The sequence below is a fragment of the Balaenoptera ricei genome, chromosome 11, assembly GCF_028023285.1.
Source record: "Balaenoptera ricei isolate mBalRic1 chromosome 11, mBalRic1.hap2, whole genome shotgun sequence".
Classification (NCBI taxonomy): domain Eukaryota; kingdom Metazoa; phylum Chordata; class Mammalia; order Artiodactyla; family Balaenopteridae; genus Balaenoptera; species Balaenoptera ricei.
This window is the reverse complement of record NC_082649.1, coordinates 56794092-56938270: the sequence shown is the minus strand read 5'-3', so window position 1 is coordinate 56938270 and position 144179 is coordinate 56794092. Positions and strand designations below refer to the sequence as shown.

The 144179-nt window shown below is 42.1% G+C and overlaps 1 protein-coding gene across 3 annotated transcripts; it reads right to left on the bottom strand.

Moving 5' to 3' along the window:
* Positions 1 to 25564: 25564 nt before the first annotated feature.
* On the bottom strand, positions 25565 to 126275 carry STAC (SH3 and cysteine rich domain). 3 transcript variants are annotated; one of them, XM_059939152.1, is made up of 11 exons: positions 126003 to 126275; positions 89767 to 90043; positions 66399 to 66499; positions 64792 to 64873; positions 63594 to 63709; positions 60339 to 60417; positions 52476 to 52540; positions 51040 to 51128; positions 34827 to 34878; positions 34595 to 34732; positions 25565 to 27345 (listed from the first exon to the last, which is right to left on the bottom strand). In XM_059939152.1, exons 1-11 carry the CDS (start codon positions 126111 to 126113, stop codon positions 27247 to 27249), a joined length of 1209 nt encoding a protein of 402 aa, XP_059795135.1. In that variant the 5' UTR covers positions 126114 to 126275; the 3' UTR covers positions 25565 to 27246. The 3 variants fall into 3 exon arrangements, with proteins under 3 accessions (XP_059795135.1, XP_059795136.1, XP_059795137.1); XM_059939153.1 differs by having other exon boundaries at positions 89767 to 90010; XM_059939154.1 differs by lacking the exon at positions 34595 to 34732.
* Between the last annotated feature and the right edge of the window lie 17904 nt (positions 126276 to 144179).

Below are 144179 nucleotides of genomic sequence, written 5' to 3'. Positions count from 1 at the left end.
GTATAGGAAGGGTGTTCAAAAGATGCTTGAAAGCCACAAATAAGATAAATATAGGAAATACAATGAATCCCAGTAAGATCACCTAAAACCTCAGTTATGGGAAAACTGAGAAAATAGTCCTGATCTATTTTTGTAATCAGGATATGTTGTTTATTCTCATAGCATTTTAAAAGTTAGCTATCTCGCTAAAAAATTTTGACTTTTAAAGCACATGAAAATAATAAATGAGCATGATTCTTATTTTTTCTAACTTGCCTATAGCTATACCTGTCTTTTCTTCTTTTTATTTAATCCTTTCAAATGTCATTGTCTGGAACAGACTCTGAAGTGGTGATTTCAATGTAGGAGGTTTCCTGGGGGATTTTCTTGGTATAACACCTATAAAGATGGGAGAGTATTAGCACTGGGCAGAGGGAGAAATAATAGCACCACCTCCAAGATGTGCGAGCATTTCTTTTTTCTTCTAAATTAATTTTTATTGGAGTATAGTTGCTTTACAATGTTGTGTTAGATTCTGCTGTGCAGCAAAGTGAATCAGTTATACATATACATATATTCCCTTTTTTGGATTTCCTGAACCAAAAATAAGAATCATGTGTAAAAGAGCTCTGTGATGAAGTAAGACTGGGAAATGCTGGGTTACACGAAGTAAAATAGGTTTTTCTTTCTTTCTTTTCTTTGTTAACAGAATTTATGCATTGTGAATCTTTGAGAGAAGTAGACAGAGTTTTCTAATTCATTTTACCATGAAGCTCCTTTCCTTTTTTTAAGCAACACACTTTTGGGAAATGCTGGATTACACTAATTCCACTGGCGCCAGGGACCTTGCAGTCGATGTACATGGAATTAAGTGTCCCCCATAGACCTGACCTTGATATTCAGATAATCCTCCATTCTTCTTTACTATTTAAAAAATTAATATAACTCTTCTCTTATGAAAAAAGCAATGTATTGTTATTAGAAGATTTACATAAATGAAGGAGTGACGAAAAGCATCCACAACCTTACAATCTGCAGATCAATGATATGACCTGGATGCATATTCTTTCAAAACTTAAAAAAAATGCATATATATTTATAGTTACGAAAATATGGGATTGTGCCTTAATTTATTTTGTGCCCTGATTTTTCAATGAATAATACACAATAAACAGATTTTCATTCCCAAACCACACACTTAGAGGATCATTTTTAATGTAGTATGGGTATATTGTAATTTACTTAATCCATTCCTTATTTATTTATTTATCTATTTATCTATTTATTTATTTATTTAGCTAGCTAGGTAGCTGCACCGAGTCTTAGTTGCGGCACATGGGATCTTCATTGCCATGTGTGAGATCTTCATTACAGCATGCGGGCTCTTTTTTGTTGCGGCATGTGGGTTCTTAGTTGCGGCATGTGGGATCTAGTTTTCTGACCAGGGATCAAACCCGGGCCCCCTGCACTGGGAGCGTGGAGTCTCAACCACTGCACAACCAGGGAAGTCCCAATCCATTCCTTAATGATGGACATTTAAATTTGTCTACAGTGTTACTATGCAAACATTTCCCTTATTAAAAATAGTGTTGTAAGAACATTCCTGTGTCTAAATCTTTACATACTCCCTTAACAAGTCTCCCTTAATTTAAATCTCCCTTAACAAATCTCCCTTAATCTTAGAGAAGTTAATTTAACTGCCTCATGCTTCAGTTTTCTCATCTGTAAAATGGGACTTTTAATAACATCTATCTCTTGGGGATGTTATGAGGATAAAATATAGTGTCCTTTTTTATCTTTCTTTATAGCCATTGTTTTAAAGTCTATTTTGTCTGAGTATTGCAACCCCTGCTTTCTTTTCATCTCCGTTTGCATAAAATCTTTTTCCATCCCCTCACTTTCAGTCTATGTGTGTCCTCTGCCCTAAAGCAGGCCTCTTGTAGGCAACATTTTGTAGGCTCTTGTTTTTTTTTTATCCAATCTGCCACTCTATGTCTTTTGATTGGAGCATTTAGTCCATTGGTATCTAGGGTAATTATTGATTATATGTATTTACTGCCATTTAAAACCTTGTTTTCCCATTGATTTTGTATTTCTTCTGTCCCTTTTTGTTTTGTTTTGTTTTTCCTTTTGCGGTTTGATGATTTTCTTTTGTATTATTTATGTTCTCTTTTTGTTTTTTGTGAATCTATTGTATGTTTTTGATTTGTGCTTACCCTGTTTTTCAAGTATATTAACCCCTTTCTACGTCTACTTGTCTTAGACTGGTAGTCATATAGGCTCAAACACATTCTAGGGGAAAAAAATCTACATTTTCTTATCCTCCTCCCCCACATTTTATGATTTTGATGTCATCTTTTACATCATGTTTCGTGTTCATCCTTTTCCTGTTCATTGTGATTATCGTTGCTTTCACAGAAATTTTTTTATTTTTTTAAATCTGTACTGGCTTATTTAAGTGATTTACTTTCCAATTGTGATTTTCTCTTTCCTATGGATTCTTACTTCTTTTCTATTTAGAGAAGACCTTTCAATATTTTTTTTAGGATAGGTTTAGTATTGCTGTATTCTTTTAGTTTTTGCTTGTCTGAGAAATTCTTTATCTCTCCTCCTATTCTAAATGATAGTCTTACTGGTTAGAGTATCCTAGGTTGCAGATTTTTCCCTTTCAGGACTTTGAATATATCTTGCCACTCCCTTCTGGCCTGCAACATTTTTGTAGAGAAATCAGCTAATAGCATTATGGGAGTTCCCTTGTAATTAACTCTTTGTTTTTCTCTTGCTGCCTATATAATTCTCTCTTTAACTTTTCCATTTTTATTATAATGTATCTTGGTGTGGGTCTGTTTGGGTTCATCTTGTTTGGGACCCTCTGTGCTTCCTGTATCTGGATAGCTGTTTCCTTCTTTAGGTTTGGGAAATTTTCAGCCATAATTTCTTCAAATACATTTTCAATCCCCTTTTCTCTTTCTTCCTCTTCTGGAATCCTTGTTATGTGTAGGTTGGCATGCTTCATATTATCCCATAGGTCTCTTATGTTGCTTTCTTTTTTTTTTTTTTTTCATTTGGCTTTCTGTCTGCTATTCTGATTGGGTAATTTCTATTATTCTATCTTCCAGATCACTTATTTGTTCTTCTGCATTATTTATTCTGCTATTCATTGCCTTTAGTTCAGCTTTTGTCTCTGCAAATGAACTTTCTAATTTTTCTTGGTTCCTTTTTATAGTTTCTAGTTCCTTTTTATAGTAATCTGCATTTCTATCAATAGTCCTTAATTTCTTCAGTGTTCTCATTATCTCAGTTTTTGAACTTGGAGTCAATTAGACCGAAGAGGTCTGTTTCATTGCTTGTTCTTTCAGGGGAATTCTCTTGATCTTTTAATTGGAAGTGGTTCCTCTGTTTCTTCATTTTTACTTATATTTCTCTTGCTCTATGAGTTGAGGAGAAAGTTATCTACTGTGGTCTTGGAGGAATATTTATATGTGGGAGTGTTCCTGCATAGCCTGCGTGGGTTTAAGATTTTTGGTGTGAGGCCTGTTTTTACTATGGATGCCTGCCACCTCTTTCCTCAGTGTGTGCTGGCCATTATCTGCTTGCTAGGCGGTGTGACTGGTGTTGTGGTGACCAAAGCCTGCCCTGGATGTTGAGCAGGGCCTCCTCCTTGCTCTGTGGTTGTCACAGCCCTTTCGGGGGCTGGGTCTGCTCCCTAGTTGTTGGAGTAGAAGCCCCCAGATCCATTTCTGAGCTGTGGCGTGAGGTAGGTAGGATTGGGGTGCTCCCACTGGGAGAGGAGACACTGAGTATTCCTCTGCTAGAGCTGTTCACTGGTGAGTGTGCTCTGTGGGGTCACCTGTCACCCGTTGTGCGGGCTCACAAAGTACACTGTTGTTGGCACTGCCCTCAGCCCTTCCTCAACCGTGGGGAGGCCGGCAATTGGCCCTGGTGTCCCTTAGGCATTGTTTTCACAAGGCCACCAGCACAGATCCACTAAAGTCAGGTCCCAGGACCGTGGTCCTCCTGCCCCTGGACCCACTGTGGGGGCTATGGAGGTAGCTCAGACCCTGGCCCGGCCCGGCCCCTGTGTGCACGTGCTCACAAAAGCCCACAGCTGCTAAGGCCAGACCCATCCCAGCTGTGGGAGCACTCGTTGTCCATTTGGAAAGCCAAAGGCAGCAGAGGTGTAAGTCTGCAGCTTGTGCAGCTGCGGGGAGAGATTTTCCCCCTGCTTCCTAAGTCACGAGGCCCCAGGCTCAGCTGTGTTTTCAGCCCTACCTCTGCATGTGGGCAACCCACTGGCATCTGCTCCCAGGGCCCCCAAGGCACCAGCACCCAGGCGCCAGCCCCCTCCCCCCAGTGGACAGGCGTCTCAGGCTGGGGCACACAGGGTGGTGGCACGGCTGTCTGTGCAGGTCTCTCTCTGCTCTGCATGCCACAGACCAGTTGTTTTACTCTCCTCTGAAGCTCCCTTTCTGTCCTGGCTTATCTCCCCGCCAGTGAGGGGGCTTCCCAGGGTGCAGGGACCTTTCCTCTTTTTCAGCTCCCTCCCAGGGGTGCAGGTCCCATCCTCCTTCTTTTTTTTTTTTTCTTTCATCCTACCGGGTTACATTGGAGATCTTGATTGTCCTTTCAGGTGTTTGAGGTCTTCTGCTGGTGTTCAGCAGGTGTTTTGTGAAAATTGTTTCACTTGTAGATTTTTTTTTTTTTTTTGGTCTCACTGCATGGCTTGCAGGAACTTAGTCCCTGACCAGAAATTGAACCTGGGCCCTGGCAGTGAAAGTGCTGAGTCCTAACCACTGGACCGCCAGGGAATTCCCTGTAGATGTATTTTTGATGTATTTGTGGGAGGAGTTGAGTTCCATGTCCTGTTCCTCTGCCATCTTGATTCTCCATGAGGATAAAATAAATCTTCTGTGTGCATGTTTAGATCACTGCCTAGCACTTAGCACCCAAGCAGTGTTGGCTATTATTATTTTATTGCCGTACTTTATAATTTGTAAACTAACCAGCTGTACTCCCCGTTGCCTTTATTCGTTGTCTCCTCAGATGCTGGTCAGGGCTCCCCACCCTCCCACCAGGTCATTCCTACATGACAAACATAGCCTGCCCTGTGCAAGTTCCAGTGAGCCCAGGTCTCTAGGAGCCTAAGGAGGTGATCTGGGGGTTGTAGCCATCATGAGTTTCCCACAGCCTCATATAAGTCTGCAGGGACCAAGCCAACAAGAGAACACCCCAGTCCTCAACCCCCAAACCCCACAGGTTTCTGGATGTGATACACTGGGAAGGGTATGCATTGGTGGGTGCTCTGCCCGCTTTAACCTCTCTCTCTTTGTAAAAGGAGAAAGATGGTATGTTTGTGGAGACCTTTTCTTCATTGGTGCAGACTGATCTTTCTTGCCACAATTAAAACACAGTTGGGGGACTTCCCTGGTGGTGCAGTGGTTAAGAATCCGCTTGCCAACGCAGGGGATAGGGGTTCAAGCCCTGATCTGGGAAGATCCCACATGCCATGGAGCAACTAAGCCCGTGCGCCACAACTACTGAGCCTGCGCTCTAGAACCCGCGAGCCACAACTACTGAGCCTGTGCACCACAACTAGTGAAGCCCGCGTGCCTAGAGCCCACGCTCTGCAACAAGAGAAGCCACCGCGATGAGAAGCCCACACACCGCAATGAAGAGTAGCCCCCACTCACCGCAACTAGAGAAAGCCCATGTGCAGCAACGAAGACCCAATGCAGCCAAAAAATAAATTTTAAAAAAAGAAAAAAAACTTTAAAAATGCTTTTAAAAAAACAAAAACAAATAAAACAAACAAACAAATAAAACATAGTTGGGGTGTGGGGTGAAGGGCTGTTTTACCCTTAAAGCCCAGAACACTTCTGTTTGTTGTGGAATCTCTTCCTGTGACCTCCCAGAGTGGCGTCTGGGAGGTCACAGCACATCCGATTGTGATTAGACTTGCTATGCTGGAAAAAAACTGAAGGCTGGGCCACAGGCTGGCTCTAAGAAGCTGCTGTCAGGGGTGGAAAAGTCTCTTATTCACACTCTTGGGATGCCTTGTCAGAAACCTGGTGTTCCGATCTCCCCTCTGAAGTCCCAGGTCTGCCCCATCATTGTTCCCCCACGCTGATCCTCCTCCCCATCTGCTTTACTCAGGCCCTTGAATTCTTCCTTTAGATTTAGCTTTACCGCACAGAGGAATCTGGATGGCCCCTCAAGTTTTTGATCAAGACCATGTCTGAATGGAAAGTCTTGGCTCGAAACCACTTCAACACTAACCTGTTCTGTCTGACTCTTGACCCTGCTGACCGCCTGCCTCCACAAGGCTCATGGTGAATCCCTCTTGTCTGAACAGAGGACCTTTCTCCTTCCTGTCCGTGTGTGTAGTCCTCTTGGCCTCACCCCTTTAAGCCAGGAAGTCTTTCCTGGGTGTGGACATTTAGCAATAGAAACAACAACTTTAACCATTGGCTCAAGTCCCCTTGGAGGTTCCCTCTCATTCTGCTTCTGTGTGTATGGTCGTTTCATGCTTTTCTCCCACTGCAGACTGGATCAGATACCCACCTAGGAGCCAATAATTGGTGGCCAGGGGAGCCAGCAGTTACAAACATGACAAACCCAGGAGACTCATGTATACAGAGTGGGGGGTGGAGGAAGTGGGGGAGTTTGATGAAGAAGGGGCAGATCATCCCTTACTGATCATTATAGTAGGGATGCTTAGGTCGGCAGGAGAGCAGATACTAGGCATTCGTCAGCTTTTGCTGTAGTAATAAAGAATCCAGATCTCAACAGAATAAAACACTTATTGCCTTCTGAAATGAGATGAAGCCTGCGAATTGGCTGCGATTCTGGAGGGCTTTCCTGGGCTCAAGGCATCTTCTCATTCCAGGACTCAGGCTAAAGCAGTAGCCTTTCTTTTCCATGCTGTTCTCATGGAAGAAGACAAGAATGCAAGAGGCCAAAGTAAAGGAAGTGAGCACATTCAAAGTTTCTGCTCATAAGTGGCAAATATCATGTTTGTCCACATTCTAGTGACCCACTGCAGTCCTGTGTCCAGCATGTCAGTGGGGGAGCCAGGGAAACACTCCAAGTCAGGTGGCAAGGGCTGTTGATGAATGATCTTCATCACTTATTGTGTGGGAGGGAGCAAGTGGTGAGCGTGAATGGGAGTTAGGGCAGGACCACACGTGCAGACTCCTCTTTCAAGGAACTGGACATTTAAAGAAGTGGAGATGGTGGGACTTCCCCAGGAGTCCAGTGGTTAAGACTTCGCCTTCCAATGCAGCGGGGTGTGGGTTCAATCCCTGGTCGGGGAGATAAGATCCCACGTGCCTCGTGGCCAAAAAAAAATCAAAACATAAAACAGAAGTAATATTGTAAGAAATTCAATAAAGACTTTAAAAATGGTCCACATCAAAGAAAGAAAGAAAGAAAGAAAGAAGTGGAGATGTGGTCAGTTGTGAGGGTGAATCGTAGATCAAGTTTTAAGTTTTTTAATGGAGGAGACTTTTCTGCATAGAAGTTGGAGAAGACACAGAGAGAATATGATGAAATAATTTAATTCTTTTAGCCTACATTCTTTGAGAAGTTACTTGGTGTGGGCATTTTACATTTGTCATCTTACCAGTCTTCAACAGCTTCATGAGGCAGGTACTATTATTATTTTTGTTTTACCAACAAGGAGAGTGAGGCCGATATGATATAACTTGCTTAGTCACAGAGTAAGTGGAGTTGTACTTCACCCTAGTAGATGGACTGTAGTCTTTCCTTATTACTTATTTACTATATAAAGATGGTAGAAACATGTTCTTCTCCTCCCCTTCTCCCGCCGCATCCAAGAAATCCCATACACATGTAGGTGGTACTCTGCATGTCCTGGGGTAGATGGCAAATGTTTGAGATCATTGAAAGGCACGGGGTGAGCTCATCCTGCTCACGTGGACATTTTGCCTTCCTAACTGACCCCAGGTGTGCTAAAAGTGTTGGGCAGCTTCACAAAGAATGCACTGGGCTTTTGGTAAGGCTTTCTGCATCTCTGCTAGATGTGGCCAATGCAGCCAGAACTCTTGGTGATTGCATCCAGATGTTGCCTTTAGCTGGAAAACAAAGTCTACCTCAGCCTCTTTCTGGATCCAACAGAAGTTTTGGGTTTAGTGTACTTCTTGGTGGATTTGCTGACACATTTCTTTTTATTTAGGGCCAAATGTTCTGAAAGCAGAGCCTGCATTGTATTTGCCAAACATGCATAAGAACACAAACAAAACTCATGTTTGCAAGCCCCAAATAAGTGCTTCTTATGCCTTAAGTGCTTCTGGAAACCATCCAGCACCACAGTGTGTAAGCTCTCTGAACAATTCTTCATAATTGTGTATGCAAAGGATGTATATTCACAATGGCATGAATGTCTCTAATTGCCTTTGATTACATGGCACGCTCTGTCCTACCCTCCTGAAATGAGGGTTCTTTAAAAACCAATGGCTTCCTAAATTTGATATAGGTTCCTGTGGAGTGGAATTTTGTACAATGGAATTTTCTAATTGGAGCTGGGATGAAAAGAGAGGGAGGAGAAATGGAAGGGACACCAAATTCTAAACAAATAAAAGAAAAATCCAAATGTAAATTATTACATCCACTGCTTTTCTCCCAAACAACTCTGGAGGCAGAATAGAACTGGCTCCTTGGCCAAGTTCCTGCTGGGTGGTAGACTTGTGCAGCATTAAACAGCATCTGATGCTTCTTGGAGTCTTGTTGGGTAAATGTAAAATTCAAAAGGGCCAACAATAGGCAAGACAGAAGATGTGGGAGAAGTGTGTTGCATATTTTCTATTCATGTCTTCATAGTCCCCAGTACCAATCCCTCCCTGTCCAGGCTGGGGATGGGGTTGAACAAGACTTATGAGGGACCCTAGTCATCCGATGGTGGTTGCCCATGTGGATTGTTTGGATGGGGGATGGACAGATTCTCCAGGATTACTTCACACTAGATGACAAGGAGTAATGCGTTGGCCACTGGCAGTTCGTGATCCTTATCAGAAGGCAATGGAGTAAGTCAGAAAGAGAAAAAGAAATACCGTATGCTAACACATATATATGGAATCTAAGAAAAAAAAAAAAAAAAGGTCATGAAGAACCTAGGGGCAAGACGGGAATAAAGACACAGACCTACTAGAGGATGGACTTGAGGATATGGGGAGGGGGAAGGGTAAGATGTGACAAAGTGAGAGAGTGGCATGGACATATATACACTACCAAACGTAAAATAGATAGCTAGTGGGAAGCAACCGCATAGCACAGGGAGATCAGCTCCGTGCTTTGTGATCACCTAGAGGGGTGAGATAGGGAGGGTGGGAGGGAGGGAGACACAAGAGGGAAGAGATGTGGGAACATATGTATATGTATAACTGATTCACTTTGTTATAAAGCAGAAACTAACACACCATTGTAAAGCAATTATACTCCAATAAAGATGTTAAAAAAACAAAAAACAAAAACAAAAAAACAAAAGAAGGCAATGGAAAGGACAACAACTTAGCACCATCTTGGTTTACTCAAAACTCTTCAGTACTCATGCTACAAAGCTGAGCTGATTCCTGCCTGCTCTGGGTCCATTCATGTCCCTCGGGGCTAGGCCTACTTTTGTGTTTATATATTTGCTTAGTCATTCACGTTGGGGGAAAACTAATCAGACATAACAAATAAGTGCAGAGGTATGCTGACAGGGAAATATTTTATAGGCTATACATTTTATCAATTATACCCAGTTGTCACACAAACATTGTACATGTGCTTCAAGCAGAAAACTTAAAGCCAGCAGTGATACACATCATAACCAGTTTTCTCTGGAGTTTGAAGAATACTGTTGACCACACAATGTTTAAAAAAAATCTTTCTTAGCCATAGGTTCATAGCCAAAATTTTTCTTAATGAATTGAACCTGAATTTACCATTTTACAAAAGGCAACAAGAATATCAATCACACAAATGGACTACATACTCACACACCAGAAGACAGAACTGTCACAAATGCACTGAGAGGAGGACGGATATGGAGTCCCAAACAAACACTTCCCGACACAAATGGTCCTCAACATCAGACACACGTCAGAACCAACGGGCAAAATGCCCAGATAGCACCTCATGCTCAAAAGAGAAGTTTGCAGGGTGCGCACCGGTGGACTTACTCGGTCTTGGAGTTCGTCAGCTCGTCCTGAGGCATCTTTCCGTTGCACCAAGGAAAAGCGTTTGTTGGCAACCAGTGCCGAGCAAGGGAGAAACAGGGAGAGTTCCCAAAACGAATGGTTTGGGCAGCTGCTAGGAATGTCCCCCCAAATCCCCTCCCGGGGCCAGTGACGCAGGAGTAATGGGCTCCCCGCTGCCACCCGGGCGCGACGTCATGGCGGTGCCTCTGCTGGTGGGGAAGGAACCACCCCCTCACCGCACTGGGAGCCAGATATCGCGAGAGCGCAGTCTCGTGTTGGGAGCCAAAAATCTGTTAGCGAAAGTGGGTCCAGTTGCTTACCGCTCAAAAGCCAATAAAGAGGCAAGGTTGGTGGAAAGGAAAGTTTGTTTTATTTTGGAGGCTAGCAACCCCGCAGTGGGGAGGCATAGGGCAAGAGCTTTTATAGGTGAAGGGAGGGGGCTGCATGCAGAAACAGCAGAGTCGGCTCTGACAGTCATCTTGAAATTGATCAGGCGGTGGTCTGATCAGCATCGTCTTGATTGTTTTAAGTACAGTGAGTCTTCAGTTGGAGGCTTAGTTTGTTCCCATTTATTTGAGGCCAGTTCTCAGAACTGTGGCAGCTTAAGTCATGGCTACAGTCTGGTCATCATCATGTATTGAATAGTTAACTTCTTCCACCTGGTGAGGGTTTCAGTATCTACGAAACAGCTCAAAGGATATGGTTTGTCTTCCTGCCCCTTTCCCCAGTGCTTGGTGTCTTGTAATATGTTTCAGACAGAGAAAATTGCTCAATAAAAATGCAACTCTACTTTTCTTAGCTGTGCTCTAGACCATGGCTTTTTTGGTTAGTATTTGAGTTTTGTTTGTTTGTTTGTTTTTGGCCATGCCACAAGGCTTGTCGGGGGGGGGGGTCTTAGTTCCCCCACCAGGTGAAAGCACTGAGTCCTAACCACTGGACCACCAGGGAATTCCCTGTTTGTGGTTTTTGTTTGGGTTCTGCAGGGGATAAATCCAATCCATCTGTTTGGAATTGGGGAATGAAGAAGTTCAGTGAGTGAGAGTGGGGAGCATAGATATATGTCTTTGCAATAAAATACCATTTATTGAGCTATGTGCGCAATGAGCACTGCATTAGGGGCCTTTTGAAACATTTTCCCCTCCAACAGATATGCAAGGCACATATTATTATTGCATTTTAACCAATGGGGAGACTGTCAGTCAGAGAGCATCAGACACTCTCCAGGCTTTGGAATATAACTGGATATGTCTGAATCCAGAAGACATGATTTTTCTGATAATAGTCTGACTCATTTTGGAATTGCCAGGGTCTGTCCTCCAGTCCCTTTTTCCCTTGGATTCCCTTTACCTAATCCCCAGTGCTCAATGACAAGCCCTAGTGTGATCCTCTAGTACACTGAAGATTGATCTGATAGCAATAATTTATACTACTGCATTACTGATGTTGTTTCTATTTTGGAATGCATTTCAGAAATGGGGTTTTGGAGACCAGTTTCATGTAGAAGAGCTAACTGTTCCCAAAGGGCCTTACAGAAGTCTGAAGATGCTGGAATAAGGTTTGCCAGCATTGCTGCTTACAGAGTTTTGGTGGACAACAATTAGGCCAAAGAAGATAGTACCCTGCAAAGGGACCATGGTGCCCCTCCTAGATCCCCTATATTGAGCTGGTGTACCATCTTCCCAGCTTCCCTGAATGTTGGCTGCTAATGTTTCACAGCTGGAAAATTGTCCTGGGCTGAGGGAAGATACCTGGCCTGCAGAGCTACGGAAGTGACTAACATGGGAGCAAAAGCTCCTTTTACTTTAAGAAGTAGCCCCTCTGTAGATCAGGATAAGACCAGACTGACTACACCTGAGCCTCTTCCTCTTCTCTTTGTTTCTCAAGTTCTTCACCTGTGAAATAGGACTAATAATAGTGCCTATCTCCTAGGATTTTAGTGAGGATTAAATGAGACAATACACGTGTATCACTCAGGGTTCAATCAGAGAAGCAGAACTGCTGTAAGTTACATAGAAAACAAAATTATTATAGGGATTGGACTCTGCAATTGTAGAAACTGGTGGAGGAATCGACACCAGGCTGTTGTCTCTTCATCTAATGTTAAGTTTAAAGTAGCTTTATTTTTTTCCCCAAGTTTTATTGAGATTCAATTGGCATGTAACGTTGTATTAGTTTATAAAGTAGCTTTAGGTTAAGCAGGTCCGCAGTAAGCTAGGGAAAGTGGGTGTGGTTGAGAACAAAGACAAACTGGAGCCCATGAGAATGAACTAGGACCCATGTCTGTCTCTCCCCACCTGCAAACTCAGTGCCATGGCTGACATGCAGGAGAAGCTGGTGCCCTTCACCAAGACGTCATGGATGCCTGTGGAGAAGCTGCAGGAGGAAACAGAGCAAGAGTTGGAGGAATTGACAATGACCACACGAGCCAGCTGCCATAGTGCCTGGTGCCTCATCCTGACCTTCGAAGCGTAAAAAATACGGTGGCTGCTTCACTTCCACATTTCAAGTCTCACGCAGAATTTCTCTTGTGACTACACTGACCTGGAACCACTCAGGGAAGGGAATTCTGGGAGATGTAGCTCCAGCTCAGCTATGTGGTCATAGTGCAAAGCCTACAAAGCCCCTGCGGCGTGTCAAAGACTGGGCGTGTAGTATGATAATAAATGTTAACTATTGGTGTGCCTGAATTATGAGAAGAAACAGGCAGAGGGTTTCTGGTCTGAGAAAACCAGGAAGAAGGGTAGCGGTCCCCAAGGATCCACTGGAGATGCACGTTTGAGGTGGAGAGGGTTACTCTGCGAGGTGGAAATCTTTCTGCTTCTTGATGTCATAGTTGCCGACACTGCCCCCAGCTGGCAAGTTGGACCTCCATCGTCTTGCGGCATATCAGAGCACTCTCCCCGTCCTGATGCACAAAGGCCTTCCTTCTTAGCCCCTCTTGAGCTCCTTTTCTTCTGAGAAGAGGCTGACTGTAGCCACAGGAACTCAGCTCAAAGGGGGAACTCTGTGTTTTGCACGACAGGTGCCTCAGCCTCTGGAGTTCTGGCTTATTTGCTTGTGTGATGTCAGTAACTCAGACTATTTACCCAATCAGAGCACCCTCTGCCTCAATAACACCCACTCCTCCCCATGCTGTCCCATAAGACTCTTAATCATGTTAGCAGAATGGTGGGCTTTCTCCAAGAGACCCCGACCATGCTCTCTGGGGAGCCCTGTTGACACTCGAGCGCTCCCGTGAAGCACTGACCGGTCTTCACGTATAAACTGAAAGTAAACAAGAGCGAAGAATCTGTAAAAAGCCCTCTGATGTATCCCCTCCATGCCTCAGTTTATTTGTATGGAAGATAAGGTTGTCAACCACCTTCCTCAAAAGGATATTCTGAGGTTTCACACTGGAGACTTGACATTTATTAACCAGGGTCGTATGAAAGCCCCGATTTAATCTCCAGAAAAATGCTTTGTGTTTCAGTCATAGGGACCATATAAGCATAAAGAATTTTGCCCATAGCTCTTGAAGAAGGCTGCAGTCAGTCAACAGGGGCGTGGGCCAATCCTTGGCATGTTCTGTTTATAGCTGTGTCCAGACAAGTGGAGAATCAGAGGAGATCAGTGTATACTAGGCCGGTTTATTAACTATTAACTGTTCACATACTGAACAAAGATATTCCGAAAATATTTACCGTAGAATAGAATAGAATCCTTCTAGTCAACAGGTTACAATTGGGCAACAGCCTCTTAATAGGATAAGACCACTCTTGGGGGACAACAGTAAATATCGTTGAGCCTTCTGTGTGCCAGCCACTACACTATACACTCATATAAATATCTCCTTTAATTCTCTCAATAATTCTTCCAGGTGGGTATTATTATCTTTGAGGCTCAGAAAGGTCTAGTAATTTGTCCAAGGCCACAAGCTAGGAAGGAACTAAATCAGGGTTCTAACCTAAGTTGTATTAAAAAAATATCCATGCTCTTCTCACTGTATTATCAAACACCAATAGTTGCCTTCTGGGTCAACAGCTATATTATTAAGCACTTACTATTTATGCTCTTTTTGTGATGAAGTGGTAATATAAGTAAAGTAAAGATAAAACAATCTTTTAAGGACTATAGCTATTACATTTTAGAGTGCACAATTATTATGAGTTCTTATTAGCATAATATATTAATTAACCATGTTAGTATAATATAATTAAATTATTAGTATACCTAGACTTATAAAAAAGCAAATAATGTCACTATTCTTGTGCGTTTGTGAAGCAGATTATACTCCTTGAAAGAAAGATTGTGTGGGAATTCCCTGGCAGTCCAGTGGTTAGTACTCTGTGCTTTCACCGCCGAGGGTGAGGGTTCAATCCCTGGTCAGGGAACTAAGATCCTGTAAGCCTCGCGGCGCAGCCAAAAAAAAAAAAAAAAGATTGTTTAAGTGGAAAACTAGTAACAGCTAAATTCTTGTGAAGGGGAGGCCAAATACATCCAGTTCTGGGAAGGAAGCTCCAAGGAACTGAAGAATACAAATGTTAAGAGAAACCAGAAGCATGATTTAAAAAAGCTTACTTGTGCAGTAAAATCATGGTACTTCAGGTCATTCCATTTCTGCTGTTTGGTCAGGAGTGTAATGTCTATTTCTCCAAGAGTAAATCATCACCAAGAATCCCTCATTGCTTCTTGTCTGTGGTATGTTGGAAAGGTGACTTTCCAAAAGTAGTCTATTTGCTGTAATTATCCAAATTTCAAGTTAGAAACACAATAAAAATCCTTTTGTGTTCAGCATGGAAAGAAGACATTGGTAAGCAAATGAGCATGCATTTCACTCACATCAACAGTCAGCTGAGTAAGCTGAGCTTACTCAATACATTTTACTTTTAACATCACTCATAACTTGAGATTTAAAAATAATAAAATGCAAACAATTCCGAGTCTTTTTCCCCATTCCCCCACCCAACCTGAGCTGTGTCTAAAAGCAATACAGATGGAAAGGGGTAGGTGTACAAAGGGCCTTGTGCAGCCATGTCAGCAAGTGCTTTTTAAGTTGTTTTTCTGGAGGTGGTGATGAATCCGCCTCACTTTGTGACAGGGACTGGAACGGCATTCCCTGCCAAGGACAGAACAAAATCCAATCTCTAGTCCAGGTCCTGAATTTGATCTCTAACCTGGTGGGCTTTGCTGACTGATTTAACATGCTACAGGCAGACGTCATGGTCGTCTGTTGCCATGACACGGATGTGCGAATAGATTGTGTGCTGGTCATGGCAGATCGGACTGGGGATTTTCCTGATGATGTCAATACTCATGGTACTCTGAACTTAGCACAAAGATAGTGATTCCCTTCTCCAAGGCAATCCAGCCTGGCATTCAACCCTCAAGGAGTTTAGGGTCTATTCACTGAAATAAATGTAAAAAAATTACCACCAGTCAAGCAAGAAGTGATAGATGGCAGCTAAGTGGTTCTGGTCAGGGTTATGCAGCTTCAGAGGTGCTGAGCTTGGTCTGGGGCCACTGGACTTGCTGGGCTTGCTTCTGTAGAGCCTGGGAAGCCACTAGAGGGTTTTGTGACTAAGCCTGCGTGCCACAACTACTGAGCATGGAGGCAACAGGATCAAAACGATGCTGTAGGAAGATGATTCTGGCTTTGAGACTGACTCTGAAAAAAACCCACTAGTCTTGTAGGTGGCACAAACTGGAGCTGTGATGTGATTCTCATCCAACAGTGATTGCTGTAATTTTTCTTTCTTTTAAAACTCCCTGAACCAATATTGAAATTTTCCAAGAATATTTTTAGAATCTCTTCACTTAAAACTGGTTCCTTGGGACTTCCCTGGTGATCCAGTGGTAAAGAATCCACCTTCCAATGCAGGGGATGTGGGTTCCATCCCTGGTTGGGGAACTAAGATCCCACATGCCACGGGGCAACTAAGCCCACGTGCCACAACTACTGAGCTTGCGTGCCTCAACGAGAGAGCCTGTGTGCCGCAAACTACAGAGCCCACATGCTCTGGAGCCCATGTGCCACAATTACAGAGCCCACACGCCTTGGAGCCCATGCGCCACAACTAGAGAGAAGCCTGCGTGCCCTGGCTAAGACCCAACGCAGCCAAAAAAATAAAGAAACAAACAAAAAACTAGCTCCTTTACAGTTTTCTCCAGGGAGCTAAAGAGAACGTTTACTTAGGAAATGACTTTGGTGATTCATCCTAAATGTAGAAGGGGAAGCTGTGGCGGAGAGCCCTGGTTGGCATTTCCTTCCTCCAAGGGCCGGCACTAAAGAAGTGATTGGAGGTCCTTGCAAGGTGTCTCTCATTTCAGTCCCACGGCTGCTTGCTCTTGACTTCCTTGTCTTTAAGAAAGCACATTAGCAAAAATAAATGAGAACATAGATGACCTGAATGTTTTAAGCATTTATTTAGTAGACACATACTGAGATTTACAGACTGCAGACGTAGCTTTTCTTTTTTTTGCCAGCATCCATTGAACATTAGTAAGATTATTCACATATTAGAGCAAAAAAAAAAAAAAAAATCCAATTAATTCCTCAAAGCAGGAACCAGATGGACCATATTTTCTGAAAATGGTTTTAATCACATACACATGCACACACACACATGAAATAAAAAATCTGAGAGAAAAATCAAAACTGTAATTACAGAGTATTTTAAAATGAATGAAAATATGGTCAAAGCTGAACTCAGGAAAAGTTGTTGCCCTGGATAAGTTTTTACCTTAATAAAGAATGAAAATAAATGAACTAATAAGCACATTTTCAAAGAGCTGTTTTAAAAGGAGTAGTAGACAAAGAAAAATACTGCCATGCATAGAAAAACATGGGGTCAGGTGAGTAACCTGAGAACCTGAGTAAATGAGGCCAGTGTAGGAAATCTAAAGATGACCCATCATTTTTCTTGGACATAGGTATTTTCCTTTTCCAGGGTGTATGTTCAGTACTTCAGTATATCCTGACTTCCATGAAGGCATGGAAGATGTTTAATAGCTGTTTAAACTTGATGATGAGATGATAAAAAAAGATCTGCCACTTTCTCATTTTTAAAAAGGAACTATAAAATAAATTGCTATTAAATTGTTAAAATTTCAAGGTACCGTTAACAGTTTCTATTACCCACAGAAGACTGAGGACTATTTAAAACTCCTTATTGGAAGCTAAGGAAAAAATATATTCCAAGGGTCAAAAACACCAGGTGTTGTACAAAGCACACAACAGAATGGCAACTGAGAAAAATCTAAGAGATCGTTACAGGATGTCATTTTTTGTCCGAGTTGTTTGTAAGGGTTTTTGTTCTGTGATAAATCTGTGGAGCGCAACTGCTCACTCAGTTTCCTGGGGATGCTATTTTGGGTGATGCTGAACTTTCTTTTATTCTCAGATTTATACCACCAGCCTACGCCCTGCTGGTCAGTATTTGCTAAAGTTATCAGAACATGAAAAAGCCACTCTTCCTTGTGAGTTTTTCATCCCTTGGGGACACAGATCCCACTTTCTTCTACTCCCTGCTGACTTAGATTCCAGAGTAGACTATCTTTCAGCCTTCATTTTTTACTATGATTGCTCACTTTTGTCCTTTGCAATACCTCATAGGTATCTTAGTGATATTGTAGGAAGAAAGGGGCTATTAGGTGGACCCGATATTATATAAGAATTCTCTACTGAAGAATTTTCCAAATTATGTTCCTGAAGAATTTTCCAAACTGTATTCCTTGGAATGTTCTAGTTGATGCTAATAGGTATTCCATAGTTCTAGATCACTTTATTTAAACCTAAGTTTCTATTTGAGCACACAACACTTTTTCACAGCTACCTGGGCCTGTCTGTAGGCTGGGGCTGACAGTAGGTTTCCTTCCTGGCTCTTTTGTCCTTGGAGCAGCCAGTGATCTGGACCAGCTTTTGGACTTCCATGGTGCTTCTTTTTTTTTTTTTTTGCCTTTTAGCAATACTTGGCACCAGGCTATTTACATGTGTTGTGATCTTCCCACCGATTTTATTTTTCTTTCTTTAATAGCAAAGAGGACAAACTCTAATAAGTTCCTATCATTTCACTAGTTGCTTTCAATATGTAATACAGCTGCTGGACTCTTCATCCTGATGGGAGTGTGTGTGTGTGTGTGTGTGTGTGTGTGTGTGTGTGTGTGTGTGTGTGGTATAGAGCTGTGGGGGAGAGCAGTCTGTGAAATCAATCCTACTGGTAGCCAGCTGGACATCTACATATGGGCTTTCTTTGCAGCCCCACTGCCCACGTTAGAGGTGCCTCAGATGTCTGCTAGCGATGGGAGGGTGAAAGAAGTTCTATTCTTCACCCCCTGGAGCCCTGAGGAAGGTTCAATCAGTTCTTCATTTCAAATTCACCACAATGGAATCCAGTCCTACAGCACTGGTGGTGAAGTGTTGGGCACGGCGCCTGTGGTTTAGCTAGATGTGTGCCATCCCTTAGCTGGAGGCAGGGGGAGGTAAGGGGATGCAAGGCTGTTCCTTCACACTGTGAAAAATATCCCCAGGCCCCCTTTTTCTTCTTCATATTAGCACTTTCCCCTCCTTTCCCGTCCCCTCACCTGGGTCTGTCTCCTGAGGTCTTCATCTCATCCTTATTCCAAAACTGTGGTCATTCTTCCAGACATTTCTTGAGTTGTGGAAACCTTCAAGACTATGGTAGGTCGAGATTGGTTCAAGATGGTGGAGTAGAAGGACATGTGCTTACTCCCTCTTGTGAGAGCACCGGAATCACAACTAACTGCTGAACAATCATTGACAGGAAGACACTGGAACTCACCAAAAAAGATACCCCACATCCAAAGACAAATGAGAAGCTGCAATGAGATGGTAGGAAGGGCACAATCACAATAAAATCAAATCCCATAACCACTGGGTGGGTGACTCACAAACTGAAGAACACTTATACTACAGAAGTCCACCCACTGGAGTGAAGGTTCTGAGCCCCACGTCAGGCTTCCCAACCGGGGGGTCTGGCAACGGGAGGAGGAACTCCCAGAGAATCAGACTTTGAAGGCTAGCAGGATTTGACTGCAGGACTTTGACAGGACTGGGGGAAACAGAGACTTCATTCTTGGAGGGCACACACAAAGTAGTGTGTGCATTAGGACCCATGGGGAAGGAGCAGTGACCCCCATAGAAGACTGAACCAGACATACCTGCTAGTGTTGGAGGGTCTCCTGCAGAGGGTAGAGGGTGGCTGTGGCTCACCATGGGGACAAGGACACTGGCAGCAGAAGTTCTGGGAAGTACTCCTTGGCGTGAGCCCTCCCAGAGTCCACCATTAGCCCCACCAAAGAGCATGTAGGCTCCAGTGCTGGGTCGCCTCAGGCCAAACAACCAACAGGGAGGGAACTCGGACCCAACCATCAGCAGACAAGTGGATTAAAGCTTTACTGAGCTCTGTCCACTGGAGCACACCCAGCTCTACCCATCACCAGTCCCTTCCCATTAGGAAGCTTGCACAAGCCTCTTAGATAGCCTCATCCACCAGACGGCAGACAGCAGAAGAAGAACCACAATCCCGCAGCTTGTGGAACAAAAACCACATTCACAGGAAGACAGACAAAATGAAAAGGCAGAGGACTCTGTACCAGATGAAGGAACAAGATAAAACCCCAGAAAATCAACTAAATGAAGTGGCAACCTTCCAGAAAAAGAATTCAAAATAATGATAGTGAAGATGATCCAGGACCTTGGAAAAGGAATGGAGGCAAAGATCGAGAAGATGCAAGAAATGTTTAACAAAGACCTAGAAGAATTAAAGAACAAACAAACAGAGATGAACAATACAATAATTGAATTGAAAACTACACTAGAAGGAATCAATAGCAGAATAACTGAGGCAGAAGAACGGATAAGTGACCTGGAAGACAGAATGGTGCAAATCACTGCTGTGGAACAGAATGAAGAAAAAAAGAATGAAAAGAAATGAAGACAGCCTAAGAGACCTCTGGGACAACATTAAACGCAACAACATTCACATTATAGGGGTCCCAGAAGGAGAAGAGAGAGAGAAAGGACGTGAGAAAATATTTGAAGAGATTATAGTCGAAAACTTCCCTAACACGGGAAAGGAAATAGCCACCCAAGTCCAGGAAGCACAGAGAGTCCCAGGCAGGATGAACCCAAGGAGAAACACCCCAAGACACATAGTAATCAAACTGACAAAAATTAAAGACAAAGAAAAATTATTAAAACAAGGGAAAAATGACAAATAACATACAAGGGAACTCCCATAAGGTTAAGAGCTGATTTCTCAGCAGAAACTCTACAAGCCAGAAGGGAGAGGCATGATATATTTAAAGTGATGAAAGGAAAGAAACTACATCCAAGATTACTGTACCCGGCAAGGATCTCGATGGAGATTCGATGGAGAAATCAAAAGCTTTACAGAAGCCAAAGCTAAGAGAATTCAGTACCACCAAACCAGCTTTACAACAAATGCTAAAGGAACTTCCTTAAGTAGGAAACACAAGAGAAGAAAAGAACCTACAAAAACAAACCCAAAACAATTAAGAAAATGGTCACAGGAACATACATACTGATAACAACCTTAAATGTGACTGGATTAAATGCTCCAACCAAAAGACACAGGCTTGCTGAATGGATACAAAAACAAGACCCGTATATATGCTGTCTACAGGAGACCCACTTCAGACCTAGGGACACATACAGACTGAAAGTGAGGGGATGAAAAAAGATATTCCATGCAAATGGAAATCAAAAGAAAGCTGGAGTAGCTATACTCATATCAGATAAAATAGACTTTAAAATAAAGAATGTTACAAGAGACAAGGAAGGACACTACCTAATGATCAAGGGATCAATCCAAGAAGAAGATATAACAATTATAAATATATATGCACCCAACATAGGAGTACCACAATACATAAGGCAACTGCTAACAGCTATAAAAGAGGAAATTGACAGTAACACAATAATAGTGGGGGACTTTAACACCTCACTTACACCAATGGGCAGATCATCCAAAATGAAAATAAATAAGGAAACACAAGCTTTAAATGACAAAATAGACCAGATAGATTTAATTGATATTTATAGGACATTCTTTCTGAAAACAGCAGATTACACTTTCTTGTCAAGTGCACACAGAACATTCTCCAGGATAGATCACATCTTGGGTCACAAATCAAGCCTCGGTAAATTAAAGAAAATTGAAATCATATCAATCATCTTTTCTGACCACAACACTATGAGATTAGAAATAAATTACAGGGAAAAAACCGTAAAAAACACAAACACATGGAGGCTAAACAATACATTACTAAATAACCAAGAGATCACTGAAGAAATCAAAGAGGAGATAAAAAAGTACCTAGAGACAAATGATAGCGAAAATACGATGATCCAAAACCTATGGGATTCAGCAAAAGCAATTCTAAGAAGGAAGTTTATAGCAATACAATCCTACCTCAAGAAACAAGAACTATCTGAAATAAACAAACTAACCTTGCACCTAAAGGAACTAGAGAAAGAAGAACAAACAAAACCCAAAGTTAGCAGAAGGAAAGAAATCATAAAGATCAGAGCAGAAATAAATGAAATAGAAACAAAGAAAACAAGAGCAAAGATCAATAAAACTAAAAGCTGGTTCTTTGAGAAGATAAACAAAATTGATAAACCTTTAGCTAGACTCATCAAGAAGAAAGAGGGAGAGGACTCAAATCAATAAAATTAGAAATGAAAAAGGAGAAGTTACAATGGACACCACAGAAATACAACGCATCATAAGGGACTACTACAAGCAACTATATGCCAATAAAATGGACAACCTGGAAGAAATGGACAAATGCTTAGAAAGGTATAGCCTTCCAAGACTGAACCAGGAAGAAATAGAAAATATGAACAGACCAATCACAGTAATGAAATTGAAACTGTGATTAAAAATCTTCCAATAAACAAAAGTCCAGGACCACATGGCTTCACAGGTGAATTCTATCAAACATTTAGAGAAGAGCTAACACCCATCCTTCTCAAATTCTTCCAAAAAATTGCAGAGGAAGGAACACTCCCAAACTCATTCTATGAGGCCACCATCACCCTGATAGCAAAACCAGACAAAGATACTACAAAAAAAGAAAATTACAGACCAATATCACTGATGAATATAGATGCAAAAATCCTCAACAAAATACTAGCAAACAGAATCCAACAGTGCAGTAAGAGGATCATACACCATGATCAAGTGGGATTTATCCCAGGGATGCAAGGATTCTTCAATATATGCAAATCAATCAATGTGATACACCATATTAACAAATTGAATAATAAAAACCATATGATCATCTCAATAGATGCAGAAAAAGCTTTTGACAAAATTCAACACCCATTTATGATAAGAACTCTCCAGAAAGTGGGCATAGAGGGAACTTACCTCAATATAATAAATGCTGTATATGACAAAACCACAGCAAACATTATTCTCAATGTTGAAAAACTGAAAGCATTTCCTCTAAGATCAGGAACAAGACAAGGATGTCCACTCTTGCCACTATTATTCAACATAGCTTTGGAATTCCTAGCCATGGCAATCAGAGAAGAAAAAGAAATAAAAGGAATACAAATTGGAAAAACAAGAAGTAAAACTGTCACTGTTTGCAGATGACATGATACTATACATAGAGAGTCCTAAAGGTGCCACCAGAAAACTACTAGAGCTAGTCAATGAATTTGGTAAAGTAGCAGGATACAAAATTAATGCACAGAAATCTCTTGCATTCCTATACACTAACAATGAAAGATCAGAAAGAGAAATTAATGAAACAATCCCATTCACCACTGCAACAAAAAGAACCTAGGACTATAAGACACTGATGAAAGAAATCGAAGATGGCACAGATGGAGAGATATACCATGTTCTTGCATTGGAAGAATCAATATTGTGAAAATGACTATACTACCCAAAGCAATCTACAGGTTCAGTGCAATCCCTATCAAATTACCAATGGCATTTTTTACAGAACTAGAACAAAGAAATCTTAAAATTTGTATGGAGACAGAAAAGACCCTGAATAGCCAAAGCAATGTTGAGGGAAAAAAACGAAGCTGGAGGAATCAGACTCCCTGACTTCAGACTACACTACAAAGCTACAGTAATCAAGACAATATGGTACTGGCACAAAAACAGAAATATAGATCAATGGAACAGGATAGAAAGCCCAGAGATAAACCCAGGCACCTATGGTCAACTAATCTATGACAATGGAGGCAAGGATATACAATGGAGAAAAGACAGTCTCTTCAATAAGTGGTGCTGGGAAAAATGGACAGCTACATGTATAAGAATGAAATTAGAGCACTCCCTAACATCATACACAAAAATAAACTCAAAATGGATTAAAGACCTAAATGTAAGACTGGACACTACAAAACTCTTAGAGGAAAACATAGGAAGAACACTCTTTGACATAAATCACAGCAAGATCTTTTTTTGACCCACCTCCTAGAGTAATGGAAATAAAAACAAAAATAAACAAATGAGACCTAATGAAACTTAAAAGCTTTTGCACAGCAAAGGAAACTATAAATAAGATGAAAAGACAACCCTCGGAATGGGAGAAAACATTTGCAAATGAATCAACGGACAAAGGATTAACCCCCAAAATATATAAATAGCTCATGCAGCTCAATGTTAAAAAAACAAACAGCCCAATCAAAAAATGGGCAGAAGACCTAAATAGACATTTCTCCAAAGAAGACATACAGATGACCAAGAGGCACATGAAAAGCTGCTCAACATCACTAATTATTAGACAAATGCAAATCAAAAGTACAATGAGGTATCACCTCACACCAGTTAGAATGGGCATCATCAGAAAATCTACAAACAACAAATACTGGAGAGGATGTGGAGAAAAGGGAACCCTCTTGCACTGTTAGTGGGAATGTAAATTGACACAGCCACTATGGAGAACAGTATGGAGGTTCCTTAAAAAACTAAAAATAGAATTCCCATATGATCCAGCAATCCCACTACTGGGCATATACCCAGAGAAAAACATAATTCAAAAAGATACATGCACCCCAATGTTCACTGCAGCACTATTTACAATAGCCAGGTCATGGAAGCAACCTAAATTCCTGTCGACAGGCAAATGGATAAAGAAGATGTGGTATATATACACAATGGAATATTACTCAGCCATGAAAAGGAACAAAATTGGGTCATTTGTAGAGACGTGGATGGACCTAGAGACTGTCATACAGAGTGAAGTAAGTCACAAAGAGAAAAACAAATATCATATGTTAATGCACATATGTGGAATCTAGAAAAATGGTACAGAAGGAACTGGTTTGCAAGGCAGAAATAGAGACACAGATGTAGAGAACAAACATATGGACACCAATGGGGGAAAGTTGGGGGGAGTGGGATGAACTGGGAGATTGGGATTGACATATATAGACTAATATGTATAAAATAGATAACTAATAAGAACCTGCTGTATAAAGATAAAAAAAAAAAAAAACTCTGGTAGCTCATAGCAATCTTTGTTCTTGCCATTTCCGCAGACAGGCAGGAGGAGAAACAGAGTGATGGCTCCTAAAATCTCTGTGTGTGTGTGTGTGTGTGTGTGTGTGTGTGTGTGTGTGTGTGTATAAGCATCCATGTCAATCTGTGCTGTAAGGAACATCTTGTTTTTTCTCTCATTATCTGCATGACTCCAGGTCTTTAAGGAGCACTAGACATCTTGCATTTGGAGGGTTAACCTCCTGCCAATATTTGATGTTTGCAAAAACTTATGGGCCACATTGTGCAGAAAGTTTTTTTTCTCCTTTCTAACGCTGGCTCAAATTACAAAGTCCGTGTTCCAGTTATCTATTTCTGTGTAACAAATTACTCCCAAACTTAGTGACTTAAAAAACATATTTATCTTGCTCATAAATCTTACACTTGGGCATGGCTCAGCCAGATGATTGCTGTTCTGTGATGTCTGGGTTGTTCTCAGCTGCAGAAATGTGTGGTCCCGCACTGGTTTCTCTCCAGCATTGTGGCCTCAGCGTAGATAAACTTACATGGCAGCTCAGGGTTCCAAGGGGGTAGTGTTCCAAGAGATCAAGGCAGAAGCTTCAGGGAGTTTTTTGACCTAGCCACGGATGTCATGGAGAATCACTTCTGCTGTAGTCTACTGGCCACATAAGACCAGCACAGACTCAGTGTGGGAGGGGCCTGAACAAAGTCAAGAATATCAGGAAGCAGGGATCATTGAGGGGATCACCTTGGAGCCTGGCTACCGTAGCCTCCTTCTGTTCAACTTCGAAAGGAAAACTGATCTTTTAAAATACAAATTAAATTGGCACAGGATGTAACAAAACTGTACCCAAAAGCTTCAGTGGATATTCCACCAGAAAGAAGAGATCAGGACACATGTTTTCTATGCTCTTTCCAGCCACTGTGTTGTCTTTATTAAATGGAATATTGAATTAGAGGCAAAGAGTGTTTGTTTTCTGGCGTTCCATTTATGGAATGGCAGTCATGTTATCCACCCTGGCTCTCGAAGAATCCATCTTGATTCTCTACACTCAGTTTTGCACGTTGTATCAGAGAGGGAGGAAATTCTGGATGCTGGCTTTAAAATGAGAGTAAGGCATCCAAACTACTGTGAAACCAGCAGCCATCCCGTCTCAGCTCCCAACTTCACACTGAGCAGTAACAAAAGAAATAAACGGAGACTAATGATGCTTTGGTTTGGGAAATAATGCTTACATGCACAGGATGCATCCACTTAAGTCTTTTAAAAACCAATTGCTCTAATGATTTTATTGCTCCGTAACAAAATAAACCAAACTGACATTAATTCGAAGGTCATTGTGAATTGAAGTTTAACTGCATTAATGACTGATAAGATGCAAGTTTGAATGCTAGGAGGAGGCTTGAGGAGGAAGGCATCACAGTATATTGCATTCTTGTAAACATTAGCACAAATACAGAGTAACAGAGATTCCTCTAGTTGATGCTTAATAGGCCCCAAGTTCCTCTGCTTTCAGAGGGATGAAGCATTAAGGATTATTTTCCACTTTATGTATCTGCTGGGGCATAATATTCTGCCCTAAAGAAGAATGGATTCTTATTTGGCTACTTTTCTCCTAAGATGCTGTTTCTGGTTCTCCTCCGTGTTTCTGGTTCCATGCAAGGTGGGCTCAAACTCCCTTCAAAAGGGAGTCCTACAGGATGGCAGGAGGGGAAACTGTTCCCAGACAGAGGATGTCAAATGAAGATGAAGCACTCATGGAGACTTTTTTCCACATTCACTTCCCCAGCTCCATCTCCTTGGGAAAAGGACTTCATAATTGAAAGGGCTGTATAATCATCAATAACTAAGAGCTCTTTGCCCCACCTTACCCCACTGGGCCCACTGTTTCCTTCCATGCCTCGTATCCTGCCTCCGTCACCTTTGTCGGTAACTAGAGTAGCAGGAGGGACTGCCTGACAGCAATTTTGGGGCAGATCAGATCTTTGCAGTTGGTGCCTCATCAACTTATCCCTCACATCTAACACATGCCACCAGGACTTATTCGGAGGCCAGAGAGATAGCTCGATCACAGCGAAGGGGGCTTGCGGGGAGTACTGGGGGCTAGGAAGTAGGACTTCCTGATGCTCTGCAGAGAGACTGCTGCGGGCTTAGATGTGATGATGCTGATTGGTCGGTACTGGGGACAAAGGTCTGGAACCAGAATCACACTTGGCTACGTGGATCTGAGCGTCAACCGGGGCCACTCCACAGACTGGAGCGTCCTCCAGCGGGTTAACTGACACCACATGGACAGGGAGGGAGTTGAGTCCTGGGGGACGGCGGTGGTTACCGCCTGCTGGGTACGGCACTCGGCTCTGCTGGCCGACTCTCTCAGCCTCACCCCCATCTCTGGGCAGCCTGGGTGTGCTGTGGGAGGCGCCTCCTGCCTTGTGGCTGTTCCCCCACAGTCTCAGACCCTTGAGTCTTGTCTCACTGTTTCCTGGGTGGCGGGTCAGCGCGGCAGCTCCTCTGGGTTAACACAGTGTGAGGTGAGGCATCACCGCAGTTTGCCGACTGCAGAAGGAGGAGGGGCCAGCAATCAGACGTTTTCTAGAACGTCGAAGGGGACCAGACCTTTCTTCTTTCCACTGAGGACTCTGATAAAGCCGTCTTGTTCTTCTTCAGAAGTCACACAGATCTGGAAAAAAGGAAGAAAAAAAGAAACGTGTCAATGGGAAAGAAGCTAGAACCCGTGGCTTGAATCACCGCTGGTTGAAGTCAGTGGAACACCAAATTGGAAAAGGGAGACTGGTTTAGGGAAATCGTGCCTCGGTGAGAAAAATATTTGATACGAAATTAAGCAGTGCCCTGGGTTTGAAACTAGGTCCAGGCATTGAATGTTTTCTGAGATTCAGCTTTATGAATGAGGATCAGTAAAGCAGGATTGATGATTCTGGGTCCCCCTGAAGAGTCCCTATGAGGACAGAATGAGATAATGCTTATCATAGAGCCTAGCATGCGGCACGCAGTTGAGTCCTCAATATATTATTTTAAAATCCAAAATAATGGCTATCATGTAGCAGGCTCCTGTCATATGCCTGGAAGTTTATACATACAATGTCAGGAAGTCAAAGGAAGCTATTTCATTCTTGGTCACAAGAAAATAGATGTTATCATCTTGCATATTCCAGAGTAAGACCACCTATGCTGGACTTAAAAAAGGAGGTGGTTAAGATCCATTTGGGTATTTTGTCATTCACCACTAACAGGCCATTGCAGGGCGTGTAAGGGTGGCTGAGGCCAGCTGTCAATGAGAAGCGGTTTTGAAGGGCTGTTCGTGTGCTGTGAGCTTCTCCTGCTGAACCTGCTTCCAAGGGTGGTGAGTTTTGTCCCTGGTTGGACTGCCTAGACACAGAGCCTGAGACAGGAATCCTTGTGCAAGTGACTTGCTGTGGGAGTGCTCTCGGGAGGTGGGACATGAGGAAAGCAGGATGGGGCAGGAGAAGGAGCTAGGCAAGGGTGTGGTCTCAGCTGGAGGTGAACCTCAGCCTGATCCCACAGTGAGCGCCGGAGCGTTAACTGTGTCATAGGATTGACCCACTTTCAAGCAAGGGGTCTGGCATTTTGGACCCCACGTTAGTCCTTGGTCACTGGCTGACCTGCGGAGTGAGAGGCGTAACTCTGGTGAGGCAGCTCTTGTTCCACCAAGGGGTATTCGCTGGAGAAGGGGCAGCTATGAGTTGTTAGTCGCTGACATAGCAGCTGCAAGATGCGTGCACACACCTAGTGAAGGGGATGTAGGCAGGGCACCAACAGAAATCAACAGAGAGGGTTCTTCTTTTACACAGAATAAAGAGCTTTATGATTAAGTATTAGGATACTTAAAGAGCTTGATTTGTGACTCCTGAGGCTTGGGGCACACAATGGACTGGTATCTGATTCATGTTTCAGAAATCTACTACCTGCCGGTTAAGTGCCCCTCTTGGCTCAGTTCCATTTTAGTCCTATCTGGCTAAAGTCCTTCAGTCTAACCCACTTCCGTGAGCGCATATGCTGATAATGTCTAAGGTTTCCCCCTGCATTGCCTCCAAGCTCATTAACATTTAAATACGCTGCCACTTGGAGCAGAAGAACCGTCATTTTATTTAAAAAGATTTCTTGCCTAGCATTCTTAGACTTAGTCTTCCCCTCAAAATACCTGTGAAAAGATAGGGAGTTGGAGGTGGGGAAGAAATGTCAAAATACTGAACGCCCAGACTGACAGCCATTCCAGAAGGTGAAATTTCCATAAGACCTTTGGAGCTGAGCTCAACTGATGACAGAAGCAAGTTGTGCTGCTGGACCAAGGATAAATCTACCAGCCTAAAAGATGACGCAGACCTTGTTGGTTGATGTCAACAGTCATTACTGCCCCCTTCCCATGCAGCAGAGTCCGGACTTCTGTTCTGTTGTCTATCCTTACCCTGCAGGACTCAGGTAAATCCTAATTGGTCCAAGTCTGTTTCTATCCTCCTTGCTAATGATTCTTAGTGATTCCCATGGGACTTAGTTCCAGCCAATGAAACAGTATGGAATATCTGCTCGGAAACTTCTGGGAAGGGTTGCTTTCCTCTTAAAAGAGATGCACTAGGAAGAAAATCTCTTTCTTTTTCTGGCAAGGATTCCTGGAGTGGCTGCAGCCATCTGTGACCACTAGGGCAGGTGGCTAACATTTTAAGCATAGCAGAACAGAGGGGTGGAGGAATCTAGATCCCTCCCTGATCATGGGATCAAGCTGCGGAATTACGAGTCCAAGAACTGCCCTGTATCCAGACATCTTACTATATGAGTAAAATATACCTTTTGCGGTTGACTCAATTGGAGTTTTGTGACTTGAGATATGTATTAGTTCACTTGTGCTGTCATAAATTACCAGAAATTAGTGGCTTTCAACAACACAATCTATTATATCACAGTTCTCTAAATCCTATGTCTGGTGGGCTTGGCCAGTTTTCTCTGCTCTGGGTTTCACAAGGCCAATACCAGGGAGTCAGTAGGGTCCTATTCCTTTCTTTCTCTTCTATTTCTCTAGGAGAGACTCCAGTTCCAGGTTCATTTAGGTTGTTGCCGAATTCAGTTACTTGTAGTTGTAGGACTGAGGTCCCTGTTTCCTTGCTGGCTGTCAGCCAAGGGTCATTCTCAGCTGCTAGAAGCCACCTGAATTCCCTGACTTGCAGCCCCTTCCTACAGCTTCAAATCCAACAAGGGTGGGTTGAGTCCTTCTCACACTTAATCTCTTTCTGACCTGCCCTTCTGCCTAATCTCTCTTCTGCCCTCTTTTGCTGCATCTCTCTTTCTCCAGCCAGTTACATTTCACTGCTTTTAAGGGTACAAATGATTAGATTTGGCCAATGTAGACAATCCAGGCTACCTCCCTGTCACGTGGTCAATAACCTGCAACATAATCACATCTGCAAATTTGCTTTTACATAGGAAACAAATCCAAACAAATCTGGATTTGCTTCCTATGGTGGCTATAACAAATTACCACAAATTTTGTAGATTAAAACAACACAAATTTATTATCTTGCAGTCTTGGAGATCAGAGTCCCAAAATCAGGGTGTCATTAGGTCTGTGTTCCTTCCAGAGGCTCTAAGAGAGAATCTGTTTCCTTACCTTCAGCTTCTAGAGGCCACCTGCATTCCTTGGCTCATGGTCCCTTCCTGCATCTTCAAAGCCAACAGCACAGCATCTTCAAATCCCTCTCTTTCTTCCTCTCTACTTCTACTGTCACATCTCCTCTGACTCGGACCCTCCTGTCTGCCTCTTATAAGGACCCCTGTGATTACATTAGGTTTACGTGGGACCCTACTTAACTTAAAGAAAACCTGCTGTAGAGGAAAGTGGGCTGATTGGGAAGAAAATACTACAAGGAAATAAACACTAAATTAAGATCAATGTTAGAAGTGATGAAAGCCTGAATCAAACTTCAGAAAATTAAAGTGAAGTGCGGGACTATCTTGAAACATTCTCCTAGGAAGAAGTGAAGTGATAAAGTGGGAAGCAATAAAGAGATTAAAACCATAAGGGAAATACGATAAAACAGAGATGATTCAACTGAAGCATTATTAAGTCCCTGAAGGAAGAAGCATTAAGATCAAAAGGCAAAGGACCAACTGGGGGAAACGTTGGCCACACATGATAGATCAGGTGTAAATATCTTTAAAGGATAGAAAACTTTTTCAGCAGTGTAAGAAAACAAGAAAGTACATAAACAGATTATTCATAAAAGAAATACAAATGCCCAATACAAATGTGTTAAAACCTCAACCTCTCTAACCATCCAGGAAATGAGGATTAACATGAAATATTATTCACTTATCAAAACGACAGATATCGTTTTGTATGATATACAAATATGTAAAAAATAGTAACGTTCAGTTCTGGCGAGGATGTGGTAACCTGAATATTCTCATAAACAGCTGACGTGGGTGTAAATTGGCACAAATGTTTGGGAGGCAATTTGGCAGTATGTATCAAGAACTGTAAAAACTGTTTATCTGTTTTCCTGTAAATTCTAAAGCATATCCTAAAGAAGTAATCAGAGTTATAAAAAACAATTTAGGTTTAGAGGTGTTCATTGCAGTTATCCATAATAGTTTTTTAAAAACTCTGAATATCCAATCGTAGAGGAAAACTTAATACATTCTTGTACACCTACACTAGGGGGTGGCAAAATTTTTCTGTAAAGGACTAAATAGGAAACATTTGCAGGCCACGTGGTCTCCACTGCAATGACTCAACCCAGCTGCTGCGGTGTGAAAGCAGCCGCAGGCAACGCAGGCAATACACAGATGAATGAGTGCAGCAGTGTTCTAATAAACTTTATTTTAAAAACAGGGCCAGACTGATCCATTGGTTATAGTTTCCCAGACTCTGATCTACATGATGATATGCTATACAACTGCTAAAACATGTGTTTTGATAAACATTTAATAACTAAGTTTAAAAAAAAGTTGCAAAACTAAATATAATATGATATCAAAATAAGAATTAGAAGAAAAGTCTGGTGGGAAATAACACGAAAGTATTTATGTCGATAGTCGCTTGATGGCTGAATTACCTGTGATCTTTATTTTCTTCTTTGTAATTTTTGAGGGTATTTTCCAAATTTTCTCCACAATAAAAGCATTTTAGTTTTATTAATCTAAAAATGATTTATCCATTTTTCTTTAAAGCTTTTATAGAACACAAGAATCAATTAAAATAGTTCTCTGGGGATGACGGAACTATGGATGAATTAAAACATAGTTTTATGGTGTTTAAGTCGATTTAATAAGGATAGTTTTTAAATTTCAAAAATGAAGAAAACATACTCGTGTCAATGCAAACTCTAGGTGTGTTCACAACAAAAAGATAACTTAATTCTATTTGCAGCAAAAGTTCTGTGAAAAAATAATGTAATAATTGTGAGACAAATTAACCCCAGAGGCAGAAATTTAATCAAAGAGATGCATTACATTTGTTTTCAGGATCTAATTTCTTCTACTTCCCAGCTAATGACCATTTGTCTCTTTATATTTTTAGAGTTTAAATATCATGCTATTTTCTGATGTTTACTAGGTAATTTTAGGTGGCACTGGCCACTGTAGATGGATTTCCCATTTAGGCTTTTCTCTGAATGATGATGGCAGCAAGGGTAGTGACCCCGCTCAGCACCCACCGTGGTCAGGCACTGTGCTGGTGCTTTACACAGGTGATACATGTAACTCTCACCTCCATGTCAAGAGAGAGACGCTACTATGCCAATTTCACAGATGAGAACATTGACTTTCAGAGATGACTTTGTCAAAATCACACAGGATATAGATCCATTTCTGTATGATACTGGAATCTGTGTTTTGCTACTACATTAGACTCCCCTCAATCAACAAGCACGTTTTGAACTTTTACACCTAAAATAATTTAAGACGTTAAAGTGGAGACAAATTTAAAAGTTTTTCTCAATAATAGATTTTTGAAATGGAATTTTCTTTCAGAGGGCTGATATTTTCCAAAACTTGGTAGCCACATTGATGACAAAGATCGAAAATAGAGATTTGTATAGGAGTAAAGAGATCTCAGTGCCTTTTGTTGACCCACATGTAATTGGAAATAAAAATGCCTTCAGTTGCCAAAGAACTACTATAGGACTTAAAAGTGAGAAATGGAAATGAAGGTCATTCTCAAATTTTAGCTTTGATTGGAACACCTGGGACGTCTGTAAAAAAGGCTGATTCCCTGCCTTTGCCCTGAAAGTTTCTGCTTCAGCAGGTGTGGGATGGAGTTAGAAATCTGCATTTTCAGGGACTTCCCTGGTGGCACAGTGGTTAAGAATCCGCCTGCCAATGCAGGGGACACGGGTTCAAGCCCTGGCCCGGGAGGGTCCCACATGCCGTGGAGCAACTAAGCCCGTGCGCCACTACTTCTGAGCCTGCGCTTTAGGGCCCGCGAACCACAACTACTGAGCCCGTGTGCTGCAACTACTGAAGCCCGTGCGCCTAGAGCCCGTGCTCCGCAACAAGAGAAGCCACCGCAATGAGAAGTCCGCACACCGCAGTGAAGAGTAGCCCCCGCTCGCCGCAACTAGAGAAAGCCTGCGCGCAGCAACGAAGACCCAACACAGCCAGAAATAAAATGAATAAAAAAAAAAAAAAAAGAAATATGCATTTTCAGCAAGCTCCCAGGTGATTCTGATTCACGTGGTGCAAAGACCACACCTTAGAAATACCAGGCTACACAAATATCAGGGTTACAGCCCTTCCTAAACAATTACGGGTAGATTCATGCGGTTCCAGGTTCAGGCCGAAATGCTGTGTTGTGTCTCAAGCATGTCTAATTAAAGATGCTGGGTTGTTTGTCTCACCTCCACCCCAGCAGGTTGTCAGTTCAACCATGAGAGTGGAGAATGTGAGTTCATTCCCAGAAAAATTTTTTTCGGGGGGAATATGGCCAAGGGATTGGTAGAAGTCTTTGAGCAGCTGTTCTGCTTCTGGAAATTGATCAACTTAGGCAAATTTTAACTTGCCTTCTGCTTTCACTGATTTGTATTTTAACAACATAAAACAATGTTTAATCTCAAATGGGGAAGCACAAGATTATTCTGAGAAAAAAAATAAAACAAGCTAGCAAAATTATGTAATAATGCTTTGCCAATAAAGATGAACATCCTTCCCGAATGTATTTCATTCAAAAGACTTCCCAGATTTTGTAACAGGAAGGATACAGTGGGTAATCTTGGAGAAGTTTGAAACACTGGTGTGGAATCCAGCTGGGAAAAGTCCCATTTCCTTTGTGGGATGTTTATGGCATTAGAGATGGGGTCTCAGTCTGATGAGGGTGATTCCATTGCCTGTAATCAAGAATGACTCAGTAGGGCTTCTGTATGAGCAAGAATTTGTTTCCAAGGGCCCTTCTGGTCCTAGTACACTTGCCCTGAGGACACTTGCTTCCCTGAGAACCAAACTATGCAAAAGGCACTTGACATTCCCAGTTTGTTCCACATTGTCCAGGGCACATGGCTCAGTGGAAGGCACTGACTTGAAGCTTGCAGACCTATCTTTAAGTTCCAGCCTGGCCACTTACCAAGTTTTTGCCCCTTAAGCAAGGCACATCACCTCTATGAACCTTTGTTTCCTCATTTATAGGCCATGTATAGAAGTTCAAAAAAATGTAGGTATATAAGCTCTGTAAATAATATATAATCTATATGTTTGGTTCCCAGGGAAGGCAAGTGAGCTTCCTAACATTTTGGTTTTGCATGTTTAGATCCTCCTACACTAATATCATTGGACTAAGAATATCTTTTCTCAAAGTGAATACTTCGCTTGTGACTCCACTTATTCAGACTTACATGTACTGCTATTTGTCAAAATGACTGTTACTCTGTTTTGGTCATACTTGGTATGAGTTTGTGTGCTTTACTCACCTGATTCTCTTTCAGTGTTATCTGCCCCTGTTCCTTACACCCAATGAAGGTTCTAACACATTTAAAAATCTTCTCATTTTGTTGTACTCTCTGAACAAAGTTGGCTGGAAAGAAGCCAATCCTGTCTTGAATTTTCCCCTGAAAGGAAAAAGGAGGCATGCATCCACAGTTGTAGCATTCATTGTGATTATATTTACCAAATGACTTTTCAAAAAGAAAAAGAAATACTTACTTTCCACCAGTCTTCATTGGAGTCCTCTAGAAGAGTAATCATGTCTCCTGGCCTAAAATGAAGAAGGAATGAGTTGGGTGGGGAAGTAGAGGGGGTAAAAGAGAAAAAGATGGTCCTTTAAAGTCAGAAGTGGTAGCTTTTCACTTACACAAATAATCCTAAAATAAATAGGACTAAAATAAACATGACTTTTACCTGTTCTTCCCACCCATGAAAATAGCTTTGTTAGATACTGAAAGCAAGTGTAATTTCTGTGCTGTATTTTAAAAATAATCTTTAGCTTTATTTTTATACTATACGTAGATGATCATCTTTTTAAAAAAATTTATTTATTTATTTATTTTTGGATGTGTTGGATCTTAGTTTCTGTGCAAGGGCTTTCTCTAGTTGTGGCGAGCGGGGGCCACTCTTCATCGCGGTGCGCGGGCCTTTCACTGTCGCGGCCTCTGTTGTTGCGGAGCACAGGCTCCAGACGCGCAGAGCTCAGTAGTTGTGGCTCACAGGCCCAGTTGCTCCGTGGCATGTGGGATCTTCCCAGACCGGGGCACGAACCCGTGTCCCCTGCATTGGCAGGCAGATTCCCAACCACTGCGCCACCAGGGAAGCCCCCAGATGATCATCTTTGCATTGAAAAAACCTCTAAAATTTGGAAGTCTGAAATATGAAAACTGGAGTTTTTTCATATTCTGCCCCATAATCCTCCTCCCATTGCCCAGAGGTGACCATTGTGAGTGGTTTCCTGTGCCTCCTTCTGGACCCTTTTTCATGCACTGACATTTATATAGAGATATAGATGTATTTGGTTGTTTCTTTTGTTTACTAATGACATCTGGAATGAGACATTATCTTTATTATCAGCTATATCTTCTCAGTACCTTCTTGAAACCATTTTTACTTAGTTCCACTTCCCTTGTCTGCCACCTTTTATGCTGGTATAATCTGGAATTTTGTTTTAGACTTGTGTGTGTGTCTGTTATATCCTTCATCAAGAATTACTTGGTTTAACTGAAGAATTACATAATGTTTTTGCTCTTGGTATTGTTGTAGATATGGTGATTACTTGCCACTTCTTATTTGATTTTCACATCCACGTGTGTGTGTGTGTGGATGTGTCTTTTCATTCCTCCTTCTCTGCACCTAATGACACTTTTACAATCTGAAGATTGTACTCTTTTTCAACTTGGGAAAATCTTGTCTATTTTTTTCACTGTTTTCTCCCATTCATTTTTCTCTCTTCTTTCTTCCTGGAATTTCTATGCAACACATGTTGGACCTGCTGGATCAATTATCTATATCTTTTGTCTTTCTTACACATTTTCTATCTTAAAAAAAAAACTCTGTTTGGGACTTCCCTGGTGGTCCAGTAGTAAAGAATCTGCCACAGCTAGAGAGAAGCCCGCACGCCGCAATGAAGAGCTCGTGCGCCGTGAGGAAAGATCCCGGATGCCGCAACTAAGACCCGATGCAGCCAAAAAACACAACAACAATAACAACCCCTACCCTCCCAAAAAAACAACTCTGTTCTAAAATTTTTCTCAATTTAATCTTCCTAATTGCTTAATGGGCTTGTCTCTTCTAATATTTATTATAATACTGAGAATTTTTAAAAAATTGAATTTCCAAGCATTCTGTATTATTTTCTGAAAGTTTCCTTTTAACATTTGTCACTTTATGTTATGGATGGAATAGTATGATGGATCTTTCTGAGGATATTATTATATATTTAAAACAATATTTCTTCCCTTTATTGAATGATTTGTTTTCACTAGGATTAGTTAGCCTGTTCTTTATCATATTACTTTACTTCTCCTTCATATCAAGGGATTTTCTCCAACACCTGTTTCTCGGCTGTCTCTTTATATTCATAACTGAAAACAGAGGGTGTGAATCGCTGGGCAAGTTTCTCTGCTATCACATACATCTGTATCTGCAATGTATGAGGGTCAATTTCAGGCTCTGCTTAAGAGAGCAGGGTGTGTCAGTTGACGCATCTCATCTTTGGATGCTTGAGAGTATAGCAGACAAGCAGTCTGGAGCCTCCTACCACCACCCCAATGGCTAAAACAAGGGCGGCTGTCTTAACCCCGGGGAGAGAGAAGGTTAGATTATTTTCCTCTAAGTAGAGCTATCTTTTCCTTCCCTCCTGCTCTCTAGAAGCTCTGGAGGTCCAGAATTATCTCAACACAATTCTTTTTCTTTCTCAGTCTTTTGTGCCCACACAGGAGCCCTCCTTGGGCAGGGGTTCCCTTTCTTTAGAGTACAGGTAATGGTTTAATTCTAGAGTCAAACACCATTGCTGCCTATTTCTCATTCTAAGTAGTAACACGGTGTTATGAACACTGTTGGGACTCTGTATCAGTTATATATTGCAATGATAATGCTGTGTAACAAACAGCCCCCAAACCTCAAAGACTCACTCACATTCTTGGGTGTTGGCTGCTGGCTGGGATGACTGGGTTGATTTTGCCTTATTCCATGTTTCTCATACCCCAGAAGGTCAGTTTGGACTTTCATAGCATTGCCAGGGCAGCAAATGGAAACGTGAAAAACACATAAGACCTCTATGGCCTAGGCTCAGAACTGACACATTTTCATTTCTGCCTCATTTTATTGGGCAAAGCAACTCTGCAGTGAGAGGAACTGTAAAGTCTCATGGCAAAGGGTATGGATACAGGGTTGGTGAAGAACTGGGGCCATTAATACAATTCAGTCACCAAGACATCATCATGCTCTTTAATGAACTTGTTGTGAATTCAGTGTCTCTTCTGTGCTCTTACATTTAAAGTTGTTTTTTTTCCTGAGCATCCTTTGGTCTCTGGTCATCTGCCTTGTTCTCTATTTGCTGTAGTCTCCCAGGAAACTCCTAAGATTTTTTGGTCTCTGATAGTGTTATTTCTTATTTTCTAGTACTATGATGGATGTATTCTTTAAAAAATATATTTTCTGACACTTTAAGGGATTGGAGCAAGAAGGGAAGTAGATTTGTGTGCTCCTTTTGCTATTCTGGTTCAAACTCCTCTGCTGTCATTTTCAATTTTCAGTTAATATCTATCTTCTTAGGGGATTCCAAATACAACAGGCTTGTTGCACCTGAAGCATTAAACACAACTGGCATTTTGGTATTTCAACAGTCACAGTATCATGCTGATGCCACACAAAGTGAGAAGGCTGAAAATCACTCTTTTCTCAGGTGAGGGATTTAATTAAGCAGCAAGGATAAAAGTCAATGTAGAAAAGTCCTTCTAGCTCCAGCAGTTTTTATTTAGCCTAGTAACCTAAGAAACCATGTGTTAGCAACTACAGTGACTTTGCTGATGGTTCGGTAGAAATTGTTAAGTAGGGAATCAAGGTTGGAAGAGGCGACTTTTCTAAGGGTGTAAAACAGTGCTGCCTGAATCCAGCTTCTATTTTTATGGTCTAGAGAGTCAGTCTTCACCATGCCCAGATGTGGACAGTCCCTGAGCCCATGACCTATGTTAACTAAACCACACATTAGAATAAGGCACTCATTGGAATACAAGCTATAATTTTATGAGAAAGACCAGACATCCTGACATCCTGACAGCGTGATGGGGTTTCTGTCTTTTCCTATAAAAGAGCACTGCCAGCATCTAAAATTCCTTGGTGAGTGAGAAGAATTACATTCATCCCTTCATCCTTTGTTGTTTTGTTTACCCACTCATTCAACAAATATTACAGAACACTGACTCTGAAAGAGTGATTTTACTAGGCACTGGGTATACTTTGGTGAGTAAAGTCCTCACTGGAGCTAATATTCTAGTGAGAATGATAGATAACAAGCAAATGCATAATTAAACTTTTAATACATATAGAATGTGTATATATAACTAATAAATATATATGAAGGAAATAAACAGGATGCAGTCACAAAGAATAAGAGTGGACCCCTAATGATATGATTTAAATACTCTAATCATCAAGCAGAGACAGCTAATGTCTCTTTTTCACTTTGGGGAGGATCTTGCTCTAGGGCGGCACTTGAATCCAAGACAACAACTCTCTAACATCTGGGCAAGCACACATGTGGCTTGTGGGATTTCTACTGCCCTCTTGCCTCTGCCTGGCATTCTTTTCTTCTCTTCCCAGCATTCTTCCCCACTGAGGCTGCTTTAGATCCTTTCCCACACTGGGCTCCAGGCAGTTGATCTGAGTAGGCATGCAAGGTAAAAATCACTCTGTGTAATATAAGATTTTAAATTTATTTTTTAAGATATGTCTGGACCAGTTTTGAAACTCTGGCAAGAGATTGGTCAGTTCCCCCTTAAACATTTGATTAAATCAACACCCACACCACTTCCCTTATGAGGCTCAGATGCTCCGGGGCACTATGTACCAGCCCCATCCCTAAACGCCCTGGGGCCAGGTACCAGACAGCTAGGGACAGCCTCTGCACCCTGGAGCCTGTGAAATTATTCAAATTAGCTAACCCACAGGAAGCCTGGGAAACCTCACTAATCCCAGCTGCTGACCATATGTAAGCTGCCCCTACAGCTCCAGCTGCTGTTACCCTGACTCCCTGGTCGGCCAGTGTGGCCCTGTGTGGCAGCCCTTCACACTCTCAACTGTGAGTTCTCTTCTAACCTGTTCTCAACTTAGTTCTTTTCTCCTACCTGTGGTGTCAGAGTGCCATGTCCTGCCATCAAAGAACTAAGTCAACACTCTGCCTACCTGCTGTACCTAGGAGGAGCCTTGCCATTGATCCTGGAGGAATGGAGGGCTAATGCTTAAAATTCTCCTTCCCTTGGTTGGTCCTAGAATGGACACTGCCAGCACATGACTCTCTGTCTCTAGCTGTTTTTCATGCCTCTGTGGCTGACCAGGCCCCTTTCCATGAAACAGTTCTTTCTTATTTCACATTATCACACTCCAGGCATGTTAGTAGAAAGTCCTGCTCTGGTCTAACAGCTATTTTCTTTCTTCCAGGTGACTTTATGTTCCTGATCCATTATATATAGATTTTATAATTTAACTCTCTATTTCCAAATCTTGGAGATGAACTCGTCAGGCTCCCAAATAGTGAAAAAAAAAAAGCATACTTTTGCTTAATTCAATCAATCAGAGCATCCTAAGTTCAGGTAAAAATTCTGCTGTATTGTAACCCAGAATTTTATACATTGATAAAAAGTACAATGCTCTTCAGAAACAATACAAGCATGAGCCTCCTACTTGGAGCAGATAGATCAGAACACCGCAGCTGGCCTTTTCTTTTTGTTTGTTCAGTAAAATTGGTCTTAAACCCAGAGGAAAATTTTCAGGTTGGTTATGTCATGATTCATGGAACATCCTGAAATGATGAGGGAACTGTGGGCTATCAGTAGGAGTAGGAATAAAATAACAAAGCTAACTACAGAATCGTGGCTTCGTGGTGAGGAGGACAGAGCTTGTGTGTGAGTGTGTGTGTGTGTTTACGTGTATGTGCATGTGAGCCTGATGGTTGCTATCTGGGGTCACTTCCAGCAGTCCTCTGCCTCCCTCATTTCTCGATTTTCCACTTGGACACAGAACTCATCTCGCCCTCAACCAAGTAAACTGGTTTCAGGGACGCAGAGGGCACAGTGTACATGCAGCGTATGAATGATGCAAGCGAGCCTGGCTATCTACAGAAAACTCTTCTGCAAGGTGTTATGAAGATGGTTGAGTCTTTCATGGGTGGGAGCTCCTGGAGGGTGGATTGTGAGCTGTCCTGAGGCCCCCCATCCAGCCTCTCTCCAGTCCCCACATAGAGCACAGATTCCTAGGGGTGGAGATAACTGACACCCTTCCGATGAGGTCACTGCTTCCGAGAAATACCTTCTCCACTGTCTGAGACAACCTGAGACCTCAGCTCGGCCCTCCTATGGGAATCGCATGGACAAGGCAGGATGCTCTGGGCCTTCTTTGCTTTCATAATGTTTTGGATGTACTGAATATTTTGGACAACAAAGGAAATTTGTCTTTCTTTATCCCTCCATCTTTGTCTATTGAGCCGAAGGAAATTATATGGCATTCAAGTATTTTTTGAATGCTTATGACACGTTAGGTGTTGGGTGTGCACTCAGGGTACAAAGATGAAAGGATTATTCTATGCATCAGTTTTCTTATCTGTCAGGTGAAGATAATAATTGTACCTACCTCAATTTTTTTGAGGATTAAATGAGTTAATACTTGTGAAGCACGTTTAGATAAGCCCACAAGAGATGGTGGCTATTATGGTTGTTAAGACATAGTTATTGCCATCAAGATGTTGGTGATCTCAAAGGGGAAAGACATGTAAACTGGTAACTTATAGTGCCATTGCTAACTGAGAAGAAATATGCTCGAGGGGCACAAATATGTGTGGAATTGACCCCAAACAAAAATCGCAAACATACATGCTTCTTTGAGACTCAGCTACCTCAATTATATTTACATAATTACAAACTATGCATTATATCTATATCTGTATATCCATCTCTATACAGTGAACTATATTTACTTGGCAAAATTGCTATGTGAATTAAATGAGAATGCGTATGCGGAAGTCTTCAGCACTGTGGCTGATATACAATAAAGGCTTAAAAATTCTAATTTCCTCCTAAAAATGCAATTTTTCACTGGGAAATGAGATTTAGTAATCAGTACTTTTAAATGAGGTTCTGGCAGGGACAGTTCCGTAATGTGATAGCCTTTGACCTCTTAAGTGGCTTCCGACGCTGAAGTTTGATGTGATTCACAGTTTCGGAAAAGTGTTTCCCTCTCTTCATGCCCCCACCCCTCATCTCTTTTGCCCCTTGACTCCAGGTAGTGACCACAAAGGTGTGGCAGGGCCCGGGGTGGAGTGAGGATTCTACCATGCAGGTGGCTGATTGCAGGGGAGATGATGGAAGGGTTGAGGGGCTCCCACACAGCCTGGAGGGGACGGCAATGTTCACTGAATGAAGTGGGCGTGACCAGTAGCATTTTCACACAAGTAAGAAGGTCAAGAGAGACTTTACCACTTATAGGCAGGGTTTGATTCCACCACTAACTCTACTAGATCCGGCTGCCTCTTGTACCACCCAAACTTTGTGAAAACTCCTTGGAATTGCCCATTTTACCCTGCAACTATTTGGGGATTTTTAAAATTTCTTAACACTTTCCCATTCATTAGGCAAGAAGAACCCCCAAATCAAGCTTACATCAGCCATGGTCACTGGGCCCAAACAGATCTCCTGGAGAAACCAAGACAAGGGGAATAAAAAAGGAGCCAGCCAAACTGCTCCATTAATTTTAGATCTACTGCTTAATTTTTCGCTAGACCCATTTCTCAATTTCTATAATCCTGGTCCAGAGCCTTTTACAGTCTGAGCACATGGATCGATAACAAGGAACTCCTGAACTCTGTAGTTTGATTTTGTCTTAAGCCTGGCATCCATAAGACTGCCTGCATCTTCTCAATTCCAGAGACCAGCTCAGAGAAAAAGCATTCAGCTAAAGGGCCATTTGGATGGGATTTGGTAAATGTTCCTGAACTGTCATGGATCATGCTCTCCAGAACCTAATTGAAAAAGGCATCTGAGTGAGAGGGAGGCTCCTAAACACATTAGTGACATTCAGGAAGATCTGGGTTTCTTGACATAGTGCAGCATCAGAGCATAATATGCATCAGAGACTTTCCTCAAATAGCCTTAATTGCATTTTGATGTCCTGGTGACTGTGAAGATTATTTTTAAATCAAATTGGTACATAAGAATTACGTTTAGTTTTAATTAAGTTGATGCATTTGCCAAGCAGTAATGTACTTAGAGAATGGAAACGAGACACCAAAAGAGTCTTATTTTGTCCTACCCTGTCTCAAGGGCTCTCCTTTTCTTATCTTATGGAGGGTTTATAAAACCTTACAGAGTGAAGCACATTACCAAATAAAAAGCCCCAATGCAGACCAGTGTACTGAGCATTGGCTGAGGGTCAGGAAACCTGCATTTTGGGTTGGCCACTGGCATACTACGCATCTTTGGAGAAGTCAGATAGGTCACAGTTGCTCTCAAATCTGGCAGGTAATCAGAATCCAGAGAAATACTTAACCATACAGATTTCCAAGTGGGATATGACTCTCTAGATCTGGGTGCAGCCCAGGAGTCTCTATTTTAATAACATTCTCCAGGAGATTCTTAAGGATTGGAACACGTGGTTTAACCATCCTAACCAGAATTTTCTCTGTAAGATACTACTTGCTTGAATAACCCCACAGATTTGTTAAAAGAATGCAAGGGGCTGTCAGGGACAATTTGGAAGACTTTGAAACGGGCAAAACCGATGACTCATCTGGTGTCCTATGACACCATACCATCTGTGTGGTATGCCCTTCTGGGTAACCTCCCCCTTTCAATGTCTTTGAGCTATTGCACATCTCTGCAATAATGCAAATGATCCTTATCTATAGAAATGCAAGTGAATTGTGTCTGGCAGAATGTAGTCAATTACTACCCTGTGAATATCGACCAGTTTTGCATCTATTTGTAAATTCACATCAGCACTCCTAATTGCCTATATATGGGTGCTGTGTGAATTCTCCTTTGTACTGGTTCTCTCATTCATTAATGATTCAAATTAAATTTCTGACATGTGCTCATTTTATAATTGTATAACAGTTGTGATTTTATCTTAATTTTTAAAAATTATCCTTGACCAGGAGTGACTTTTCATGAACCCACTGTATAGATCACAAGCTTCCTGTTCTTTTGAACCCGACTTAATAATCCAAATAGATTTATAAGGAGTGATGTGAGTGGCCAAAATGGGAGAAAGTAATGCATTATCTGAATCTGCTGATTAATATAAATTGTCAACCTTATCAGAGAGAAAACCTACCACAGTCAATGTAGGATGGAAGGTTTCGGGTGGGAGAAAGACAAGTGCACTGAGGGTCAGCCTCCCTGGGTAACTGCTCCGAGCCTCCACTTTCCACTTGTGAGTTCTTGGACTTGGTTCTCCCTCCCTCCCCTCAAAAGGGTAAAGGACCATAAACTGTCTCATTGGAATGTGAACTAAACAGCTTGGTGTCCATTTGCTACACTTGGACACCTAGTCCATTCGCTAGACTGGGAGGAAGGTAAGAATCTAAATATGCTTCTGCGATGAATTTCCACCACTTCTTTTGTAATGGGGTTTGCAGTTGGCTCACATTTGGCACCTCTTAAAATAATTCTCTTGTTCTATAGTTCAACCTATTCTTCGGTTATCCTTTCCTCCCTGGAAAGAGAGAATAGAATGACTGCTCACTATCCAAGCCGCACAGGCACCCATGTCCCCTCTATCTGGAAGCCTTGGCTAGGCTGTGATGCCACCTCCTTGAAAAGCCTTCTCTGGCTTCCCAAGGCTGCTTCAATGCCTTCTTTTTTTTTTTTTTTGAAGATTAAATGAAATGATGTATTGTAAAGAACTTGATACATAGTAGATGCTCCCTAAATATTAGTTTCCTTCCTCTCTTCCTCTTAAGTTTTAGGTCACAATCCTATTCTGCAGTGGGATGATGGTGGTCGGAAGCATTGATTCTTCCTAGGTGATGGTTCAATGCCTTCTTGAGGTGCAGTAGCAGCATCCTGGACTACATCCCCGCCCACAAGACCTCACATTGGAGGTACTTTCTTGTCTAGGGCTCTCAGCCTTATGGCCACTGGAGCTCTTTGAGAACAGGGCCTGCGAACTGCTCACCCTGCAGAGAGTACATGCTCATTCACCACGTGATGAGTGGTGGGTAGATGAAACAAATCCTGGAAACAGCCATACAAGGGTTAAAATCCCTTTTAACCTGATTTCAAGTGGTGCTTTCAATAAATCAGGAAGAGATGAATTCAGGCCATCCCATCTCCAGAGGTTCTTGTGAATATTAGCTAATGAGACAACGGGTTGCTTGGCTTTGTTCAGACTCACCCATGGAAAAATCCAGGACTCACTGCTTCCAAGAAAGAATCTGGCAATTCAAGACTATAAATCAGGAATCTAACTTGGAGTTACAAAAGAAGATATGTTTTTCTTTTAAGGCCCCCAAATTTAGGTGTTCTGACACACACACACGGAGTGGCAATTAATTTGTATCTCCCTTAAAATTTAATAATTTTAAATAATATTTTATTATTATAAATATTATAAATAATATTTATAATAATTTTAATAATATTTGAACAGCAGTCTCCTCATTCCCTCTCTTGACCCATAAGAATTTTTTTCCTCTCTTTTTTCCCCCTTATGAAACATGGCCATTATCATATAAATCCATCTGGGGAGAAATAATAAAAATGAAAATGATTTAGATGTGGAAAACCAAAATGGATTCTTCAGAATAGGTATGGTCACTAAAATATGTATTTGAACCTTAGAGTCTTTTATTTATTCTTGATCTTTTATTTCAGAGTTGCTACCGTGTTTTAGGGGTTTGTGCTTACTCAAAGTTTTTTACATCTGCTGATTATTTAAATGGTATGTCAACTTGGCAAAGCCACTAGAGTTATTCTTATTGATTTTAAAAAGATGTGCTGGTGTGAATAATAAGTGATATCTCCATGAATGTTTTGCAGACTTCTGAACCCAGAAGCAGTGAGGGTAATGAGGCTGGTTACAGTGTAAATGTGGAGGGCAGGATTTACTTTCATCAAAAGGCTAAGCATGGGTTATCAAGCTTTTGCTAATATGTGTGTGTAAAAATGCATGTGTATTTGAGTGTGCATATGTATGTGTATGAGTGTGTGAGTTTGTGTGTATCTGTGAGTGTGTGGGAGTGTATGTGCATATGTGATGTGTCACACACATACTCACGCACTTGGCCAGAATGATTGACACATGACCTTTGTGAATTCACGAGGCAGTGTAGGATGATAATGAAGCCAGTCCTGATTATAATGGGGTTCTCCAGTTTGTATTTCAACTAGCATTTTAAAAAGCTTTGCTCATGAATTAAGCTGGCATTCCATAAAGTGTAATTTTCAGGACTCCTCAAAAACTTGATAGGAAGGGTTTTTGGTGGAAATTGTCTAAGACCCTTAATGACAGAAAGTTATCTACTACACACACTCATTACACTCAGAGGAACCCGGGTGCCTCTTTAACGTTATGAGACCTCAAATCATCAGCAACGGTCTGGAGAGCCCTGCATGATGGCATCACAACTTGTGTATCAGTGGTGAAATTCCATACCTAGAGCATGTCACGTCAGCAACCACAAAACCTACTCAGGAGATGAGGGGCAGGGTGTCACAGCATCCTTATCACCAGACCAATTAGATAAAGTCTCCTTGGATGTGCTCAAAGGCGAGACGGAGACTTAAAGTGTGTTTTCTCTATTATATATCTTTAGGGTAATTGATCAGAAGACCAGGAAATAAAACATACTGTGAAAAGATGCAAATTATGAAGAGAAGGTATCTAAAATATATTGTGTGGGCTTCCCTGGTGGCGCAGTGGTTAAGAATCCGCCTGTCAATGCAGGGGACACAGGCTCGAGCCCTGGTCCAGGAGGATCCCCCATGCCACGGAGCAACTAAGTCCGTGCACCACAACTACTGAGCCTGTGCTCTAAAGCCTGTGAGCCACAATTACTGAAAGCCCGCGTGCCTAGAGCCTGTGCTCTGCAACAAGAGAAGCCACCACAATGAGAAGCCTGCGCACCGCAATGAAGAGTAGCCCCCGCTCGCTGCAACTAGAGAAAGCCTGTGCGCAGCAACGAAGACCCAATGCAGCCAGAAATATATATATATATATATATATATATATATATATATATATATATATATATATTGTGCACCTCACTTTGTACTGGGCATGAAATCTCACTTTTTTTTTTTTTTTTTTTACATTATCTCGTTAAATACTCCGTCTCCCTAGGAAGGAGAAAACGGAGGCTGCAAGAGATTATAAACAATTTGCTCAAACTGATGTAGCTAGCATGTGTCAGAGCTGGAAGGCAGACCCAGGTGTGACTCTTAGACACTGCTCCTTTCTGCCTTATGCCCTTGTTCTCTCCCGCTCTCTGCCCATGACGGTGGGAAGATTATCATGATCTGTAAGCTCCAAAGATTTGGGGAGGTAACAGCAGATGAATGTATGAAGGAAGTTTGCCCTGAAACTGTAGCAAAGCTGACTGTGTGAAGCCTCTGCCTTTAGACAGCATTTGGAGACCAGCGATGGAACCACAGAAATTCTAAGAGGAGTACCATTGCCCTAAGAATAAGGAGGTAGCACTCTGGGCTCCTCCTCTCTAAGGCTCACTCCTCCATGCCCAAACTGCGTTTGGCTTAGCAGGGCTTCTGCCAAATTGTCTTAAACTCTTGTTCTTTGTGAATACGACTATGGACTACTTTTGGTCTCTTTTTCTACAGTTTCTTCTGGACAAATCATATTCATCCTGGGCTCAAAGCCCATCTCCTCCAGGAAACAGGTCCTGGTTAAACCCTCTGTGTTGGGTTTGCTTCCTCTTTTATAGTTTCCATTATGTTATCATGGACTTTCTTTGCCCACTAATTGTATATGCCAGGCACGACATTAGTTCATTCATTTAATCTCCACAATACTCATTCATTCATTCATGAAATATTTATTAAGTATCTACTATATCTCAAGAACTGTACTACACTCCAGGGACATAAGGGTTCGCAAATACAGACTCGTTCTCATGGGCTTTACAAGGGAGACAGAAGTTAACCAAGTAACTCAAGAAATATATAAATACAAGGTGAGATAAGTACTTTGAAGAAAAGAAATATGGTGTCACGAAAGTATGTAACAGAGGATCTCACCCAGGTTGTGCGTATCAAGAAAGGCTGCACCAAGGAAGAGAAATATGAGCTGAGATCTAGTGGGTGCATAATAGTCAGCTGGAAGGTGTGTGTATGTGTGTGTGTGAGATGGTGGTGGTGGTGCATGGGTAGGAGGGTGAGAGGAGAGGAGGAGCAGACCGCAGGAAGAAAAATTCCTTGGCAGGTGGTAGTGTGGTCCTTTTGGGGAATAAAAGATGGAGCAGAGAGGTGAGGGGAACAATGGTGCAAGACAAAGCAGAGAAGTCACCAGGGATGACACTGTGCAGGTCCTGGAGGTCCCTGTAAATATTCTGGTCTTGACCCAAGGAAGTGGGAGGACATTACAGAGTTTTAAACAAAGATTTGAGTGTCATGAGCAGATCTAAGGCAGGCACAATGATTATCTCCTTTCACAAGTGTAGAAGCAGAGGCTCAGATGGCTTGTGGAACTTTCTCAGGCTTCCTGGGGGTCACACAGCTAAGTGAGTGGCTTGGCTAGGGCTTAAATCCAGGTCAAGTGATGCCCACACTCTTTATTCCTAAACATTCGGTGAATCCATGTCGTATGTCATTCTTTCTCTCTCACTTCTTAAGTCTGAAAAGGAAGCATCTACCTCTGGAGTATGAACAGAACTGATTGGAACCAATATTATTAAGCTCCTATTATGTTATCTTATTTAATCACAGCCATCCTACAAGGGCAGGGCTTATTATCACTATTTTCAAGATGAGAAAACAGAGGTTCAGAAAGTTAGGTAAGATGCCCTATTGTCAGAAAAGAGAGATGAGAATGGTATTTTGTTAAAAGGATTTTTTCTACCGCATGGTTTAAGGAGAAAAAGATAATTCACAAAGCCCCAGTTCATTCAAGGAATGATACTAAATCCCCGAAGCATTGCCTTACACATTCTAAATCAAGAGCTTGGCTTTTAAAATGGGAACCTACAATCTCTTTGCAAAAAAAATGAGTATGATTTATCACTCCAATCTTGCAGTCTATGTAACGCAGACATTTCACTTCTGGGAATGAACAGTCCTGGTTTGCCTCGAAGCAGACTATAAACGTTTGATTCGTGACCAGACAACTTGACTTTTAAAGGCCTGTAACCGACTAACTTAAGCATAAAAACTTACGACCACTGCCAGGCAGCTAGACTTTACTCCTCAGTACCCCAATAATTGTCTGGATTTCTCTGGAGTTACTTTTTCCACCTGATGACTTCAGAACAATCTTCTAATACAAAACTGTGGGATCTGCATAAAGGGGAGTTGTTAAATTTTAAATTCTAGACACCCAAATGATAATCTCAAGAAGGACCCAGTATACTATTTATTGCAAAGTAAATTTAAGTCAGCAGATAGTTAATGTGGACTGTCAGTTGAGGGCAAGGCACCACCTCGGCGATGAATTCTAGGCAGGCTCTGACTAGCAGAGTTTGCTGTATCTTTGATGGAATAGGGCTTCACCTGACAAATGCCATCTCATCCTGCTGCACCTAAGCCAGGCTGTTTAGGTAATGTTTACAACTCCAGCCAGTGAGTTCAGCACGGTGATTCCTCCTCAAGGATGGAGAACATTCAGATGTACAATAACCTAATTGTCTGAAGGAATCTAAGGAGCTAGGAACCAGGCCTGAACTCTGCCCTGGAAAGGTCCAAGAATCAACTGGAAGCAGACCACAGACGAATAATGAAAACTGACCTTGGGTGTGAGCAGGGGAGTTCCCAGACTCCTGCAGGACACCCACATCTGCAACGGAGTCCCTCTGGGTGTTGCACCAGGAGGGGCAGCTGAGCTGCCAACATTGACCCTGGTGGCATATGGGACCCTGGAAACAGGGTCTAAATGGAGGTTTTGGGTAGCTCTCTCCTTTTAAGGGGCTTTGGGGAAAGTGGAAGAGAAGGCTGATTTCACTGAGGAGAAACCATATTCAGGCAAAAGCCAGAGGGACCATGCCGGGGAAATGGCACAGACCTGAGATGCGGAAACGTTCAAAGAGCTCCCGGGTGGAGACAAGGCGTTCCAGAGCCATCGTCAGGGATGACCGGTGACTGATAACTTGACCTACACGGCACTCGGACAAGTGGAGTCCGCCATAAAAATGGAGGCTATTTCCCTAATACTCTGACATTTAAATGGTCTTCTGTGCTAATTTCTCTCTCCATGCTCTTCAGAAGAGGAAAGAACCCATCTCTAAGGGCCCATTTGGCTACAAAAGCAGCCCCTTGTATCCCGCTCTAGGACTAGAAAACACCAAAGCCTTCTCCTGAGATTACTTGTGTTTTGGGTCATAAATGGAGGGAAGGAGTGAGTTCTTTTCTTTGAGACAAGCCAGTGAACACGACATGGCAAACACCTTACTGACTACCAGTTCCTGAGTGTTTACCATGACGGTGCTGTATGTTTTAGGAACCTTATTCATTTCACCCTCACAAGTGCCTTAAGGGGAAAAGGTCATTATTATTCGTTTATAAGTAAGGAAACCAGAGTAATGAGATGTTCAGACACTGCTTAAGGTCACACAGCAAGGAGAGTGTGAACACAGGACTGACTCCAGTCACACTACCCCTGAAACGCGAAGAGACTGTGGTCCAGAGAAGGGGTCAGACCTCACGAGGGCCCCGAGGCTCACCTGTCCTCCCGTTTCAGTTACCATGAAGTGGGATGGTTCCTGAAACAGAAGTAGCTCCGGGTAGGAGCCAGGGGGAGCTGCCAGTCTCCAGCAGGGTGAACAAAGAGTTTTAATTTGATTGGTCAATCAGTGTTAATTTGGGCAGTAAGTACATTTTTGGTTCCCTATTAGACCCCACAGGATGCCAAGTGCATCTGATGCTCAACCTTCATGAAAACTCCCAGCAGCAGCTCTGGTGATGATGTGCTAACTGCTTTATTTATTTATTTATTTATTTTATTTATTTTTGGCTGCGTTGGGTCTTTGTTGCTGCACGCAGGCTTTCTCTAGTTGGCAGCGAGCGGGGGCTTCTCTTGTTGTGGAGCACGGGCTCTAGGCACACAGGCTCAGTAGTTGTGGCGCATGGGCTCTAGAGCACAGGCTCTGTAGATGTGGCGCATGGGCTTAGTTGCTCCGCGGCATGTGGGATCTTCCCGGACCAGGGCTCGAACCCGTGTCCCCTGCCTTGGCAGGCGGATTCTTAACCACTGCGCCACCAGGGAAGCCCTAACCGCGCTTCTTAAAGAGTGGTCCCTGGACCAGCAGCATCAGCACCACTTGCAGACCAGCTAGAAATGCAGATTCTCAAGCCCCACCCCAGACGTGCTGAGTCACAAACCCCCAGGACAAAGTCCAGTGATCCGTGTTAACCAGCCCTGCACACTAACATTTGACAATTGTTGCTCTAAGACACTTGGAGGTAGCGCAGATTGAATTATATTTTTTCACATGGAATGATACTGACTTAAAATTTTTCTTTCATTCTTTTTTTTCCTTTAAGAATATTTTTACCTCATTTCCAGATCTTCATTCTCTTGTGGTAAAAATTTGTACAAGGCAACATAGGTGTTCATCTGTAATTGGTCTTTGGAAAGAGGTCCCTGAAAGAGAAAATAAAAGAAAAGTGAGAGAAGGAAGGAGGAAGAAATGGAGAGAAGAAAGAAAATAGGAAATGGAGAAGTTAAATGTAATTCCAGCGTATGGATGTTAAGTGTTAAAATACCTAACTGTTATTAAATACTTTGTTCCAAACATAGATTTATTTTTAATTTCCAGGCTGAGTTTGATTTCACCACAAACTATTTGAAAACATTTATGTAGAACTCTTTGTCAGAAATACTGCAATTTTCTTCAAATCAGTTTTTTTCTTTGATATAGTTGTTCATGAAAGGTGGGCCCAGGCAAGAGAATATTCTCTCTATAGACAGGAGACATGTGAATAGTAGTAAACAACTTCCATTTCCTAAGGTGGACTTTTTATCAGTTAGCCTACAACTTTGTATCTAGCATATCAAAGGGATCTGGGTATATTCATCCTGAAATTCGTTCGTTCATGTTGTGGAAAAAGTACAGATTTTGGCATTAGACTGATTTAATTTATGTTATGGTATCACCATCTACTGGCTATGAAACCTTGCAGTAATGATGATAAAAGCTATCATTTTTGATAGCTTACTGTGTGCCAGGCATTATGGTACATGGATTAGCATACTCAAACCACACAACAGCCCTGTGAGGTCGATTCTACTGTGTCCCCGATTTGTACACTATACAAGAGTCTTACAGGTATTGAATAAACATTAGCTATTATTATTAACTACATAAATGTTAATCCTGTGTAAATGTTTATGCTTTATAACATACATAATTTAAAATTATATAATATGTAACAGATATTGTATGTTGTATCATTATATATGTATATACTATATATGTAATATATAATTGTATACTATATTTAAATGCATAATATAATAAATATATGCCATATATAGCAAACATAAACAAAAGTTGTACACAACTACATTCTTTTTATCTGTGATTCGCTCTGCTATCCAAAGCTCAAGTACTTTATGCAATATTATTCTATTCTAATTGCATATGTAAATTAACATAAAATGTAATAAATATATACTTATGCACTTTAAAATAGTCATAATATATTACATAATTATATAATTAACACACTGTAGAGCATATATCAACTTGTATGTGACATACATAACAGAAACAAAAGCACACAGTATAATGCTTATCCTTTGTACCCCGGATGCACTGTAGTATTTGTTTTGCTCAATACTGTCTATGCTATGTACCTTATGCTACATTATTCTCTAAAAATGCTGGTCTGGGCCCCCCTAAATCAATTTCATGACCCACTTGGGTGGTGACCTACAGAATGATCTAAAGACCCTGTCTGGTCTGTTTTCCAAGACGTCCACAAATACCTGGTGGTTTATGTTCTTTGCTTGGTCTCTGAAATCGTCAGTGCCATTTTCTGGATACGTAAACACTGAAGGAGACAAGAAAAAGCAGGAGCTTTATGAATCCAGTCACCATGTTTTGGAAACATGCTTGAAAGATGTAGCTTTATTTCTTCCCAGCACCATACCTTCGACTTGACCTCTCCCCGCCTTTTCCTCATCCTCAGTGACCCAGCTCTCGTGTCATCTTCCACGTGATGCTCCCCCTGTCTCCCTTGAGCATCTTGCACCACCCCCTCTGCACGCCCACACCCTCGTACAGGCCTCCAGGCCAGCACACATTCTCCTGCATTGCTTGGTCTCATTTGGCAGAGTTCTTCTCAGGAGCCGAAACCATGTCATTAATCTTTGTTAAATGTATCAAATCATTTGTTAAGGGGATGGTAGGTGAGCTATGGCCCAATTTAATTGTATTTGAATTCAGTTTTTCAAATATCAGATTCTTTGATCTCTATTCAATATCTTGACTCTAGTTTCTTAATGATTTCTACATTCTATTTGCAGAGTAAAGCTTTAGTTTTAAACTTCAAAATACTTCCTCAATCTCTTATTGTCAATGCATTGGGGCTGCTGTTGAGAAAGAGAATTAAATAGTGGTTTCTCATTTAGTTTGTTCTTAGAATACATAATTCTCTGCCTTTTGCATTTAAGCAGCCACTCTGTGGCCTTCGCTGAAGAATAAGGCTTCTTACAATGGGCAGGAGTTTTCACTGTCCACACACACAGCTGTGGGAGGTCCCTGATGGGTATGGAAGGCTCTGCCTTAGCTAGTCCAGTCAGTCACAACTATCTCAGAGACCAACATCATGTATCTTCTTAAATAAAAATAAAAGGTAGCAAGTGTTTCCGAGTCTATACAATAGGGTTGTAGTGGTGAAATTAATCTACGTTTTAGATGACTTGACATTCAAAAGTAACACATTAGTCTTCCCTTTGGTCCTCCTTCAGAGGATCAAGGATACCAGGAGAGGAAGAGAAACGCACCACGGAAAGCTCTGTACCCTCTTTCAGTTAGTGCATCGACAATCTCCACTGTCCTTAAAATGGACTCAATAACTGTGATGTAGAAAACACACTTCAGAACAAGAGCCCCTGTAAATGTACTGATGCTTAGCAAACATCTGTTGCCCATGGTTTATAGTTCCAGAGCCTGTGGGTGCAATTCCATTATCCCTAGGAAGCCAATATGCAGTCACTGGAGGCGCTCTGCTTTGTAGGAAAATGAAGGGCCTTGTCTGCCTCAATATTTGGCTACGCAACTTCCCGGTTTAAAAAGAGTAGAGACGAGCAACAATTTTCTCTGGTTTTAAGTGATTACCTGAAATCTTGGCATAATTGGATTCCATAAGTATAAAACTGGATACATTTAAAGAACACTGAATGTCTGAATGGAAACATGGGAAGAGCATCTTAGGAAATTCTTGATTGATCTAAAAGGGGGACTACATATGCAATATTCAGTTTGACTGATTTTATAATTTTGTAATTTCACATTATTTTAGCTTTTCATTGACTATCTATTAGCCATCACAAAAATGTGTATCATTTTGTGAACTATGCTGAAAATTATTTGAAGTGACTCCCAATGTGTTTTCAGCTATATGGTTGCAAACAGAACTGTAACACTGTCAAAAAAAAAAATGATTTTTTAAAAAACCCATTCCTCCTGGCTATTTCTAAGACTTTGATTTGAGGGGAAAGGCATAAAGAAAGGTAACTATTTTACCAAAAAAATGTATCAGACACCTTTTATGTTTGGTACTTTTAATTCATTTCATTAAAAATAATTTGGCCATTGATTTCACCATGGACACATTCAAAATCTACGTGCATTACACAGGCATATTTTCTTATGTTACAGATGCAAAATGAATCTTTAGTTTTTGCTAGTCCCCAAAGAGCTTTCCTCTTTTCCTTTTCTATATTCCGTCTTTTCTTTTTTACTTTGCAGTCCTGGGAGGCCCATGTCTGCCTCGAGATGATGATTTGGTTTTTCTTCTTTAACCTGGTCATGTACAAGTTACATTATCAGCTTATTTGACATTGACTCACATTTGCATCCCCGGAACAAGTTCAACTTGGTAATTATGCACTGCTTTTCGAAAATGCATTATTGGATTCAGTGCACTAAGATGATTTTGTTTCAGATTTCTGCATCCATATTCACGAGGGGGACTAGTCAGCGATTTTCTGTCTTGGGCTGTCTTCCTTTGATTTTGAGGTATTACACCAGTCCCATAAATTAAGTTAGAGAATGCTGCTGCCCGTGCTCCCGTGCACCTCCTGTTGTCCTGAAAGAGCTTATGTAATCCGAAAATCTTACCTTCCTTAAATGTTCTTCTTTATTTATTTATTTTTTTAAAAAAAATTTATTTATTTATTTATTTATTTTTGGCTGTGTTGGGTCTTCGTTGCTGCATGCTTCTCATTGCACTGGCTTCTCTTGTTGTGGAGCATGGGCTCTAGGCACACAGGCTTCAGTAGTTGTGGCACGCGGGCTCAGTAGTTGTGGCTCGTGGGCTCTAGAGTGCAGGCTCAGTAGTTGTGGCACATGGGCTTAATTGCTCCACGGCATGTGGGATCTTCCCGGGCCAGGGCTCGAACCTGTGTCTCCTGCATTGGCAGGTGGATTCTTAACCACTGTGCCACCAGGGAAGCCCAAATGTTCTTCTTTAAATAAATTTATTTATTTGTTTGTTTATTTTTGGCTGCATTGGTTCTTCATTGCTGCGTGTGGGCTTTCTCTAGTTGTGGCGAGCGGGGGCTACTCTTCGTCGCTGTGTGCGGGCTTCTCATTGCGGTGGCTTCTCTTTGTTGCCGAGCACGGGCTCTAGGCGCGCGGTCTTCAGTAGTTGTGGCTCTTGCTCTAGAGCTCCAGCTCAGTAGTTGTGGCGCAGGGAAGTCCCTCTACCCAACATTTAAGGAGGGACTTCCCTGGTGGTGCTGTGGTTAGGGATCCGCCTGCCAATGCAGGGGACATGGGTTTGAGCCCTGGTCTGGGAAGATCCCACGTGCTGCTGAGCAACTAAGCCCGTTCACCACAACTACTGAGCCTGCGCTCTAGAGCCAGTGAGCCACAACTACTGAGCCCACGTGCCACAACTACGGACGCCCGCGTGCCTAGAACCTGTGCTCTGCAACAAGAGAAGCCACCACAATGAGAAGCCCGTGCACCGCAACGAAGAGTAGCCCCCGCTCACCCTAACTAGAGAAAGCCTGCGCACAGCAACGAAGACCCAAAGCAGCCAAAAATAAATAAATTTATTTAAAAAAAAATGTTTGGTAGAGTTTATTTATAAAGTTGTCTGGGATAAAGTTGTCTGGGCCTGGTATTTTTGTTGTGCAAAATCTTAAAATATTGATTGTTTCCACCATAATTGGAAGCAAAGTCAAGTTCTCTATGTATTTCTATTTCCTCTTGAGTCAGACTTTGGTCATTGATAAGTTTCTTGGCATCTGTCCATTTAAAAACAGTTTTAAATGTATTGGTGTGAAGTTGGTCATAAGATTCTTTCTTGTCAAACTCTGTTACATTCCTCCTTTTTTATTACTTTTTGTTTCATCTCTCTCTCTCTTATACTTAAAAAATTATTAGTGATTGTAAATTTTATTTTTTTAAAGAACTGTTCTTAGAATTTATTGACCTACCTGTGTCATTTAATAATTTCTTCTCTTGTCTTTATTAATGCCTTCCTTCTGCATTCTTTGGGTTTGTTCTATTTCTTTTTCTGACCTCTTGAATATGATGCTTAGATTATTACTTTTCAGCTTTTATTTTTTAGTGGAATAATTTTAGCGCTAAATACTCTAGGCACAATTTTAGCTGCATTCCACAAGTTGTGATAGGTGTGTTTTCATTATTATTCAGTTTTAAATATATTTCAATTTTCATTATGACTTTTTTTGACATATGAGCTTTTTAAAAATATGTTTTTAATTTCCTAAAGTATGGGTTTTCCTAGTTATATTTTGAATATTGATTTCTATCTTGTTTGCATTGTAGTCAGAAAAATGTGTTCTGTATCATATTAATTCTGTGAAATGTGTGAAGCTTGCATTATGGTCCAGTAGGTGAGCAATTTTATTTATGTTTTTGCTGCATTGTGTGGCATACAGGATCTCAGTTCCCTGACCAGGGACTGAACCCACGCCCCCTGCAGTGGAAGTGCGGAGTCTTAATCACTGGACTGTCAGGGAAGTCTCACCAATTTTTATAATAGTTCCATACATTCTTAAGAAGAATGTGAATTTCCCATTTGTTAGATGGAGTGTCCTTTTAATTTTAATTTAATTTTTTATTATCTTATTTTTTAATTGAAGTATAGTTGGTTTACAATATTGTGTTAGTTTCAGGTGTACAGCCAAGTGATTCAGATATATATTCTTTTGGAGCATCCTTTTAAAGTCAATTAGATTTGGATTGTCAAGTGCATCCTCAGATCCTCCACGTCTGTACTGAATCTTTTTGTTTATCTGATTTGCCAGTGACTGAGAGGAGTGTTAAAATCTCTCATTATGAAGCGCGATGCCAATTTCCTAATAGTTCTGTCAATTTCTCCTTGAGTTTTTCTCATTTTGAGGCTATGTATTAGATAGATGCTTCTCTCTCTGCTCATGACCTTGCTTCCAGTGGAGTTTCTGGCAGTTAAGCCAAAGGTGAAGACCAACAAATTTGCCCATGTATATTTCTGATCCACCCAGGAATAGCGTTGAAAACAACAACCAGAAACACTCAGATCTACCCAAGAGCTTTTATAAGAGAGAAAGCAGAGACTGCACTCTTAACACTAAAGACATGAGTATGAATTGTACCTTCTTCTGAGGTGGCCTTGGAAATATTTCTCAAGGATTTTAACATAACATCTGGCTGGCAGAAATAATACCTGTGTGCCCTATGTACATTTTAGAACATACATGAAACAAGTAAAGCAGAACCGGAAGATCTCCTTGCCAAGGCTGTGAGAAGACGAGTGGGAACTTGGACTGTATAAGCAGGGTGTTTTCTCTATGTTGTTTCTCAAACTACGTGGACAGAGCATTAAATCCAAATCAAGGGAACACGTTTTGAAGCAAGCTGATGCATAATTAATCCCTCTCGCTTCTAAGAGTGCACATGAAGAAAGCTACTGCTGATCAAAGGAATAGCTAATAGATCTCCAAAGCTTTTTAGAGGTTTATCACTTGCTAAGTTCTTTCAACAGATTTCTTTGAATAAGACTGTGAAAATGCCCCTTAACATGAAAGAGACAGCAAATCATCAACTTTGTGTCCTTGAGTGTATTACTCCACGTCTCAATTTCCTTATCTATCCAGTATTTGTTGTGTGTGTATGTCTGTGTGTCCCTGTTTGTGTGTGTATATTGGAGGAGAGGGGTTAGACTAAATGGCCTCTAATCTGGCTTCTCAAATGTTAACAAGCATATGAATCACAGGTCTATATGGAAATTCTGATTTTTCAGGTCTGGGGCAGCCTGAGATTCTGCATTTCTAATGGGCTCTCAAGTTCTGCCCAGACCGCTGGGCCATGGGCCACATGTAGATTAGTGAGGCTCTAGGCTGCATCTCTGACACTTCGTGACCTGACGATGACTTCATTAATAGCAATGGTGCTTCACACTGACGATCCCTAAATACAGCTGTTCACATTATAAAACCCTAAGAAGACCATTTTTGAGTAAAGAAATCCCCAGGGCAAAAAGAGACCTCAGCTACTGAGGAATGGGTGACAGCATCCATAAAGCTGGACCAGGATGGTGGAGGCAGAGAGGGAAGATGTGGGCCCATGCTGGGTGTGATTTTGAAGAGCAGCAGATAAGATCTGCCAACAGATTGGATAAGAGGTGTGAGAAGAAGGGTGTCAAGGCTGATGCCACAAGTCTTGGCCTGATCATCTAGGAAAATGGCGTTCCTACAACTAAGCAGGAGCAACTGAGGAAGAGCTGGTTTTGGTAGGCGGGGGTGGGGGGTGAGTGAGGGAATCAAGAGTCCATTTGGGTGTGTTAACTTGAAGATGCCTGCTCTCCATTCAGATGGCCATTTCCAGTAGGCTACAGGCATCCAGAGGCAGCAAAGAGGCCTAATGCTAGGAATGAAGTTTCAGAGTCATCAGTGTATAGATAGCATTTACCTTTGTTATCTCATTTAAAGATCACAACACCCTATGGATTTGTGTTATTATTATGCTCATTTTAGAGGTGAGGTGACTGAAGCAGAGAGAGGCTAGGTCTCTTGAAGACCACATGATCACTAAGTGAAGTCCAGCATCTACCTCCACAGCAAGGAGGGGCCAAGGACCAAATATGTCCAGTGCAATTAATGATGAGGATGCCCCCTGCGATTTGGTGAGAAGTGTCAGGGGAAGAAGGCAGGCAGAACTCAGACTCAGGGGACAGAAGAGCTGACAGACTTGCAGCACTGAAATGCAGCTCTGGCTTACATTCCAGCCTCTGGTGAGTTTGGCCCTAAGATACTGACAAACTCCAGGGCTGCTCACCAAATTCAGTTGCTGGATCTGCAATGCTGGACAGAAGTGGGCTGGGAGGTCCTGCAGGGTTACTGCTCTGCCACGAGGTCCTCTGGCAGCTGGCACTCTCTGATTTGTCTTTCTAATGGCACTGCTAAGTGCTTGACGGATGTCTGCACTGATCTGAAAGTATTGTTCTCCCCATTTGATGCCAAAGACTTCTTACCCTAGCAGTGTGCTTTAGCAGCTGGGTGGGCTTGGCAAAAGGGGCCCTAATGGACGCTGACGCTTATTAGAAAGGAGGGTCATGGGGCGCTGCCTGAGGGAATCGCAGAGGCCCCATCTTAACTAGAGAAGAGAATGAATGGATTCCTAGAGCTAAGGAAGTGAAGTGATACCTTGTAAGACAGCAGCTGACAAAGAAGCTATGGGGTATTTGATGCAGAAGTCCTGCTTCCAGTCTGGAAATGGCAGGGACACTCAGTCAAGTGGAAAATCTGTCCAAGGTGGTGCATCCCTGGTGCTTCACCTGCGGGTATTAGAGCTTCGAGGGATAACTTCTGCCAGGAGAATGCATTCAGCCCAAGGTAACAACGCAGGTCAGGACCTGCAACTGTGCTGGGTTATGAGTGACCCGAGGACAGCTTTGTGACCTATGTAGTTTTGCTGCTGGTAGTAAATACTTCATAATTAGTTTTTGGATAAATGAGTGGAAATTAAGTAGTTGTTGACATCAAGAGGCTCATCAAGATTCAGGCATAAGGTGCTGGTTATGTTTCTTTAAGTTCTGGTTTAAGAAGAGGTTCTTTCTCAATGTTAGCAAGCAATAGCATGTAGTCAGCATCTAATAAGTATTCTAGAAATTATTATAAGAAGGGCTTATGCTATTAGAAAACTAAACGATATTAATAAAGAATGTCTGGCTAGATTGTGCAGATCAGTTTTTGAGTCTCAGTTATCTCTGCTGGGGAGGAGCCAAGGTGAGGCCCACACTCCCCGGCACCACCCCTCACCTGGAGTACTTCCGGTGTAGGATGGAGTGGCTCTCTCTGGGATGCTTTGTTATCCAGTGTAGGTCAGTGGGGGAAGTGACGTGTTAACAGAAAGGCCTGGAAGGACCGCTATGTCCTTAGGGCATGAGAACTCAGAAGACAGAACTTAGGGAATGTTAGAGTCAAATCACTGAAATCCACCAGTGATTATGTCCGGTTTCCCTCCAGAATATCAAACACTTGCCCAGACTGAATTCCAGAGCTGGCAGAGAGAGGAGCCTGGAAGTCAGGTGTGCCTGCCTGCTGACCTGGATGACGGATGTGATTCCTGTTTGTGCTGGGCGGTGCTAGATCCCCACACACCCCACTTACCGCTGTTGCTGCGTTTCCGTAGGCCATACACGCCTGCTGGCCCGTCAGCCTCTTCAGGAACCTCCACAAGATCTGAAATCTTGAAAAGAGGGAACAGCGTGGAATGAGCAATGTCATTTCAGGGGCCGACTGAGCAGAGACTGTGATACCAGTAGAAGAGCTAAGGTGGAATTTACATGACACTGTCTTAAGAATCGCATCATTGCTCTTCTGTCTGTTTGGTTAACTTCAGAGAGGCTGTGTGTTGTCTTACAGGCACTGTCCCTCCCTCCCAGTGTCCAGAGCAGGCTCAGGGGTTGGCACATGACAGGTGAATGAGTGCCTATATGCACAGGCCACAGTTAGGCTATTTCCCAGGAAGAGACGACAGAGAGAAATCAGAATTCCTGCCCACACCCTGTCACTTAAAATGGTCAGTAGAACTACAGCTCTTTCTAGGTGAGTGTTAAATATCAATTATAGAGAACAAGATGCACTACTGAGGGATGCATTACTTAGGTATGAGTTAAATGCTGTTTCCATTGCTGTGAAAAGTAATTGTTTTTGTAATAACAAATTCTGCCCTTTCTTGTGTATAAGAGAAGTCATAGTTATAATTTAGGTTACAGAAATAACAACAGTAATAAAGCAGCACTCTAAATAGCTAATTGTTACCAATCATCTATCACGTGCTGTTTTTACATACTTTATATGAATCATCTCATTTATGCTTCACAATAATCCTCTGATAGGCCTATTTTTCAGATAGGAATCTGAAGCCCAGAGACAATCAAGAACTCAACTTGAGGTCTCAGAGCTCGTAAGTGGTGGAGCTGGAGTTTGAACCCCTGGTGCTGTCTCCAGAGCCCATGCTCTTTTTTTCTTTTAAAGTATAGTTGATTTACAATATTATGTTAGTTTCAGGTGTACAGCATAAGAATTCAGTACTTTGCAGATTGTACTCCATTAAAGTTATTTCAAGATAATGGCTATAATTCCCTGTGCTATACAGTAAATCCTTACAGCTTATCTATTTTATGTATAGTAGTTTGTATCTGTTGATCCCATATGCCTAATTTGTCCCTCTCCCCTTCCCTTTCCCCTTTTGGAACCATAAATTTATTTTCTATATCTGTGAGTCTGTTTCTGTTTTGCATATCTGTCATTTGTATTATTTTTTAGATTCCACGTATAAGTGATATCAGACAGTACTTGTCTTTCTCTGTCTGACTTATTTCACTGAGTATAACATTCTCTAGGTTCATCTCTTTAGCACTGTGCTTCACCCAGCAGTATAGCTGGACTAGCTCACATGGGCTGGTGAGAGCCTTTAGGGTCATCACACTGGTAAGCTTGAAATTGGCCACAGTGGGAGTATTTAAACCATGGAAATTGTCAAATGCTACAAATCGGGGTCCAGCCCTCGCTGGTCATTAAACATTTACACCACAGATCGCCTCTTTCAAAGGGTCAGATGCCCTACTTCTATCTGTGCATCTCTCGTCTCTTTAAAAGAGGAATTTAGGGGGCCTTAGAGGAGAGTCATATTTGTAAAACAATTTATTTATATCTTACTAGAGAGGAACAAGTTTGCCTTCCTAACTCTCCTCATCAGCTCTAGAGTACTTTAGTACCACCTTCCTGAGACTGATTTCTTCTTACAATTTAGCTTTAAGATTTATTTCAGCCATTCTTCCTTTCATGACACATCAGAAAGAAGAAAAAAAAAATGTCACAGGGTCTCTAAGTCACTTGTACCCTGTTCCTCTGAAGCTCACTATTTCTGAATAGAAGGTGCTATTATTATGTTAATTTAATCTTACAAAACTGAAGATTATTCCTAAACTAGCTAATCAACTCCTAGAAAGTTTTCAAATTTGGTTTCTGCTGATCTTCCCAAAGCCGTCAAGCCTTCTCTATTCTAGAACATTTGAAAGCACTTGAGAGGAGACCTAACGATTTAGAAACAGCCAGGCGGCAACTTCCCAACAATGTAAAGCAAATGCCTCTACAGCCCTGGAAGAAAATCAACCTTTGCTATGTGGGAATATGTTCGCTTTAGGATATAACAATACTGCCAGGATGGCAAGAGGCTGAATTTCATTACTACCGACCATGCAGGAAGGAAGCAAAGTCATGTTAAAGTAGCAATCAATTGTTTCTGTTTGCTTCCACTGAGGCAAGTTGGACTCTGGGGAAAGAGTGAAGTGACAGATATTTAAGTACAATTTGATTTGTCTTTGTCTCCCTGCAGCTCTCAGAACAAAGCCTTCACAGAGCAAAGTTCCGAGAAATATTTACTGATGGAACCAGTGCCAGGAAGTATAAGTGGAATATGATGAACGAACACGTTATTGACATTGAACAAACTATGCTTTTTGCCCCTAAAACCAGTCTGTAGGGTCGAGACATTGCTAGAGATAAAGCTGTTTTAGACACGAAAGCAGCCTGGACATCCCTCAATTATGCCTGTGACGGTCTTTCTGCTCGTAGCATCAGTCACAAATGTGGAGGCGAAAACGTTCACTGTCTCCCGCGGAGTGTTTCTCAGGATGTCTCCCTGCTGTGACGAGCGAGAGCTCAGAACCGCAGCAGCAGACATCGCTGCTCAGGCGGGCAGGTCAGGCCCGTCTCTGGGGAGCCGTCTCTCTGCTACAGAGTTGTGTGGCATCTTGGGGCATTCATAGAAATTCTGGTTGGGACAGCCAGAGAGAGGATGATGACACCAGGCCACAGAGATGCACACAACACTCATTTTAGATCAGGTAAAACATAAGAGAGAGGTGCTTGGGAGGGTGTGTGTCCCATGGAGGGAAGCCCCCCCCTCCATTCCCCGCCCTCTCCCCGGGGCGGGCAGTGTTTGTGTGAAAGAAATCCAAGGGTGCACCTTGCCTTAGAGAGACAGGACTGAGAAAATGTGAGAAATGGCTGTATTCTTGAACTGGGATGTAGCTGGAAGGAGAACTGGACACAGCTGGGACTTCTCTGCTTCTGCCCCTTGTTTGGGTCGAAACTTTCTATGTGTCGGGCGGATAAGCTAGTAGTGGTGGGAGGGGGAGGGAGAGAGAGTCAATGAGCCTGAGGCCAGGAGCGTGGTCTTTAGGAGGAAAGTAAAAGGATCTCTGGGGGTTGGCCCCAGAAGGTTAACCTTTAGTGGCCCAAAGGCACTTGGAGCTCCCTTTAAAGGCTGCCTGACCCCCAAGAGACTGCCCCCGCCTGATGCATTTAGGTGGGACCCACACTGCACGGTGCCCGAGGGAGGAAGAGGACAATTACCGAGGTTCCGTGAGGCGAATTGGAGCCGCTGCCAGAGCTGCCCTTCTTGGTTCTCTGGGCCAGGGAGGTGCCGAAGCGGAGGGTCTCATAGACAGGGTCCACCTTATTGCCGCAGGCTGCAGCAGAAGAGAAAGCTCACCTGAGAGACGGGTTTCCTCATATCACGGTCGGGATAGACAACCACCTATCATACCTCCTGGGTTAACGGCATCGAAGAGTAGGTCCTGCACAACAGACCCTCTTACCCCTGGGAAAATGGGGCTTTTGTGGTCAAGCTTCCTCACATGCTGCCCCACGACCTGTGCCCATTTCCCAGGTCCCTCCACTGCACTCAGCCCTCTGTGCTCCCAAACCTTTGCTGATTGACTGGCTTTCCTCTTTGTTATCCACCCGCAGGACTCCAGTGCCCAGGTTCTTCCCAGAGACCAGCTTTATTTCCTCTAGTGAAAGGCCCTGCTCACCAAGGTACGAAGTCTCGTGACACAAAGTTTGCAGTAGGAGGCAACCGTTTTGAAAGACTTGGACATTACCAGGCTTCCTGGAGTTTCTAATTAAAAGCTTTCTAGTTTGTAAATTTCTAGTTTAAAAGTTCCTCCCCCTGCCCCCACCAAAAGGCAAACATAAATGTAGAGATTTTCAGAAAGGGAGAAGCAATGGAACTGAAAGATATTGTTGAGGAATATATTCAAGCCAGAAATACCTAAAAATATTAGACATTTTTTCCTCATGAAAGAATAAACAATATTCAGTAAGCTCCTTCCAAGCATTGGTTTATAATGTATACCTATTTTCTACAAAAAATTATGCAAAGCAGCCATTGCTGTTTTCATTGTATAGGGTCCAGCAGGTTGAGTAGCTTGTTCAGACACACAGTTGGCCAATGGAGGAGCTGGGCTTTGACCCAGGTCTATGGGATGCCAGGCTCCATGCTCCTTCCACTCTGCCATGCTGCTGATGGCCTTTGGGACCTGGGTTCTTTGAAGCTTCATCAGGGAGAGGACAAAAATTTCTGGAGAATTTGGTTCACCTTAAGTTTCCCCTCCAGCAAAACAAACAACCATAACCCAATTAGCCACCAAACGAATGCCACCCCCTGGCCCCCCACTGGTACGGCAGCACCGGGACCTGGGAGAAGAGCAGCCATCAGCTCTGACGTCACTGCTCCAAACCCAGCTCAGCCCACCGGGTCCCAACTCACCAATGGGCATAACTTCTTTAATGCATCCAAACTGTTCATGAATGAGCAAGGGGGAGCTGTAGTAACGCCGAAACCCCTTTGGCTGGAGACAGAATGAGAAAGAGAAGGGCTCAATGTTACTGATGAGATGAAGAAAACCCCACGAGAACTCTAAAAATGAAACCAGTTGGTTCCTCTAGGGGTGCCTCCCTGTCTCCCTTTAAGACGCTGACATGTCCTATAATTTATCCCTGGGGTCGGGTTGGGAGGTACAGGTGTCAATAAGCAAGCTCCACTCCCTCCAGAAAGCAAGCCCCCAGCCCTGCCCTCCCCCATCCTGCTTCTCCTCTGCAGGTGCACATTGCAGCCTCCTTTATGTTGGGCTCCTCATTATTTCCCAGGATACAAATGGACCATTGTGTGTTATTTCACCACGTGGTTTATTAACATCATTAAAAGGCCTCGGCATGGGCAAGCAGACCTCACAGGTAGACCTGAAGTCCCTTGTATGTCTGATGAGCTCTATGCAGAGCTTTGTGTTCTAGATTCCATTCTGTTTTTCTGACTTCTCATCCATGGTTTCTGCCTTGGCTTGTGGGAATCACCATGGGAGGAGGAGGAGGGGAGCACGTGAGGCAGGGGTTTTGGAGAAGAGGACACTGCCAATCAGAGTACGGAGATGAACTCTCTAAGAATCCTGACTTACTGTACCCCAGTGTTAGAAGGGAACTTAAGGGTCCCACCCCTACTAGAATTCCAGAATCCCTTCCAATGTTCCTAGCAAGTGGTATCCTCCTGTGAACACTGCTGGGGATGTGGATAGCAGGAACTCTCACTAATCCTGGAGGCAGGTCTTTGGTGACGTGATCTCTGATGGTTAAGACTTGGAACCTACTGATCCTAGGCCTTTTCCCTGAAGCCACAGAGGATGACAGAATTCTGTGTGACAGATCTTAAATTTTTCTGAAGACAGCTGTCATGCCCTAAGTATGTCTAGGGTAGACATTCTTGGTCCCTTCTATAATTCTTTGGCCATCTTAGTTTCAACTATTCTCAAAAGTGTTCTGGGTGGGTTTTTTATCATTGTGTGGCACCAGTATTGAAGTCCATCCCTGAGATGCGACAATCAGCCCAGAATGGGCCAGGCTGAGCCCCCAGCCCTTGGTTTGGCCACCATGATCTGTTACAGTGGTAAAGATGTTTACTACTCTCTCCACTTCTGTGGGGCGGTTCATCTCTATACCATTCTTGATACGCACTGAGCTGTCAGACAATTAAGCTGGGGCTGAGGGGGCTCCTGGGATGCCCGCTTTTTACTTGCAAAACCTGGACAGTCCCAATGCTAAAACCGGGAAAGTGCCGACCCAGGACAAGTTGTCCACTCTATGAAGGACACTGAGCCCTTTCCACACGTGCAACATGCATCTCCTAAGTTGACAAAGCTCCTCCTTGCTCAATCTTTATGCCAACTAGGAAGCCAAGTTGTCCAGCCAGAGACGTGGGGGGTACCTTCCCGGTGTCCAGTTCTCAGGGTGCTGCCGTGAAATATTTTGAATGGAGTGATCTCATCGGGCAGGCAGGGGCCCTGAGCAGCGGTTCCGGGGCACACTCTGGGCACCAGCCCTTACCAGCTTGCCCATGCACCGCTGGGGTGCCAGGCCGTCCATGCACTTGTGGTGGACACTCATCTTACAGGCCTTGCAGCGCAGTCCATGCTTAGCATTTGTTCCTGTCAGATACATGGTGAGTTTTGGTTAGGATACAACCTACACTTCCCTGGCAACTTGTATGAAATCACTGAAAAAGTGGCCATTCCCATAACCCAGCTAATTCCTCTTTCCTGTGATGTTTATATGAACATTTAAAAATGGACAAAATATTACAGAAGATTCTTTTACCTTCTTCCATATTTTCTACCCAAAGTATCAGCTCTGGTTTCCTTCTGCCCCTTTCCTGTTTATTCCTCCAGACAATCTCAACCTCCTCTGCTTTCATTGCTCACTCAATTCAAGCTCGCAAATCCCACTTTCTTTGCTCTTCATATGGATCACATTTCTGCTCTTCTGTGTATCTTGCTGAGTCGTCCAAGTCCTGAAATTCTACCCATTTTTACCTGAATTCCCATCACACAGTCTGAACTATTGGGCAAACTCTCTGGAAAATGACCAATAAAGGGGCAACAGCGTGGTCTGTGTGAAAGTGGGGCTGATGATGGTCTAAAGTGGGGGATAGAGGGCTCGATCAGACACCAGCCCCTGCCTGGGGGAAAAGGAAGAGGAGGTGGGGGGTAGTGAAACTACCCCTGCAGTGAGTCACTTAGTGTCCTGGGACAGGGTGCCATAACGGGTGAGAAGAAAGAAAGCAGAGGAGGGAGGAGAGGCAGAGAGTCATCCTGGCCACTGTGTCCAAAATCTTGGCCTGTACCAAGGCCCAAGGCAGCAGCACTGGAGAGGCATCGGGAGGACAGACCAGAGGGCGGGATGTGGGAGCTTCAGGAAGACGGGAGTGGTGCTGGGCACCTCATTTGTTGTTTTAGAAAGTGGCTGGATGGAGGCGAAGAGAGGATGTTAAAATGGGATGTCTTCTGTCTCCACTGACTCCAGGACAGAGGATACAGGACAAGAGGTGCCATCTACTCTGACTTATGAAAAGGAGGTAGTAGGCTTCCAAGGAGGTCTTAAAAATGAGGCACCAAAATGGATTTCACAGCGCTTAGGTGACCAAGCAAATCAAGCCTATTGGAAAAGCAGAAGGGAGGTGGGAGACTGGAGGGAGAATTTCTTTGTAGAGTTGTTGAGGCACTATTAGTTTTATCCCTAAAACTATGCTTCTCTACATAATGAGAAGAAGGAGGTGCTTTCTTCTCTTCTCAGTCTCCTCCTACTGAGAGGGATTTTGAGGAGATTTGGACACAAGGCTGTGGCCACACCCATGGGAGCGTGTAGGTGAGGGATATGGGTGACCAGTGGTCCTGCCAGCCTACCAAGGAGAAACAGCCATATAGGCAAGGCCCGCACCTTAAAAGCTTGTCAGCAAAAGGATGTGTGAATACTTTCCATGGATCACGTGGAATGCTGCCCAAGAAGACCAGCTGGAAAGGCAACGAGCCTCCCTCAGTAGGAATTAATATGTCCATAGGCCCTGACACATGAGGTCACAGGTCTCCCGGTATATCATAGCTGACCACAGACACAAAGCGAGGACAGCCCAACACACATAAAATCCACCCTCTTCTCCACCACTGCCTCCTCCAAACCATCACCACGCCTTGTCCAGACCAATTCCTGACTGAATTGCCTTATCCATTTTTGCCTTCCTCCACTGTGTGTAGAACCTCCTACTTAATGGTCTCTCGGTAGGTTCTCCCTGCTTTTCTGATGTTATACAAAATGCTCACCATGGTGGCGAGACTTTGTATGATTTGGTGGGAGCCCATTTCTAACTTTGTCTCAGGCCGACCCCTCTTGCTCACCAGGGTCTAGCCACATGACCTTCTTCAAGTTCCTTAAATGCATGAGCTCTTGAATCCCTCAGGGTCTTTACACATGCTGCCCTGTGTGCCTGCAATGCTTGTCTGTAGCTCCTCACTTGTTTCACTGTCCTCATCCTTAGGGCCGCTTGTCACTTCTTCAATGAGGCCTTCTTGGGAACATTCCCCCTCCTCCACTCTAAATTATCTCTTTTTCCTGTTAGTCTTTTCACAGCGCTCTGTTATTATCTTTCACAGGATTTATCACAGTTGTTATTTATTTGAGAGTCGTTTTTGTCTTTTCCTCTGGACTATGAACTCAATGAGGCTAAGGACTGAGTCTGTCCATTTGCTATTGTATACCCAGCTCTGGGTATGATGCCCAATAAATACGTATTAAAGAAATTAATGAACGAATTCTTTTGTAGTCAGTCACACACACAATGAAATCAGTGGTGACTGATTTAGATAATTAATTTAAGTTGATTTCATCGATGGTGTAGGAATGGCATTCAAGAGCTGAAAGAGGAGTTGGAGATCATCTATGTGTATGATTTTATTTTATATTATTTTTTTAACATCTTTATTGGAGTATAATTGCTTTACAATGGTGTATGTGTATGATTTTATTTCACAGACGAGAAGCCTGAGGGTCCAAGCAGTAGAATGACTTGCCTCAGGTCAGAGGAGGTCCTGCTTAGTTTCACTCTTTCCCTGCTTGACCCAAACATTTCCTCCTTTTATTTGGCTTGTTTAACCTACATGAGGATGCAGTTGAGGATAATGAGATGATAAAATAGGGACTATGAGAACCTGACAGTCAGCTGAGAAAAGCAACAGGAAAACTCTTGACTGGACAAAGCCCTAGAAACCCTTCAGGAGGTATTACCTGAAAACTCCCTTCACGAAGGCAACATTTAACACAAAGTGTGTCTGCTGTTATAAACACAGAAAGTCGAAGTGACATATAAACACACCATAAATTACTGGGTATGTGTGCTTGTTCATAAATACTAGTTGGAAAATCTCTTTTTCATTTTGAGAATAACCACTTAGCTGAAAGATTGCAATGTCTTCAAAAGACTGGACTTTGAAGGCAGTAACTTAATTTTTGTTTTCAAATAGAGAATGCTATTTGTGCTTTATGTGAGAACGTAAGTAAAAGCTTCAAAGAGGAAAGTTATTTCATTGTGTGCTGGACTCTGAAATAGAGCCATTATATATTAAGGTATATTTTCCTTCAGACCTGAACACCATAATTTCACTTTTCCTTGCTTGTTCTAAAACACTCCACTGTATGAGTCAGACCACCGGCAATTATTTGGTTTTAGGTGTTCCAATTTCTACCATGGAATAACAAAAGTGATTGAAGAGGCAAGCTTGTATTCTGTGGCTCAGAGACTAGTTCAAAGGAATAATTTACATCCCAGCAGTGGCATTAGTTTACTGTAGCAAGATATGGAGAAGCTATAATCTAAGTTGTTTTATCACCACTGATCTGCATCACAAAGGCATCACTGAATGTGACCGTTATGCCTCAGTAGGGTGGGAAAAATATGATTTTAAATTTGAATCTGTCTCATGTGGGCTCTTTAAACTTAAGAAAACTACTAACATTCTTGGAGCTTCAGCTGTCTCATCATCAAATGGGAATAGTACTAACTACTCTCAGGGATGCTAATAGTAATAGCATCATAATATATGCAAAGGGGATGGCATGGGTTTACACACTTGGAAAAATAAAGATATTACTGGATTTTGAGTAAATATGGTGGACTGGCAACAGGAGTTTCCCACTTATTCATACCAAAACCCCACTAAAATTAGCAAGAATAAAAAAATGGTATAAACGCCCAAATAACAGAGTTACTGGGAGGAGTGGCAAGAGTAGAAGAAAGTTCAACATACATTTGGAAGATAGCAACTGAAGGTGTGGTAAGCAATTTAGCAGAAGAGAGGAAGATTGGATTTCCCAATAGCAGCTTGGAAACTAGAAAGTCATGGAGCTTCAAAAACTGTGGAATTTCAAAATTCTGCAAGAAGAAAATTTCCAACCTAGAATTTTATACCCAGCCAAATTACTAACAAGTATGAAGGCAGAATAAACACATATTCAGATCCTCAGGAGTTAAAAATATTTAACTTTCCATACACGCTTTCTTAGAAAACTACTGAAGAATGTGCCTTAGAAAGATGAAGAAATAAATCAAGGAAGAGGAAAATATCAGACTCAGTGTGCAACACAAGAACAACATAGAGGACAGGTAAATGATATGCCCATATGACAACACAGTAATAGCCCTAGACAGGAGCCACAGATGAAGTGAGGCAGTAGACTTGGGAAAAAATGGAACTTAAACATTTATAGAGCTTTTTTAGATTTGGATATCATAATAGATATGGCATTAGACAGATATATGAGAGTATATAAAAAAAAACAATTATAGGTGCATGAAGAGTCAAGGCAATGAAAAAGGCAATTTCCAGTATGAAGCAACATAAAACCTGTGTAAGGAAAGAAACGTAATCATGGTACAATACTAGAATCAGAAGTGAGCAATGGTCATAATAGTGTATAAAGTGACTAGTTAACACAAAATTGTGATAAAACTACTTGGGAAGATGAGAGAGCAAGGGAGCAGCAGACTGTGATGTGACTCTTGTGGGAAAGTGAGAGTGAGGAAGAAGTGAACAAGCAGGGGTTGCTGGAGGGGTTAGAGCTGAATCCTCATCCTCTATAGCAGGAAGCCAAGACATGTTTGATTCATCAATAAATAGTAGTAGAAGCACAGGATTTAGAAATACTGAAATGAATGCCAGAAGCAACAATTAAAAAGGATGAAAGTGGTTGCCTTTCAGAAGCGAGTCTGGGTTATAGGATGAGACAGTTTCCATTGTAGTATTTTCAGTACCATCAGTACCACCTTTAAACTAGTCTCATGTACTACTGTGACAAAAAGCAAAGTTGAACTTGCAGGAAACCAGGTCAAGTCAGCCCCTTGGAATGCTGTGGTCCTTGGAATATGGAGATATAGTGAAGACATGGGGCCAGATCTTCACAGAAACCATCAGTTCTTCCCTGGGATATGAACTTCTAGGAAAATCGAAGATAGTTCTATGAGTTACAGTTGAAAATTGTTAAGAATGTGACTTATGATATTGAGATGGATTTTGGAATGGATCAATGCAAACCAATACAACACTGATTAACTGCTGGGCACTGAGACATTTTATGAGCCTGGTATCATTTGCCACTATGGATAAGTGAGCTGTCCATAGAAAACCAAGTGTTGAAGCTCCAGTGAATGAAGAAGTTTATATATAGATGTTAGGAGAAAATATTGAAGGGGTTTTCTCAATGCAAATGGCTGAATCAACTACATTGGATGACAGGCTTTTTAAAAGAAATGATATCGATTACAGATATCTATAAAACAATTGGCCAGACTAATTTTGATAAGATTTTGCCATCGAGGCATTGCTTACCTCTTGGTTGAATTTCATATAGTATCAGAGTTAAAGATAAAACAATTGTTGCCCTTGAGATCACTTACCTAGAGGAACAATATGGAGAATGGGTAAAAATAAGAAAAAGAAATGTGTAAGAAAAGAAATGTAATCAGTACGGTACTTAATCAGTGGTGAACAATAGTTAACATTGTTACTGATAATTAGTTTGCTTCCAGATTGTACAACCATGGCATCACTCCTACAATTTATTTGATAAAATTAATGTAAATTAGACAAGAAAGGTACCTTACTATGATATGGGAAAAAAAACTTTAAAAAATCTAGAAATAAATAATATATACGTTATAAATATGAATATCTAGAAATAGATTCATAAATATTTCTTGGATTACATAAAATATATATAAATGATTCAAAGGTAAATATAGATGAGATAGTTCAAAGATGTTCTAGGCCCCTGTTCTTATCGGTTTAGCTACTGGATTCCCCTCAGCCTCTGGCAGTACAGGCCATGGCTGGGAGAGGAGACTGCAAGGGATCAGGAGATCGCTTGCATCAAGAGTCTGCAAAGCCTCAGAGGGCCAGAAGCCAGGCTCACAGAAGGGCCTCAGAGCCACAGATGAGAGCAAAAGTGGAGGGTGTGTTTTCAGTGCCTGGGCAGACCAGAGGCATTTAAGGGCTAGGGACTATGCAAACAGTAGTAAAGATGACAGAGTTAGTATTTTTAAACTAAAGGCCTTAACAAAACCTCCGCTGGGTGATAAAAACCGGCATTATAATGCAGCTAGCATTATTCATGGGCCATTTGCCTTTGAATAAACACTAACGCAAGGAATGAAACAGAATTCCGTAGGATTCCCTCCCCGATGGGACCTCTGCTGACTCTCCTTGCTTCATTTTCAATATGCTCCACCTTGAGCTACTCCTTGGTTTTACCAGATCATTTGTGGCTCCTGGCAAGGGTGGCCGGCTCATGCCGCTTGAGCGTTGCTCACATTGCCTCCTCTGCCTTTCTTGCTCAGTTGCTAAACAGCTTCCCATTTTCTTGAAGCCCTTTTAAGGATTTTCCAAAGCCTCCTGCACACACACTCTCCCCGCTTCCATCACCTCAGGACTGACACTCTCCTCTGTTTCCAGGTCCCTTTCACAAAAGGCCCTTGACTTGGAGTGATGGCTTATTCACCTCTAGAACTCCTGTGGCCAGGAAAGGGCTTGGAACAAAGAACATTCCTGTCCGTGAGGAATGATCAGCCTACTCAGACCTGGGCCAGAGAAGCGCCCAGGCTGAGAGAATGCTGGGGTTCTGCCCCACTCATGCTGTGGAAGGAGTGAGGTTCCTTCTTGTGGCCCCTGGCTCCTGGAGGCGTGCGTGACTACGGGGTTCTAGTCGCCTGCAGATCTTTACTGCCTGGGCTCCCAGCTGGTCAGTCTTGCTTTTCATGCCAAAGTTCCAATGTGACTGCATCCTGGTTTGTTGGGACCCAGAACTCTCCAAGCTCCCGGTTGACCCTACAATCCAGGCCAGAATACTGTTCCATCTGATGACTGCCTGACCTAGGAAGGGGCTGAAAGCCGATTCTGGGAATCACTCCTTCCATCTCTGCTACTGATTCCTCAAACCCTCCTCAAAGCAGATGCTGATAACTATCTGGACCTGTCCTCATAGTGTGGTGTACTAGAAAGAGTGTGAGCTTCAGAATTCGAGCAATACAGCTTAAACTGCCCCCAAACTTCGGAAATCACTCAATAGTTAGAAAGTTTTCTGATAAAGGGGAAAAAACGGGAACATTTTCCCCATCACAGTTGAACTCTACTCATGAGAACTTGATGAAAAATAACCCATGCTATCTGTCCCCTACTATGAGTTCAATTGAACAAGATGGTTTGAAGACCCCTGGGCCATCTTTCCCTGACTATATTCCCCACTCCCTGCCACATTACATCTTTTCCAACTCCTTCCTAGCTTAAAAAAATTAATGGCATTCATTGTTTATAAATGCTTCTGTTGATCTTTCCTATTTCGGTTTCTGACTCCTAGTGGAAAAACTCTCCCTACTTCTCCCGCCCCTCACCCACACTGAGCTCCAAAAATAGCAACAGGAGTTGGGTTGGCGCAGGGCTTTGTGTTTGGAGTCCATAGCCTTTGCCCTCTGGGTCACCAGTTCACGTCCTAACACCATGGCCAGCAAGTTTTCCTTCTGTTACATGTGTGTAGCTTGAAGTTTTGAGACATGTCTTCCTGAATGATCACTTTCTCATGACCATCTGGAATACCCCTGACCTCAGTAATAATCTCTGCTGCTGTCTTCTCCTCTTCTCTGAGGTCTGCAGTTTTCACAGTCTCATTTGCTTTCTTCAGAATTGTTCTTCTAGCTTAGGGCTCAAGAATTTGTATTTATCCTCAGCTCTCCTAAGAATGGATTGGCCAATCTATGCTATACCCCGTCTCTCCATTTCCAAAGTGCTTTCCGAGGAATTTGGCATGCTATTAATCTCAACCTTTCATACATACAGATAGCTTTAATCATACTGAACAATTTTTGAGTTTTATAATCCACAAAGAACATTCACTTGTATCAATGTATTTAATTATCAGTAAATTCCATGAAGTAGGTATTGTTATTTTCAATCTCATTTGAAAGACACTGGGATTAAAAGATGCTCAACATTGTTAATTATTAGAGAAATGCAAATCAAAACTACAATGAGGTATCACCTCACACTGATCAGAATGGCTATCATGAAAAACTCTACAAATAATAAATGCTGGAGAGGACGTGGAGAAAAAGGAACCTTCCCACACTGTTGGTGGGAATGTAAATTGGTAACAGCCGCTATGGAGAACAGTATGGAGGTTCCTTAAAAAACTAAAAATTGAGCTACCATATGATCCTGCAATCCCACTCCTGGGCACATATCCAGAGAAAAACATAATTGGAAAAGACACATGCACCCCTATGTTCACAGCAGCACTATTTACAATAGCCAAGACATGGAAGTAAAACCTAAGTGTCCATTGACAGATGAATGGATAAAGAAGATGTGGTATACACACACACACACACACACACACACACACACACAATGGAATATTACTCAGCCATAAAAAAGAATGAAATAATGCCATTTGCAGTAACATGGATGGACCTAGAGATGATCAGACTCAGTGAAGGAAGCCAGACAGAGAAAGACAAATATCCTATGATTATCACATATATGTGGAATCTAAAAAAATGATACAAATGAACTTATTTACAAAACAGAAATAGACTCACAGACATAGAAAGCAAATTTGTGGTTACCAAAGGGGAGCCAGCAGAGGAATAAATTAGGAATTTGCAATTAAAATATACAGATCACTATATATAAACAAGACAACCAGCAAGGACCTACTGTATAGCACAGAGAACTATCCTCAATAACTTGTAATAACCTATAATGGAAAAGAATGTAAAAAAGAATATATATTTATATATATGTATAACTGAATCACTTTGCTGTACACCTGAAACTAACACAACACTGTAAACAAACTATTTCAATAAAAATTTTAAAAAAAGAAATTGGGATTGAGAGAAGGTAAAGCAATTGTCCAAGGTCACTCCATCTACTAAGGGCAGAGCCAGAATGCAAATACCCACCCCAACCTCTCTGCCCCATTCTGCCTCTCTCCTGGCTCTCTCTTGCAGTTCTGTATTTTGAATTTGTTTGCAATGATCCACTTGTAGTTGCTCACTAGTGCCACTGACGATGACTGTCAGGGCAGTGAAAAAAGTTTCACTTCTATAAATCTGATGGGCAAATTCCTTCTTTGCCTTTGTCAGCTACTGGAGGTTTTAGAATAAGCATCAAGCTAAGGAGCTTGAGTATAATTCTTTGGGCAATCAGGTCGAGCAAGCATTCCTGAGAAAAGCAGTAATTCGATGTCAGTTTGCTTTCAGAAGAGGGTTGGCAGCAGTGTCAAGGGGAGATGAGGCGGTAGAGATGGATAAAAGAACATAGTTTAGGAAGTTCTTGAAACAGTTCACGTGAGATGTGCTGAAGCCTGGCCTGAGGCAGGAGCAGTGGGAAGAGGGGAGCAAGTTGGCCGTGGAGAAGTCACAGAAGTAGAACTGACAGAGTGTGCTGCTCATGGGTGGGGTTTCTAGAGAGAGGGGCTGGGAGAAGTCAAAGATAGCCTTGAGGCTCTGGCCAGGTAGATGGGAGCACGCAGGTGCCATGTGCCCCAGTAGGAGAGGCCAGCAGTAAAGTGGCAGGTTTTATGGGGGAAGGAGATGATTTGCTTCACTGTGGGAAGATGTAGGCATTTCAGCATCCACAAGGCATCTGAGCAGCAGAGTTCTTGTAGCTGAAGTGAGAGACCAGAGCTTGGGAAAGAGGCCGGCCAGCACCAGTACGTGCCCCCTGGGACAGCAGGACAGGAAGACAGGGACAAGCAAAGAGCCCTGAACCTTACTGCTAAGTGGGCACCACTGCTTTGGGGCACTGTCTCATTGCATCTTTATTACCACATCTATCAGAGAGATATTTTTATTTCTATTTTTAAAACGAGAAAATGGATGCTCAGAAAATGTTCCTTGAAATCTCCTTCTCAAAGAGGGCTATCAGGCTGATCTCACGTGAAGTGATATAGTCCTTCTGGGTCAGAGTCAAGCTGGTTCACTGTCCCGCCTCGGTTATAATAAGTCATTCTTGTGATTTCTCTTTATGGCATTACAGTGCTTGGATCTTAGACTGTAAGGGATCAGAATGAAGCAGATGTAAACTCTTGAAGCCATGTTCTTGCCGTGTCAATGGAAACATACATTTCCCTGATTGAAGGTAAAGTGTGTGTGTGGTAAGCACACGTGCCGGCAGGTATCTACGTGTGCACTCCTGTGCTTGCTTGTTGTCATGTTGTTGGGACGAGGAGTGTGGGGTAGCTATAGGCTTCTGGATCTTTCCAGGTAAGCTTAGCATGTGATAGAATAGTCTATGCTTTATTTTTCTGGTTCAGCAACCAGACAGTGTTTGATCAACTACAAAGAAAATGCTTTAGTATTTCTCTTCCCCTCATCTTCTGTCCTTCGTAGCTGGGTCACAGTGTATAGGTGTCTCCCTTACACACACACACACGTATATACACACACACACCTGCCGGATGCTTTGAGCCCCAGACACACACAAAGGGCTGTCCTATTTTTTTTTTTTTTTTTTTTTTTACTACTGGCCCAGTTCTGTCATTTATGTGATATCCCTGGGGCTGCACAAGCAAAGGGACCTTTCTAAAGTAGGTCAGTGGAGCGTTCCCTGCCCTGGCAGCTGAATGCAGGCACAGGATACACATCTTCCAACAGGTCTCTGCCTCCCCTGTTTTTAACAGCAGATGGCCTATTCCAGGAGATCCCTAGCTTCCAAACACGGAATTAATCATGGGTCCTTTCTACATTTCTCTGCCACGGCTTGGTCTTAACCTCAAGCAGGAAGGCATAAATCGGCAACATCACAGTCAGGAAAATGTTTTGCAGCCACAAATTTAGAAAAGGCTTAAAGTGTATCCAGAATTCACCATCTACTTTCTGTCCACCCAACTCCACCTTGATAGATTTCTCCTCCTTTCCTTCTTTCCTAGGCAGGTTTTTAATTTCTTGGTAGGTGGGACAAGGAGGAAATATATGAAGCACAGAGGGTCTCAGAAGAACATGGAAATACATATATTCAGAATCTATTGGCTATGATATTACTAAATAGCATCTAGCTGGTGACCTAGACCTTCAGAGAATGACTAAAAATGTAACAAAAGACTGCCTTGAATTATCATTCTCCCCTGTCCGGCCAGTTATTTATGCAGTGGAAATACTCTCCTGTACTGTCATTTCTTTCCACTAAGGTATGATTTTAAAAGGCTGCTGAAATACAGATCTCTTCTTTGGGGCACGAATAACATTATTTCTCTGGAAATCATGTTTATGCTGTGATTCAAGAAATCACCAAAACACCTGCAAACATCATGATGGATAATAATTTAAGAGGGACAGTCTCTTTCCCTTGGCTACCTTTTTTTTCACAATTTTCCCCTCAAATTTGGCCACTTAAGACTTTGGTCAGTTACTAGTAAAATAAACAGTTCACAGGAATGAAGTCCCTCATTTTCTTTCGTACACTGATAGGATAGCAGCAGTATCTGACAGGCTGGGAAATTTTTATTTTATTTTTTATGCATATAAAGATTCTCTCGTCACCACCTGGTCCCTCTCTTATTCTCAATAATCATGAGATGTTTAAGGACAGGGTGGGAGGCAGTGCCCATGCCTTCCTAATGTCAGCAGATGTGTACCTTAAGAAAAACAACTTTAGGAACAGATGTGGAAGTATGGCTAACATCACTGAGATGAACCAGCCTCTTAACAGTTCCTTTGGGTGCCCGACTTCCCCAACTAGTCCCCCAAACAGGACTCAGATATTCTCCCATCAGTGATGTGGCTTTGGGACATCCCAGTCTGATGCTCTGGATGGGGGTGTGGGATGGGATGGCCTTGGAAGGCCAGTGAGAGCATCATGAGGCCTGTTAAACCCACCCTCCCGAGTGGACACTGCAGCATCTGCATGGGAGGAGGCCCAGCAGGTCTTCATTTGAAAGAGTGAGGGGCTCCTCCTCACTTCTTCCAGTTTCTAGATAATTCTGGTCTCTTCTCCTTTGGTACCTCTCAGTGTCCTCACTTGAATTTATGAAGGTATTAGACATCAGCACCGGGCTGGTACACAGTTGGTGTTCAATGTTTGATGGATCCATGGCTGTTGAGATTACCTGCAGTTCTACCTTCTTAATTGTGAATATTTTTCTGTGTATAATAAAAATAATCATAACCATAATTCTGATAATAGTCATCAATGGTTGAGCAGTCATTTATCTATTCATTCATTCAACAGATTCATACTGAACACCTGTTACAGGATGGGTGCCAGACTCAGTGCTGAGGATGCTACAGTGAACACAACACACCACAGCCTCTGCCCTCAGGAGGTTACGCCGTCAGATTTGCCATTCACCTCGTCTACGTGACTGCATTAATCACCTGTCTCCTTTGCTCCTTTCACAGTGTTGTAAGGGAAGATGCATTTTAAAGAATTATATTATACTAAACAGAAGACAATTATAGACAGCATCTGCTTTTGGTTGACAATAAAATACAAGAGAACCAGATATTACAATAAAGGAGTCAAAAGAAGGAATAGGGACTTCCCTGGTGGTCCAGTGGTTAAGACTCCGCGCTTCCATTGCAGGGGGTGAGGGTTTGATCCCTGGTTGGGGAACTAAGATCCCACATGCTGAGTGGTTCAGGGGGCCAAAAAAAAAAGAAGGAATAAAAAACCTGGAAGAATGCATGGGGAATACAGGACAGCAAAAAAATAAAATTTCACAATCAAAATCCTTATTAGAAGAAGTGAAGGTTAGAACTGATAGTACAGATGATTTAGTTACTATCATAAAGCAGCAGTTCTCAGATCTTTGGATTTCATGGACTAAAGTAAAAGGGGAGAGCGTGCAACTAGCTTCAGTGAGAGCAGAGTGGACAGAGGACAAAGCCGCAGAACAGGCTGAGGGACATTAAGTGGAAACCGCACGAATTCCCGGACTGGACTCTGCTCACCATTCTGCCCCAATCTGCAAGAGATGCATGAGCCAAGCAAGGGGGCCCATGGCAATGTCCTTCCTTATGCCTTTGGTACCATATCCTCTTGAAAAATATTACTGGAAATATACTGAACAACTGAGAAACAAAAATAAGAGCTGAAGAATGGAGATGTTACGTGAGAATAGAGCTGGTGGTAAATACTAAAATCAGTTAAAACTGGAAATGTCTAAATCAATGTATAAATCTTGTTATAAAAGGTATGTATATCTTAAGATTTATTCTCAAATGTCTGAATTGCAAAACATCGGAAGAGCAATAAAAATATGGATTGACAAGAGGGCTGTACTTAATTCGCAAAAACGAGAAGTGGAAATACTATTGCTGGCACGATGGGAGTTGGGATTAAAAGTTGGATAAGCTTATCTGCAATAATAGAGGAATAAAAATATCATATTTATTTTACTTTTTAATAACTTGAAAAATGTGGAATAAAGAGTGCTTTTTGAAAACCTCAGAGGTAATTGTTAGGAGAAGAATATATTATATATCTTTCAAACTGTGGAGGTTCTAAAAGGAAAGAACATATAAATCACACATCACACACATGCACACACACACACGAACTGGAAGGAAACAGGAAACACAGAATAGAAATCATGTAGTACCAGACAAAAGGAAGCCAAATATTTCACTCATAACAATGAATACTAATGCATAAACATCTTCCATTTAAGAAGAAAAATTTAGGATGCGAAAAAAAAAGAAATCTAAAATCCAATTATGCTTATTTTCAAAAGAAGCACTTAGATGACATGACAAAAAAGGTTTAAAGTTACAGGTAGATAAAGGCATATCAGGCAAGTATTAAAAAACTAAGGTGGGGGCTTCCCTGGTGGCACAGTGGTTGAGAATCTGCCTGCTAATGCGGGGGACGCGGGTTCGAGCCCTGGTCTGGATCCCACATGCTGCGGAGCAACTAAGCCCATGCACCACAACTACTGAGCCTGCGCGTCTGGAGCCTGTGCTCCGCAACAAGAGAGGCCGCGATAGTGAAGAGGCCCGCGCACAGCGATGAAGAGTGGCCCCCGCTTGCCGCAACTAGAGAAAGCCCTCGCACAAAAACGAAGACCCAACACAGCCAAAAATAAAAATATAAAAATAAATAAATAAATAAAATATTACTATAAAAAAAAAAACTAAGGTGGAAGCATTATTATAACAGTGGGATTCATGACAGAAGTATTAAACAGGATAGGAAGCTGTTTTATTTGGCTATGGATATAATTCACAATGAAGGAATCCATGTTATGACACTTTGTGCGCTGAGTAACTTTACATGAAAATATGCAACACAAAGGAGAAATACAGAGAAAGATGACAGATGAGAAAATTGGCCTTCTGTGTCAAGCTTCCTTTTGGGCAGGCTGGAGACTTGATACACCAGGGGAATGGCTTGCAAGGGGATTAGGGAGTTTTCCATGTTCTTCTATTTCTGTTGGTTGGTATTTAAGGCAGACGATTTTTTTCCCACTCACTCACTACTCTTTTTAAAATTCCCACTACATGCCGGTGGGTGCTGTGCTGCCTGCTGTGGGAATAGGCACCTGCATCAGACCAGATCATGCCTTCAAGGGGTAGACTGTTTGAGAAATGACATGACAGTTCAGAGAAAGTGGTCACCACAGGAACTGGAGAAAGCCTTTTCATTGATTTGGTGCTGGCATGGATGGAGAAATGGGGCAGGAAGGAAGGGTGTCCCAGATCTTCCAGAAGGAAGAGCAAAAACGCTGGGGCACTGACAATGGGCTCAGAACACATTAGGACCGTTGCAGGGTAGCGTGGTGAGCAATCTGGTAACACAGGCAGTCCTCTCCAACTCCCATGGTCCTGTCTTCTGTTTTGGCAGCAGGTCAAGTGATACCACGCAGTCCCATGTGAGGTCCCAGAGCATAACACTAGCCCCTGACAGAAGCTGCTTCCACCTCTGTGTGAGGCTCTAACATACCTCCTTCCTTGGAGCCTACCAACATCCATTTCTGCTCAATCTTTGCTGGAAGGCATGTGGTTTACTTTTTCATTTAAGTCATTTTAAATGAGAGAGAATGTATTTCTTAAAATACTTGGCAGCAGGCGTAAAATTTCAGGAAACTAATGGAAGACGCTAGCTGTAAAGTATTTTGTGCCCCTTTAGTTAAAAGGTGCTGAGTACAATATTCTCTGAGAACACGGGATCTGAACTGAAGTCTTAATAACTCTTTAATGAACTTGCTTTTGCAGGCACTGTAAAGGCTTTCCAAACTGTGTCCATTAAAGAGAGACAGGCCAAAGAGCGTTCAATGACAGCCGAGTGGAATTAGGGAAAAGAAAATCTTCAGGAGGGAGACCTCCGTTATTACCCATTTGCTCCACTGCCTCTGTTCTCCACTGATAACACTTGGTTGTCTTCAGGATAGCAGTACTTCCAAATGCTAACGTGTGCTGTGATTATACAAAGGGAGTGTACTGTACAGCATTTTCCAAACACATATTTTACTATAGAAAATCCTCCCTCCCCAAATCTACGAAGCCTACTTCTGGGATTACTTTTAGAAGCTCTTCCTTTTAGCATCTTGAACTCTGCCTCACTGTATCATCCATCATTGTGCGCCTGGGACCCCGAGCAAGTTTAAACCCTCTTCCAGATGAGATCACTTCAGCTATTTGAAGACAATGACGGTGTTCCCCAAAGTCTTCTCCCAGCCAAGCATTGCCACCTCCTGCAAACATTCCTCAGCCGGCAGGGTCACTATCTCCCTACCCTGGGTGTGCTCCAGTTTTATTTACTTTCACTTAAAACCCTGTCCCCAGAAGCAACACAACTCTCTCAAGGGGGCCAGAGAAGCAAAGAATACAAAGAAATTACTTCTGTTGGACCAGGCATTACGTTGCCTTTTTGTCCCCTAGTAGAAAAGTAGCAGTTAACTTACTGCTACTTGTAAGCAATTAAGACTCCAGAGATTAACAATCCCATAGGGCAAACCACTGAGGTCTAGGTACCACATTTTATGACGGACACATACCACAGCCCAAAGGAAAATATACATCTGAAATTTAAGAAAAATGTTCTAGAGAGCACTTGTATTTTCTTATTTATAAGCTGCACAGCTCCTAAAACAACTGTCCAGCTAAATGATTGATGGCATCTCAAGAGTTTTAATTCCATCCTGAGAATACATAGATTTTACATTTGCTTTTTAATATTCCCCTTGATTTCTGTTTGGCGTTTCCCACCAAGAAACAACTTCAACGGTGAGCGAATATTTCCATTCCAGGTGTGGTTAATGTTTCAATGTTTATGGCTTTTTCAAGCAATCGGATGAGGTCCGAACAGGTCAGGAAACAACTAAATTAATGGTCAAACAAAAGCATAGCAGAAAGGTCCTGGACTCAGTGTAATGTAATATTTCCTCTCCGTATATTATTCATTATAATGATAACACAGTGTTATAGGTACAACAATGCCAAGGTCCATCTGCATTTCAAATTCATTCCTAGTGGAGGATGTTTTTATATTGCATCTTGTAGCATTAAAGTGTGTTTACAGAGATACTGAGGCTGTTAGTGCCTCGCCTAGATTTTATTTATCTTACTGACACTGTGAGTATTGGCTCCAAATGGCTCACAGGTGCCTTTTTTCAGAGAATTGTTCTCAGCCAAATGGGATCCTCTTTGTCTGGGATGTCACACTCCCACTGCCCCCTGGGGGGCAGCCATGGCCAATGACTGAGCGACAGGAGTATACAAAGGCCAACACCCTGGTCTCAAGGTGCGGCTACTTGGCTATGATAAAATCTGTGTTCCAGAGCTCCCCCTGGGTGGGATCATGTGGCGTCAACTCCAGCTGAGACCACATCCTTGCTCAGCTCCTCCCCCTGCCCGGTCCTGTTTCTCTGATTCCCCTTCTCCTGCGGGCTCTCCCCATAATAAACCACTTTCACTAGGATCTCTAACTCTGTCCTGTTTTAGGGATTCTTACCCAAGACAAAGCCATTATTGTTTTCCCCAGTGGTTGCTACTCGGACAGTTAGAAAGTAAATGCGCCTTTGCCTGCAGTGACTGTATGAGGAAACTTGACATTTTAGGCAATGAAATCCAGCCTTTTTGCTAAATATTTGTTTAGAAAATACGTGCCCATTTAATATGCTGTGTCTTCTAAGTGGCTGCCAACTAAAAGCATTTAGCCAATTTAAAAATAGTTTTGGAAACAAGGTGTCAGAATGGAGTCCCTTAGAAAAACCTCCTTAATTGACAGAGTGGACTCATGCACTGAGTTAGTTATGCTAATAGTACATACTGACTTGTTCGAGTCTTTGCAATTCCAGTGAGATGCAGATTACTGCAAGGAAGTTCAATGCTCTCCTGAAACGAGTCACTGTAGACAGTTCATTGTAAAGACAGAGTGCCCTTAGATGGAATACATGTACTGGGTGTCCAGTGAAGACGAGTCCCCCGCCCTAACTCCCACTGCCAAGGCCTAAAGATGGCAAGAGTGGACTGTTTTGGTGGAGGAAGTATTTTTCTTCTAAGCAAGTACAAGAGGATTCTCCTGGTCTAAGACTGGCTCTTGAATCCTGTTGACCCAAAGGCTTGGGCATCCAGCATTGGGGCTGGTGAACACACCTAACTGCCTATTTCTCTCAAGTCTCCATGAAAGACTGGCTTGATCATCTTTGGCTTGCACAGGTGACCACATTTCTGGAAAGGAGGTGATCATAAAGGGTAGCCATGTCCTGGAGGCGGGGGGCATGCCATAGTGCCTGCTTAACCCAAGGGGCCTAACAGCAGCGTCAGCAGGGGAGGAGCAGTCTCAGGTGTCAAGTCTAAGGCCAAGGGCAACGCTGGCACTAGGGAACGAAGGCATGAGTGAAGGAGCCAAGGAAATTAGAAAGAGATGGGCAGGGAATGAGGCTGGGGTCCTGGTCTACTTTTACTGCCACTTTCTGGTGGCAAATGTTCAGGCTTTCCAGCTTTAAGGCCTACGCAGCCAGGCGAGGCACACATGTGAGACCCTGTAAACCCAACTCTGAGTGTCCGTGCCAACTTAGAAATCCTAGACAGCGAGGATGCCAGATTCCGTTTATTTTTATACAAATATCCATCAGCTAGAAACTGCACAAATGAGATTTGATTTTTCTTGGCCATCATTACATAACCTTTGGTCCTCAGTTGAAAGGAAAAAACCTGCTTTAATACGTTCTCTAGAATGTCATTCTAAGGGGATAATAGCAGTGGTCTTTCCCCAGAATTTAGAAAATGAAGATAAGCTGAGGCTTAAAGAAAACAAATCTTCAGGTGATTATGTAGAGACAGGAGGTTAGGTTTGCGGAGTAAAGAAAAAGGGCAGATCAGCTGTGCTCTATCACAGATTACAAGCCCTGGGCAGTGTTTCGGGAAGGATCACGTCCCTCAGCCTCTGCTTTACCTCACTCCTCTTCCTCTCCTCGCCTCCTTCCTCTGCCTTTTCCCTCTCCCCGTTCCCTCCGGTCTCACAGCACCTCTCTAATACCCTTTCTCCTTTCTTTGAAGGAGGCTACTATTTGGTTTACTTGGTTTTCATCTTTGAAAAGAGCAGTGTGCCTTGTTGACCGTTTTCTCTCTTTCTTCTCTTTCTTTTTATGTTAAAAAGGCGGTTACACTATACATTTAATTCTGAGAAGAGAAAAGTATAGTAAAATTCTCCTTAACACAAAGCATTTTTTTGGTGTGATTTTCAAAACAGAATCTTTCAAAATTGTCACTGTACTTGAGGTGTACCTGGAATCCTCTTTAGGGTAATGACTGTGACATTCCTCAGAGGTGAACTCATTTCCATTAGTTGTTTTAAAAAGACACAGGCTGTGGGTCTTTTCACACTCGTCATGAGACTGAAAATAGAGACTCATCATCACCTATTTAAGGGTTATGAATAGCACTGCCTTGAAAAGGACCGGTGGAAATCTGTGTGGAAATTGAAAATGATGCATCAAATTCCGAAGCTAGGTAGGTAGACACAAAAACGAAGTTGGAGGCCAAACTGCCTCAGAGTTCTGAGCAAAAGACATGATGAGACCCCCTCCCTGCCATGGTAACGGTCAGATGCCAGGCATCACTTCCAGATGCAGAAGGGATGTGGAAGGTAGTTTAGCTCTAAGACTTAGTAGTGTCTCCCAGACAAAAAAGGCTCCGTAGTGCAGAGGCCATCCTAAGCCCAGTGGTAGGCTGGATTATTAACATTCTTCACTCTGTCCTTCGCAGGTGGCTTTGCTATCCCTGCTACTGAGGGCAGAGTGCACTTCTCCATCCTTGGACATGGGTTTGACCCACATCCTGGTGGAGTACCCACAGAAGTGACAGTTGGGTTCCTCCAACCCAAGGCCCTAGGAAACTCTGTATGCCTCCACTTGTCCTTGCCATTAGAAGGACATGGCATGGCAGCCCATGGGTCCAAGGAAAGGGTAAGAGATAAGGAAGAGAGAGAAGACGCAATAACTGAGCTGAGTCTGGATCAGCCAAACCCCAGGTGATCTGAAGATGCTGAGTAAGAGTAAAAGAAAGCTGTTTTGAGCACGCTGGAGTTTTAGAGTAGTTGTGATACAGCGATTTTTCGGAAATCCTTGACTGACATAAAGCACTCTTCCTAAATGTGGCCTGTTGGAAGGAAGAACATGAATAATAATAGTGACTAGAAAATGAGAGTGTAAATAGATAATGGTTTTCTGAGGATGAGGACAGGCCTGTGTGTATGGTTGCAAAAGGGGCTGGTGTTGCTCCCCATTTTGAATAAACACCCCCACACACACCCTCCCCCCGCCAACTGGGTCTTGGCCAAGGGTGAAGGACACCGCAGAACCCTGCCTTCCCGGCTACACTGGAAACCACTGATATGTCCACATTCAATGATGACAGACACTGGTCTCTTTGGGAAGCAGCAGGGTCTCATTTCAAAGAATATCGGATAATGAAGTAGGGGAAGATCTTCAAGACGACCTATGCCTGGGAGAAGTTAAACTACTCGCTACTCATAAGGCAGGCCCTTCAATTACTGGTCAAGTGCCTCAGTTAAATGGTTATATTCTCCCTGAAATTCGTCTTTTAACTTTACCCCTTGTTCCCAACCCTTCCCTGTAAAGGCACAGAGAGTAAGTCTCTTGACTTTTCCAATATGGTATTTTAAAACACAGTTGCACATCCAAAGTCTTTTCCACACCAAACTCCCAGGGTTTCCTCACAATCTTATTTTGGCACACCACTCACCATTCTGATCACTCTTCTAGACACCTGCTTGCTCATTCATCTCCCTCACAGAATGGGAAATGCAGAATCAGAGACAATATTTAACGTGTATGTAAAACACTGCTGTGTAGACAAGGGACTAATTATTTTGTTACCATGACATTATTTTTTTAATTATTTATGCCTAAAAAGTGTCAAAAAAATTTTTTTTGTTACACTAATTTGGTTTACCCTCTAAATAGCTTTCTCTTCCTTAGGAAAATGACTATCTTCTTGTTTAATAATAATGATAATGATATCAATTCCAATAACCTTCCTCTGCTGAGGTCTATCAGATGCCTGGTACTTCCCTTCTGCCAGTTCATTAATCCGCACAAAACCCTGAGGGTGGTATTATCATCTCCACATAAAATGAGGACACAGGTTCAAAGAAGGCAAGTCACTGGCACGAGGTCACACAGCTGCACGGGGCTCTAATCCAGGCTGTCTGGTCCTACACGCATGGTCTTTCTACCATCCTCACTCCCTCATCTCATTTCATCTGGGAAGGGAAGGGGCTAATTGTTTCATGGGAATAGCCAGGAGCAAAACATGGGTCAGCGCTCTCCCCATTCTGTGTACCATATGGAAAGGTACCTCTCTGCCCACTTCAAAGTAAGATGGCCTCTCACCCAGTGACATCACAAAGCCTTTGGCTGGAATACAACTATCACATGACTGGCATCAGAGACAGGATGGAAAGGAATCAGCAGAGGCCAGTCTTGTGATCTTCAACTAAGGTTTTCTTCTATTGCCATGGTGGACACTGCTGATGCCCTGCCCAGATACCCTGTACTGGGTAGGTATAGGCAGAACAATGGCCTCCCAAAGATGTCCATGTCCTAATCCCCAGAACTAGTGAGTAGTTATGTTATGTGGCAAGGGGAACTCAAGGGTGCAAATGGAAGTAAGGCTGCTAATCAGGTGACCTTGAGATGGGAAGGTTATCCTGGTTTATCCAGGTAGGTCCAGTGTAATCACAAGAATCCTTAGGAAAGGGGGAGAGTCAGGACCAAAGAGACGGTGGTGTGAGAAAGATGTGACCTGCCACTGCCATGCTTCATTGCACTGAAGATAAAAAGGGGTCACAAGCCAAGGTTTGGGCAGCCTCTAGAAGGTGGAAAAGACAAGAACATGGATTCTCCCCTAGAGCCTCCAGAAAGGAATGCAGCTCTGCGGACACCTTGATTTTAGCCCAGTGAGACTCACTGTGGACTTCTGATCTCCAGAACTATAAGATAATAAATCTGTGTGGTTTTAAGCTACCAAGTTTGTGGTAATTCGTTATAGCAGCAAAACCTCACTAATAACACTGGTGGTATCTGTGCTGGCTGCTCGTGGCTCACAGCTGTCCCTTTCTTCAGAAAATTGCCATCGGCAGAACATGAGCCACTTTGCTCAGGGATTTGAAATGACCTCCACCATGGGAGGAGGAGGGAAGCCCACTGATACCAAAGGCTGGGCTCAACGAAGGACCAACTGGTGAAATTCATGCTCCAGACTCCCGCAAGATCCACCTAAGACCACTTCCTAGTTTAGTTCCTTCCCTTCTCCATCCGCTTCCCTCTCTCCCTCTTGTCCTGAGAGCACCCTCTCAGTAAATTACGTGCGCTTGAGTCCCCATGTCAGGCTCTGCTTCTAGGGAATCCGACCTGAGACAACTGTCATACTCACAAGAGGTGCTGGGCCATGGGAAATGGGTACTGAAGGGGAAACGGGGGGCTGGGAAGGGTGGGTGTCAGGGCTGAGGAGCTGGAAGGTGAGACGAATGACATATCAGGGCCACACTGGGCCCTGGCTCCGAGCTTGGGAATCAGGCTCTTGATCTTAAAGTGTTCTTCCCTGAAGCCTTCACGGCCAAGCCCAGCACTGCAGCATCCAGGCCGTAAGTGAGCAGGAGGTACGGCGTGGGCCTGGCATTGGGACCCCACGTGGGGAAGGCCTGTCTCTCACACCTGTTACCCTCTCGGTGGCTGTCCAGGCACTCTAGGCTTTGCTTGGCTTCACATCTGCAGGATCAGCACCGTCTCTGGAAGATAGTCCCCATCTCAGTCAGCCTTGCATCTTTTGATGTCCAGCCTCATTTCCTCTCTTAATTCCAGCCTTCTGCCCTTCAACTTCTCCTAGGGTGGGTACACCCTAACTGCCCCGAGAGCACACGTGGGCGTCTCCTTCCCCCTTCTCTCTTGTTCTGCAGTGACCCGTCAATCACCAGGACACGCTGCTGTTCTGGAAACAACGGGTTTCAATTCACTCTGAGTTCCACCCAAAGTACCTTTATGGTTTCCTCCATCTGTTTGGTCACTGGGTTTCCACCGTGGGACAGGCAGAAGAGTGTTTACTGCAGAATTTCTGTGCGCCTGGCTCTCAATGGCTCAGGTCTTCCTTCTAGCTGGGACATTTTATAGGTCATTCTCTTCATCTGGGCACAACCCCCAAGACGCTCAGGCTATCACCATTTCTCTGAGGTAACACGAGTGAGTCCTTTCCGGGTCCAGAGTTGTAATCACCATTCCAACCGAATCCCCTGTCCTGCCTGGGTCAGTGCCTCCCTGAGGTCTCCTGCCTTCCACAGCTGCCTGTCTCGGTCATTCACCTGTAGCTCACCAAGCCACAGACCCCCTGCCCAGGCGACCCCAGATAGACACGGCCACGCATACTGGAGAGGACCCTGCAATGTGTCACTCAGATCTCCCTGCAGAACAGAGGCGTTCGAACCCCAACTGCCCAGCACCTTGATTGCCTCCCACGGATTTCCTCTCCCTTAACTGCCCTTAGCTAAAAAGAACTACTCTGTTCAAGATTTTGCCCCCTCCCCAGGGGCTGCCCGTACCCGGTGAGAGGTGATGCAGGCGTACAAAGTCCCAGACCTCTGGCCTCAACGCGAGATGACTGTACAGGGCTTGAGAGCTCCCTGGGGATCGGCTGGAAGCTTTCTTCCATCTATACCACAACCCAGCATCTCCCTCTGCCCAGCCCTGCTTCCCTTACCTGTTGACACACACTGTTACCCCGAGCGCTCCCAAACAACCCTCCTGCATATCAGACAGGCTCAGAGTCGTCCACAGGAACCTGGACTCAGGTACACCCCTCTCACCTGGCTTTCCAGGGATGCAGGGACCTGGAGGAGGAGGCAGAGGGACAGCTTACCCACGATCATGTGGTTGCAGACATCACAGAAAGTGGGCTTCTTGAAGATGTGCTCCTGAAAGGCGTGGGCCTTGCCGCCGCCTGGGTACAGGCCGGCCCTGGTGACTGTGGACGTCAGGCATCCGGGGGAAGGGAGCAGGCTGGAGCTGGGGCTGACCTCCGAAAGCATGTCCGCCTGCAGTTTCACATCACTGTTGGTTCGCTGGAAGAAGTTGTCAGCACTTTTGCTCCGTAAACTCTTGGTCTTGAAAGAAAGTGATCGTTTTAGTTTCTGGAGCTGCAATGCAATGACAGAACAGACTTACGATCAATCGTGCAGACTCCTGCTGTGGGGCTGAGGCCTGCTCCACGGACTGCTCTGTTCCTACGGACTTCCTCAGCCCCTGGGGAGGCTCACAGGTGTCCCTGAGGGGGGTGGGTGATGCCAGCAGCCCCTATTCCACCGCCTGCCCCTCCTCTCTGCCTCCCTGCCCTCCCACCCACGTGTTGTCAAAAGAGCCCACTGCTTTGGACACCATTTGCCTTCTGAATTGGAATCACTGGAAATATTAATTGTATGAACTCCTGGGCTCAAAGGCTGGGTCCCTCATGCTGGGGTCTCTGCTGGTCTTTCTCTGCTGTGGTCCCTTGGCAGCCATCTGTCTGTTCACACAGCAAAGCAGAGGAGGCCACTGTCTGACTCGGAATTAATCTGGCTAAAGTATCACAGAACACAAGCCGGAACTTCTCAAGCCTGCTTGGGTCCGAAGCAGTGTGTGTGCGTGTGCGTGTGTGTGTGTTTGAGGAGGGCACGGTGTGAAATTACCCATTTGACTTTCTCTGCTCCTCCCTGCGCCCTACCTCTCGGTTTTGGTCATGGTAAACTCGACCATTTCTCCTTTGCCTTTGGGACCCATGGAGTGGCACCACACGGGGCTGGAGGAATTCTAACTCGGTTTGGTCCAGTCTGCACCTCCAATCTAGTTTTCACGTGGCAGCCGGAAGTGTCTTTTGGAAACAGGATGTGAGCCTGTTGTTTACAATCCTTCACAGAGTTTCCTTTGTTCTTTATAAATTTAAAGAAAAGCTCCTTGCCATGGGCTCCATGGGCTGGTAGATTCTGGATCCCAATGACAGCTCACACCACCGTCCACCTTGCTCTGCCCATCCCAGCCACAGTGGTCTTTTAAGTCTCTGGCATTTATTATGCTTTTTAATCACCAGCCCTTAGTGCATCGTTTCCCCTCTCCCCAGATAAAAGAAACGAACCACTTAGCAGCTGCATGACCTGTAGTAGGTCACTTCACCTTTAAGGCAGTTTTCCTTTTGTGATTGAATATCCATGCCTGTTGCCTGGAATTAATGTCTAAGCCCCAAAGCTGTAGACAAAAAAGTGCTCATCACACTATTCTAATAAAGGCCTCCATCAAGTGTGGTCAGACACCCCTACTGGACACACAAGATGTCTTGATCTGGCCTTGCCGAGTCTAGCCACCTAACCTAGCCATCAGCCCCCCAACTTCTCCCGCAGAAGATCAGGAAGATGTGGTGGTCTTAGTGTTTGGGGTGGATGCCACAGTTCTCTACCCTTCCCCTTCCCATGCCCCTTTGCAAGGTGACCTCGCAGTTCCTCCCATCAAAGCTGGAGTTCCTCGAATCTTGTTGGTTTGGGGAATTTGACCAACAGCAGGTGGCAGAGCAACTTTAAGCCACTTCCAAGCCCAAATCTCAAGATGCCCTGTATGCTTCTGTCTGCCCTCTTGCAAACCTGCCAAACTGCCATATGGACAAACCCGATATAGCCTGAAAGGACGATGAGAGACACACAGTCCAGAAGCCCCCATCACTCGAGTGACACCCCCAAAGCAGAGCCACCCTGCTCCCTGCAGGGAATCAAGGAGCGTAGATGAGACCAGCAGAACTGCCCAGCTGAGTCCCGCTTAAACTGTCAACCCATAGAATCATCAACTAAAGAGATGGCTGGTGTTTTGAACCATTAAGCTGAGTATCTATCGTGTGTACACAGCAATACAGTGCTGTTCTCCCCACCTTCCAAACATGTGGTGGGATTGTGCCTTGCTGCCCATTTGAAGCTGGCCGGCACCATGTGAAGCCAGTGTTCTACTTCAGGGAACTGTATAGGGGGGGAACACCCTGCAGGGCCCTCTAGAGAAGCCCCACTAAGACCAGCAATGGAGCATCGTCAGCCCGAAAGGGCTAGCCTGAGAAGCAGCAGTAACCTACATAAAAGGTCAGAAACTGTGGGCCGCCAAGACTCTTGTCCCTTTCCCTCCGCCCTATAGCCCAGACCCAGCAGAGGGGCTGGAACTGCCAAAGGAGCAGGACGGAGGAGCTCCTGGGTTATCTTGGAGTGTTTGTTACTGAACCGTAACCTAGCGCATCCTCACTGATGCAGGGGAAGGGAGTCACGAGCCCTTGGGAGCACAGCACTTATTTTGAAGAGGACCCTCCATCTCCAGCAAAGCTAACTGCGAGGGGGCTATGAAGCAATCGCTCTGAGACTGAGCCCCACAGAGGTGAGGGCCTGGAACCAGCAAAGGAGCAGAACACACCTTCTGCACATCAAGTCTTTCTGGCTATAAATTGGACTGACGCTGGAGGAAGGGAGACTTAGGCAGGAGGCGAGTGATTCAGATACACACACACACACACACACACACACACACGCACATACATATACATATATACATATATAGTAGGATAGTAAGAGGTTCAAACTGCTAGGTATAAAATAAATAAGCTGCAAAGATGTAACATACAGCACAGGGAATATAGCCAATATTTTATAACTTTATATGGAATATAATCTATAAAAACATTGAACCACTATGTTGTACACCTGAAACTAATATAATATTGTAAGTCAACTATACTTCAATTGAAAAAAAAGAACTTGAACATAAGTATCTGAGTCTACATCTGGAGACTTTTCCATACTCTGGTTCTGCTATTTTGTATTGTGTTAACTCAAGAAAAACTTACTTAGGTGTTGAAAAAAGTGGCTAATGGATTGTCAGTTTACAGGCTGAATCCTTTGTGTATTTCATACACTGTTTCTGATCCTTGACTTTTCATTTTGAAAGCACTGCAGAACCCCTCTAAAGCTGCACGTTAGATTTATAGGAACCTAGTAAACGGTTTTTGGTTTAACAGCAGCTTGGAGAATCAGAGCAGCAAATAGAATCCCAATTCTGTTTAAAGCCCCATCTGATGCTTTCTCTGGTTTTAACAATCTATTTAGCTAAAGATAAGGGCTAAGGGCAGTTTCTTTTGTCAAATGAACAACAGATCTGCTTCTTTCAGATAATTAAGAAAAAACCCCAGAGTTAGATTACACCAAATGAGGAAAAAAAAAACTACTGATTTTAAACATTAGCTATTAGGTGTTAGAAAATTATTCTGAATTCTTCAATTCAGCAGGGCTCTGGATTGCTCACCTATGAAAGAGCAATGCAGTGAAAACTGCATGACCTATTTTTTTTTGAACTTTTTATTTAAAAATAATTTTAGTAATACAAAGATTGCAAAATAGTAGAATCCCCGTGTAACTTTCACTCACTTTCCCCTAATGTTAACGTCTTACATAGTACAATATAGTAAATTGATTGTAACCAGGAAACTAACACTGATATAAAACTGTTAAGTAATCTACAGATCTTATTAGATTTTCCAGTTGTCCCATAATGCCTTTTTTTCTGGTCCAGGATCCAATCCAGGATTCCATATTGCATTTAGTTTCGTTTCCTTAGTCTCTTCGATCTATGTTAGGTCCTCAGTCTTTCCTGTCTTTCATAACCTCTACCTTTTTGAGGTCTACAAAACAGTATTTGGTAGAATGTCCTTCAATTTGGGTTTGTCTGATGTTTTCTCATTATTAGATTGAGGTTATATATTTTCGGTAAGAATAGGACAAAAGTGATGTGTTCTTCTCAGTGCAGCATATTAGGAGGTACCTGACGTCAGTATGTCCTGTTACTGGTGATATTAACTTTGGTCAGTGGGCTGAGGTGATATTAGCCAGGCTGCTCCACTGTAAAGTTACTATTTTTCTCTTTGTAATGAAAGAGTTTCACATAGGGGAACTACTTTGAGATGATGTAAATATCCTGTTTCTGATCATGCATTTGTCCTCTAATTTCAACATCCATCCATGATTCTTGCCTGCAAAACTTATTACCTGGTGTTTGCCTAATGGTGATAGTCTATTTCCATTATCCTTCTATATTAATTAATTAGTATTCTCCTCCTCTTCACCTATTTATTAATTATTTGTTTCTATTTGTATGGACTGATGGATCTTTGCTTTACTCTGAGTTACAATTTCCTACTACCATCATTTTGTTACTCTAATTGTCCTAGGTTTGGTCACTGGAAGCTCCTTTAGGTTTGAATCTGTGTCCTTTTCCACATGCCCTGACTATCTTTGAAGATTTCCTTACTTGCTGACACTACAGGGTTCTCCAGGCTTATCTTATATTTTCCCTGTTCCAGTCTTGCAGCCAGCATTTCTCCAAGGAACCCTGGTTAGTTTTATTAGGGAATGGTACCTATGAACTGCTATCTGGGCAGAAAATAACTGCTCAAAATTTAATCATTATCTAGTAGTTTATAGATCTTTTTATTGTTATGTACATATTTTATAGATTTATAAAAACTTTATCTGCCATTTGTATAGCCAGGAAGAAATGAAAATGGATTTTGGTGAACAAATGCAGGTCTCTGCCTCAAGAAAATACTAGAAGCAATCAAATGTCCATCCATAGAGGAACAGTTAATTAATCCAGTACCCCATTCGATGGAATATTAGACCACAATTAAAGAGTGAGTTACATCTCCCATGCTTTTTTTTTCACTCACAAGATTGAGTTTAGTGCTATAAAATGAATATCTGCCCATGTTATCTCCCCAAGTGAGATGAAAACTTTCCTCTCCTTGTCCCCTCAGTTTGTCATTCATCTTTGACTTTGTTTACTCAACGTGTTTACAGAGGATGAATTTAAAATTTTATGGAGTCAAAATTGATCAATGCTGCTGCTGCTGTTAATGGCCGACATTTACTGAAGATGTACCATTTGCTTATTCTATGTGATTCCTGAGGCTGCTGTCTCAGTCAACTAATGATATGTACTTACATTAACCTCCCTTCTAGCTCAAGACATAATACAAGGACTCTAACAACATCTACCTGACTCCTAAAGTGATCAAAGGCGACTTTTCTCACTATATTTAGGCAGAAATTCCAGATCTTGAAAAACTCGTTTCATTTAGAAATGAAAGAACATAAAACATAAACCAATAATATGGTGTGTGTGAAAACCTCTAAAACATAAGTAAATATTATACCACTCAGGTGGTAAAGGAAGAACATAGTTGTGAGAACGCTTACTATTGGAATAAAAAGTAAATTTTATATACACTCTGTGCTTTCAATACATTTGGAAACATATAATCTCTGAAAAATAAGATACGAAAGCTGAGATGATCAAACTTAGTTAGAAAGGAAGGGATTCGCTAGAGTTAAGAAAAGAATTTGTAGCAAGCAGTAAATACCACAGTAAAATTTAAAACAGGAAAGGTAAAAGCAAAAAGGACTCACTCTGCAGAAAGGTGATCCTACGATGTGGGGTTATGTTTGAGAAGCTCACATAAAACACAGGACTTATTACAAAGATACAAGAAGATGAAAATCATTAGAGAAGACATAAAGAAATAATTGGATCCTGAAGAAGACTTCAGAATGACTAGACCGGCAGCATTATTCAAAGATAAGAGAGAATTCCTGGGCTAAATGAGGGAAGAAGACTTAAACCCATCAATGAGGGAACCAACATGTGTCGGGTCAGCCTGGTGAAAAGAGATATCTCTCTTCCTGCCAGCAGGTTCAAGTGTCCTGTCAGAACGTCAAGGTGTCAAAAGAAAAGGACATCCAAACACACAGGCAGGAAAGTGGGTCACCCATGAAGAAAGAAACCTCAGACTCACTTCAAGTTTCTCTTCTCCAATGTGAAACAATGTAAGACAAAGTTATGACCCAAGTATTCTCAACCCAGACAAATGACCACTCAGGAGCAGAGAAAACAAAAGCATGGGAAAATATGGAAAACTTGAGGCATAAAAGAACTTGTGCTTGAAATAATTTAAACATGGTTAAGTTAAAATGACTGGTATAAACAGTTCACAAAGACAATTCACCTGTTATAAATACTTAATGAAACAGATGACACGTAATTTAGAACAGATGACACGTAATTTAGTTTTAACAGTAATAAAAATACCACGAGTTGTAGTAACAAAACACAAGTAGTGAGGGGGTGGAGGATGGAGGAGGAAGCCAGCTTGTGTTAACTTCCTCATTTCTGTGGAGGAGAAGTAACAAGGACAACAAGCATGGTATTAGTTACAGCTGACATTTGAGTCCTTCGGATGTGTCACATACTATTCCTAAAACTTCACGTGTATCATCTCCTTTAATCCTCCAATCCACCTCATCAGGCAGTTACTGTGTGGCACTGTCCCATTAAACCCACCCTACAGCTCTATGAGGGACTGTAGATGATGTCCTGGGAGTCAGAGTGGTAAAGGACATACTGTAACTGATAAAGCCAAGGATCAGTCCTGCTTACTCTGACCAAGCCAGGCATTTGCAGCCAACCCAAGCTGACCATGTTCCTCCATCCTCACTTGGAATTTCAGCCATAAGTGACCGAGGAGGATATACTTTCCTGCTTCTTTCCTGCTTCTGAGCCTCTGTTCATGCTGTTTCTCTGTCTGGGAACACCCTCTCACCCTTGGAGAAAGCCACCTGCTATGTCAGGATTGTCACAACTGGAGTTCATTTTATTTGTTTAATTGTTTCTTGTCTTTGTCCTTAAAATGTGAACTCCATGAAGGCAGGCAGGTTTTCTGTCTTGTTCACTGGGGAGACCTTTGCAATTAGTGTTGAAATGCCTGGTACATAGGAAGTGCTCAAATAGATCAATGAAGACGCCTCCATCATTCCAATCAGAAGTAATTGCTCCTTGGGTCTACCATAACATAATGCTTGCATCACAGGTCCAGTTCTTATTTCAATTTGTATCATATTCACTCTCTTTTTGTGTGTCTCCCACCCTAAATTTGTAAATTCCTTGTAGATTGGATTAGGTCTCAATCAACTTTATATCACTCCCAAAGCAGTTCTCAACGTTTTTTATTTTTGTAGGACTCTGCTTTTTTTTTTTTTCTGCCCCCCCGCTCCAAGGCAGACTCTGTTAGCTGTGTACCCAACTTCTGGTCCCTACTTCTCTTTTCCTTACAAAACCTCCATTTTTTCTTGGAACAGCAGTGTGTCCAGCTTTCCTGACAGCTGGAAATGGCTTATGACACAGTTCTGGCCAAGGCACTGTACATCCAATGTAGATTTCTCCAGAGTTTTGCTTTCCTGATAAAAGAGGGAAGACTTGGTTGCTCCTATCTTTCTCTCTTTCCTTCTTGTCTTGAACACAGACATGATGTCTAGAGCTACAGCAGCCCTCTTGCTATCCCACGACAATGAACAAGGGGACATAAGCCAACAGGCCAAGGTGGCAGAGAAAAGGAAGATCGTGATGGCTTTGCTGAGTAGCTAAGCCAAGGCCAGAAACTTCTTATCTCTAGGCTTCTTACTTTGTGAGAAAAACCAACCCATACTTGTTTAAATTACTGTAAGTTGGATTTTTTGGTCCCTTTAACCAAAATTTTCTTTAACTTGTCCAGCTGATATTCTTACCTGGTACAGCACTTACATGCTACCCTCCCATGGGTATATGCAGATTTTTGACAAACCCAAACTATTATTGCAGGAGAGTAAATCACTGCAAAATTCTGAACTATGAGGAGAAGGAGACTCCGAAAGGTTAAGTGTCTGCCCACAGTTATGCTGACAGTAAGCAGCAGAGTCGGAATCAAATTCAGGTTTCTCAAGACTGCCAAATCCATGCTGTGCCCTGCCCTTGTCGCCTCATCACACGGTATATGTGTGCCACCTGCAAAGCCGCATACCTTGGCTTAATGGAGATATGGGGCCTCTGATCACTGCCTTTCAAAGACCTCACCTTGGAGGAACACTCTCCTTGGTGTAGCTGCCATGGTTTCAATTCCTATGATGAGGGTGCAACTTTGTTGGCCAAACACTGTCTGGCTGTCCTGGATACTTCTTTAAGGGCCACTTCAGAACATCCCCACCAGCACCCTTTCATCCTGGTCATCCTCCCAACCTGAGCTGGAAATACGTTCTATGTGTTGGAGGAATGCCAAGGAGCTTGAGCACCGGTGACTAGGACAGACCGAGAGGGAGTTGAGGAGGCAGAGGATAAAGATAAGGTTACACATGCAGAGGCTGGTCCTGGAGGACCTCAGAGGCCTTGGGGGACGACTTTGTATTTATTCTCAGTGTGATGGAAAGTCACTGCCTGAATTTGAGTGATCTGTATCTGTAAAGGATTGCACTGGTTTATGCATGGAGAAAGGACTAACATTTTCATAGACAGATGATGGCTTAAGCGAGGGCCATGGCAGTGGAAATAGTAAGAAGTGGTGTGTTCTGGGCATATTCTGAAGTAGGGTTTCTTAGTGAGTTGGATGTGGTGTGTGAGGAAAAGAGAGAAGTCAAAGATGAATCCAAGGGTTTTTGTCCTGAGCAGTTGCCATTGGAGAAAGGGCCATTTACTGGGATGATGGACAGTGGGAAGAAGCATGTCTGATGGGGAGAGGAGATGAATACTGGGCATTTGTTTTTGACGGGCTTATTTTGAGATGACTACTAGAGATCCACGTAAAGGTGTGGTTAAAGAGAGTTCAAATCCCCTAAATTTCCAGTCCCAAACATCACACCGATTTTTACCAGCCACAGGCCAGACGCAAGGCACCAGCATGAACTGTGTGGGCTCTGTCTGAAGATGAAGACAAACAACAACCAGGAATCCAAACAAACACTCTGAGATTTTAGCTTTTCAAACTCATTTTGCTGCTGAACCCATTAATATGTTACCAAGAAGATGGGTGTGTTTGTGAGAAATATACTTACCGATACTATTTTAATGCAGATAATAGAGAGAACTGCTCCCCTTTAAGACTGTCTCCAAAACAAACAAAAAATACACAAAGACACATATAAACATGGCTGTTCTGCAGCATGGTAATGTAATCAGTGGCAGAGGGCTCTGGGGAGCTGATTGCCTGAAATGGTCAAGCTGTCTGGGTCTGAGTCCTGGTTTTGATTCCTAATAGCTCTATTAACCTCTTCATGAATGGAAAACATAGGCTGTAGAGATAATGCAAAGAGATAATCTCCATAAAGCTTTTAGCACAGAGTCTGAGACATAGAATAAACCCAATAAATATTAGCTATTATCACTTACATTCACAGAAACATGTAATACAGACACACGTAACCCACTGAACACACACTTTCACACCTGTGCACTGAGAAACACACACTAGAAAATCTACATTTACGGTACATACATGCATATATACAGAAAATGCCTTAAATTTTCTCATTCCCTTGCTGCCTGTCTTGCTTGCCTTTGACTTGATAACATTCCTTTTTAATGATTTTCAAGAATGGAAGGATTATTTTCTTTTCCTTGCAAGAGCTGGCTATTACTACTGATGCCTGCCATGGCTCAGGGCTGGCTGTCCTCCTGAATGAATGACAAATACCCTCAGCAAATCACTTTCTCTAAAAATAGACCACCCCAGATGACGTTTGGCTTCCATTCTCATTTCCATATACCTTGAAAAGAAAAAATTCCATTCTTGTTAGAGACTAACTGCTAATCTATCCCAAGCAATGTGACTCGATAAAAATGAACAAATCTCTCAAGCTTTGCAAAATGCCCTAGTTTTGCCTCATATGTTTATTGGATTTATGTAAAATATAAATGGAAGGCTGACAGATTTCTCCATATTCTGCCCGTTGAATGTTCATTCTGTTTGGCTTTATGGAGCCATTTACCTAGAGTATTTTACCTTGATAACTTAATGCGTGACTTGCCTTCTCTATCTCTTCCTCCAGATGTGTGTGAATGGACTGAGTGGCTACAAGATACCTTTCAAGTTATAGTCACTGTGTACAAGCAGATGAATTGCTTTCGGCATTATTAGCCAACTAAACTTCTGATGGACACAATTCCCCAAGAGCTCACTTGGTTTTCTGGGTCAAGGACTACACGGTTTATATCATCCATACTGTTGGGATGCATGTTTATGGCAAAACAAACAAAATTAAAAAGAACATTTAGAGTGCATTTTATATTGGGAAAATCAATACTGTTGGCCCAATATGCATAAACCAACTAAATTCTGATTTGGACCACCCTGCTCCCTTGATTTGAATTGGAGAGAGGCACTCACTCAAGATCTTAACACCAAATCATTAACATCTCCTCTGCAGTCTGTCTTGGCACATTTACTCTGGATTTTCAAACCGGGGAGCACTGAATCTGGAAGACTATAGGGAACATGTCAAATCTATACTTATATCCTTCTAGATGCCATTCAGTAAAATCAGGGGCAATGGATTTTGCAAATTCCATGTTGGTAATTTGACATCATTCCCTGGACAGAGGTAACTCCTCTCTGTGTAACTGCTGTTATTATCATTATCTTCATCAGCATCATTAATATTTCCAACTACAGTATGTAAAGCAAGGGAACCACAATATTTCACACTGATTCACTCTGCTCTGGGGTGGGTACCACAATTTAAGATTGATATCCCCCCAGCCACATACAATCATTTAGGTACCTATGACTGCAAGTGTTAGGAAACCTAGATTCAACCTGGCTTAAGCATAATGATACTGCTTCACATAACACGAGGTCGTAATGCAGGAGTCACTAGGGATGGCTAATTCAGCAGCAGAATGACATCACAGAGGACTCAGGTTCTCTCTATCAGATTACTCTGCCTTTTTCATCCCAGCCTTAAAGCTGGTTTCCCTCATGGTCAAAAAAATGGCTGCCAGTTTGCAAACATTCAGTAGCAGGAGGGTGATGGCATCTCCCCTTATGTCTGTTCTTACCAGCCTGCCTGGAAAACCTTTCCCTCAAGCTCACCATGAGATTTCCCTTCTTATTGGCCAGAACTGTAACCACATGTCCTTCCTAAACCAATCACTGGCAAGGAGAATGATCCACTTAGACCAGTCAGGATTTACCTTCTTGGTGCATGGGCTGAGAACACTTGTTTCCTGAAGAACAGGGCGATAGAGAGAAGGGTGGGCACCAGAGCAGTATTAGCATTTTATTAGGAAGGAGAAAGGAGTAAATGGCTCTGGGGTAGGCAACTAACAGAGTGTTGGAAACGTATGGCGCTCCCTGGTGGAGACCGACGTAACTAGCGGTAGGTGAAGGAGGAGGAAATGAAGGAGGAAGGAGGGAGCAGGAGAAGAAGATAACAAGGCCTTAGGGGAGCAAGAGCACATTATGCCCTCCCCTACAGTACGGGAAGGACCTGTGAATAGGATGGGATAGTCACTTCCTTGGTTCGATTACATTGTATGAGAAGAGTGATGGGATAATCACTCCAGGGTTCCTGTGCCGTGTTGTATAAAATGCCATCCTAGCAGGCTGGAGTGAGACCGTCCTGTTGAAGTAAGCTTGAAGAAGAAGTAAGCTTCCAGTTGGGACCAAGGTGGCTTCTAGTTACTGAGAGCATCCCTGGCCTGCAGCTGGCAAGGAAATGGGGACCTTAGCCATGCAGCTGCAAGGAACTGAATTCTTCCCACAACCAGTGAGCTTGGAAGAGGACCCCGAGCCTCAGATGAGATGGTAAAGCTGGCTGACACCTTAATTTCGTCCTAGTAAGATGCTAAGCAAAGGAGCCGACTAACCTGTACCTAGATTCCTGACCCACAGAAACTGTGAGGTTAAATAAATGTGTTAAGGTGCTAAATTTGTGGTATTTTGTTATGCAGCAACAGAAAGTCATACACCCGCTTTGGACTGTCAGGTGAGAGAAATAAACGTATTCTTTGTGTTAAGCCGTTCAACTTTGGTGGTTCATAGCGGTGTGTTACCTTAACTAAATAAATGCAATGGCATTAACAAGGCTGCTCATATAAACGCAGTAAAAGCCCCAGGAAATGCGCAGGGACTGTCTCCTCTGGAAATCTGGTCATGGAGGCGGTCTCCTGGGGCTGTACCCGCTCTTGAAATGGAATTCTGAACAGCTATGAGTTATTAGTTGTCACCCCGAGGTTACAGCACTTTTCGTTTATGGGATCTGGCTTGTTCCAATTAATTAGAATCTGTGCCAGAAATTAAAGCACGATACCTTTGAGAACACTGGGACTGTCTGTCACATTTATGCAGCAGGAAAGGCCTTGCATTTCTGGCAGGTACTAAGGTGTTGCTGTTTTTTAATAAAACAAGCAATAGTCTACCCAAATAGGGAAATAGGATTCCAGCCTTTTTTAGCTGTAAAATGTCGTACAACTTTTTGAATACACCTAATGGCTCTCATTTAAGTGAACATATAGTATATACCAGGTACTGTGATAGAAATCTATACGTGCATCCTCATGTAATGTTTGTCTCAACCCTGAAAAAGAAGTAATATAAATCCCACTGTATTGATGAGGAACTTGAGGCTTAGAGAGGTTAAACGATGTACCTAAGGTCACAGCTTTTGAATGGCAGAGCCAAGAATCAAACCCAAGTCTGTGTGATTCATTCATCTACACATGAATTCATTTGTCATTCATCCAAAATTCCATTTCCAGGCACCAGTGAATTTCTATGAATTTACTCACATATAGTTTTACTTAAAAATTTCCATCAAATGAGTATATGACAAATATCATATGATACTGCTTATATGTGGAATCTAAAAAAAAGGGTACAAATGAACTTAGTTACAAAACAGAAGTAGAGTCACAGATGTAGAAAACAAACTTATGGTTACCAGGGGATGAGGAGGGGAGGGATAAACTGGGAGATTGGGATTGACCTATACACACTACTATATATAAAATAGATAACTAATAAGAACCTTCTGTATAGCACAGGGAACTCTACTCAGTACTCTGTAATGGCCTATATGGGAAAAGAATCTAAAAAGAAAAAGAGTGGATAAATACATATGTATAACTGATTCACTTTGCTGTACACCTGAAACTAACACAACATTGTAAATCAACTATACTCCAATAAAAATTTTTTTAAAATGAGTACAAGTAGGGACTTCCCTGGTGGCGCAGTGGTTAAGAATCCGCCTGCCAATGCAGGGGACACAGGTTCGATCCCTGGTCCGGGAAAATCCCACATGCCACGGACCAACTAAGCCTGTGTGCCACAACTACTGGGCCTGTGCTCTAGAGCCTGTGAGCCACAATCACTAAGCCCATGAGCCTATAGCCTGTGCTCCACAACAAGAGAAGCCACCGCAATGAGAAGCCCACGCCCCGCAACAAAGAGTAGCCCCCGCTCGCTGCAACTAGAGAAAGCCTGCACACAGCAACAAAGACCCAACGCAGCCAAAAATAAATAAGCAGATAAATAAATAAATAAATTTATTAAAAAAAATGAGTACAAGTAACACTTGGGAAATCTGAGTAAAATAGGTGGATTTTATTAATGTCAATATCATGCTTATGATATTATGCTATAATTTAGCAAAATGTTATCACTGGAGTAAACTGGGTGTAACGTACAAGGGATCTCTCTGTATTATTTCTTATAACTGCATATGAATCTATAATTATTTCAATAAACACTTCAATTAAAAGAAGTAAAAAATTTCCATCATATATTTATTTTGATACTTTTTACATACATGAATTATCCTACACATTTTGTCCTGTGATTTGCTTTTTCCAAGTCAGATTATAGACAGAAATAACTAATTTTATTAATATTTCTCCATGCTATGGATATAGAGCATTGTACTTAATCATTATAACAGTGATGGAAACTTGAGGCTCCCCTAATTTTAGCTATTGCAAGCACTGCTCGAATGAACATTATCATACGTATATCTGCATGCACAGGTACATTTAATAAGAGTAATATAATAAAAACTAATATTGGTGGGTGCAACTTATGGGCTGGGTATTGTGGTAAGTGCTTTGCACGTGTTACGCATTTGTCACAATTACCCTTTGAAGTAGGTTTCATTATGATCCCAATACTACAAATGAAGAGGCTGTGGCTTAGAGAACTGCCACTAATTCCCCAAGAAGGATGGCGGAATGGACTTGCTGGTTTTCATTTTTAAAAAACATGCTGTTGTTATATGATTGGAATTCACTTGAGTTTATGTATTTATTCAGAGTGGATTGACATCTTTACAGTATTAAGTCTTCTCATCTAAAAAATGTCATGCCTTTACACTAATTTAGGTCTCCTTATTTGCTTTCCATAATGTTGGCATGGTTCTTCACATTGCACATACACACTTGTTAAAGATATTCTTCAGTATGTCATAGTTTTTGCTGGTGTAAAGAAAATTAATGGATTTTGTATTTTGTATTTTGAGCTTGTCACATACAGAATTATCTTAGATTAGTCATGAGAGTTTCATTTGATTACTTTAAACAGACTTTCATATAAACTGCTTGTCATGGCAATTTTGTCTCTTCATTTTACTATTTATTCTTCTTGCTTATTTTTCCATCCTGGCATTTCTGGAGCATTGTTGAGTAACACAGGCAAGAGTGAGCTTGTCTTGTTCCTCACTTTAAGGGGACTCATGATTCACTGCTACATGGGGTGTTTGCTTCAGTTTTCTGGTGGATAGTCTTTAGCAAGTAAATACATCCTAGTGTACCAGGAATCTTTTTGATAATCGGGAATTCCAAATGATTCTGCATCAGTGGAGTCAAAGCAATTTTCTCCTTTTTTTTTTTTTTAAATCAAAGTAGGGGATTACATACATTTTAAATGTTTTGCTGCCCATGCTTTTTTGGGGTCCATTCTCCTTGGTTATGAGAAATTCATTTTTTGATATACTGATGGCTTTGTGAATGCTTTATGCGGTATTTAATTTGTACCTATGCTCTTTTGAGAGAGATGACGACTTTCTTTGCCAGAGTCATCCCAATGTCTTGATTTTGGATTCCAAGTTGAATGTACCCTTCCCTTAGAATCTGAAACCATGGTGCCTTTGACTTTTACACTCAGCCTGATGTGACTCATTCTCATTATGAGAAGGTCACCTATTTTTTAATTTCTGGAGACATTTAGGGATTTTTCTCTATTCTTGAAGTTTAGAAAGGTCATTATGACTCTGCTAACTGTGTATGTATAGTTCTTTCAATTTTACTTTTCATATCATTCTTATATTTTTGCTTTTACTGCTTGACACTTATATTTGACTATTGCTCACAAATTGCTTTCATTTTGAACATTTCTGAATCCAGTATTTTTCTATTTAACTTTTTATTAATTTTCTTCATTTATTTTTCATATTTAAAAAATCCTTAATTTTTTTCTACTTGTTTCTTTAATTATCTTCTGACCTCCATTTCAGCTGTTCTGTCCTAGTGGAGATGACCCGTTGGCTTCCTGTTTCCACTTTCAATATCTCCAGACCTTTCTCTTATAAATTCTCTTTCCTTTTCTATCTCTTTTGGGAAATTACCCTACTTTACCTTCCATTTTACTGATGCAGTCTTCAGATTTGTTCATTGTATTTTTCAGGCCTTGCATTAATTTTTTTTTAGATTTTGGAAATCTTATTTTTTCCAAAAATTCATTCCTAGCATTGGTTGTCCCTTTTTTTAAAAAAATAGAAACCAGTTCTTTTGATATTGTCACAATACTTCTTGAATATCTCTGAAGATACCAGTTAGAAAGTAATTTTATAGAGTTGCCATATGATCCAGCAATCCCACTCCTGGGCATATATCCGGACAAAATTCTAATTCCAAAAGATACAAGCACCCCTATGTTCATAGCAGCACTATTCACAAGAGCCAAGACATGGAAACAACCTAAATGTCCATCGACAGATGAATGGATAAAGAAGATATGGTACATATACACAATGGAATATTGCTCAGCTGTAATAATGCCATTTGCAGCAACATGGACAGAACTAGAGATGATCGTACTAAGTGAAGTAAGTCAGAAAGAGAAAGATAAATACCATATGATATCACTTATGTGTGGCATCTAAAATACGACACAAATCTATTTACAAAACAGAAACAGACTCACAGACATAGAGAACAGACTTGTGGTTGCCAAGGGGGAGGGAGGGTGAGGGAGGGATGGGTTGGGAGTTTGGGGTTAGCAGATGCAAACAATTATATAGAGAGTGGATAAACAACAAGGTTCCATTGTATAGCACAGGGAACTATATTCAATATCATGTGACAAATCATAATGGAAAAGAATATATAAAAAAAGAATGTGTCAATTCCCTGGTGGCCCAGTAGTTGAGAATCTGCCTGCCAATGCAGGGGACACGGGTTTGAGCCCTGGTCTGGGAAGATCCCACATGCCGCGGAGCAACTAGGCCCATGAGCCACAACTACCGAGCCTGCGCGTCTGGAGCCTGTGCTCCGCAACAAGAGAGGCCGCGATAGTGAGAGGCCCGCGCATCGCGATGAAGAGTGGCCCCCGCTTGCCGCAACTAGAGAAAGCCCTCGCACAAAAACGAAGACCCCACACAGCCAAAAATAAATTAATTAATTAATTTTAAAAAAAAAGAATGTATAACTGAATCACCTTGCTATGCAGAAGAAATTAAAACATTATAAATCAACTATACTTCAATAAAAAAAGTTATTTTAGTCATAATCCTTGTGTTATCTCTCATTTCTCTCGGTTAGTTTATTTAGTTGTGCGCACTGGTCCTTCTTACCTATGCTTTTGTTGTCTGTTCTTATTTATGGGTGAAAAACTAGCTTGATCACACAAGTAGCTGGGATGAGCTTCCTCTGCAGGTAAGGCTCTGAGTACATCACTCCCTGGATCCATCTGAGTTGGGAAGGCTGACAGGCAGCCTCTGCTTTAGGATATCTGGGTGGGGATCGAAAAGGCAGGATGGAGGCTCCCACAAATCCCAACGTATGGAGGGTTTTACTTTGAGATTTGAATGCTTTCATATATTTTATTCCTGGGTAGGGCTGCCTTCTGTCTATTATTTTCTTGGAGTTAATGGTTTTTGAAGTCAGGAGTTATCTTGGGCTCTTCTCCTCTGTCTGGCCCCTGAATCCATTCTGGGTGACTTCCTAGGCTAATGCATTAGGTTGTTTAGACAGAAGTCCAGAGGTGTTAGCCTCCAGCAGGAGCCTATACTTCTAGCTCTTTGCATCCTTGGGGAATGAGGAGGAATGACAGAGCCTCTGGGTGGGTAACTGCCGAGACCACCCTTGCTCTTTGCATCTGCTAAGTCTCAACTTGGTGGGGGGGATCTCCTGAGCTCTGCTGGGAACATCTGCTCTCATGGCTGTAACTATTAACTCCAGAATCTGCTTTGGACAAGTTTTCTCTCATCTGCTTTCTCCATTACTTCAATGCGCTCTGCTTCATATCTTCCACAATTTCCTCACAAATTCTGGCCTGCTGATGGTATCATTTCTTGTTCTACCACCGTCATTGACATAATCTTTTAACCTACATTATCTGTTATATCAATGGGATTTTGCGAGGAAAGGCAATTAAATACCTACCCCTGGTCTAGATTTGAATGACGAGTCTTTAACGATCTTTAAAGTAAGGCTGACCATTCACCTGGATGAGTTACCTCCTCAGCCTCAGTTTGCTCACCTGTTGTTTGGATCAAATATTAACCTACCACAAGGGGACTGTTTTAAGGATTAGAAACTGGATTCAAAGTACCTGGGTGACAGGAACTCAGTACATGGCACCTGCTCTTACTATCTGCACTACAGTGATTTCGCTGTGCCTCACTGGAGGGGAACACTATACCTACCACTGGACGGACGGTGCGACTCAGCCTGACATGGGACACAACCTGCATGGCTTTCCTTACAGAAGAGCGAGAGCGAGCAGCCTTCAGCACCCAGCCTCAGCTACACACAGAGTGGGGAGGCTCAGGAGAGTTAACCAATGGCTGTAAGCTTCTGGCTTCTCATCTGTAAAGCGGGCATAAAAACAAGAGCTGTTTGGGAAGACTCTGTGCAGGTTAAATAAAATAAGGCCTGGAGAGTGGTATGTAGTGACCAGTCCTTCCTCTGTCCTCTTTCTCCTCTTTTCATACTCACTCTTCCCCTCCCTCCATCCTCCTCCTTTCCTTCATCCTCTCTTCCTGTGTTTCCACTATTATCGTTGTTGTTGTTGCTACTGAACCAGGACCCGGAGAACGTATTAATCCTTTTATTCACTAAAAATAGTTTTTGAATATTTACCCTTTCTTTAGCCTCATAAGGGAATAAAATTTGAAAACAGATATAGTGCTTCCCCTACAAGCCGTTACTGCTTTTGGAATGTAGATGTGGAAAAGGTAAACCAAAGAAGCAGCAAACCAACCAGCAAACAACCAACGGGAACTTAGAGCCAGAACTGGGTACAAATTTCATTGTAGACTCGTATCAGTCACATGCCCCCGGGGAAGTCGCTTTGCTTTCCTTAGCCTTGACCTTTGTGGTTTCCTCATCAGTAAAATGAGGAAGAAATGGAATGATGTACACGGATCACCTTGCACAGCAAGGTCTAGGGAAATGTCCATCCCCTCTCCCTTCCCCTTCCCTGGCTCCGCCAAACCCTGTAGTGGGGATCACACTGCAGGGCCAGCTTCATGGGGTCACCACCTGTGTATGGTCACTCAAAGCCCTGCACTGAGAAGAGCCCTGGGTTTGGTTTAATTCTCTGCTGTTGCTGTCGAAATTCTTAATAATGTTTGAACAAGGAGCTCTTATTGTCATTTTGCACTAGATCTGTAAATTATGCAGCTGGCTTTGCTTGCTGTGACACAATGCATGGAAGAATCTGTATTTCTGTCTTCCCAGTAGACAGGGAAGAAGCAGATTCCCAGATGCCTGAAGGCAGCAGCTACGGAATCTTACGGCCAGCTGTCTGTGGCTTCAGCTCTCCCAGTGTCATTTCTATCCAAGTTCCCAAAGCAGCTAGCACAGGGTTCCTTGGGTTTCCTGCAGCACTTGTAACTATAGCTCTGATTTGACACACTTACTATTTTCTATCCAGGTCTTTAAGGTAGTTCTCTGCAAGGTTCTGGAAGTGAAGCAACTTCCTGCCTTTCTGTTAATGACTTCTAAAGGAATGAGCATGTTTGGAGGATAATAAAACTTCTAGGAATAGGCTGGAAAAGGCAGGCTCATGCTGTGCACGGACTAGAGTATGTCCTCGAACGTGAAACCCCTGCCAAGGAGATGCACAGCTGGGAGGTGTCCCTGCCTCCTTCCTGAACCTTCGGTTGGCCATCTGTTCCTTTATTTCCAGAGGGGATAGAGACTGCTTTTCACAAGCCAACATGACTTCCAAATGGAAGGACAGCAACCTTTTTAGAGGTTTGATTTCCCGGTTGTTTCAAAATGAACCCCAAAAGTTGTTCGTAGGTTTGAGCAAAGTTAATCTCAACCATATGAAGACCTCCTTTGCCTTCTTTACCCAACTCCACAGCTGGGGAAGGAGGCAGGGGCTGTGGGAGGGGGAGAGAGGCTGGGCCAACCCAGCGTGGTCCTGGCACTTCCCTCCTCGCCAGCTGAGTTCACTCTGGCCACTTGTGGGGTGATAGAGGCTATGGCCTGAGCCCTTACATACACGCAGACCGTCTTGAGTCAAGAGAACATCTGTATGTAATTACAGCCACAGCAATAAATTAAGAGGATGGGTTCCACAAGGATGAAGGTACCTCAGTGGCAGTACTCAAAGTGTGGTCTCTGTACCAAGCGTCAACATCACCTGAACCTTCCAGCACCAAAAGTCTGCAACAACCAAGCACACCCCCCTTGTCTCTAGATTTACTGGCCTGTCGGGGGGTGAGTGGTAGGAGCTTAGACTGGGTACCAGCCGTGCCCACCACCTCTCCCCCCAGACCCCTCGTTCACCCTGCTTCTGCCATATGACGCAGGTATGATGCAGTGGCGCGTTAGGGGGTAAGCAGCCAGTTCCCATGGCCTACAGCTCTTAACATGCTTTCATACGGTGGGTGTCTATCAAACATTTTTCAAATGTAGCGCTCTTTTTTTGACTAACAAATTAGCAAAATTCCTAACTGTAGGGCATGCAAAAGGGGAATGACTGCTCTGGCTGAAGCAGCGCAGGGAGAACCCCGAGGTAGTGGGTGCTGTTGGTGTCCTGCCCAGATCCTCTCTACTGGGGCCCTTGCACCCACCTCCCAGATGCCTAGGTTTGCAGATCATTCTTTCTTCCCAGAATTGCCCTCAGCTAATGGAAACTGTCTCCCCTGGGAGACTGTGCAATGTCTCCCCTCCCCTCCGCCGACCCCTGGGGTCAAAGACTGATCGATACAGAGTAAAGCAGTCCTGCCCGATTGCTTTAAGGCCGACACAACCCTGTGGGGCTGTCTGTGCCCCAGAGCCCCGCTGTGGATCGGGCCAAGACCACCTGAGACTACATTCTTGATCAGCCCCATCTCCTGTCCTTTCCTGCTTTCCTTCCTCCTTGTAGGTTTCTCCTGAGAGTACACCCTCCATAAATTACATGCTTCTGAACCTCATGCTTTTCTTTTAGAGATCTCAACTTAAGAAGGAGAAGGAAAAAAAAAAAAACACTCAGTACCTTCTGCAGCTACAGCAACTTTACATGTTGGAAATAGGCTTCCTGAAAGTTGGACCTATATGATTTGATGATTCTGACCACTGAGAATGAGGTCAAAGCTGTTGCTCTCCCCATGGGCCTCTGTCTACCCCACAGCTGCTGTCCAGAGCCTGGGAACCAAGGGCATGGGCTCTAAGAATGAGATTCAGGCTCTCTGTGCAGCTGTCCAACCAGGTTGTGGACAAACTTACAAGGGAAGGTCCAATTAAGAACCAGAAAGGGTCCTGCCATGAAGCTAGATGGCTTGGGATATTGCTCTTGGCTCCTGAAATACAAGCTTAAAATATCTCCCATCTTCAACCCCATGATTTATTACAAATTAGAGTATCAGGTTTTTTACTTCCTGTTGTCTGCCAAAGTCACCCTATAGGCAGTCTATAAATGGAACTTTGCCAAAATAATTCTAACCACAAGGACTAACAAACAAATCACCTATAAAGCCACTGCTTTCTCAGACAAGTTCATAAAATTCATGAAATTCTAGAGCCCTTGGGTTATCAGAACCAGATTGAAGTTACTCCTTCTGGAAAAGAGACCATTCAGTGATTAAGAATCTGCACATTTGAGACGCTTCAGTGGGTTGAGTTGTGGTCTGACATGAAGCCTCCTGATCGTACATCGTGTTCTCTCTTTTATTCATCTGAAGAACCATAAACCACATGCTCTAATTTTGTAAGTTGGATTTTGTTCCTTTTGCTCTTTTTTTTTCTCTCACGCAACATATTCATGGAACATTTATTTTGGTAATGTTACTGTATTTCCAGGCTATATACCTGAGGAGAAGAGATAGAGTCCAGTACAGCAATTAGAAAAAAAATCACTCCATAGAAATTGACAATAATGAAACCTTCTATTTTCGACTTTATCTTTTCAAATGTTAACTGGAAGGTCAGATCCATTGGGGATGATCACCAGCAAACTAATCAACACATGAAGGACCCAGTACAAATGGATTAATGAAAAAAATGGATACCAGAAACTTGAGCTTAATCAATTTGTCCTTTAAACAAGAATTAAGAAATATCAAACCTATCAGGAACTCAGCAACTGATTATGGAAAATGCAGCTAAGAACCAGAAAATGTAAGCAAAAAGTCTGATGAACCAATCACTAGGTAAAGTCACTAAGTAAAATCAAAACACTGAAACCCAAAAATCCTCTGTTTACTTCCCTGATAGCCCATTGAGTTCAGTTTCTGTTTCCTCTTAAGGAACATGAAATTCCAACTAGTGTGATGATTTATTTTCCAATACAAAAGCAAACGAAAAGAAGTATGTTAGAAGACTCAAAGTAGCCTGCAGAGAGAGGATGGTCTTTGTGTAGGAAGAGTATGAAAAATGTTAGAGTCAGACACAAGAAGCAGGAAGGCACAGCAGTATGGAGACATTAGTGCAAGAGGAAAACTCTCCTGCACGCGAAAAGTTCAATAACTAGTGTTTAAAATGGTGATCCTGAATAATTAGGAAAAGGAAATTACAAAAGCAATATAATTGCTTTGAAATTTACAAAGCATTTGCAGCTCTATTATACGCGAATGAAATTCCATGTGGCATATTTTGCTTTTGAAAGCACGGAGATGTGAACCTTGCAAGCAAAATTCTCAATAGGGAAATGCCTGGAACATAAAAGGACATGTTCTCTTTTATCTGGAAGGGTTGACCCTCCAGAATGACTCCTTTCCTGAGCATCCTTGCCTGAAAAGTTTTCTCTGTACTTTTTTACAATTGGAAAGATGGTGCAATCATTGTGCAAAGTCTTGGGAATGGTCACAGAAGTGGGTGGCAACGTGGGACAGAGTGGAGACAAGATCTTAGGAAGAGAAAAGTTTAAGGACTTATGAAGTCAGGATATTTGGAAGAGTCATCTGCAGTATATGAAAATCACCGATGTTTATAACAGGGGTAGGGTTGGAATGAGTGAGAGTGAGCCTGGAGAACGGAGAGACCTACTCGGGTTGGTAGGGGACTGCTGATTTTAGCAGTGGGTAGAAGAGATTGAGTGTGTGGATTTTAAAGCTATACGTTTTAGAGGAAGAGAGATCAGAGTCTGGAAGCAGTAGTGAGGCAGCCTCCTCAACTACCGAGCCTGATGAGGGAGAAAAGAGCCACCATTTGAGAGGCTGCAGGGGAATGGCTGGGAATCAGAGTCAGAAGTGAAGGACACATCAGAGACGTTGAGGAGAGAGAGGATTTACTGAAGAGTAAATTCCAGAGGGTAGAGTAGAGAGTACCGACCACTGGGGAGGGTGGCAGACAGAGTTGATGAGTAGATATGCAGACCTGTATGGAGATTAAACTGTGAGAAGGGAAGGGGGCTCTGCAGCCTTGTGCTCTTCTGGTGACTGACGTCCCAGGGAAAGAGGTGTCATGGGAATCTTTTCCAAGGTTTCCAAGTTACCTTGTTCTGATAAAACTGAGAGTGTTGGAGATGAAGAGAGGGAATGTGGGGGTCTTACCAGGGCACATAGTACTCTAGGACCTCTTTTCACTGCTCTCTCTCTCATGTCAGTTTGGAGGGCAAGGTAGCAGTGGCATTCCTGGGAGCCCAGGGTGTTCTGGATCCCTCCTCTTTATTCTTTCTCTTGTGCCTGACCTCAGTCCTTCATGCTGTGGTCACACTTGCTCCCAGACCTGAGGAAAACATGCTGACTGACACTTCAGCTATGGGGGCCATTAGGAACAGACAACAGGTGCAAGTTTCATTTTCAGATAAATGAAGCACCCTCTGAGGGCTGACAGACATCTTGTCTACTGTCCACTGCTTCCAAAAACCTCTCTATTCAGGCCCCCTGGGGGTCACTGAGGATGAGTTCTGGTTTTCTGGCTTGGCTGACTCCATGGATGATGCTCATCTCCGGATGAGAACACAAGAAGAAGAACACACAAGAATTGAGCTGGCATCTGAGTTGAGAATGATGAGTTTAGCTGAGGGTAGGTTGAATTTAAAATATATGGAGGGCATCAAGACAGGTTGCCCAAAAGGCAGTGGGATATATTGGTCTGGAGCTCAGAAGAGTGATGTCTGTGTTGGCTTCAGATTTGGGAGTTATCAGCTGGTGGATGACATAAAAAGAATAGGTAAGATGTCCCAGAAAGACCCAGAGAGATTATGAAGAGTGAGAAGGGCTGAGGGCTGAGAATAGAATGCTGGGGAAGACCAACCCTTGAATGATGGGTGGAGGAGAATGTGATAGCCAATAGGACTAGAGAGGAACTGTTACAGCAGTAGAAAGGGAATCAAAGGAGAAAATGAGATTTAAGGAGGGAGCAAAGAGGGAGCACCTCTCTAGATAAGGTGGAAATGTAAGCACTGGTATTTAACTTTCCTGATTCCAAATCCAGATCTAAGGGACCACTGGTATATAAACACAGAGAACTACAAAAAAAGGGATTTCACAAGATAAGAACACATAGGAAGCCTGCTAGAAAGAGTGAGGATGAGATAAGATTGAAGGAAGGTCCCAGGGCTGTCCTATAATAACTCATCCAGAGATATTATGAAGATTTAAATGAAAGGAATAATTTTCAGGCAAAATACAAGTTAACAAACCTGATTCATGTCAGTTTAGGAAAAGAGAATAGAATAAAAAATACACAAATGTTTTCAAATTTTATTTTAAAACAGGTGCCAGTTTTAGATATTGTCCCATTTTTTTTCAAACATTCAAAGTGGAGATCTGGGTTCTACAAACTGTTCACAGAACAAAAAACAAAAAGAAACAAACAAAAACATCCATGTATATCTTCCCAAATAGTTTTTTTAAACTTGGCATATCCTTAAAAATAATATCTGACCAAGGACACAAAATGACAGAGAACAATCTTTCTTATGTATATAGATGTAAAAATAATAAAGTACTGGCAATGAAAACCTAGCAGTTTATTAAAAGAAAATCCCCATGGTCAAGTGGGACCTTTTCCAGGAATGTAAGAAGAGTTTAATTTAGGCTATCTATTAATATAATCCATCACATAAAGAGGCCAAAGGACGAAAAAAAAAAAAAAAATCACATGATTACTATGATACTTGCCAAAAAGTCATTTGAAACAATTCCACATCCATTCCTGGTGGAAATTCTTAGTAAGCTAAGAACATTACCCAAATTTACATAAGAAACACTGTCTCAGTTTAATTGCAAACAGAGTGGGAAGTCTGGAATTTGTGTAGAAGGAGGACTTAAGAAATGATTTAGTTGGAAATGGATTTGTCTTAAAGTTAAATTTGCAAACTACCACCTGATGTTTCTCAGGCTGAATGTGTAAATTTTAAGTGGCTTGCAGAGTAACTTGAGATACAAGAGATCTAAAAGTACCCTTTAGTACCAACACTGTACAATATACACCTACACGCAATGTACACTTACAGCACAACTTAGGTAGCACTTAAAGTTAGGTACTAGCCCAATACCTCCACTGATACTTACTGTATTTTGGGATATCTACTGCAATAATATTCTGTTCCTACCTACCCCATTCCCCTAACCCCCAAAAAAGGTAATTATAGTTAGAGAGGCAAAGTTATTTTTGTAGATACTATGATAATCTAATAATAATAGCTAACATTGACTATGTGCCATGCACTGTGTTAGGCACTTAGGATACACTCATTAACCTAACCCTAATGACAGTGCTGCAAAAGACCATTAGTATGCTCATTTTACAGAAAGAACAGTGAGGCTCAGGAAAGTGAAGGACAGGGAAGCTCATTAAGTGGCATCCCAAAGCCGTACATTGGGATTTGAACACAGCTGCTTCTGACTCCAGAGCCCACAATGAATCAGTAAGCAACACTGTACTTCTTTATTAATGAATAAGAAATGGAATCTAAAAGACCTTAGATTACAAAATTAATAGAAAACTAGTATAAAATATCCAGGAAATAGCTAAAAGAGGATTGGGCAAAAGTATTTGAAGAAAATTACTAAGCGTTTATGAGTGGCATAAAAGACATTTCAATAACTAAAGATATATACTATGTTCCTGGATGAGAAATCCCACTATATGTAAAGATTTTGCTGAAACGATCTTAAAAGTTTCATGCAATTCTTCTCAAAATATTATATTTATAACTTGATGGAAAATCAAAACAGTGAGTGCAGTTAAATAAATAAATTCCCAGGAAGGTACCTGTATTATCAATTATCAGTCTATTATAAAGCTACAGTAATTAAAACATTATAATTGTAATGTCAAAGTAGAGTGTAGTAATAAATGCAAAATCATTAGAATATAACAGATGACTGTAAAAGACAACCTAGTACATATTACCATTTATTACATAATAGATCCAACATTTCAAATCAGTGTAAAAATGAATTGTTCAACAAGTGGTTTTTTCATTCAGAAAAAATTAAAGTTCTTCGTTACCACATAACAACATAAATTCCGGATGGATTAAAGTGATAAAAGTAAAAAGTATATAATAAGGAGCTAGAGAAACACACAGATTAATATTTATTTGCTCCCAGGCTGGGGAAGACCTTTCTAAATATAAATGGGAAAAAGAAGCCATAGCTAAATAAATTTGAGACATTTAACAACATAAAAAAATAATCTTCCATGTTGAAAATGTAATAAAATTGAAAAAAAAGTTTCAATCTGGGAAAACATTAGCAGCATATATGAAAGATTGTGGTTTTAATATTTATAAAGAATTTTAAAAAAATCAATAGGAAATAAATGCTCTATTAAAATAGATGAATATATAATTCACAAAGGAAAAAAAATTTTAATATAAAAATAACACTTTCTAGTGAATAAATGTAACTAAAACAATAAAAAATTTCAATACACCTTTGCCCTTCAAATTTGCTGATAAAAGGCTATAAATCTAAAAATAACAAAAATAACTAACAAAAAAGAAAACAACTCAAAAACAGGCAAAGGCCTTGAATGGACATTTCTCCAAAGAAGATATACAAATGACCAATAAGCACATGAAATGATGCTCAACAACACTAATCAGTAGGGAAATGCAAGCAAAAGCCACAATGAGATAGCATCTCACACCCACTAGGATAAAAAAAAAACCCCAGAAAATAACTAGTGTTGGTGAGGATGTAGAGAAATTGGAATCCTGTTCATTCCTGGTGGGAATCTAAAATGGTACAGCCATTGTGAAAAACAGTATGGTGAATCCTCAAAAAATTAAAGATAGAATTACCATATAATCCAGCAACCTCACTTCTGGCTATATGCCTAAAGGAAATGAAAGCAGGGACTTGAACAGATATTTGTACACCCAAGGTCATAGCAGCATTATTCACAATAGTCCATTGATGGATGAATCGATAAAGAAATGTGGTATGTACATACAATGGAATATTATTCAGACTTCAAAAAAGTAGGAAATTCTGACTTATACCACAACATGGATGGACCTGGAAGATTTATGTTAAGTGAGATAAGCCACTTACAAAGGGACAAACATTAAATGATTCATCATATATGAGGTACCTAGAGTTAGTCAAATTCATAGAATCAGAAAGTAGAATAGTAGTGGTTGCCAGGAGCTGGAAAAAGTAGGAGATGGGGAATAACTGTTTAATGGGTACAGAACTTCAGTTTGGGAAGGTGAAAAAGTTCTAAAGATGGTGACGGTTATACAACAATATGAATGTATCTAATGCCACAGAAAACTACATTTAAAATGTAACCATTTAAAAATTAGTAAGAAGGTAAATTTTATGTTATGTGTATTTTAACTCAAAAAAAATCCTAGGGAGATTGAATTTTACTGCCTACATATAGTGGAGATCTGAAAAGAAAGAATGAACAAGAAAGAAATTTCTCACCAATTCAGGTTGATGAGAAAGAAAATCTTAGTATAGACATAAGGTGGACAATAAACAAACAAATATCTCCTTGGGAATTCATAATCACAGATCTGCCTTCACATAGATTTGGGGCTTAAATTTATACAACACAACTTGGTCTGAGAATCCCCAAACTGAAAAAAAGTAACAAAGAATTAGGTTCTCAGGTAATGATACCTTGGGGCACTTGGTGGAAGCAATCTCTGTACAGTGGACTCTATTACTGGAAGAACTAATAGTATGAGGATGTCCATTCTCTCCAAATGGATTTGTAGATTTAATGCAACCCCAGTCAAATTCCTAGCAGGTGTTTTTGTGGAAACTGATTAGCTGATTCTAAAATGCATAATGGAAATGTCAAGGGCCCAAAATAACCAAAACAGTTTTGAAAAAGCAAGGCAAAGCCAGAAGTCTTACTCTGCCAGATATCAAAACTTTTTAATAAAGCCATTATATTTAAGACAGTGCTGTGCTGGTACAAGGACAGACAAATAGACCAATGGGGCAGAGCAGCAACCTCCACATAAATCAAAAATATAGCCATCCAATTTATGGCAAAGGTGGCAGTGCAGTGCCGTAATGAATCCTGACCCCTACCTCACACCCACAGCAATTTCAAATGGATTATAGACTTATGTGTGAAAGGCTAAGCAATAACTTTTCTAAGAAATACTAGGAGATATTCTAGGAGAATACTTTCATGCCTTTGGGGCAGGCAAAGATTTCATAAGGAGAACACAAAAAGCACTAACAACCATAAGTGAGAAAATTAATAATTTGACTACATTCAATAAGAATTTCTGTTAAGAAAAGAAAAGCTACAGGATAGAAGAAGATATCTGCAACACATTTATCTTTAAAAGTACTTGGATCTAGAATATGTAAAGAATTCATATAAATTTTAAAAAATGACATATAAGCTAATAGGAAAATAGACAAAAGATTTGAATAACTACTTCACAAGAAGACATTCAAATGCCCCAAAGCATAAAAACTGCTTAATTCGGGACTTCCCTGGCAGTCCAGTGGTTAAGACTCTGCCCTCCCAATGCAGGGGAGAAGGGTTTGATCCCTGGTCAGGGAACTAAGATCCCGCATGAGGCGTGGCCAAAAACAAAACAAAACAAAACAAAAAAACTGCTTAATTCATTAGTCATTGGGGACATACAAGTTAAAACCACGGCACAATACCACTAATCACCTATGAGAATGGCTGAACTGAGAAATATAGACAATACCAAATGTTGGTGGGATGAGAATCAGATGGAACTCTTATACATTGTTGGTGGGATTACGAATTGGTACAGATGCTTTGGAAAGTTGACAATATCTACTAACACTGAACTTATATATACCCTACAGCCCAGCAATGTTGCTCCTAGGTATACACCCAACAGAGGTGCCACAAGGAACATGTATAAGGATGGTCAAAGTGGTATAACTTCTAGCAGCCAAAACCAAGAAACAATCCAAATGTCCACCATCAATAGAGTGGTTAAATAGTGGTCTATTCACACAGTGGAATTCTATATAGCAATGAAAACGAAAACTATTGCTACATGCAATGGTATAAATGAATCTCACAACATAATGCTAAGTGAAAGAAGCCAAGCATAAAAGAGTACACACTGTATGATTCCATTTATATAAAGGAAGGTTAATTTATGTTGTTAGAAGTCAAAATATTATTTACCTTTGGGAAGGCAGTGACAGAAAAGGGTATGAGGGAGATTCTGGGGTGCTGATAACATTCTATTTCTTGATTTTTGTTTTGGTTACATACTGATCAATAATTTATTTTTTGAAAATTCATTGATCTGTAATCTTGTGTGCACTTTTTGGTATGATGTTATACTTCAAAGTTTACAAGAAAAAAAGCTATGATAGGGCTTCCCTGGTGGCGCAGTGGTTAAGAATCTGCCTGCCAATGCAGGGGACGTGGGTTCAAGCCTTGGTCTGGGAAGATCCCACATGCCGCGGAGCAACTAAGCCCATGCACCACAACTACTGAGCCTGCGCTCTAGAGCCCACGAGCCACAACTACTGAAGCCCGCGTGCCTAGAGCCCATGCTCCACAATAAGAGAAGCCACCACAATGAGAAGTCCGTGCACTGCAATGAAGAGTAGCCCCCTACTCGCCACAACTAGAGAAGGCCCGCGTGCAGCAACCAAGACCCAATACAGCCAATAAATAAAAATAAAATAAATAATAAAAATAAAAATTCTAAAAAAAAAAAAGCTATGATAGATCTTTCTAGAGAGCGCTGTGTCAGTGAGAATAAAAGACCTTCAAAGTGTTTATATCCAGACCTAGCAATTTTACTCCAGAAAAATATTCAAATGTTGATGTATCAGGAAGCCCGTTTAAATATTGATTTTTTTTTAAAGCTTGAAAGCTGAGAAAGAATCTAAATGTGCCATCAGAAGAGACTGACGAAATAGATATGGTACAACAATGACATATACCATCTTTAATACTTATCTAAGAATACAAGAAAACTGTTTATGTACAACATTAGGTAGAAGAAAAAACACAATGTGCATTTATGTATACATTATTTCAATTTTGTTTCAAGCGTGTGTGTGTATGTGTGTGTGTGTGTGTGTGTGTGTAAAAGAAAACCTGAAAGAAATACAGCAAAAAAACCTAACAAGGGCTTCCCTGGTGGTGCAGTGGTTGAGAATCTGCCTGCTAATGCAGGGGACACGGGTTCACGCCCTGGTCTGGGAGGATCCCACATGCCGCGGAGCAACTAGGCCCGTGAGCCACAACTACTGAGCCTGCGCGTCTGGAGCCTGTGCTCCACAACAAGAGAGGCCACGATAGTGAGAGGCCCGCGCACCACGATGAAGAGTGGCCCCCGCTTGCCGCAACTAGAGAAAGCCCTAGCACAGAAACGAAGACCCAACATAGCAATCAATCAATCAATCAATAAATAAATCTTTAAAAAAAAAAAAAAAGACCTACGGTAATTATCATTACACCACTTACTTATAGAAAGAAGAAAGCCAACAATAACCTGATTTAATCTAACCAAGGCAAAAGCAGGATGTATATAAAGCAAGGGAAAGAGAGAGGAGAAGGAAAAAAAAAAACAAACCTAACAATACTTATGTCTAGGTCATTTTGTGATAAATGAATTTTTATATATTCTGTGCTTTCCAGTTTTCTACATTTAGTGCTTATGAAAATAACTTAATAAGGACATAGTCAACCTTATAAATCCAGCTGTATCTGAGCAATGCTTAGATTCTTTGGCAATGTGGAGGAAACAGCAGGTTACTTTTGCCAGAACCATTTCTTTGGATTGAAGTATAAATGGGAAGTGAAGAAGAAGAGAAAGTAAATACAAATGATTCCAAGTATCTTGGCTGGAAGGGAAAATATCTTGCTTTCTTTGACATTCTGTAATTCTTTTAGTCTAGACCAGTGTTTCTCAAACTTGGCTGTACAATGAAATCACTAAGGAAGCTTTATAAAAATGCTGATTGCTGGGACCTTCACTCACAGATTTCAATTTAATAGGTCTAGCCTATGGTCTGCACTCGCCAGGGGATTTGAATGCAAGGCCAAGGTTCCATTTCCTTTCTTCTCCCCTGAGTAGAAGTTAAATTCCTTATCAACAATAGCTTCATATATATGTAATGGGTGAGCTGGCCACAAAGTAGGCAGTCAATAAATAGTTGCTGATTGATGGACACAGAAACCTTTCCGGGAGATGCAGGGCACATCTTCATGGTTAGGAATTGCTTCTCGATAGCTCAGAAGGTGGTCCAGATTCAGAGAGAACCATCCATGAATGAGGGGACACCTTGGTCCATGGCTCCATTGGTGCCCTAGGTGGCTTATATCAACCTTTCAAAATCAAAGTCACATGCTGGTGAGTCTATGGCTAATCTTCTTGGGGATGCAACATAGCTAAGATGAAATCTCACTGCAGTCAACAGTATAACTGAAAGTGCAAAGGGAGGAAAACTCAGTTATACTATTGGAACGTCATATTTGATTATTGAAATTCTTCCAATGATGACATTTGTGATTGGTCAGTGATGGAATCATCTAATTTGAAGCAGGAAGGGAAAGTAAACAACGCTTTATGCTTACAACATATGCTTTCAACATACTGGGTGTTTCACCTATTCTCAGGCTTTACAAAAAGCCACGCCAATTGGGGATTAGCACCCCCATTCTAGATTTTAGGAAGCCGAGGCTCAGAGAGGTTAGGCAGCTTGCCCATGGACACAAAGATGGCAACTGATAAGAAGAGATTTGACCTCTTGTTTATTTGACCTCAAAACCTATAATCCCTTCATATCATCAAAATGTGACTTTGTGTCATATAAGTGATGGCAAAGGGCATCCATACAAAACTTCATGTGACACCTTAGTAAGATTTCTATGTTGTCAATAAGTTAGTAGGAGAAAAGACATTCATTGCAATAAGGGATGCTGAAACATGAAATTTTTCTTAGTATTCAATGGTCTCTGTCAAGCACTTAGAAAATAAATTAGATTGTGGTCTTTCTGGGATAGTTAGTGGAAAGATACAGGGGTGAGGTTCATTAGTGGCTTTCAAACTCTTTCAACTTGACTAATTTTATGAAAAACAAAACTACATAAACTAGATTATGACTTGTGCTTACTGGAATTTACTCTGAGGAAATTGTGCTGGGGTATCCAAGGTCCAAGATGGGGTTCTTAGACTATTGGCAGTAACTACCTGTGTGATCTTAGGCAAGTCACTACCTCTCTCTGGGCCTCGATTTACTCGACAGAGAAAAAAAAAGGGAGGGGATATTATAACCTTTGAAGGCTATAAACACTTCATTGAGCTGGTATAAACTATGGATCCTTTCCCCAGACAATGCACATATACATGTACACAAGCAATTTTGAAAGTTCTGGTTGTTCACAGATATTCCAAAGACAATTTGTGGACCTCCAAAGAATATACTGACCCTTGATTTAAAACACCTGGAGTATGTGAAAATGGGATTGTAGTCATGTTTACAAAAAGAGCCCTTATTCTTTAGAGATGCATCTGGAAATATTTACGAATGAAATGCTTTGATGTCTGGAACTTGCTTTAAAATGATCCAGTGTGCATGGGGAGGGGTGGGGGTAGTACTGGGAGTAACAGATGAAACAAGGTCGTCCATGAATTGATAATTGGTGAAGCCAGGTGATTAGGTACATGATGGTTCTTTATAGTATTTTCTCTACTTTTCTGTGTTGAAATTTTCCATAATAAAATAAATTTACACAATAAAAATTATCCATAATTTTACAAATACCCAGAATAGATCATCTCCAGTGTCTCCAATTCTAATATTCCATGATTTAGCATTCCAAAGAATCTGCAGAAATGGACTTCCAGAAACATTTTACATGCTCAGGGCATTGAATCATTATCATTCTTCTCTAATGGACCCTCTAGACCAAAGGGTTTGCTGTGGCCCGGTTTTCCAGATGGTTCTGTGATATTCCATTTAATCACTTCCGTAAATATACTTTTAGGGAAAGAGTAGCAAAATCAAATGCAAAGAAGCTGTATAAGAACTGGGCTTTAATCATTTCACATGATAATGTGGCTCAATTTATTTTCAAAGATTTCTTAAGATGAGAAGACCAAAATACGGTTGCAAATGGCTTTTAGTGGCATATAAAATACTTGGTTAGGATGTTAGGTGAAACAGTACAGGATGTAAAACAGTACACAGGCATGAGAGACGGCTGCAGGTGGTTGACAACTTGTCCTCCAGAGCCATGCTGTCTGGGTCCCTGTCCTTGCTGTGTCACTCAACTAACTATACAATCATGGGGAAGTCACCTAACCTTTCTGAGTTTCCACTTCCCTATCCATAAAACAGAAATAATAGCACAATCTCCCTCACAGGGTTATCATGAAGGGTCAAGTTGTGCCTGACAGACCAGGCACTCAGTAGATGCTCACTATTGTTCTCTCAACTGTGTAAATATAAAAATCAATGAAAAAAGGCAAATATATAATCAAGATATCAGTAGTTGTCTCTGGACTGTGACCAGTGGGGAATTTTTAAAATTTTTTCAGGACTTTTCAAATTTCCACAGAGTATTTGTTACTCTTATCATGAGAGAAAAAAGTTATTTTAAAAATGTGCAGTGAAACCTAACAATCAAAACAAATGAACATATATAACCAAACAGAAACAGACTCACAGATACAGAGAATAAACTAGTGATTGCCAGAGGGGAGGGAGGTGGGGGGAATGAGTGAATGAGGTGAAGGGGATTAAGAGGTACAAACTACTAGGTATAAAATAAGTAAGTCACAGGGATGCAATGTACTGCACAGGGAATGTAGTTAATATTATAATAACTTTGCATGATGACTAATCTATAAAGACACTGAATCGCTAGGTTGTACACCTGAAACTAATACAATACTGTAAGTCAACTAGGCTTTAACAAAATAAAAGAAAAAACTAATTTTAAAAGTCTTTCTTGAGAAAGTTTACTGTCCAGAGGGGCTGGACCATTCTGTCTCACACGGTATTTTGACAAACAAACCACTTCAGAGGAGAGTAAGATGGGATGACTACGTGTCCACATTCTCCTACCAGACGCTCATCCTCAGGGTGGAGGATCCTTGTTAACGCCAATAAGCTTTCAAATGTGGCACTGCCGGTGCAGAATAAATAAAGCCTGCCTCTACTCCTGTTTCATGCCATCCTCGTGTTCCCTTACCATACCCCCTCCACATCAGCAGTTTAGTCTTTTTGAGAAGCACGGGCCTCTCAGAGAGTATCAAAAACACTATGCCCCCCCCAAAATTTCACCTTCAGGCACACCATTTGCATTCAATTTCTTGGGGTTCATGGGCCCCCCACAGTCCATCTCCACTGATTAAGAACACCTAAGCCATGACAGCAAATTTAGGAATGTATAAATACACTTTGAGAAAAACTGACGTGTGCAGATCCGAAACCATAAACCAGATAAGTTGGTGGATAATGATGGGTATTACATACGTAGGTTTTGCTTTGCCAAAGAATTTACATTAGGATATCTATAAATAGCAAGCCCATACAGTGTGTTTGAACTGTGCTGCTGTATAAGCAAATCGTAAGCGCTTTCCAGAACATACCTACTGCAGAGCAACAGGCCCAATTCAAAAAGTTGAATACTAGTTGCACTCTTGAGTTTAGCTGCGTTCATTTACAGTATTCTAGACCACCTCTGAAGTGGCCACTACCCCATATCACTTAGGTGAATGAAGGTCAATGATGCACAATGATGAGACAGCCAGAAACTTCTGGTCGGAGGGGTAACGGTCCATGTGTATAGGTTGTGAGATGGATTTGGAGTGAATCATCTATGGTGAGATGGATCCCATCTCCTTATCTCAGGAAGGAAAAGAGTAAACATGGATCGAGTCCTTACACTGTACTGGGATGTATAGTCCTTACACTGTACTTACTATGCCTCACAATGATTCTGGAAGGTGGGGTTTTGCTCCCATTTCCAACTGCGTTTTAGAAAAGTTGACACACATATTTCAGGTCAGAAATTTATCAAAAAAATAAAATAAAGACAATGCAAAGCCCTGCGCCTCGGATTAGCATCTCTGATGGTTAACTTTTGAAGGCTGGGGTACACACAGTGGGCAGCATCACTTAAACTGAGAGCCACTCAGCTGTGCTTTTGATCCTGCTGATTTGTCAATGGCTTCCAGGGATGTGTGTGAAGGGAGATAAGGATGGGACTCTTCTTTGCCCCATCTGACCTGCCCTCCAGACTGGCATCCTCCTTTCCTTCATTCCTACACAGGAACTGCCCCACATTCCAAAGACATCCAGGGAACGCAAAAGGAGATCTGGATAAAGAGCCAGGAGCCCTGCCCTTAAAAAATCCATATAACTACAAACTCCATCTTATGGTTTTCACTCCCGGCTGAGATGCCATTTGGCATCGCACAGCTAGCAGCTGCATTTTACTTTATCCTCTTCCAAGATTTCCAAACATGTGCCTGGCACCCACGAGAGTTTCAGAGGAAGTGTACCACTGACAGAAGTGCTGCGGGGTTGGTTTTGTGTATGTCAGTGTAACTCTCATGAAAGCAAGTGTAAGTCCAAGGATTAACTTCCACAAGAGGAACATCAACTTTCCTGAGAACGCGTCACTTCCCTAGTTTTTCTGAAATGAGCTGTATCTGAGGTTAGGGATGAGCCCTGTTAAGTAAAGGGTCTCAGACCTTTGGGATACAGGCAAACCTCTGCTGGTCTGCAAGTGCCCCAGCTTTTCTGGAGGAGTATCCCTGGGCTGTTTGTCCCTCAGCCTTCAGAAGCCACCTAATACCTACACGCGCTTTGGGTACATGCAGGTTCAAAGCACAGAACCACACCACCACCACCCAAGAAAGCTATCTGAACCCGGAGTCAACTGAATTGCGGGTGCTCGCAGGGTGGAAGCCCTGCGCAAAGCCCCCGGGCTGTGTGGGCAAGAAAGCTGGGTCTCCAGGGATGTGGTCCAGCATCGCTAGCAGCGAGTCCTGCCGTACATTCAAGTCTCAAGGGAGGTACAGTCCTTGAGAAGCACTGGGGACGCGTCTCAGACTCTGGCGCCAGCGCCAGTAGGGAGGAAACAAAGGTGGACAGAGGAGAGGAGGAGAGTGAGTTTGTATCCTCTTGGGGCAAGCGTGCGCGGTACCTTGGATTCCTGGCTGCCGGTGGATGCAGGAGAGGGCGGTTGTTCGGCGTTCGTCGTCTCCTTGGGCAGCCCGTCCACGCCGTCCTCGCGGGCGCCGCTCGGGGGGATCATCTTGGCGGCGCGGGAAAGGTGTTGGGCTCCCGGAGGAAGAGCGAGGCTAGCCTCCCTGCGGCGCACCCTCCCCGCCGCGGGCCGGCTTGCTCAGCTCCGGAGGCCGGGGACTCCCATCCTCGCCGAGGCGCCGACGCGTCCTCCTCCGGCCTCGCCCCCGCCCCGGCCCTGCCCACCTCCCCGGCACCCCCGCGGGCAGGGGGAAAGCGCGCCGCCCCACCGCGCCCGCGGCCACCTCGCGGGGGACCGCACAGTCGTGACTGGGCTCGGGCTGGCCCGCCCCCCGGAGAAGAGGGGCGGGAGGTGGCTCCGGGGCGGGGCTGCGCGGGCCCCCGCGGGGAGCAGCGGGGCAGAAGTGGGCAGCGCCCTCGGGAGGCCCTCCGGAGAGGCTGGGCGCGCACAGCACGGTCGGGGAGATGCTTTAGGAAGTAGACGGAAAATTCAGACCAAACGCCCGAATGAATGATCCAGCCGGAGACCACCTGCAGCAACTCCCTCCTGCACCCTGAGAAACATCGACTCTCAGAGAGCCGGTGACTTAGCCAAGTTATTTATAGGGTTCAGTGACGGAGGAAGCAGAGCTGGAGTTCCCTGGCCTGAGGGCGCTCCTCTTTCCTCGGTTCAGTTTTGGACTAAAGCAGGGGGATACTGCAAAATGTGGATGTGTCCTAGTTTTGTTGTGCATTTATGTGCTAAGCCGTCACACTTTTTACCGTATTTAATACTCAGAGCCTTATTAGGCTAAGTATTATCAGTCGCATTTATAGATGAGAAAACTGGGAGGCTCAGTAGTTTGCTCCAAGTCGCTAAACTGTCAATGGTGGAGCTGGGATCTGAACCCATTTTGGCGTCAAAATCCATGCTTTTTGGACTGTGGAGCCTTAAATCTAGGCCAAATCTTCATAGCTGAGGAGCAAATGGGTGTTGCAGTATAGCAAGGATGTCAGGGCTGTTTACAGAGGGGCAAACCAGTACCTACGCCTTAGTAGATCTTTCGGAAACAGAGAGATGGCCCCATGGGATAAAGGGGCAGAAGAATCCAGTATCTTTTGAAGGAAACCTTCAGTGTGCAGGGAAAGGAAATACATCTGGATTTTTTAAAAATAAATTTATTTATTTTATTTATTTATTTTTGGTTGCATTGGGTCTTCGTTGCTGTGCATGGGCTTTCTCTAGTTGTGGCGAGAGGGGGCTTCTCTTGCTGCAAAGCACGGGCTCTAGGCGCACAGGCTTCCGTAGTTGTGGCACGCGGGCTCAGCTGTTGTGGCTTGCAGGCTCTAGAGCGCAGGCTCAGTAGTTGTGGTGCACAGGCTTAGTTGCTTCGTGGCATGTGGGATCTTCCCGGACCAGGGATCGAACCCATGTCCCCTGCACTGGCAGGTGGATTCTTAACCACCGGGCCACCAGGGAAGTCCTACATCTGGATATTTAAAAGGCTTCCCCCCACCAAATACAAAACTCCTTAATTTTCCAACAGGAAACTACAAACTTATGTTCAGATTTTATTTAATAGATATAAATGTTTGCAAGACCAGCTTCACGGTGTTAGCAAATGCAAGTGCTTGTGCCCAATGCACAGTAAAGCCAAACAAACTGAAAAATCGGAGTTTGGAGCAGAGGAAGGTTTATTGAAGGGCCATGCAAGGAAACAGGTGGTTCCTGCCCCCAAACCCCCAAACTCCTCGAAGGGTTTCAGCAAAGCACTTTTAAAGGCAAGATGAAGGAAGGACGTGGTTAGTTGTTGCGAACTTTTTGGTGTAAGAATTCTTTGTTCTTCCAGTTATCCACATAGGTCAGGATGTTCTTGTAAACCTCTAACAAGGCAACTGTTATTCTCTGTTTTGCAACTTTTTATCGCTATATGGAAGGACTCTTAAAGGTCAGAGAATAGGCTATGCTGTATATTTCAGGCTATAGACAACATTCTTTTACAAAAGGTGCAGAGCCAGCATGACTAAGTGCAGACAACAGAACACAAACGTTGAAGTGAAAAGGAACAGATGTAATATGGAATCAGATTTTCCTTCCCTATTACAATGGGTATGCAGCCTCTGCAGTCACACAGGGCCCTGCACTTGGGTTAATGCTCTTCTGTCACCGTCTTGAAATTCTTGATACTTTTTGAGCAAGAGGCTCTGCATTTGCATTTTGCACTGTACCCTGTGAATTATGTATTTGGTTCTGCATGTTTGCCCTAGCTCATGTCCTTTGGAAAAAACAAACCTATTACTCTTTCCGTCCTGGACATCAGTTGAAAGCTTCTGTTCTAAGTGACAGCCTCTTACTTGGCCCTTGACTCTGAGTGCTCTAAATACCCCCGTGACCCTTAGCCTCTCATATGACCAGGCCATACTGGCTAACCGGATGACTACAGCTTTTTCCTCCTCAAAACACAATTCTTGTTTGCTCAATCGAGATGAAATTGTAACAGCCAAAGTCACAACAGTAACAGCACACAATGGCAGGAGCAGCAGAATCAACTTTTTTTAAAAAAATTAATTAATTAATTAATTTATTTATTTTTGGCTGTGTTGGGTCTTTGTTTCTGTGGGAGGGCTTTCTCTAGTTGTGGCAAGTGGGGGGCCACTCTTCATTGCGGTGCGCGGGCCTCTCACTGTCGTGGCCTCTCTTGTTGCGGAGCACAGGCTCCAGACGCGCAGGCTCAGTAATTGTGGCTCACGGGCCCAGCCGCTCCGCGGCATGCGGGATCCTCCCAGACCAGGGCCCGAACCCGCATCCCCTGCATTGGCAGGCAGATTCTCAACCACTGCGCCACCAGGGAAGCCCCATCTTTTTTTTTTTTTTTAATAAATTTTATTTGATTTATTTATTTTTATTTGTGGCTGCATTGGGTCTTCATTGCTGCGCGCGGGCTTTCTCTAGTTGTGGCGAGCGGGGGCTACTCTTCGTTGCGGTGCATGGCTTCTCACTGAGGTGCCTTCTCTTTGTTGTGCAGCACGGGTTCTAGGTGCGTGGGCTTCAGTAGTTGTGGCACTCAGGCTCCGTAGTTGTGGCTTGAGGACTCTAGAGCGCAGGCTCAGTAGTTGTGGCACTCGGGCTTAGTTGCTCCATGGCATGTGGGATCTTCCCGGAGCAGGGCTCGAACCCGTGTCCCCTGCATTGACAGGTGGATTCTTAACCACGGCACCACCAGGTAAGTCCCAGAATCAACACATCTTTATCAAGCATGTATTTTGTACCAGACATTGTGCTAGAAACTAATGATACTGCAGAGAGAAAACAGAGATTTAAGACTGTTCTCCTGGAGTTATGTGGCAGCCTGGATGGGAGGGGAGTCTGGGGGAGGATGGATACATGTATATGTACAGCTGAGGTGCTTTGCTGTGCACCTGAAACTATAACATTGTTAATCGGCTATACTCCAATATAAAATAAAAAGTTAAAAAAAGAAAAAGACTGTTCTCCTGGAACTTTGAAACTGGTGAAAGATACAGATTAATTAAATCACACACACATTCACACACACGTGCACACACACACACATAATTTTCATGAACTGTGAGAAGGAACAGTACAGGACTCTAATGAGTGTGTACAGATGCAGGGTCTGAACTAGTGTGGGACCAGAGTGGGGTTTCCTGAGAAAGTAAAGCCCCCAGGGTCCATGAAAAATTACAGTCTTGGTGGGCAAGCACATTGTGGCTTATAACAAGACATATTTCATCTTTGGTTTTTTTATGAATTGAAGAGCAGCTGTAAGATGTCATCTTTCATTTTAGTAAATGCTTAGCTTTGATTAACGCTAGTCATTCTCCAATAACGTAAGTTTAAACATGGTGCCCTTGAGGGAAATGTTAAAGGAGCTAGTACATCCTTCCTCCTCACTGCACCCCCATCCTAGTAACATAAATCCTTGGTCTGATAAATAATAGCTACCTTTCCTAGGAAATTGTGGAATTACCTGTAGCTGCCAAAACTAATCAAGCCTTTCCTCGTGTGTTGCTTTCACATAAATCCCTTTCCATCTCATGTTTTGTTATTTAGCTAACTTCTTTTGTTCTTCAAAACACATCTCCAAACATTTAGTACTCTTGAAGTCTCCTTCCTTGACTCCTTTAGTCTGATTTAGGTTTCCAAACCAATGCCGTGTTCTCATGCCATCCTTCCCTGAGTAATAAATGACAAAGTGGCCTGTCCTCCTATGGGCTCTGAGCTCCACTAGGGCAGGACCATGCCATGCTCATCTTGTTTCCTCTGCCTCTAGCTGATGATGAAAGGAGACTGCTTTTGTAGCCTCTGAGTTCTGACATGCCCTAGGCATTAGTTACTCCATGTGCCCTGCATACTGTGAATGGAGAAAGACCCTGGATGCTTCTAGAAAACAGTATGATTTAAAATCAAACAAACTCCTAGATATTGAGGATTTTGTCTTTATTGGCTTAAGAGAGGACCTTAAACTGAGAGTCACGCTGTCTGTGAACGGGGAGTTCACTGGTTTGGGGAGGTAAGGGGTCTGCACAAAGGATGTTAGGTCCACAGCTTGTCTCTGGGAATGGGAGTGCAGGTGGACAGAACACTGCTTTGTCTCAGTCTGTGGGGAGAGGGCTGCTGGCAGAAGGGGATGGCACTATATTTGTGTAGGATGCCTTCAGGCTTGGGTCACAGGCATTGCCACCTTGGGACCTAGGCGACCACGCCTGATTCCAAGTCCTGGAGTGATGAGAGTCCTCCCACATTGTCATGAAAGCCGGCCCTGACCTGGTATTAAGGGGACATTGATGTATTGGCAGTGATGCCCAGAGAACAGTGGAGAGGACTGATGGTCTCCAGGTACTGGAGTTAGTGGATGGTGATTCCCAGAGGTCACCTGATAAAGTGCTGACATCCCTGAGCAGAAGTGCACTTTTTCATGGCTCTGGGTGAGATGTCCCTTCAGGACTCCCAGTGATGCTGGGGTGAGACCTCACAGAAGACTGGAGGCCCTGCATTAGAAGCTGTGGTGACACTTCAGCCATGGGTGTCATGATGACCTCATTTCTATCGGAGGCTGGGAAATTCAAGTTGCAAATAATTATCCTAAGTCTCGGGACTGGGGCAGGACCCTGTGATTTTTGTAGCTTCCCTTCATGGTCCATTTCACTCTGGTTACTGGTTAAATATCAAGCCAGCAGAAGTGTGAGGTGTGCAGAAATGTATCTTCACAAACTTGAACTTGATGCTCCCTCTCCTGGTTTATTTACTCATTCATTCATTTGTAAAGAGACCAAAGCCCTTCTCCTGACTACATGCAACTGCCTTCTGCAGTAACACTGGTGAGCAGAAGAGTATATGATGCTTTCAGCTTTCTCCCATTGCTTTGCTCCAAGTTTGGATAAGAAGACTGGACTTTCATTCTATGGACTTTGGCTTCTTCTAGAGCCATTTAATAAAAACATACTATCAAGACTACTTAACTAAAACAGCCATAACTATGAAGGGTACAAAAAAGAACAACAAGGAAAAGGGAAAAGGGAGGATCATTAGAATGTCCAGGGGGTGGAGAACTGACAAGGGTAAAGGAGAGAGGGTCTCAATAAAGGAATGGTTCTCCATGTCTGATGCATCCGAGTCATCATGGGTAATGAGACATATGAAAAGGGCATAGGGTTTGGCAATTAGATTGTTGATAATAATAATGGCTAACATATATTGGGCTTCTACTATGTTATAGACATTTTCTATATGTTATTTCATTTAATCCCTACAAAACCTTAGCAAGATAAAGATAATTATCCTAGGTTCCACAGTGAGCATGGGATTTGAACTCAGATCTATCCTGCTTCTGAGCCGAGTTTTGGCTCTGCTCTGCTGAACCCCAAACATTGGCAGAACCCAGATCTGGTGAAGAGGCCACAGGCCTTAAAGGGAAGGAATGATGCAATTTGAGAGCCAGAGGCATAATGAAAGGCACGGGGAGAGTCCTCAAAGAATGAAGCATTGCCCACTCCATTCTTTTATCTTAAGAGTAAATAATAACCACATCTACACTTTGAAAGGAATAGCCAAGAAGTCAAGACAAACTAGACATTCAACCTGTAAAGGAGGGCCAGGAATCCCAGCATTAATCCTCACCCTCTGGCTACCTTGTTTGATGCACCTGCCTTCAAGCCCAGAGAAATCAAGGGCTTTGTCCAAAGTCTTACAGCTAACAAAACAATAACAATAACAACAACAACAACCCCTACTGTGAGCAACTGTTAATGCCTGTCTGCAGTCCTCACGGCAACTCTGGTCTGGTCTCTCCTCAGCGACAAAGTGAATCATTAAATTTGGAGACATACTGTCAAGGTGAATGAGATCCAGCTGAAGCATCCTCACCTTGTTTTTTCTAAGTACCAATCCACAAGAATAACAGCAACATGAATAGTAGATAATATTTGGAGAGCACTGTTTGGCTGCATTGGAATCGTCTCCCATTGGAGGTGCCTAGAAAAGGGCACAAGGTCCACGCCTCACGTAGCTGCTTTCTGGTTAAGATCTGCCTTTTTCTCTAAAGACAGCATGCATGGGCTGCTTCTAGTTGGTTATTATCTCGGTGAGAAGAGAGCAACTTTAATCTTTATTCTACATTTAGTGGAAAGGCCATGAACTTGAACTCCAAACATCCCAGCTCCTCTGCTCACAAGCAATGAGATCTTAGACAATTGGTTTGATCTCTCTCAGCCTTGGCTTCCTTGAGTCCAAAATGGTATAATAATCCCTATTTCAATGGATTTCTATAAGTATTAGAGGATTAAATGCCTGGTTTTGATATTATTATTAGTCATATGATTTTGGTCAAATATATTAGTTTTGAGTTAGGTTTTCTGTTCATTTCCAAAACAATAGCTTTATCATTATTCAAGCAGTATTCAAAAAGAATAGTGAAGAAAGTAAGAACCTTCCACCACCTATTGGTAATAACTATTAGCATTTTGGTAAGCCTCCTTCTAGAAGCACATGCATATATTGGTATATATATATTTTTTACATGTTTATTAGAGTATAATTGCTTTACAATGTCATGTTAGTTTCTGCTGTATAACATAGTGAATCAGCTATATGTATACATATATAACCATATCTCCTCCCTCTTGAGCCTCCCTCCCACCCTCCCTATCCCACCCCTCTACATAGTCACAAAGCATCGAGCTTATCTCCCTGTGCCATGAAGCTGCTTCCCACTAGTTATCTATTTTATATTTGGTAGTGTATATATGTCAGTGAGACTCTCTCACTTCATCCCAGCTTCCCCTTCTCCCCCGTGTCCTCAAGTCCGTTCTCTATGTCTGCGTCCTTATTCCTGCCCTGCCGCTAGGTTCATCTGTACCTTTCTTTTTAGATTCCATATATGTGCGTTAGCATACGGTATTTGCTTTTCTCTTTCTGATTTACTTCATTCTGTTTGACAGACTCTAGGTCCATCCACCTCATTACAAATAACTCAATTTTGTTCCTTTTTATGGCTGAGTAATACTCCATTGTATATATGTGCCACATCTTCTTTATCCATTCATCTGTTGATGGACACGTAGGTTGCATCCATGTCCTGGCTATTGCAAAGAGTGCTGCAATGATCATTGGGGTGCATGTGTCTCTTTGAATTATGGTTTTCTCAGGGTATATGCCCAGTAGTGGGATTGCTGGGTCATATGGTAGTTCTATTTTTAGTTTTTTAAGGATACTGTTCATACCGTCCATACTGTTCTCCACAGTGGCTGTATCAATTTACATTCCCACCAACAGTTCACGAGGGTTCCCTTTTCTCCACACCCTCTCCAGCATTTATTGTTTCTACATTTTTTGATGATGGCCATTCTGACAGGTGTGAGGTGATACCTCATTGTGGTTTTGATTTGCATTTCTCTAATGATTAGTGATGTTGAGCATCTATTAATCATGATGTATCTTAAATGACACCCCTAGAAGTAAGCAGTAATACTGATGTTCAAAACACAGAACAGGAACGCCAGCATAAACACCTAATAGCTCCTGCTGTTTATCCATAAAGCTTTGCATTTATTTTGAACAATGTTCTAAAAGCTTGTAGACTCATGCTGGGGACAAATGAATCTCAAAAATTCACTTTACAATGTTTTCCAGGGAGGGGTTATATTACTGCTTTGTCCTTCTGCCTTCTGTAACCCTCTGTGTTCCTCCGATAACTCACTTGGCAGCCCTGAGCCATCCATCAGGCACTTGATAATTGGCCTGGAAAAGATGACTCAGGCCTTAAGACTTAAACACCATTTTCTTCCCTCCATAGCCAAGGCAAACTTACCCATGGAGCCTGGACTTAGGAAACATACCTATGCTTCATCTGTCTTTTTTTCTTTTTTAAAATTATTTATTTATTTGTTTTTGGCTGCGTTGGGTTTTCGTTGCTGTGCGTGGGCTTTCTCTAGTTGCGGTGAGCAGAGGCTTCTCTTGCTGTGGAGCACGGGCTATAGGCATGCAGGCTTCAGTAGTTAAAGCATGCGGGCTTCAGTAGTTGTGGCTCCCCGGCTCTAGAGCGCAGGCTCAGTAGTTGTGGCACTCGGCCTTAGTTGCTCCATGGCATGTGGGATCTTCCCGGACCAGGGCTTGAACCCGTGTCCCCTGCATTGGCAGGTGGATTCTTAACTACTGCGCCACAAGGGAAGTCCCTCATCTGTCTTTATTCTTGCAGAGTTGGCCAGAAAAATGGGAATTTTGCCTCCTCAGTTAATAATGATAACTTATTTGGTGCAGGGTACAGTGAGAGACGGTATCAATGGAGCTGTTATTCAACAAACCTTTGGAGGTAGTTGTTGTTTGCATCTTACTCCCCTGTTTCCTCCTCTAAATGCAAGCTGCTAAAACACCTAAGTCTACCAAGTAATGGCTGAGGACATTGAGGAAGCCCAGGCTGGCTAGTAACTCTACTGTGTGGAATCACTGAGTTCCTTAGAATGCAGTTAGACCTGCTAATGTATACAATGAGATAAACACCCAGATTTTAAATAAGATCTGCCCTATTTTATCACTTGCTTTTCTTTAACCCCCTTATCTAGTAAGTCACCATGTCTTCTTGCTTCTACCTCTTATGTGGTCATGGGGGTAAGGAGTTATTATTCAGCTTAAGATACTTGAGATCATTACAAAATTAGGTAGAGATGTCTAAATAAATGAAGTCCTTAATTGATTCACTGATTTATTTATCGACAGTTGTTGAGACCTGCTACGTACCAGGCACTTTATTAGTTCCAGCATATTCCCTGACCGAAAGAAAAATCCAGCTTAAAAAAGAAGGCAGAACTGGGACAAAGAGTAATCCTGTGTATGAAGAGCAGGCCACAGGAACCAGGGGAAGAAAGAGCTAATTCCACTGAGAAGCAAGGGGGAAGATTCACCAAAGGAAAGAAAAATTAATATTGGAAGGTAAAGTTGCAGTTTTCCAAAAGGAGCAGAAGAAGGTCATTCTAGAGATGAGGTGAGCACCCAGTGCCTGATACACCAGGATGAAGACTTCTTGCTATTCTACCTAAATACTCCAAAGCCATGTGGCTGACAGGGTCTTGGTGCTCCAGCCGGGTGTCAGGCCTGTGCCTCTGAGGTGGGAGAGCCGAGTTCAGGACATTGGTCCACTAGAGACCTCCCGGCCCCATGTAATATCAAACGGCGAAAGCTCTCCCAGAGATCTCCATCTCAACGCTAAGACCCAGCTCCACTCAACATCCAGCAAGCTACAGTGCTGGACACCCTATGCCAAACAATTAGCAAGACAGGAGCACAACCTCACCCATTAGCAGAGAAGCTGCCTACAATCATAATAAGGTCACAGACACCCCAAAACACACCACCGGATGCGGTCCTGCCCACCAGAAAGACAAGATCCAGCCTCATCCTCCAGAACATAGGCACTAGTACCCTCCACCAGGAAGCCTACACAACCCACTGAAGCAACCTTACCCACTGGAGGCAGACATCAAAAAAACCCCAGGAATTACGAACCTGCAGCCTGTGAAAAAGAGACCCCAAACACAGTAAGGTAAGCAATATGAGAAGACAGAGAAACACACAGCAGATGAAGGAGCAAGGTAAAAACCCACCAGACCTAACAAATGAAGAGAAAATAGGCAGTCCACTTGAAAAAGAATTCAGAGTAATGATAGTAAAGATGATCTAAAATCTTGGAAATAGAATGGAGAAAATAAAAGAAACGTTTAACAAGGACCTAGAAGAACTAAAGAGCAAACAAACAATTATGAACAACACAATAAATGAAATTAAAAATTCTCTAGAAGGAATCAATAGCAGAATAACTGAGGCAGAAGAACAGATACGTGATCTGGAAGATAAAATAGTGGAAATAACTACTGCAGAGCAGAATAAAGAAAAACGAATGAAAAGAATTGAGGAAAGTCTTAGAGACCTCTGGGACAACATTAAACGCACCAACATTCGAATTATAGGGGTCCCAGAAGAAGAAGAGAAAAAGAAAGGGACTGAGAAAATATTTGAAGAGATTATAGTTGAAAACTTCCCTAATATGGGAAAGGAAGTAGTCAATCAACTCTAGGAAGCACAGAGAGTCCCATACAGGATAAATCCAAGGAGAAACACGCCAAGACACATATTAATCAAACTATCAAAATTAAATACAAAGAAAAATTATTGAAAGCAGCAAGGGAAAAACAACAAATAACATACAAAGGAATCCCCATAAGGGTAACAGCTGATCTTTCAGCAGAAACTCTGCAAGCCAGAAGGGGGTGGCAGGACATATTTAAAGGGATGAAAGGGAAAAACCTACAACCAAGATTACTCTACCCAGCAAGGATATCATTCAGATTTGACGGAGAATTCAAAACCTTTACAGACAAGCAAAAGCTAAGAGAATTCAGCACCACCAAACCAGCTTTACAACAAATGCTAAAGGAAATTCTCTAGGCAGTAAACACAAGAGAAGGAAAAGACCTACAATAACAAATCCAAAACAATTAAGAAACTGGTAATAGGAACATACATATTGATAGCTACCTTAAATGTAAACGGATTAAATACTGCAACCAAAAGACATAGACTGGCTGAATGGATACAAAAACAAGACCCGTATATATGCTGTCTACAAGAGACCCACTTCAGACCTAGGGACACATACAGACTGAAAGTGAGGGAATGGAAAAAGATATTCCATGCAAATGGAAATCAAAAGAAAGTTGGAGTAGCAATTCTCATATCAGACAAAATAGACTTTAAAATAAAGACTTTTACAAGAGACAAAGAAGGACACTACATAATGATCAAGGAATCAATCCAAGAAGAAGATATAACAATTGTAAATATTTATGCACCCAACATAGGAGCACCCCAATACATAAGGCAAATGCTAACAGCCATAAAAGGGGAAACCGACAGTAACACAATCATAGTAGGGGCCTTTAATACCCCACTTTCACCAATGGACAGATCATCCAAAATGAAAATAAATAAGGAAACACAAGCTTTAAATGATACATTAAACAAGAGGGACTTTACTGATATTTATAGGACATTCCATCCCAAAACAACAGAATACACTTTCTTCTCAAGTGCTCATGGAACATTCTCCAGGATAGATCATATCTTGGGTCACAAATAAAGCCTTGGTAAGTTTAAGAAAATTGAATTCATATGATGTATCTTTCCCAACCACATCACTATGAGACTAGATATCAGTAACAGGAAAAAAAAATGTAAAAAATACAAACACATGGAGCCTAAACAATATGCTACTAAATAACCAAGAGATCACTGAAGAAATCAAAGAGGAAATCAAAAAATACCTAGAAACAAATGACAATGAAAACATGACGACCCAAAACCTATGGGATGCAGCAAAAGAAGTTTTAAGAGGGAATTTTTTAGCAATACAATCCTACCTCAAGAAACAAGAAACATCTCAAATAAACAACCTAACCTTACACCTAAAACAATTAGAGAAAGAAGAACAAAAAAACCCCAAAGTTAGCAGAAGGAGAGAAATCATAAAGATCAAATCAGAAATAAATGAAAAAGAAAAGAAGGAAACAACAGCAAAGATCAACAACACTAAAAGCTGGTTCTTTGACAAGATAAACAAAATTGATAAACCATTAGCCAGACTCATCAAGAAAAAAAGGAGGAGACTCAAATCAATAGAATTAGAAATGAAAAAGGAGAAGTAACCACTGACACTGCAGAAATACAAAGGATCATGAGAGATTACTACAAGCAACTCTATGCCAATGAAATGGACAACCTGGAAGAAATGGACAAATTCTTAGAAAAGCACAACCATCCGAGACTGAACCAGGAAGAAATAGAAAATATAAACAGATCAATCACAAGCATTGAAATTGAAATTGAGAAACTGAACGGAAGTGACCGAGATTTTCAAGACCTGGAAAGCAAGCAAAGGTCACGGGTCGGGATGAAGGCCGTCGCCACACCCTCCCGCTGGTCAGCGAGCTGGAGCAGAGGTGGCTCCGGCCACGAGGCGTGTCATGCCTGTAACCCTGTGCTGGAGCGTCTCGGCGAGTGTGATTCTCATACAGAAGTGATACATATTCTCTGCTAGGAATCCAGTCCAAACGGTGCCCAGGGCAGCATCATAAAAATCTTCCAACAAACAAAAGCCCAGGACCAGATGGCTTCACAGGTAAATTCTATCAAACATTTAGAGAAGAGCTAACACCTATCCTTCCCAAACTCTACCAAAATATAGCAGAGGGAGGAACAGTCCCAAATTCATTCTATGAGGCCACCATCACCCTGATACCGAAACCAGGCAAAGATGTCACAAAGAAAGAAAACTACAGGCCAATATCACTGATGAACATAGATGCAAAAATCCTCAACAAAATACTAGCAAACAGAATCCAACAGCACATTAAAAGAATCATAGACCATGATCAAGGGGGGTTTATCCCAGAAATGCAAGGATTCTACAATGTACACAAATCCATCAATGTGATACACCATATTAACAAATTGAAGGAGAAAAACCATATGATCATCTCAATAGATGCAGAAAAAGCTTTCGACAAAATTCAACACCCATTCATGATAAAAACCCTCCAGAAAGTAGGCATAGAGGGAACTTACCTCAACATAATAAAGGCAATATATGACAAACCCACAGCCAACATCATTCTCAATGGTGAAAAACTGAAACCATTTCCACTAAGATCAGGAAAAAGACAAGGTTGTCCACTCTCACCACTATTATTCAACATAGTTTTGGAATTTTTAGCCACAGCAATCAGAGAAGAAAAAGAAATAAAAGGAATCCAAATCAGAAGAGAAGTAAAACTGTCACTGTTTGCAGATGACATGATACTATACATAGAGAATCCTAAAGACTCTACCAGAAAACTGCTAGAGCTAATCAATGAATTTGGGAAAGTAGCAGGATACAAAACTAATGCACAGAATATCTCTTGCATTCCTATACACTAATGATGAAAAATCTGAAAGAGAAATTAAGGAAACACTCCCATTTACCACTGCAACAAAAAGAATAAAATACCTAGGAATAAACCTACCTAAGGTGACAAAAGACCTGTATGCAGAAAACTGTAAGACACGGATGAAAGAAGTTAAAGATGATACAAACAGATGGAGAGATATACCATGCTCTTGGATTGTAAGAATCAATATTGTGAAAATGACTATACTACCCAAAGCTATCTACAGATTCAATGCAATCCCTATCAAACTACCAATGGCGTTCTTCACAGAACTAGAACAAAAAATTTCACAGTTTGTATGGAAACACAAAAGACCCCGAATAGCCAAAGCAATCTTGAGAAAGCAAAACAGAGCTGGAGAAATCAGGCTCCCAGACTTCAGACCATACTACAAAGCTACAGTAATCAAGACAGTATGGTACTGGCACAAAAACAGAAATACAGATCAATGGAATAGGATAGAAAGCCCAGAGATAAACCCACACACATCTGGTCACCTTATTTTTGATAAAGCAGGCAAGAATACATGATGGAGAAAAGACAGCCTCTTCAATAAGTGGTGCTGGGAAAACTGGACAGGTACATGTAAAAGAATGAAATTAGAACACTCCCTAACACCATACAGAAAAATACACTCAAAATGGATTAAAGACCTAAATGTAAGGTCAGACACTATAAAACTCTTAGAGGAAAACATAGGCAGAACATGCTATGACATAAATCACAGCAAGATCCTTTTTGACCCACCTCCTAGAGAAATGGAAATAAAAACAACAATAAACAAATGGGACCTAATGAAACTTAAAAGCTTTTGCACAGCAAAGGAAACCATAAACAAGACCAAAAGACAACCCTCAGAATGGGAGAAAATATTTGCAAATGAAGCTAATGACAAAGGATTAATCTCCAAAATTTACAAGCAGCTCATGCAGCTCAATATCAAAAAAACAAACAACCCAATCCAAAAATGGGCAGAAGACCTAAATAGACGTTTCTCCAAAGAAGATATACAGAGTGCCAACAAACACATGAAAGAATGCTCAACATCACTAATCACTGGAGAAATGCAAATCAAAACTACAATGAGGTATCACCTCACAGAAGTCAGAATGGCTATCATCAAAAAATCTACAAACAATAAATGCTGGAGAGGGTGTGGAGAAAACGGAACCCTCTTGCACTGTTGGTGGGAATGTAAATTGATACAGCCACTATGGAGAACAGTATGGAGGTTTCTTAAAAAACTAAAAATGGAACTACTATATGACCCAGCAATCCCACTACTGAGCATATACCTTGAGAAAACCATAATTCAAAGAGTCATGTACCACAATGTTCATTGTAGCTCTATCTACAATAGCCAGGACATGGAAGCAACCTAAGTGTCCATTGACAGATGAATGGATAAAGAAGATGTGGCACATATATACAATGGAATATTACTCAGCCATAAAAAGAAATGAAATTGAGTTATTTGTAGTGAGGTGGATGGACTTAAGAGTCTGTCATACAGAGTGAAGTAAATCAGAAAGAGAAAAACAAACACCGTATGCTAACACATATATATGGAATCTAAAAAAAGAAAAAAAAAATAGTGGTTCTGAAGAACCTAGGAGCAGGACAGGAATAAAGTCGCAGACGTAGAGAATGGACTTGAGGACACGGGGAGGGGGAAGGGTAAGTTGGGACGAAGTGAGAGAGTGGCATGCACATATATACACTACCAAATGTAAAATAGATAGCTAGTGGGAAGCAGCTGCATAGCACAGGGAGATCAGCTCGGTGCTTTGTGACCACCTAGAGGGGTGGGATAGGGAGGGTGGGAGGGAGATGCAAGAGGGATCGGATATGGGGATATATGTATACATATACCTGATTCACTTTGTTATACAACAGAAACTAACACACCATTGTAAAGCAATTATACTCCAATAAAGATGTCTAAAAAAAAAAAAAAGAAGAAGAAGGTCATTCTAGGCATGTTAAGATGAGTATACTTCTCTGCTTATATTTTCTGTGGCTCTTTATTTTATTATTATTACTTCGGGGGTAGTGAAGGGACCTGGAATTTTCACCATCAAGTTTTGCAATTCTCCTTTTTCATTGAATTTGTTTTAGTCACTGTCCCAATATAACCCAATTCTCTCTCAAAATTCCCTTCCTTCAGTGACACCCACTATATGTTTTTAAAGTATATATCTTATATTCGTATGCATACTAGAAAAATATGTGCAGTTAATTTGTGTATGAGTGTTCTAAATTGCATAAAACATTGCACTGTAGCATATTTTCTCTTTCTAACTTATTTCAGGAAACACAGTTTGATTTTTTTTAACTAGATTAAAAGTAAAATATGTAAAAATCAGTTTAAATGGATGAAGACCAATGCTGTTGAATGTATTCTCTTTCATTGTTGTATAGAATTCGATTGTATGAATCTGCCATAATTGATTTAATCCATCATCTGTTGATGGTTAGGTTGTTTTCATTTTTTGCCTATCATGAAAATAGTGCTGCTTTGAATATTCTTGTCTATGACTTTAGATGCAAATGCGTAAGCATGAATTAAGGGTTCCAGTTGTTTTCCCTAACGTGGATACTGCATTATTTTAAAATTTGATCACTGTGGCTTTATTTGCATTTCACCATCACACTCTAATTTTCACATTTTCAATGTTTCTTCCATTGTAAGCCACTTCCACTTCCTGCTAATCAGATGTGGGGTTGACCCCTGCAAAGGAAGCAGTTCTACACATTGATATAGACAGAAGACCCTTGCCATTTTGCATTTGCAGATGTGTTGAGGCACCTGAGTTAACACATGGACCTGGCAATTGTATTCAAATCCAGGCTGCATCTCACCTCATCTCCTCCTTTCTTCCTTGGACTTACTTCCCCTTGATTCCACATCACACAGTCCCAGACTATATAAAGCATCACATAATAGTGTTTGGTCCCAGACAACCTGACATGAGATCACTCAGTATTGTCAACCTCTGTCTTAGATGAGGGTCTGACTGCATTGACTATTGTGGCCTATCCATAAACAGTGACCTAAGCGATGGCATTTAAATCACAGGAAACATTCAGCAAGGATGTTGAACCATCCAAGAGCAACAAGCATGTACTGAGTGCTTTTATGGGCCACCACTGCTTTAAGTGCTTTTATGTGCATTATCTCGCCTACGTGTGAGAGTAATAATATTATTTACACTTTGCAGATGAGGGCCCTGTGGCTCAAGAGGTGACACATCTTGCCCAAGAGCACAAAGCTATTAAGTGAAGGCATTCTGGTTACAGAGTCATGCTTTTGTATGTTATACTGCCTTCAAATTGAGCACCCTGCCAGGATTCAAAATACAATTGGGAAATTCAGATATATTCTTGTGACTTAAGCACCTTATCTTTCATTTATAGGCACCTATAATTAGGGCCTATGGTATAAATTAGTTCAAACAAATTGGAGGAACTGATGCCACAAACACTGCTCTTATTGAAAAGCTCCCTCAATTTGGGTTTTGGAGCCCTAATGCATGTTCTTAAAAACATTCATCTTTTAGGTTCAGATGGAACTCAGACTGAAGATACGATAATGCTGTTGTCTATCAGGAAACAGCCATTTGGAAAGGCATTACTGAAGATTCTTTTGATAGTTCTGTCATAAAGGGGGAACCTGTTACCTTGAACACGGTTTTGCATTTCAGGATTACTGCAGTTGAGGGGGGCACTGAGTCAGGTGGAGCTCAGTTCAAAGGTGTGAAATATTAGCTTATAACTAATTCAAAAAAAGGAAAAATTTCAAAATGTAAGTATTGTACAGTATAATTACAGCTAGTTTAAATTGATGTCAATTTCTGACTTCCATTGGAATATGAATGCTCATGGCTATTGGATGTTATTTGAAGTTACTTAAAAGAAATTAAATACACATAATTGAAAAGTAAACGTTCACATATTTTCCTAATTGTGTTCCATTAGGACAGAATTTTAATTTTAAGGAAATTAATTCTGTTGAACTTGATGTTTAAGACAGAGAAGTGGAAAGAATCGAACCACTTTGCACTTAATTTTTTCAGGAGGCCATTAGCAAACCCACATATCCTTCCTGTGATGTAGTTCAGTTATTATATTCCCCATGCTTCCCCTGTGGGAGATGAATCAGGAAGATGTTATGTACCACGGAAGTCACAGAAAACAGAAAATTCAGCTGCTCAGACTTTGTTGTGCAGAGGCAATGGTTAAAAATAAGAAGAGAAAGTTGAATTTAAGGGGAAACCCCCCCCACAAAACCACAGCCCTTCACCAAATAGCATTTAAGAATCTATTAACTGATGTAAGAAACACCCAAATAAACCAAAAAATCAGACAAACAAAAAATCACCATTGTTTATTTTTAAAATGTGTCCCAAATTTTATGGCTTTAGTAGTTACAGAGCATGCAGCACCCATAGGGCCACTCTGGACCTCTGGAAAAAGTAAATTCTAGGTATAAGCATATAATCATACCACTCGTCACTATCTAGTTACTATTTATATAAGTGCTTTATATGCATTATCGTATTTAATACTCTCAGCAACCTAGGTGATAATTATTATTAGGATTTCCATATTATAGACGAGGAGACCCAAGTTTCAA

What these genes read in the sequence shown, in the direction of transcription:
- STAC (XM_059939152.1), bottom strand. Translation starts at nt 126,113, where the DNA reads ATGATCCCCCCGAGCGGCGCCCGCGAGGACGGCGTGGACGGGCTGCCC. An exon ending in CTGCAACCACATGATCGTGG is followed by an intron (nt 66,500 to 89,766) that starts GTAAGCTGTCCC and finishes TGTATCTGACAG; the next exon opens with GAACAAATGCTAAGCATGGA. An exon ending in TAAAGAAGTTATGCCCATTG is followed by an intron (nt 63,710 to 64,791) that starts GTGAGTTGGGAC and finishes CTTCTGCTGCAG; the next exon opens with CCTGCGGCAATAAGGTGGAC.